Genomic DNA, 133,421 nt, shown 5'->3' with positions numbered 1-133,421 from the left:
TGTGTGCTGCTCTGGTTCACCAGAAGCGGCTTAGTCATGCTGGCCACATGACCCGGAAGCTGTACGCCAGCTCCCTCGGCCAATAACGTGAGATGAGCGCCGCAACCCCAGAGTCGTCCGTGACTGGACCTAATGGTCAGGGATCCCTTTACCTTTTAAGCACAGTGGAAGGCCTGCTGCTACTCTCAGTAATGGTAGTTGGTAGGTGGAGGGAGGCAGCTGGAGGTATATCCAGGCAAAGTGGAGAGTGCCTGTTCCTCTCCCTCTGATGGCCTTCACAACTCCTATGTAAGTATAAAACTTAGAGGAGTGATTAACCTAGTTTAGGCTGGTTCACCACCTGTGGCTATTCCTAGACTGTGATAGCATGGCCTCAGTCCATGCTCTAGTAACCTCCCTCTTGGACTACTACAGTGCACTCTACATGAGACTGCCCTTGAACACTGTCCAGAAGCTGCAGCTAGAGTAGAACACAGTAGTTGGTGAGGGGGGGTAGTTTGATGGGATTATGTGTCACAAGTCCTGAAAACACTGCACGACTTAATGTTTTAAAATCACTTACTTTAATTGTATATTTCCCCGCCTCGTTTGCTGGCCTGAGGTTTTTTTGAGAGAAAGGGTAGTGTAGAAACTTAATGAATAGTGTTTGTTGGCCTTGGTTTGGAATATTCTTAAGTTTTTTTTTTAAAAAAGGTAAAGGACCCCTGACAGTTAAGTCCAGTCATGAATGACTCTTGGGTTGCGGCGCTCATCTCGCTTTACTGGCCGAGGAAGCCGACATTTGTCTGCAGGCAGTTTTTTCTGGGTCATGTGGCCAGCATGACTAAGCTGCTTCTGGCGAAACCAGAGCAGCGCACGGAAACGGTGTTTACCTTCCCACCGGAGCGGTACCTATTTATCTACTTGCACTTTGACGTGCTTTCAAATTGCTAGGTTGGCAAGAACTGGGACTGAACAGGAGCTCACACCATCGCAGGGATTTGAACCGCCGACCTTCCAATCGGCAAGCCCAAGGCTCAGTGGTTTACTTTACACCACAGCGCCACCCGCGTCCCCTTCTTAAATTTAATTAACACTAATTAAAAAGGAGCACACTACAGAGATTTTCTTATGATTAACTGAAATTATCTGAGCAAATTTCAGCACACCAACCCCACCTTTGAGTCTTTATAGCAGGTACATAAATTAGCAACAAAAAGCAATCCAAATCAGGGAGCAAATAAAACTATGATGAAAAGAGAGTTTCCACAGTCACCCACACTGAAACTGTATAATCCACAAAGGCAGAGAGGGGAGAAATAATTTCAAGTCTTGGCTGAACCTGCTAGTGATGTTTACAGGAATTGTGGCACAGAGATCACTGCAGGTTATGTTTAAACTCCTCAAAGCTTCCGTGCTGGTCTTCAGCTTTTAAGCTGTTCAGGTGTGCAGGAATGGTCCCGCTTCTCTAGATGTGGCACAAACTCTTTTTGCTAAAAACGCATAATCCCATCAGACTGCCCCCCTCACCAACTACTGCATTCTACTCTAGCTGGTTTCTGGACAGTATTCAAGGGTAGTCTCATGTAGAGTGTCCTGCAGTAATCCAAGAGGGAGGTCACTAGTGCATGGATCAAGGCTGGGCTACCCCAGTCCAGGGAAAGCCATAGGTTCAGCCCTACCAGGAAGATCTCAGAGATTTCAGGGTCTACTGTGAGTAGGACTAGCAATGGATACAACCCTAAGGGGTGAAGCACTGTATAAATGGCTGAAATAAATAAATGAAATGAAAACAATTCAATTGAAAATTCTATTACCTCAGATAGATAGAATAATTGGCAAATTAGCTTGCACCTTACATATTCAATGGAAGAGGGATAAATATGAGCTTGCCTAAAAATGATGAACAAACTTGTTAAGAGTTGAAATATGAATGGATATGGAAATTTTCTACAACACTCTTCCAACTGTGCAAACCAAGTAGGATATAACAGGCCAAAAGCTACCCCTTAGCAAAGGCAGAAATAAAATTTCCTATTTTGACAGAGGAAACCCCAATGCTATATATGTTTGTAAGTCACCCCTGAAGATGACCTTGGCTCTGTGACTTCACTTTGCGGAAGTTTTATTTCTATTTAAATACAGTACTGATATTGTAAGCTGGGCACCTCCCAAAATATACAGGAAAACGCCTGCCAAGTCAGATATGAGTGTGGACTTTGAAAAGAGGTGGGGAATGTGGTTGACATTCTTGCAGCTGAATGACGACTGCTGCAATTATTTCAATTGTAACTTGGAAGTACTGTATGTGGGCAGAGAATTTCTCTGGCACTAATGAGGTTGCCCTCTGATTGCCTCACGTGGTTGATGCTGTCTGTCGCATGATTTTGAATTAAAGTTATGGCCACACAAATATATGCTTTCTTTTCTCTAAGGATTCTGTGTCTTTTCCCTCAAATCAACATCTTGTCCTTAGCTAAATTAAAATAAGTTCAACTCCTCAGTACTGTACCTTTAGAGCAATACAAAACAAAGACCACCTGATACAATAGAGCAGGGTTCCCCAAACGTGGGTCTCCAGCTGTTTTTGGACTACAATTCCCATCTTCCCTGACCACTGGTCCTGCTAGCTAGGGATGATGGGGAGTTGTAGTCCAACAACAGCTAGATACCCAAGTATAGGAAACTGCAGTAGAGGACTAGAGTCTGGGTTTTCCCCAGGTAGACCCAACTACCTTCCCCCAAAGTTGAGCCACTAGATACTAAGTGCATTTCAGTTTTGAGATCTGTGTACTGTATAGGGTTTAAATGGCACTTTACAGAGTAACATTAGCAAAAGATATCCCGGCCCAAAAGAGTTCATGATCCAAATTTAGACTGTTGGCTAGGTGTAAGTCAACAGAGAAAAAATATTTCTCCCTTTGATATGGAGCTGGTGTCTCTTAAGTAGCAAGGCCATGCCTATAGGACACCAAAAAGACCTCATCTATGAAACTGCCTTGTGTACCAAGATCATCTGATTGAGGCCACTTTACTCACATGTTATCCACCAACCTCTTAGGCAATGACCTCAGGCCATTCCCAGGCCATGTCTCTCTCACCGGTCCTTCAGCATGCCTTCGCCCTTGAGTGCTTTTGTCCTGTTGTAATGTGTGCTTTTGCTTGGCTAGATGGAAGATGGGGAAGGGATTCTATACCTTTTGTACAAAGTCATCCCCCACCCCCGGCAATCCAGTTTCTGCCTCTGGCTCTGCCCATCACCAGAATGCCCCCACCTCTTTCGTCCAAAAGGGAATGTCGCTTTTGGGCTGAAACTGGTTTTGCACCCCTGTTCTAAAGTAAGGCTGGCGGGGAGACAGCGGGCCTTTTCTGTAGTGGTAAGACGCCTTTCCTTCAAGGACTGCTAGCCACAGTGGCTATGCTCTGCCTCCATAGTTGGCTTCTGAATCCCAGTTGCTGGAGTCTGCAGGAGGGGAGAGGGCTCTTGAGCTCAGGTCCTGCTTGCTTGTTTCCCAAAGGTATCTGGGTGGCCACAGTGAGAAGTTGGAACAAGGATGCTGGACTAGATGGGGCCCTTCCTTCTGATCTAGCCCTGGTGAGGATCACTTGGCGGGGGGTAACAGTGGAAAAAACGTTTTGTTCAGGCAATACTTTGGTTTGACTAGGGTTAATGCTTAAGGAGCTTTTGGCTCTCTTGTTTTGATGGATTCCGCTACCATTCTTCATATTGTTAGGCTTGGTCTTGCAGAATTAATTTTGATAATGTCATGCATTTATGGGTGTTGGGAACCTCAGACACTACCACATTTCAAAAAAGTGGGATAGATAAATACTATATCTGTAGCTGTTCCACAAATCATGTGTCTGTTGTGCAGCAGCTGTGCACATAGAATTCCGTACTTTGCCAAGTACTGTACAGTACCACAAAGTGAGAATGCCCTATTTCACATTTTGCTTGCATGCTCAGGTCAGAAGTAAGGTCCACTGAACTCAGAAGGATCCACTTTTGATCAGTCAGCTGTAATTTCTTCCAGGGCCAGTGCTAGGGTTTTTGGCGCCCTAGGCAAGGTCGCCTTCTGGCGCCCCCCCCCCAGTGTGAATGGCTAGCCCGCCCCTCGCCCGGCAACGGCGGGAGAAGAAGAAGAAAAGGAAGCTGCAGCCTCGCTCGGCCAGCAGCTTCTTTTTTATTTTTTCTTCTCCCAACGTTGCCGGGCGAGGGGCGGGCCAGCGAGGAGGGGCGTCACGCCAGTCAGCCACTAGCATGGCGCCTCGCTAGCTCGCCCCTCGCCCGGCAACGTTGGGAGGGGAAAAAATAAAAGAGGAAGCTGCAGCCAGCAGCCTCGTTCGGCCAGCAGCTTCTTTTTTATTTTTTCTTCTCCCGATGTTGCCGAGCGAGGGGCGGGCCAGCGAGGAGGGGCATCATGCCAGTCAGCCCCTAGCGTGGCACCTCGCTAGCCCGCCCCTCACCCGGCAACGTTGGGAGAAGAAAAAAATAAGAAAGGAAGCCACAGGTGAGGGCGGCGGTGGCGGGCGGTGGCTGGGGGGTTTGGGGGGCAGGCTGGGCAGCGCCCCCTCCATTTTGGCGCCCTAGGCGATGGCCCAGTTCGCCTAAATGGACGCGCCGGCCCTGATTTCTTCTCAAGAAGAAATATCCTTTGTTGAGCACATTTTACACTGTTGGCTGTGGCGTGCTTTGTTTTTGCTGATCTGAACTTTCTGAAACCCATTCACTTAGAAGAAATATTAGGAAAACCCTCCCAGTTTGGTGGCTTTTTCTTCTTAGGAAAAAAGAAAAGAAAGCCCAAACCGGTCCAATCAGTTGGAAAACGGAAACATGATGATGCAGTCACTGTTCAGCCAAATATCTGATAAACAGGATGGGCTGTGGCTTGGGCCCCATCCCAGAGGGAAGGAAGGAAGGAAGCCTCTTTCAGCGGGAGCTTGGACGTTTAGGATGGAAGCAGATCCACTAAGTGCTGAGCTTTCTCCAGGAAAGTTCGAAGAAACTGGAGGTGTAAGGCCAGAACGGGAGTCTGGCTGGCTTCAGTATTTCTGTGAGAGCTGGGCCTTCTTCATCTAAAGCCATCCATGTCCCCTTCTGAATAGAAGGGCCGTAGCTCAGTGGCAGAGCCTCCACTTTGCAGCAGGCAGATGGTCCCAGGTTCAATCCTCAGTACAGTATCTCCAGGTATGGTTAGGAGGGAAGCCTTCCTGAAACACTGAGAGCTGCTGCCAGTCAGTGTTGACAACAATCATATCTCCTCTCAACAGTTCCTCATAAGGCTTGGTTTGCAGACCTTTGATCATCTTGGTTGCCCTCCTCTGCATAAGTTTGTCAACACCCTTCTTAAATTGTGGTGTCTAGAACTGGGCACAGGTAAGGTAAAGGTAAAGGGACCCCTGACCATTAGGTCCAGTTGCGAACGACTCTGGGGTTGCGGCGCTCATCTCGCGTTATTGGCCGAGGGAGCCGGCGTACAGCTTCCGGGTCATGTGGCCAGGCGAGCATGACTAACCCGCTTCTGGCGAACCAGAGCAGCGCATGGAAACGCCGTTTACCTTCCCGCCGGAGCGGTACCTATTTATCTACTTGCGCTTTGACGTGCTTTCAAAGTGCTAGGAGGGAAGGAGCAGGGACCGAGCAATGGGAGCTTACCCCGTCGCGGGGATTCGAACCGCCGACCTTCTGATCTGCAAGTCCTAAGCTCCAGTTGTATTCTGACCAAGGCAGAATAGAGTGGCACTGTTATTTCCCTTGACCAAGACTCTTGGTCTGTTGATGCAGAGTAGAGCAGCATTAGCCCTTTCTGCTGCTGCATCTCACTGTTCATTCATTGGCCATCATTGGCCATTAATTAGTATTGTTAAGATTGGTTTTAACATGCGCCCAAAGCGCTTTGCAATTAATTTTATAAATAGAAACGAGTTATACATAAGGGGGTGTGGGAGGAGCAGTCAAGCATCCTAAAAACGTCGGAACGCGTTTGCAGCAGCGCCTCTCTGGCTCCTGCCGAAACGGCTGCTTAGCAAGCGAAGCCGTAAAGGGCCCACCGAAGTGTTTTGGCCCCGCTGGGGAGCCGTAGGGCGCTTCCGGAAACATGGCGGCGCCCAGCGGGGGCCGGAAGCGGTAGGGTTGCCGCTGCTGTCTCCGTCCCCGCCCGCTCTCCTCCTGTCTCCGGGACCATGCGGGCCTTCCCTCCCCGGGCGAGGCATGGCGGTGGCGCCAGAGCAGCTGCGAGGCCGGAGCCTGCCGGAGCTGCGGGAGATGCTGAGTCGGCAGGAGAAGCTGCTGGGGGACCGGTGAGAGGCCGGGGGTGGGGGCAGAGGGGCCGGGCCGACTCTCCCCACCGCGGCTCAGGCTGGGCTGGCCGAGCCGCTCCCCTTCCCCTGGATAGTGGCGCTTCCCTCCGCTTTTGCCTTTCGGGGGGCGCCCCTTCAACCCCGGGACAATATTAGTAGTAGTGGTAGTATTAACGATATTGTTGTTGTTGTTTATTATACCGCCCTTCACCGTAAAGCCCCAGGGCGGATTACAGCATCAAAACGCAATTATAAGTTGTAAGAACAGTTTAAAACAACTTACACAGCCCTTTGTGCTGGTACCGCGGTGAACGACTCTCAAGCATTTCTGCTATTGTCGTATTTCAGAAATGTATCCTTTGCCTACTTTTCTACGAAAATCAATGGCTGGTATTTTCGTGCTGCTTTCCTGGTACTTTGTGCCCCTCAAAGCATCTCAAAGTCAATAAATAACACACACCCCCACACCCCCCCCCCACACACGAGAAAGGCTAAGACATGTAGCCATTGGTCTGCATGGCTTGCTGTGTTCTTCACTGATGAGCGGCAGCTCCAGAATTTCAGGTGGAAGTCTGAGCCAGCCCTTGTTGAAGATGCTGAGGACTGAAACTTTTGCATGTGAGGCAGGTGCTTTAGGTTCTTCTCAGATATGACAAACTAAATAAAATTGTGCAGCATCAATAACAAAAGAAACACTAGAGGCTTCTATGGAAATGGTTGTTACATATAAAGTGCACACATGAATGCACACTGCCAGTGAGCTGTTGTTTTTTAATTCAACTAAAACTGCTTTATCTGAAAATTAAATGTTGTTGAATATGATATGAAATAGAAACACTGCAGGCACACTATTATCACTTTTCAAATGTGAGAAGATCTCCCCCTCCCCCTTCAGAAACGAAAGCTCCAAGTAAGGGTGGCCAAATGTCACATTGGGTCAGGTGTGCCCCTCTACAGTACTCTGTTTTATGTGCTGAGGCTCAGGAGGGGGGGGGGGTCATTTCCTTATCTCATTAGCAGCATTAAATGGTTGGGCTGTGACTCACTGGTAAAAGCATCTGTTTTGCATACAGAACAGTCCCTGGCAGGAAGGTGAGAATCTTGCATGAAATCCTGCTGTGTGTACTGTACCAAGCTAGATAGGTAAATGGTCTCATTCAGTATAAGGCAGCTTCCTATGTTCCCATGATGCCAACTGCAATTACCATACAATATCTTGGTAGTTTCAACATTTTTCGTTTTCTTTACTAAATACAAGTAAAATAAACATGCTTAGTTAGAGGCCATAAAACGATTTTATTATGCAAACATTTTTTTTACAGAAAACCTTATGGAAAAAACCATGCTGTTGCATTTGACAACCTCAAACAAATAGAAGGGATAGTAGCAGAGTGTTTGCTAATAGGCTTCAGAGGAATTCAAAATGTGAATTAGAACTCATCCTTGAATTCTGTTTACCTTGTGTATCTTCATCACATCTATTATAGGAAATTTGTATCCAGGCTTCCGGATAAAGGTAAAAAGATATCCAACTTCATTGAGAAATTGAAGATTGCTATCGCACAAGAGGAAGAGCTACAGAGAACAACTGAGCTTCTATCTGCTGTTAGATTAGAGTTCCAGGAAAAACAAGAGGCCATCCAATCTAGCAAACAAAAAAGGGTTGTCAGCAACAAGTCAACATGCCAAGACCCATCTCTTATTTCTGAACGTGACTACAATGAGATTGAATCATCTCTGCAGAACAAGCAAAGTGTCTGGACCAAGAAAAGAAGCAAAGCAAACAGAAGTGCATTAGTAGGACAAGCCCCTGAGGACACCAGTTTTCCTCAAGGAAGCAAAACTGTTTTGGAGGTGTCAATAGCCAGGCTTCCAAAAGATGCTCAGGAGGCTCCCAAGCGGAATTTTCTAGACAAAACTGAAAATCCAGCACAGTCTGCAAGCAGCAGCAGTGAAGCACTGGTGGATGCCTTTGAAAGAATTTCAGTTGGTGGGGGAGAGTGTGGGGAGAACTCTGAAAATGGGCAGAGTTTTGACTGTAAAGGTCGTGCTTTTCAGAACTTTCCAAACATACCACCCAAAACTCCACATTACATGGAAGTGCTAGAACTGAGAGCGAAGCACCCTGTGGCAAAAAGAAGCAAATTTAAAGCTAATGTGTGAGTACTGTAGGAAACGCGCTCTCGCAGAGAGAGCTTTTGCTATAACCACAAGTGTGGGTATGTTTTATGCATACTGGGAAGTTTAGGATACATATTTTGGGGAATAATTTTTTTTAAGGTAGGATTATAAAATAGTTATTACTTGCTGTGATACAATAGAATTGTAGAGTTGGAAGTTACCAGTCCAACCCCTGCAATGCAATGCAATGCAAAGCCACCAAGCTATGGCCCTTTCTCAAATGCAGGGGGAACTTAGCCCAAGCAGTGTAGAGTCACAGGGGTCTCTTCCACTCAGAGACCCCTAAACTCTCCCTTGGCCCAAGGCCAGGTGGACTTGAAGGAAACCAGGCAGCAGCTGCCACCTGACTAGAGCTGCCATTTTCTCTGCCCTCCCTGGAGGCCTATATGAGAATATAAAGTGTGTCAGACCTCTTATAAACCATAATCCTTGGGATAGAGCAATATGGGGGTCATTTTAATTCTTCGATTGCTTCATGGCCCCACTCTTCTGTGCAAGCACACCTGAGGAAGCTTCCCTGAGCATCAGATGTTAGCCTCAAACTCCTTCAGTGTCCAAACCTGAAATTTCAGAGCAGAACAGGAGTGGAGGGAGGGAACAACTTTATGTGCCAGAGGGCTGGGAGGCATTTCATGAGCTGTGCTCTTGGTTTCTTCTAGATTGCTGACTGAGTCAAGTGGATCGTCTTGTGGCTCCCCATATAGCCCTTCCCCTAGAGGTCCCCCCTTTCCCCTTTCTGCAGAGGAAAGACGCCACAGAGATAAGAAGCACTTGAATGACATCACAGCTGCTCGGATACCCCCTCTTCATCATGAGCCTACGCAGCTGCTATCCCTAGAAGATTCAGTAGCGATTCAGATCCAACAAAAGGAAGCTTATGAGGTATGGATGAAAGCGCTGGTGCTTTGCATGAGCTCCTGTTACATATTATGGGTACATGCAGATTGTGGGGGGTGGAGGGGGAGAAGCGTCTGCTATAATTTTGTTCTAAGGAGGGAACTCCTTGACCCCAGAGTTAGAACAGTCTGTGGTGGCAAAGAGGCTTCCATACTTTTGCTTTGCCCTGGACTCTGGAGGACAGAGGAAAGAAAGGAGGCACAAGGTCCAGCCCCAAACCAACATCAGGGAGAATGCATTGCTTGGTGGTACAGCACAGCTTATCCTGCAGAATGTGCCGGCTCGGTGGAAAGGTAGCAGGAGGTGGGAGAGACGTGTTGTGCATTATGTGGAAAAGGTGGGTAGGAAACTTCTCCCCCTCCCATAACACTAGAACTCAGTGAGGGTCATCTGGTGCTGGAGGGTGGAAGATTGAGGACAAGCAGAAGAAAGTACTTCTACATGCAAAATATAGTCAGACTAGTATCTTGAAGCCCGTTAAAATAACGGGTGCTAGAGCGCGTGTTTCAGCAGCGGCCGCGGCAGCGGCAAGGCCGGATCGCAACCCCGGCGCTCGGCTATAGGAGAAGCCAGGGCTGCAGCCGCCGCCTCACGCCGTGCTGCCCGGAGAGGCGGGCACAATGGGCAGCCGGGAATGGAGAGGAAGCCCTGGGGCCGCCTCCACCAGCAGGGATGTGCACCGAGGGCCCCAGGCTCCCCCAACGGACCACCGAGCAACTGAAGAGGCCGAGCGCTGAGCAGGCGGGAGAATGGGGTGCGGGAAGATTGCGGCGCCGGCAGGACAGGCGGCTTTGTTGAGCATCTCGCTGTCCCGCAGCAGCAGCAGCCGCTCTTGAGCGGGAGGCGGGAGGAGAAGCTGCCAGTGGCTCGTTTACTGGGTTCTGGTTCTCTTCATCAGTGGGGAGAGTGCGCGGTGTGTGCATCCAGTCTCTGCGTCCAATCCCTGTGTCCGTGGGGCACATGCGCAGTAGCGCAAACCCAGGGACACACGGAATCTGGACGCAGAGACACAGGGACTTTATTATATATAGGATTATGGAATTCACTCCCACAAGAGGTAATGGTGGCTATCAGTTTTGGCTAGAAGAGAGACTAATTCATGTAGGATAAGACTATCCAATGCTACTAGTCAAGACGGCTGTGTTTTAGGCCCCCTGTTAGATGCAGTATGCTCTGCATGCCAGCTGCCGGGTGCTGTTGTGCTCTGTTCTTGTGGCTTCCCATAATGGGCATCTGGCAGGCCATTATCAGAAGAGGATGCTGGACTAGATGAGCCCCTTTTGGCCTCATGCAGCTGCTGCTGCTGCAGGGCTGTTCTTGTTTCTGCCTGAGATACTGAAAAACTGTTGCCAGTCAGAGGAAGCAATACTTGGCCAAATGGATCAATGGCCTGACTCAGTAGTACCAGTGTTCAACTTCACTAAAAAGATGCTGCTTTCTAAAAAACACTTGGATAGGAATGTTCTGAATAGAAATGGTCAGAGCAAACTTAGCTTATTTATTTTGATATTTATTCCCCATTTGTTTGTGATTGCAATCAAACTCATGTTGACTTACAAGTAAAAATAAGCAGATTGCAAATAAGCCAGTTTTGCATAGCTTTGAAATTCTACATGCTGAATTTGAGTTATGAATCTTTTTCATATGCATATCCACTTAATTTACTTGCAAGTCTTAATTTAATTTAAATGCAGGTGAGAATGGGATGAGTACAGAAGAGTATCGGGCACTAAATTAATACTGTCTTGTCACGCTCTGCTTTGTTTTCTTTTGCTTATTGCGATGTTAATAAACAACTGGGGGCAGTTTGTCTGTAATTAAATTACAAATAATGTCATATCTGGTCTAACCATCTTGGATTTGTAGACTCAGCTAGATAAATATCAGCCAGAGTTGAGTTGATTTTTTTCTCTGAACACCTTCGCCTGAAGTACAATTTGCCTGTAAAGGACAATTACTTCCAGCATTTAACAGCTAGTTTGCTCTATGATGTCTCTTTCTTTCTTCAATTTCATTAATTAATACACTGGTGTTGAAACTCTGTGGTTAAGGATGCCAGAGAAAAGAGAGGACTGGATCTCCCTTTCCACCTACCTGCTTGCACTGGGATTTTTGTCCTTAGAGTCCCGTTTTCCATCTTATACAGCAACTCTCTCTCTCTGTGTCCAAATGCTTCCCAGTGTTCAGCGCAATGTGGCAAAGTTGTTTTTGCACTGTGAATGGTGGTCTTGTTCCCCCCACCCCTCTTCTCCACTGCCCTTCTTTCTAGCATGGCACTGTGCCTTGATACCAGGGGATTCTGTGGGCAGCTCATAGTATATGGCTTCATCTGTTGTGTTTCTGTTGGGCCTAGGGACCACCCTAGCATTTACAGTGGTACCTCAGGTTACAAACGCTTCAGGTTACAGACTCTGCTAACCCAGAAATAGTACCTCAGGTTAAGAACTTTGCATCAGGATGAGAACAAAAATTGTGTTCCGGTGGTGCGGCGGCAGCAGGAGGCTCCATTAGCTAAAGTGGTGCTTCAGGTTAAGAACAGTTTCAGGTTAAGAACGGACCTCCGGAACGAATTAAGTTCTTAACCAGAGGTAAAGGTAAAGGTAAAGGGACCCCTGACCATTAGGTCCAGTCGTGACCGACTCTGGGGTTGCGCACTCATCTCGCATTATTGGCCGAGGGAGCCGGCGTATAGCTTCCAGGTCATGTGGCCAACATGACAAAGCCGTTTCTGGCAAACCAGAGCAGCACATGGAAACGCCGTTTACCTTCCCGCTGTTAGTGGTTCCTATTTATCTACTTGCATTTTGACGTGCTTTCGAACTGCTAGGTTGGCAGGAGCTGGGACCGAGCAACGGGCGCTCACCCCGTCACAGGGATTCGAACCGCCGACCTTCTGATCAGCAAGCCCTAGGCTCAGTGGTTTAACCACAGCGCCACCTGGGTCCACTGTACTAACTTTCAGTAAATGGTTTCTCTTCTCTGTTTTTATAGGAAATGCTAGCCAAACTTGCAGCCCAGAAGCTTGCAGGCAGACTAGGCCCTCAGATGGCCTGCTATGAGCTAGAGGGGGAGATGCTGGGCAACTACAGAGAAGTCAGGGACGAGGAATGCTACAGCTCGGCTGAAGACTGAGTCCAAGGCAGAATCTGCAGTGGGTGCCTGGGAGAAGACACAGAAGGATCGCAGTGCTTTTTGCTCTTGTGCGCTGCTACAAATTTTCCCAAGGGTGTTAGGAGTGCTCACCTGCAGAGGCCCTGGGTTAACCAGAGTGCTGCAGAGGTTTCCAGATTCCCTGGTCCCTATGCTGTTGCTTGCCAAAGAAGTTGGTGCATTTTGAAAGCTTGTAAGTCCTAGAAGCAGCAGTCCCCAGTGGCATGCCTCAGTTGGGTTTGTGCAGGAGCATACTGAGTCTGCTGTGCCCCACGTGTGAAAGGAGGCGGCAACGGATGCAAGAGCAGCCAAGTCTTTGCCTTCTAGTCTTTGCCTGATTCCAAACAAATGTAAGATTTGTTAACTTGTGTAAAAGATGACAATATTTTCTATTTAAAAATTAAAAGTGTTGTGTTTCTATATTTTTCTATGTGGCATTAAAATTCAGGAGCAGCATGTTTCAGTGTGTGTCTCCTTGTGATGTCAGGGTTAAAATACCTCCTCGTCAGTTAGTTGCACTGCCTGTGGAGGCATCCCCTGGATCAGGCCAGATCAAACGGGGGGGGGGGGAGAAGATCCAACCCTTTGCAGATCAATATCTCTAGGAGTGCTTCTGGTATGAGGCACACGTGCTGGCTGGGGTGGACTGTGGCAAAGGCTCATAGCATAGTGTTAGTACACATGATTGGCATGCAGAAGATCCTGGTTCAATCACAGCATCTCCATGGGGTTGTGTGAGTCTCCCTGTTTGAAGCCCTGGGGAGCCTCAGCTTGCCAGCGTAGCAGGTCATGAGCTAGATGCAGTAGTGAAGGCAACCTCCTCTAAAGTGTGGGGAGGGCTAACCTGCCCATGGGATGCATCTACCCCAGGCATCCCCAAACTTCGGCCCTCCAGATGTTTTGGACTACAATTCCCATCATCCCTGACCACTGGTCCTCTTAGGTAGGGATCCATGGGAGTTGTAGGCCAAAACATCTGGAGGGCCGCAGTTTGGGGATGCCTGATCTACCCCCTCAAGAGGTTACTTTGCACCTCCTCAAGACCCTCACCCCAATTTGCCTTAAAAATATAAAAACAAAAGTTAATTTTAAAAGATTGTTTTACTGCTTTGAGTCCCCTGCTGTGGGACCCTGGTCAAAAGGTTTTTTATGACCTCCCAAGCCACTCCCAATTTTTCATTTTAATTATGTGTGTGCATGTGTAATTATGAATATATATATATTTACTGATTTCTCCTATAGGTTGCCTGTTGTGATCTTGGGATTCCAAAAGGTTTTTTGTTCCCTTCGAATTTTGACCATTTAATTTTTTTAAAGTCCTGTACTCACTGGCCTCTCCCACAGGCCCCTTACTGTGTATCAATGATGCCAGAATGGTTTTGTGACACCCCCACCATTTGCGCTTCAAAAAAAAAAGGTCCCTGTCCCCCTTTTCACATAAGCTACATACTCAGTTTGACTTGTGGCCCCCAACGTAGTGGAATCAAATGCTAATCCTACTCGAAATAGAACCACTGAAGTTAAAGGACATGACTAATTTAGGCACGTTAATTTCCATGGATTTACTCTGAGTAGGACTTGTTAGGATATGGCCCTCTGATTAAACTTGTTCTGCATCATCAAGCACTTGCTTCTAGCCTCTTAATGGCAGTCAGTGCAATGAAAGAGGAGGCCTCATTTGATAACACTGCATTGCGGGAGTGACCCTCATCACATCTTAAATGCGGTTGCCTTCAAAGCTTCCTACTTCCCACCATCTAGTCCAGAGAAGATTCTTGATGTGTGTGTGTGTGAGAGAGAGAAAGATTACACATGGAAAACATGGCTCGCTCTTTCCCACCGCCTTTGCCTAAAATGGTGAACACCAGATTAATTTTGTAGTACCACACTCCTTTGAAGATATAAAAAGGTAAAGGGACCCCTGACCGTTAGGTCCAGTCACGAACGACTCGGGTTGCGGCGCTCATCTCGCTTTACTGGCCGAGGGAGCCGGCATACAGCTTCCGGGTCAAGTGGCCAGCATGACTAAGCCGCTTCTGGCGAACCAGAGCAGCACACGGAAACACCGTTTACCTTCCCGCCCGAGCGGTACCTATTTATCTACTTGCACTTTTTGGCGTGCTTTCGAACTGCTAGGTGGGCAGGAGCTGGAACCGAGCAATGGGAGCTCACCCCATCGCGGGGATTCGAACCACCGACCTTCTGATTGGCAAGCCCTAGGCTCTGTGGTTTAACCCACAGCGCCACCCACGTCCCGCTTTGAAGATATACTTTATTTTAAATGCTACCAGGCTTTCTAATGGTGGCGGAATCTGCTTTGGGGTGTAACTTAGTTTAAAATCTTAAATGCATCAACAAAAGCGCACTCTAGGTTCCTTAAAGTCAGTGAAAGTGTTGCCATTGGGCTGCTGGGAGAGCAAGGAGCCTTGGGAGAAGCACATCTTAGGCCACCCTAGAGATGTAAAATTTCCGGAAATTTTGAAGCCATGAGAACCTCCCCCAGGTTATTTTCCGGGAAAAAATGGAAATTTTGGAAAAATTGGGGGAAAAAAAGTTCAGTGTGGAGTAGTTTTACAAATTGCGTAAAACGCAGTGTATATAAAAGTGTGCTTGTAATAAAACAGGTAACCACACCCCTTCCCCTCAAAAGCAACAAAAAGCAAGAAACCATCATAAAAAATAATCAGATTTGCCCCTTAGCACCAACAGCAAATAAAGTTAAGATCCACCTCAATATTTAAGCTCCATAGAAGGTCTACCCTTTGAGTAGTGCTTTTTTAAAAACAAAAAACAGAAGACACAACATATACATGCAGTTTATTCTATCTCATTTTCTGAACTACTGCTATCTTTTTCCATTTCTTCTTCGTCTTCCTCTTTGTCATTTTTCTCATGGACTTCTAAGAAACGGGGGGAAACCTGTTTTTTCTGGAGGGTTTCCAGGCCTTCCCATCTATACTTGAAGACAGCCGGGGCAAAGTGTAAGGCAAATTTTTTGCATGCCAGGCCCAGAAGTAACAAAAATCCAGTTACTGAATAGTATGTTGCACTAAGGCTCAAACTCTGTTTGAAAGGAAAGGAGTGTACCGTATGTTTTAAAATTTGAATTTGTTATTATATATTATAAACCACATGATGGTAAGAGAGCTTTCTAAACAGTTTACAAAAATATACAACAGAACATTAAAATGATTGACAAAACACAGTTAAAAGCAGGTACTTAAGAGTATTCAAAAGATGATTAAAATCAGCGGTGGTTAAAAGGAAGTAAATCGCATGCAGCTTCAATGTGTTCAGAGGGGCTGCCCTAACGAAAATGTTTTGAGCAGTTGCTGGAAAGAGTACAGTGAGAGCACCTGCTTGGTGTCAGTCGGCAGGGAGCTCCAAAGTGTGGGTGCTGGAAGGCCTGGGGGGGGGGAACGGAAAAAATCAGGGGGACACAAAAGTTATTTTCAGTTTTCCCCCAAAGCCATTTTTCCCCAGGAAAAATGGGGGGGGGATAGTGTGTGGAATATTTAAACTACTGGTATATCAAACTATTTTTTCATTTTTTTTCACAGGAAAAAAAACCTGGAAAAACACCCCCCCCAATTCTTCCAGGGGGTTTTCCAGGCCTTCCCATCTCTAGTCCACCCAAAGTGTACCTCTGATCAAAACAGTGGGAGAGGTAGAAGTCCTCTTGCCCTTCTGTCATTTGCCCTGTAATTCTGCTGCACCATGCCCTACTTGTTTCCCCCCCTCGCCCTGTTTCTTCTTCCTACTTGCTGCCCTCCGTGCTCTCCAATGAACTCTCCTGTAGTTCCATTAACTTTGCAGTGTTTCCTCCTTGTACCTTTCTTGACTATGATGTTTGCTGTCTCCAATGGGGGCTTTCTTCCCCTGTACAGTACCGTTTGACATGGATGCATTTGCGAGCAAATTCGGTGAATTACAGTTTTCAACTAATAACTTAGTTTATGAATAAAAAGGTAAAGGTACCCCTGACCGTTAGGTCCAGTCGCAGACGACTCTGGGGTTGCGTGCTCATCTCGCTCTATAGGCCGAGGGAGCCAGCGTTTGTCCGGGTCATGTGGCCAGCATGACTAAGCTGCTTCTTGCGAACCAGAGCCCGTTCACGGAAATGCCATTTACCTTCCTGCCAGAGCGGTACCTATTTATCTACTTGCACTTTGACGTGCTTTCGAACTGCTAGGTGGGAAGGAGCTGGGACCGAACAACGGGAGCTCACCCCGTCGCGGGGATTTGAACTGCCGACCTTCTGATCAGCAAGCCCTATACTCTGTGGTTTAGACCACAGCGCCACCCGCATCCCAAATAAGAATTAGGCTGTGTTATAATGCTGGTTTCTACAAATTGCAGATAACCCTCCCAAGAATGTTTTAGCCAATGAAAATGCTTGAGAACCTCTTGTCTATTTCTCATGCATGCAGGCACGTGCAACACCCCTACACTCTTGTCCTGCCACATCCAGGCTCTCATGTAGAGGCTGCTCTCTCATGTGGGACTTGCCCAGGAGGCTGTCACAACGGGTTGTGCCTGTTTTTGAGAGTGAGATTTCTCCATCCATCACCAATGGTGCCCTGAATTCATCCCTTCTCAGCTTCATAGTCATACTCTTGTCTTGCTTTTTCTTTTCCCTTTTTTTTTTTAAAAAAAACCCTGCAGGAATTTGCTAACTCCCAATTAATTTGGTGGACATCTTTTTCCGACCCGTCTCGTTATGCACCACCTTCGGTTCTCTTTCCTTTAATTTTTTTTGGTCCATTTTAAGCTGTTCTGATTGTCACCACACCAATTATAGTGAGGCTTTAATGACAGCTGATGATAAATATTAGCTTTCTTCGGTCGTATGTCATGTCTGCAGGCCCCTCTTTTTGCAAGCCAAGCAGGTTTTTTTTTTGGTGTGTGTGGCAAAGGGCCAGGAATTTTAATGAAAGAAAACATCAAAGTTGCGGAAGAAATGAGAATATTAGTCAAGGAAGATTCGCAGGGCCTGCTCCCTGATAACCCCCTGCTAACGGACTTCAGAACTATGTGGGAGAAACTTAAACAAACATCTGGACACCAAGTTTAGCCATCCCCAGTGACAGAACCCAGACAGATCTTCTGAGCTTGCAATAATAAATATCTTGGGGAAGCCTCCATGAATCAACTTTAAACCCCTGTTTTCAATTATTCTCGTTTTTAGAAAGACATCACAGTTAATTATCCATGGATAGAACCTCTTCTGATGTTTATTGAATCGGAGTTTGGTGTGGTTCCCCCCACTCTTTTGTGCTAAGCTTCCCATTTTTAATAGGATCCTATTTACTTTTGTTTGCCCCCAAAGCAATAGCTACAGTGACTTGCCCAGTCTCATTAGGGCAAAAGGGTGAATACAAACCACTTTCTGAAGCATTGGAGGCAGTGGGATGGTGCCATTCCTTCTCTGTTTTGAAGAGCAGGAAAAGGTCTTTGTCATTTTTTTTGTCCTGCTATGATGGGATGAAGCAGACTGTAAGCTGGCAGTGGAGGGGTCCCATTGGCTGGCGCCTCTAGAAACACTGCCCCTTCAGGGAAGGGTTTTAACAACTGAGCTTCTTGGGCTTGCTGATCAGAAGGTCAGTGGTTCAAATCCACACCATGGTGGTGAGCTTCTGTTGCTCTACCCCAGCTCCTGCCAACCTAGCAGTTCAAAAGTGCTAGTAGATCAATAGGTACCACTGCGGTGGGAAGGTAAAGGCCGTTTCTGTGCGCTCTGGCTTCCATCACGGTGTCCTGTTGTGCCAGAAGTTGTTTAGTCCTGCTGGCCACATGACCTGAAAAGCTGTCTGTGGACAAACCCTCGGCCTGAAAAGCCAGATGAGCGACGCAACCCCATAGTCGCCTTTGACTGGACTTAACTATCCAGGGGTCCTTTACCTTTACCTTTTATATATAATGTGCTGTTGGATCAGACCAAAGGGCTATCTAGATGCACACTCCTCCTGCAGTGACTAAGCGCTATTGTGGTTTGTGGTCCTGTGATTTGTGAAAGAGCCTTCCTGGGCCTCTCCTTGAGCTCCATCTAAGCGAACACTGGCATCTTAAAGGATATAGGTTGTTAGTCAGCCAAAGGCCTGGTTGAAGAGGATGTTTTTGCCTGGGCCTAAAGGTGTGTAATGAAGAGCATTCCACAAATGGGGAGCCGCTGCAGAAAAGACTTCTCACAGAGGAGGCACACAAAGAAAGGCCTCATATGATGAGTGCAGGGTCCAGGTCAGTTCATATGGAGAAAGGCAGTCCTTGAGGTATTGCAGTCCTGAGCAATTCAAGGCTTTCTAGGTCAAAACCAGCACTTTGATTTGGGCCTGGAAGCTAACTGGCACCCAGTGGGCCAGGACAGGTGTAATATGCTCAACCTGTCTTGCCCCAGTGAGCTGAAGTTTCTGAACCATCTTCAGAGGCAGCCCTAAGTATAACATATTTGTTGTTGTTTAGTCGTTTAGTCGTGTCCGACTCTTCATGACCCCATGGACCATAGCACGCCAGGCACTCCTGTCTTCCACTGCCTCCTGCAGTTTGGTCAATCTCATGTTTGTAGCTTCGAGAACACTGTCCAACCATCTCATCCTCTGTCGTCCCCTTCTCCTAGTGCCCTCAATCTTTCCCAACATCAGGGTCTTTTCCAGGGAGTCTTCTCATGAGGTGGCCAAACTATTGGAGCCTCAGCTTCACGATCTGAAGTATAACATATTACTGTTATCTAACCTTGAGGTTACCTGAGCACAGACAACAGAAGTTAGGCTATCCCTGTTCCATCAAGAGCAGGCAACCTCCCGGCCATCTGGTCTAGGGACACACTCGACAGCAATGCTGCCCTACTACTTAGGAAAAGCTCCTCTGCCCCACCTTCAGTGTAGTATGCATGATGTTCAGACTTGCTAAGCGCTTGGGTATTTCCTGCAATATATTTGACATCTGTTCTTAATAGGCAGGCATCACTCTTCTGGGTACAACTGACAGATCACTTATTTGTAGCAGTCGCCTGTTAGTAAGTTCTCTCACTGTTGATATTACTCAAGAGGAGCACCCAAGTGCAGTGACTGAAATTGACCCCAATTACCACGCTTGGCTTTGCAACACAAGCAGTTGTTGTTGTTTTTAAACACCCATAAAAAGTATAGCAGCTTTTTGTGATACTGCAGATTAAACCACAGGACAGAGAAACAAATTCTTTGGTGCATCTTGATAGACTGTAACAACCGAACTAAAATCCAGTCATTGATTAAGCAAGCCAGCTTCCTTCCAGTTGCACTTATATTGATTCTTATTTGCTTTAATCAAATGTTATCACCTTAAGTCCAAGTTCAGCCACTTAACTGTCCCCCGACCCCCTGAACTGCCTATGTGCCTACCACCCTTGGAAACACAATTAACATTGCACTTTCAACATTGTTTTCCTCTGAAAATTAATATTTTAAATGTTTGCAACTGGATGCAATGAAAACACACACACACACACAATCCCTTGTATGTGTTATCTTCAAATTAAAATAAAAAGAGCCCAGTGGCTACGAGACCTGAAAGCTTGCATCCATCCATGGCAGATGAGCAACTGGTGATGCTTAGAGCCAAGGGCGCCTCATCTTGGACACCTTCAGGAGCACACAGGTGGCTGATGTGGTTGTGAGATCAGAGGGGCAGAGAAGGGCACTATTATGACAAAATTACTATGATCCACAAACTGGGAGCAGGGATGTTTTCCCCAAGTGCCTAAAGCTAGCAGCATGTGATTAAAATTAAAAACGTAGTAATAATCAAAAGAACACTTTGAGTGGCCCTTGCAATTTTAATGTGCAGTTTTACCCATGGGGGCAGCCTTATATCTGGCGCAAGAGATGGGCCAATTTTGATGCTTTCTACAAGCACCCGAAGCCTAATTAGCCAAGCTAATTAACATGGGCACAGCAATAAGAAGTTCTCATGCTCAAGTCTGTAGAAGTCCATTTTGCAGCTAACTGGTCCAAACATAAACAAGCAAACTTTGTGTTCTGTCCTCCTGGCTCCCAAAGTCTGCCTGAAGTGACAGAATGGGTGCCGTGAAGAGCAGGGCCAGCCTGTCCTTCCCCTATTAAGCCAGAAGATGGCAGCAAAGGTATGAGTTTGTAATGTGGTTCCATCAACACACTTTTCCCTCATTTGATACTTGATGGGGTCGAGTAGGAATAAAGTGGAGTGCTTCGCTTGCAGTGCCCGTTCATCTCTGAGCATAAGAAAATTGGGGTTTGAAGCAGACATGGACTTGAACGTCTCCTCTCGCTACATCTCTCTGCATTTCCCTCCCATCAAGTCTGCCTCCAGGCTAGTATGAAGTAATGCAACATGACGATGGCCAACATCTTGCTTATTTCTTTTTAGTAAGTCAAAACCGTGGGAATGTTTTCACATCATTGGATTTAATCCTTGTCTCCTACAATATACTCGAATGTATTTAGAATTGCACCCAATTAACCCTTCAAAAAGTCAGCGGCAGAGAAACTCTAGTGGGATTCAAAGGAGGGATCCATTGCAAAGGCAGGCTGGGGGGGAGAGCTGGGGGGATGGGGGGGGCTCCTCCATCTTTCCAGCACGGCTCACCCTTCTCCCTACAATGACCAAATCACACTGAAGGCCCCCTGAGAATGGCTAGGCCTCCTCTGCCTGTGAGATTGTTGACCCCAAGGACCGACTCTCATTCACCTCCATTGATGGGGCTCATATACTGCACCTCAACATTCAGCAGACGTCGTCTGGCTACTTTAAAATCTCACCGTGCAGCTTCCCCTCATTGCATCATGTGTGTTTGTGTGTGCAGAGATATAGAGAAGCAAAGTGTGTGTCTTTTCCACAGGTATGTACCCACAGCCACACGCCATTTTACTGTCTTGTTCATGCATTGGACAAAACAGATTCTTGCCCATAAAGGCTCTTTCTAGGACAATGACTCTGCTAACTTTCCAGGTGACCCAATATATTTTGTTGGCTCTCCTTGAGGGAGACTTTAGGGAAAGGGCCATCGTAGTAGCTCAGTAGTTGGAGCACCTCCTTTGCAAGCAGGCGGTCCCAAGTTCAATCCGCGACAGCATCAGCAGGTAGGGCTGGGAGAGTTACCTGCCCTGAAACTCCGTAGCAACTGCTGCCCATAGTACAGTGGTACCTCTACTTACGAATTTAATGCGTTCCAAATGCACATTTTTAAAAGTCGAAAAAAATTGTAAGTCGAATCCCATAGGAATGCATTGGGAGAAAAAATTCGTAAGTAGAAGCAACCCTATCTAAAAATTCGTAAGTAGAAAAAATCCTATCTAAACCGCATCCAAGATGGCAGACGGAGCTCCATTCGTAAGTAGAAACATTCGTAAGTAAAGTTATTCGTAAGTAGAGGTACCACTGTAGTTGACAATCCTAAGCCAAGTGGACTAAGGGTCTCACTCAGCTTCCTATTATCCTATGTGATACTGCGGCACTTTTGGAACACGCAACGCCATCTTTTTTTAAAGTGACGTATTTTTAATTCCCACTGATACTAGAGAGTATGAGAAGGAGGCCATGCAGCATTTGAATCACAGAGCAAAGCCAGTGCCATATAGGTAGAAATCCAGCTGTTCTTCCGCAGACCTTCCCGCTTGAGGGACCAGCTCAGAGCTCTCTGCGACGGCTCGCTTGCTTCATGGCAGGGCCAGGGACTCACCCCCAGGTTTGGACCTCCCTCAGCAGGTGCAGAACAATGCTGAGCCCTGGACCAGCTGGCAGCCCCCCCCCGCTCCTTCTGTCTCTTCCTGCAATGTTGCCAGAGGCAAAGCCAGCAGGCCATGGCCTCAGGGGAGCTTCTATCCCATGGGCATGTGGTGCTGTCTTGGATGCATTCTGCCCTCATGGTCATTGTGTAAATAGCTGCTGGGAAGAGGGAGTCCTTTAACACCTTAACCTGGGAGAGATGGTGCCAGAAGTCTGCTGTTAAAACGCCAGAATGACATGCAGCACTCAACTCTTGGAGACAAAATACTAGGTGATGGGAAAGGCCATAACTCAGAGACGGAGCATCTGCTTTGCGCTCAGATGATCAGTCCCTAACAACACCGCCTGGAAAGGATTCCCACTGCCAGTCAGTGCAGACAATATGGAGTGACATGGTCTGTCTTGTCATAAGGCCTTTCTGTGTCCCTGAAGCTGGGGCAACATCCAGCCAGCCGCAGGATCAAGCAGGCACAGTCAAACCAGCAGGATTTTGCTGGCACACGCACAGTTTCCGCTGTCTGCCTTGCCTGCCTTGTGGGGCGCAGCAAGGCCGTGTGGAGCCTGCCAAAAGTTCCTTCCACAGCTGCTGGCTGAAGGAAGTTCCCTCAGCCCCACTGGGCTCTGCAGCTGTGTAGCTGCCCCCTCCCCCATTTGAAGGGGGAGGTTCCTCTTTGCTTGTGGCTGCAGGAAACTGGTTCCAAGGTGCTTTTTCTGGGCTCCTCTCGGCTCCCCCCTTCAAGAAGAGAGCCTTGGGTGCTGGTTGTGTAGCTGCCAGGTCCTGGCTGTCTGCTAAAGCAGGCTGGTGCTTTTAAGGAGCCTTGTGACCCGAAGATTCTTCTGCCTGCATTGTTACAGGGAGAGCAAACAGGTGCAGAATCTGGTGCAAAATCCTTTGGCAAGGAAGCAGATGGAAACTCCCAGGCAACGGAGGGGGTGGGGGTGGGAGCTAAGTCAACACTTTGCCAAAAACCGATTGTGGAGAAGAAGAAGAAGAAGAAGAAGAAGAAGAAGAAGAAGAAGAAGAAGAAGAAGAAGAAGAAGAAGAAGAAGAAGAAGAAGAAGAAGAAGAAGAAGAAGAAGGGGGAGGGGAGGGGGAGGGGAGAGTGCAAAACAGTTGCCTTCAGAAGAACTCCTGCAATCTCCTCATCCCAGATTTGGTTCTTTACAGCTTTAAATGGGGAGCAGCGTCCACAACAGAAGGCCCAACCTGCTGCTTGTTGAGATGGAGGGCAACTTTGCAATTCACTCACTAGACTACTCTGAGACTTTTTGGAGCTTGAGGTGGAAAACCCAAACGATGCCCCCCTCTTCCTTCTAATTAACATTGAGTCATTCCCCACTGGGATTTCTCAGGAGAACTTCCAAGCAGATTGTTCCATTCTACCCCCTCCCCATGGCTGAGGTGCTATGGCTCTACCCGCCCCCTGCCCCCGGATCTCATGGCAGAAGGCACCTCTGCTTCCATGTGTTGGTTTGCCAACAGGAAGACTCACATCAGCGAATGTGTGTTGCCTTTCCTACCATGGGGTTGTGTGTGTCCACTGCTACTCCTGTTCAGAGGAGCCCCATATAAACGAGTGACCTCAAGTTGGTCTATCCTTAGCGGGACTTGCATTGGCCATATCCCAGAGCAAGGCCAATATTTCACATAGGGCACTAAAAATCATCATTTGCTGTCATGTATACAAATCCTGACTCAAATGCCACCTCCTCCATCAAGCCCCCCGGCTCCTTTCCCTTTTACGTGTCACCCCAAACTGAACTGGAAAGCCAATAAGCAGGTCCAACTGCATTTGTTCATGTCCACCCCCATCCATCTCCCATTTCCCCCCACCAGATTTCAGTTGTTAAGATCTCTTGAGTGACTGGTTTTTAATACCCTTAAGGGAGGTATTGTATAAGACACAACAGACAAATCTGATTGGCTTGGGGGAAGGCACACCAGATAATAAATAAATTAAATAATAATAATAATAATAATAATAATAATTTATTATTTATACCCCGCCCATCTGGCTGGGTTCCCCCAGCCACTCTGGGCGGCTTCCAACAGAATATTAAAATACAGAAATCAAACATTAAAAGCTTCCCTAAACAGGGCTGCCTTAAGATGCCTTCTAAAGGTCTGGTAATTGTTATTCTCTTTGACCTCTGGTGGGAGGGCATTCCACAGGGTGGGTGCCACCCTCTCAACGTGCTCTCAGAAGAGCCTCTCAGCGTGCTTGTGTGGTTCATTTCTATTATTATTATTTCACAACCTTCTGCATCGCCTGCTTGCAATGAAACCTCAACGTGGTTCAGAACGTCTACCTCTCCTTCTCCCATTATGGGACCTAAAGCAGCATGCAGGAGGTTCACAAGAGGTCTTCCATCCAGGTAGCTGCTCATCTTCAGAAAGGAGGTGGCCTCCTGTTCCTTCAGAACCTCTCTTGGGATATGGGTAGTGTCTTCCAGGCTAATTTTCTCCCTAAGGCCCTAAAACAGGAGTAGGGGGTGGGATTGGTCAGTGGGTGAGCAAGACCATTCTCTCCCCTGCCCCTACTGCTCCAGGTTTGAGAGGTGAGCAGGGCTGCTCATTGGCCAATCACTGGTGACCTGTTTTTGCCCACAGGGTTTGATCTCCAACTGTGAAGGCAAACATGCACCCACATGGCACCAGATCATCACTGGGTCTTGTGCTGCACCAGGAGTAGGTGCTCCAGAAGCTTTGGCGATCAGCTCGTTGTCAGGTGGTACGGCAGGCAAGCGTGATTTGAGAAAAATGGCCTGGGGGGCCTAATGAAGCTCTCCCACCCCACCCCTCACCCTAGGAGCCAACTCCAGGGGGCCATGGGTGCTTCGGCACCCACAATAATATTATTGTGGGGGCTGGGCACCCACAAAGTCATTGAGAAAAGCTGGCAGGTGGCAGTAGCGCTGCCTCCAAGAGAGAAGCAGTTCAGCTCCGCCCCCCACAGCCAGCCAGTGAGGCTCCCTTTTAGGGGGGCCTTGCATGCGAAGGTAGAGTCTCTCTGCCTCCAATTCCACGTCCCTTCCCATGGAAAAGGGTGCCTCACTGGCTGTGGAGAGGAGGAGGAGGAAGAGGAGCTGCAGGTGGCCACCGCAACACAGATGTGCAATGTCACATGCACACGCCTGCCTGCACATAGCACCTGTGACATCGAACATGCTATGTGCAATTGTGTGCATTTGATGTCGCATGTCCACACTGTGGTGGTGGGCACCCACAATCCTGAGGGGAAGATGGCTCCACTGCCCTTCATTCCTGCCTCCTCTGCCCAGAGAAGTTTCTATGCTGAATGTCTGGGGAAGGGGAGGGAGATGGGAGCAGGGAGGGGGGAAAGAGCCAAGGTGGGTTGCATGTGCCCTCAGCCCAGGTTCCTTTCGGCAGGGGAAGGGGGGGTGACACAGTCGGACCAAAGGCTTCATGAGGCCTAGGAGGAAGGGAGAAGGGTAATGATTTGAGAGGCAGTTCCAGGGACAAGGCAGTTAAATCCTAGAACCCATTGAGTGCTGCTGCTGTGAAATTGTTGTTTTTTTAAAATGTCAACCCATAATTAGTCTAAGCAGAAAGAAATATTGTGCTCCCCTGCAAAAAAAAAAAAAAAGGAAGTGGGGTGAGGGGAAGATTGGGCATGGATAATAATGACGTTGGACAGTTTGTAAAATCAAATAAGCTCTGTGGAAGTGTTTGTGTGTCCATCAAAGTTTTCTCATTCTTGGGGTGGATTAGCAGTAAAATGGACCTTGGCTGCAAGAGCTTTCTTCCCCTTGTTGGTGTTGGGGAAGTGGGCTGGATTACAGGAGCGACAGCTTCGTGTCTTTTGATGCGAGGCATTCAGTACCAAGCAAGCTCGGGACTGTATATACCTCCACCCTTTTAGGATGTCAGCAAAGATCTATATTCATGTGCCAGAAGAGCAAATGGTCCTGGAGGCGAAAGGCCAACCGGCCTACAATTCAAAATGCCCCCCCTTCTCAAAAACAAACTGAAAAGAATGCCAATGAGACGTTTTCAAAGCAGGGAAGTGTGCTAATTGTTTTAAATCCCCTGGCTTAAAACAAAGGTTTAAAGAGAGAGAGAGAGAGAGAGAGAGAGAGAGAGAGAGAGAGAGAAGGAGCTAACATTTATGCAGCTGTGTTTATATAATTGCCTGAAGATTTTAAGGTGCCTTATGGAATTTATTTCCACCCTTCTTGTGGTTTCGGGACAACCGGTCCCCTTGGAATGGAAGGCTTGTTTCATGCAGGAGTTGGCAATATTGATGGTTTAGAGAAAGAAAAGCCAAACGGTTTTCAAAACAACGTGGCCTCTCCAGTGCTTCTGTGGATGCTGATATTTACTCGCCAGATGAAAAATGCCATGTCTCTTGATAGGACTGACTGTGGGGCTGAAGATCAGTGGTAGAACCCACACTTTAAAGGCATACAGAAGATCCCCGGTGTAACTCTCGGTGTCTCTAGTTCAGACGGATCTTCCGGAGCAGAGCTGGGAAAGGCAGGACTCTCCCTGGAACTGCAGATAGTTGCTGCCAGGGAGGCTGGTGGGGCCCCAGACTGCCAATGCTCTGGCTCTGTAGAGGGCAGTTTATAGCGAGGTCAAGGTTTATGGGATGTCCTGTTTTACAAAGCACAGCCACCTGTCACGGTCTGGTCGGCGGGAGGTAGCAGGCCCGCCTGAGGACGTCAGGACCGGGGGCAAGATGGTGGTGTGGAAGCAGGAACGGAGTCCCGATGGTGCAGGGTTGGGGGTCCAGCAGCAGGCAGTCACAGGGTCAAGGACCCGAAGGTTGAGAAGCAGGGCGTCACGGAGGCGAGGGCCCGAGGGTCAAGGAGCAAGGCGGAGGCGAAGGTCTGGGAGTCGAGGAGCAAGGCGTCGGCAAGGCAGAGGTCCAAGGAGCAAGGCGAAGGATCAAGGAGCAGGAGGCCAGATGCAACAAGGCAGGGATCGTGTTGCTGTGGCAAAGAGCTGAAGGGAAATGCTGAGCTTTTATCCCTCCCAGCTCTTGCCACCAGGTGCAGTGAGTTATCAAGTGGCCTCACCTGAGTGGCCACTCCTTGCTTCTCCAGCACAAGCTGAGGCAGGCCCCAGTCCTGCAAAGCACTACAGGCCCCAGAGCCTGACTCCTGCCCATACTCCTGACACCATCTCGTTGAAGGGCTGTCTCTCCCAGACCTGAGTTAAAAGTAAAGAACCCAAAGAAGCAGGGCCAGCACCGGACCTTGGGGGGCACCGGGTGTGTGTGTGTGTCTTGGGCCAGTGCAAGCACAACCCAATGTGGAAGATTCTAGCTTTCTGATAATCAGCTTTCTGGTTTTGAGAAAGGCAAAGTGCTGGTCCTCATGGCTGCACTACTGCGCTTAAATATGTGGGCCACACCACACCAGCAAAATCCCCGAAGCCAAAAGGGCTGCAGGGCGGAGATATGATTTCCGGAAGGTGGCTTTGGAATGCCTTCTCCTTGTACCTACCATGTCTTGCACCAAAGTAAAATACAGTCACACCTTGGTTCTCAAAGAGAATCCGTTCTGGAAGTCTGTTTGACTTCTAAAAATGTTCAAAAACCAAGGTGTGACTTCCGATCGGCTGCAGGAGCTTCCTGCACTCAATTGGAAGCTGTGGAAGCCCGGATGGACGTTTGGCTTCCAAAAATAGTTCGCAAACCAGAACACTTACTTCCGGGTTTGTGGCATTCGGGAGCCAAAACGTTTGAGTCACAAGGCGTTTGAGAACCAAGGTACGACTGAATGCAGAACACAAGTGATCTTATGAAGGACATGAATCCTGCAGGTTGCAGAGTGCAGGTTCTTTAGGCCTGGAGTACACACACCTCCAGTATTTGGCCAAGGCTCTTTGCTGTCATCATTAGACAGCAAGGGAGACAATGCACAGAGCTTGTCGGCACCTGGTGGGGAGTTTGCTTTCGCTGTCACTTGGCTGATCCCCAAGTGGCCAATCGCTGGCACTGCCACTGGCAGCTGCTCTGTCTGTCAGCAATATGGAGGCTGCTTCCTACACTGCAGGAACCATGTGGGCAGGCTGAAGGAGACAACGCTTCCCTTCCCACCGGAACACAGCCCAAGCTGGCTGGTAATGGCTGAACGAGGGAATGCCATGGGCAGAGCCAAGAAAGCCCTTCTGTCAAAAGGGCTCTTGTGTCAGAGCCCAGCACCAGCCTGGCTTTCCATGGCATGCAGGGGTGCAATTCAGATGCATGTTGAACAACACAGTTGAGAGCACAAGTGGTTGCCAGGATCACTGCTGATCTGAACATGCCTTACACTTTGTTTAGCATTGTCCATCAATTAATACGAACATCAGTCCATCAGAAAATTAAAGGATTCATAGAAGGAGGATCAGAATTTGAAAAAAAAGGGGTACTGGGAAAATTAATATCTAAATTATATATAATTTTATTAGAGTGGGAAACCAATAGATATCGGGCATAACATTGAAATTTCAGAATGGGAAAAGCAATGGGACAAAACTATGAACTTTTCAGCTTGTTATTTGATAAAAGAAAACATGCAAAAGATGCTCTATAGGTGGTACTTTATGCCCAGTAAACTTGTCAAAATGTATAAGAGAGGCTCCAAATTGTGCCGGAAGTTCTCTTATACATTTTGACAGATTTTCAAGTTTACATTCCCCCCCCCCCAAACCTGAAGCCTTCTTATTGGCTGTACTGTAACTGGTGATGAGATACCAAAGAAGACACACAACTTATTTATTTATGCAACAGCAGCGGCCCAAATAGTGTATGCTAGAAACTGGAAAGAAAGAGGGATCCCAGCAAAAGAACAATAGCTGTACAAACTGATAGAATTTGCAGAATTAGCAAACATGGCAGCCAAAATAAGAAACCAGGATGAGAAACAGATAAGGGGCAAGTGGGAAAGCCTCGGAGAATATTTTAAGATATGATACTAAAACTAACCTACAAGAAGGGGTAATTTCATGAGCAACAGTTAACAACAATGAAGGAATTGAACGGAGAAAATAAGGGTTGGAAAATTAACGGATATGCAGCAAAGAAGGCCACATCTAGATGGCCACAGTCTTGTGTTGGGAAGTCTGTAGAGAAATTTTGTATGATGAAAAATGTATGATGTGTGAATAGAAAAATAAAAAATGCATAAATAAAACTTAAAAAGAAAGAAAATTAAAGGAGAAAGTGTCAGTGGAACAAACATAGCTGGGAGACAAGGTTTCTGTTGCGCTTACATTCCTTTTGAGGCAACTAAGAGGTACTTGTGAGTGGCAGGTAGGGAGGCTGCCTACTGCACATCTAACAGCTGTTCAATGTTATTTTTTAAGTTAAGTCTTTTTAAATTTTAAATAAATCTATCCAGAAAGCTTTTTAAAAAACAAAACAAAACAAAGGACTTATTTTAGAAGCAAGATTAGCAAGCATACCATCTCAGTTGCTAGGGAGCTGGTCTACCTAACTTTCCATCGAAAAAGGCAACTCTTCCTATATGGGTTTCCCCCCAGATCAAGCAGTGGAGGCAGCCAGGGAGGCTTCCGGGCACTGGGGAAAGGTTGTAGTGGAAAGGAAAACATACACACGACCCTCAGCTATCTTGAAATTATAAAGAAATTATAACCCTGCAAATGAAGCAAACAAAAGCACCTTTTTCAGGGGAAGAAAGTACACCACCCGTCTCACTTGTGAATTATATATTCTTAGATCTTGCAGCCTTTCCCAAACTGTCGCAAGACGATTCCAAAATTTTCAGGCAACCTAAACCGGTGCTCCCCAAACAAGAACTAGGTAGATAGATTTCACCTGTCTGTGATGCTCTAGCCATTAGCTAACTTGGTCTGGTACCACATAATATACTTCAAAATATTCCTGTATGTGAGGGCTTTGAGAAGGTGAGTTTAAAATTCCAACAAGTCACTCAGTACAGGGATGCCTGTTGCCAAAGGTCTAGGCTTCTCCGGTGCCCCCCACTGTCTGCCCTCCTACCCCCCCACCCCCGCTGATGCATGGTGCTCGTGACAGAAGCATAGCTGTCAAGTTTTCCCTTTTCTCGCGAGGAAGCCTATTCAGCATAAGAGAATTTCCCTTAATAAAAGGGAGAACTTGACAGCTATGGACAGAAGGGCTGCTGATCAGGTGGCCTTGTACGGCCTTGTCCTCTAGCAAAAGGGGCACTCAGTCGCCTGCCTTCTGCCTCCGAGGCCCCTGGCTTAACACTTCCCATTTTCACCATCACTCTCCCACCTGAGAGAACTGGCATATATGGAAAGTAAGAATAACACCCTTCCAAGTGTCCCTTGCCAAAATCAAAGCGGTCCACACCTGATGTTGCTTGCAGTGATTACAGACGTGTGATCTCAGCAGATGCAAATTATTTTAAGAAACAATATGAGCATGTGAGCAAACAGCAAGGAAATGCAGAGGAAGAAGGCAAGGGGAGAGGGAGAGAGAAAGGGGTTCATGCCTCCAAAACCAAAGGGGCCACATCAGAAAGGGGAGAAATTCTAGATGAGAGGACTCTGATGCTGGAGGAAGCTGTAATCATTGGGCGAGGGCAGTTTCTTCACTCGTGGTGTGAACCCAACTGTGCAACGGGTGTTAGAAATGTACAAGGCAGCAAGTTAAATGCTGGAGAATGGCACATTTTGAAAGTCAGGGAGGAATTTTCTGAGGAGTGTTATTATTTTTCTTTTTTGAACCACCTCAGAAAGAGACATGGAACAGCCGCATCCCAGTCAGTGGGACCGAAAGGGGCTTTTGGGAAATGGGATTCATTCAAATCTACCCGCCAGAATTCCAATAAAATGAGTGTAAGGAATTCCCCGACCCCAACGCTCCACTCCTACACTGCACTTTGAATTCCTCATGAGGCCTGGATCTAGGAAATGCAAGTTCAGTCTGTCATGAGCAAGTGAATACTCACCACTGTGCAAATTAATTTGGGGCCATTTGGCAGGATCTTTTCTAGCCCAGTACAGATGTCTAAAACATCCTCTTCTTGGGCTTGAGCCTTTCTTGCACTCAGTATCTGGGATCCATAAGATACTCTTGTTTTGTTTAATTTCTGCCTTGTCTATTTTTTTAATGAGAAGGTGAAAAGGGGCCACAGTGAAACAAAAGGCTTGTCCACACTTTCACTTGACCCATATGTTGATTGTATTGTGTGTTGACTAATTCCCCTGGGTCCGAGAGCTTTTCTTGTTCCGCCACCGTGCCTTGTGAAAATTCGATCTTACCTGGAGTATCAGATCTTATCAAACCTGCAGAAAATCTGAAGAGAGATTTTGCTTTCCCAAGCTTCAGTTCAGTGAGTAAGAATGTCACAAGCAGGTTAAAAGAGCTGGCAATCAGGACACACCCTGGAATGATGATGGTGAAACAACAGGTTTATTCCAGGGAAGAGAAAAATAAGGAGGAGAAAGGCTCCAGCTGTGATTTTGCCTTTGAAAATTCCTGCCCCTGTTCAAATATTTGAATGGCTGTCACATACATGATGGAGCAAATGGGTTTTCTGTTGCTCCAGAGGGCAAGAGAACCCGAACCAGTGGGTTCAAATGATAAGAAAAAGGATTTAGACTCAAGGAAGAACTTATTGAAGGGATGAGCTGTTTGACTGCGGAGGAGACTTGCCTCAGAAGTTGTTAACTCTCCTTCATTGGAGGTTTTTAAGCAGAAGCTGGACGGTCCACCTATCAGGGAGCTGACAGCACTGGATTTCTTCCATCAGCATGGGGTTGGGCCAGAGGACCTTTGAGGCCCCTTCCAAGTGTCCAACTGTCCACCCATTATCTCAACACCTCTTTATTTAACCCTACAGTGAGCCTGTGATGGAGATTAGGATGAGCACTGCCATCACTGTGTCTTAACAAAGAGGAAGCCTCCTAGTTCTCCATTCAGAAGGAGAACAAAGCTGCATTGGTCCTCTGGAGGTCAAAGAGGCTCATGGAGCAGGACTATTCTGCCTTCCACAGGTGCACCATCATTGTGAACCCTCAAAGGGCACATGAAATGGTCACATACAGAGAGAAAGCATAAGGCTCTCCATTCTTTCAACAAACATTAGGTCTTCTTATGGTCTTTGGCCATGGAGCCACAGCCTCAGTCCATGTGTCCTGACCTCATTTTCCCACACCGGGGAAGATCTACATTGTGGGAAGGATGGGCGAATCTGTCCAAGCTGGTTTCTTTCAGATTCTCATTTTTCCAGTCGTAAGTCCAGTTGTTCACATTTCCAAATCAGTTAGTGTTTAAAATAAAAATAAAAATAAATAAAGTTTATGAAAATTCATCAGCATTTAGTGCAGGTTTCCTCTAATAAATTTTTATATACAACTTTTCCTAATGTACATATTTTTACAACACAGTTTTCCCTAATATAATTATTGTATGACATTTTCATCGTGTGTTTATAATACAGACTTTATCCTAGTATATATGTTTTTATACAGGTTACCAGGCCAACAACATTGCACAATTCAGAGAAGTTCAAATTTTGAAGGGCATCTGTGTTTCAGTTTGCATATTTTTTCAGGAAGCGTGAATTAGGCAGGTTCACCTTTAAATGCAAACTGAAACTAAATTATTCCCCATTCCTGCCTACGTACCTCTCTACATCCCATGAGGGTACCACGTTGCTGTAGCCATGCCAATCTGAGTGTGCTGAGTGCCTGTGTGGAAGACTTCCTGGAAACCCCTTTCACATTTCCATGTTGATTCTTCTTTACACCTCATAGATGGTGGTAATAGCCACCACCATGGAAGGCTCTGAAAGGCAATGAGATCTGTAAGTGGAGGAAAAGGCGGCTCTCAGCGGCTACTGGCTGCAATAGCTATGAACCACCTCCATAGTCAGAGGTGGTGTGCTTCTGAATACAGGTTGCAAAGAATCACTGCGAATGAAAATTTAAGAAGCACTATTATCTGTCTGGAGCATTTAAGGATATGGTTAAAGTTAAAGGGACCCTTGACCGTTAGGTCCAGTTGCGGACGACTCTGGGGTTGCAGCGCTCGTCTCACTCTATAGGCCGAGGGAGACGGCATTTGTCCGCAGACAGCTTCAGGGTCATGTGGCCAGCATGACTAAGCCGCTTCTGGTGAACCAGAGCAGCACACAGAAACACTGTTTACCTTCCTGCTGTAGCGGTACCTATTTAACTATTTGCACTTTGACGTGCTTTCGAACTGCTAGGTTGGCAGGAGCAGGGACCGAGCAACGGGAGCTCACCCTGTCACGGGGATTCAAACCACCGACCTTCTGATCGGCAAGCCCTAGGCTCAGTGGTTTAGACCACAGCACCACCCGCATTAGGGTTAAGGTCAGTGCTATTTTTCTAGGAAAAAAACTGCTGGAACACCTCCCTCCCTCTCTTAGAATGGCAAAGGTGCCCAACTGAGAGATGCCAGGACTGAGTTCCTGTGAGTTTTCCCTGAAAAAAGCCCTGGTAAGGGTTATTATAGAGGTTGAGATAAGAGGTCAAGTGTGAGCATGTCTCTCCCCTCCAAAAATACTCTTAGCCTCCTCCCTAAGTGTAGACCATCATTTCCTTAACAACTTGTGCAGACACATCAGAGCTGGCCCCACATTCCCGAACTTGCTTCATCGTTTCTTCCCCAATATTTTATGTATTGCTACTGGTGCAGGTTGCAAACCCCAGAAGTATGAAACCTGGAGGGAGGGAGACCCAAAGAACTGCAAGCAGGATATTGATGTGCCAGATATTGATGAAGTGTTGACATCAATATCTCCGGTAGCTTGTATGCAAAAGGTACAGTTAACTGACAATCTAGCTTTCCTTGGCCCAAAACATAAAGACTAGCCAGTTGGCAAATGCAGACCCTATCAAGTCCTGCCAAACCTCATTTCTGGAGCCTGAGCTCTTTATTGTACTCCCAGACTCCAAACGCAGAATGGCGTGGAATACACAGAATGCAAGTTGCATTGTGGCAGTGGTGGGGAATTACTATAAATCAAGAAACACAGGTATGTTTAATAGGGAGGGGGTGGATAAGGGGAGGAGGAGGAGGACTCACCAGATGTTTGGTTACTCATCCCTCTTGTTATTTAACTCTGTCTCTACCCAAAGGAATACTTGCAGTTGTCCCGTCAACAGTCTCTAAACAAAGCAGCAAGCCCAGCTCCCAAACGAGGAATCCAGCTGCTGAGATGTTTCGTTTCCCAATGAATATTTTCTAATCCCGACACCTGTAAGCCATTTTGCTGGGATTTACAATTGAACAAGAAGGATGAGGGTCCAGAGGGCTGCGTTCTCGGTGTTTTGATTGTAAATGATGGAAGAAGAAAAAAACTTTGTTATCGGATGTTGTAGTTATTTGAAGTTTGGTGCCCTCTAACCCAAGAGGGGCGAGGAATCATTTATCACTTCACAGTAAAAGCTGCAGCGGGGTGGGGGTGGGGGTGGGTGTCGAGGGGGGGGGCGGTTATAGAAGGGACTGCCAAAGCCTCTGATGCCAGCAATCTCCTCCTGTCACTTCTCCTGTTTTCTAGAATAAACAAGCTCTAGATTAACAAATGAGAAAGGAAACCCGTTCAGGGCTACACATAACTAGGGACGGTTCTGTTTGAAAACTCTGTATTCCCAGGCCAGCTTTATACTAGAACAGACAGAGCTAGCAATGCTAACACACAGCAAGGGAGAAAGGAGGGGTCGCAGGATGCCATTTTTACGTGAAGACCCCGCCCCTGGCAGCCTCAGGTTACAAAGATATGAAAGTAAAGCATATAATAGCACACAGAGAAACCAGAATTGCAATCTGTACTTTAAAAAATAAACAAACAGAAGGGCCCGTATTTCAAGTCTTCCACAAATATACAAAACCAAGCACTTTTTTAAAAAAAGACTCACCTGGGCTACTTCCACACAAGGGTCTCTTTGCTGCTAGTGAGAGCTTGCTTTTCCATAATCGGCTTTTCCACAACAAGTGGAATTTTTCACACAGCGCTTAATAGCTCTGCCAATGCCCTTCTCTGTGGCCATGCTCCTTCTTTAATAGTGACTCACAAATAAGTCACATTCTGCAAAGCTCCTTTCCAATATTAATTAAAACCAAGCTGTGCATGTTTTAGTTCTTCCTGTTTGGTGTGACTAGGGATAAATGAAGAATTGTCGCTTAATTTTCTGTTATTTTGTCAGCTTCTGTTCCTTGTGTGTTAAACAATAATTTTACACAGAGACCTCCCTGGGGGAACAGAAGCTAACTACCGGTAAACAATTCTTCAGTCACGGTGAACAGGAAGCAATGAAACGGACTGAATCTGCAAACAGGAAGCTTCTGATCTGAACACAGAATTCCTTAAAAGCCTCAATAAGAATTTGCATGACGGCAGTAGAAAGGCTGGCACTTCAGTTGTGTTTAGAAATCACCAGAAATCAGGTCTGGGGGGGAAAGCAAACAAGGTCCACAGAGAAGAAACTGGAATGCCAGGATCCAACAGCAACATTGTGCGGAGTCCCTTAATTAATTTCCACCCTGCCTTTTGATCCAAAAGGATCTTGAAGGTGGCTTACCTAAAGTGCAATACAAAGATGCTCAAAACCATCCAGTTAAAACACTCCAAACCGAGTAATCCCAGGCTAGTTGATTCTCCCAAAGCTTTTTGGAAATGGGCATGTTTTGACCAACCTCCCAGCAATCAGACAGGTTTAGCTTCTTTTGACTAGGACAGCACTGCTTTGCCTCATGCAAGGGCAATGAGAACTCTGCTGACTGGGGCAGAATGGTTTTAACAGTCTTATTAAAATGACAGTTGCATCACTTTCATCACCTTTCTGCCTGGGATGCCTCTTCTCAGATTTTCACTGGCCAGACTACTGTGCTCTTTCTTACTGATCAGATAGGAGCCCTCCTAGAGAAGTTGGGCACGTTGTTTCTGCAGCTGCAAATGTTCAGTTACTTCACCCAGTTAAAATGCTGTCTCCTCCTCCTCCTCCTCCTTCAGAGAGATTAGTTTATTTATTTGCAGTTTAGTGCAGAGTCAATCCAGTAATCAAGCAATTAATCCTCTCACAATCATTTTTCTAAGAATTTTTTTGATCAGGCGGTTGCCTTACTGCTTTCTAAGGGGAGAAATTTTAAGCATGTAGTTAACTCTCCTATCAAAACCAGAATCAGGAATTCATCCATAGGACATGAAAGGGTTTAGTTTAGGATGGATTCCGATGAGCTGAAGAGATAGTTTAATACGACTCACTTGCTTCTCTTTGATATTTCTGAAGTGCCTGACTTTGCTGGCACTAGAATGAGGAACAAAACCAAGCCTCTGCCAACAGCTTACAATCTCGCTGTTCATTTTGACAGTCAGTTGCCCTGTGAGCTTTTGGGGGAGCAGTACATTTTCAGTGCAACCCTATTATGCATCTCTACTCAACATGGAACGTACTTCTGAGTAGGCATGCGCAAGATTGCAATGTTCTACTTTAATGAGGGATATAGAGCTGAGCCGTCTTCTAGGGATCAAATGGTTCCAGCTCCTGCTGTGCTTTGGACACCAAAATAGGGACCCCTCAGGCCACTTTGACGTTGAGGGCCCAGGATCCTGCCTCGAATGGTGCCAAACTCAACACTCTGTGGGCATCAGGCAAACAGCCATGTTCATACCAAAACCTTCCCCTCAGTGGTGCCTAATGAGGGATTGATATCTGGTGTCTCTTTTAACAACTTCTGGTGGGTTTCTTTTGAACTCTGCCTCCACACTTTTCAGGGCAGGCATGTACAGGAGGCTGTGAATTGCCCCCTCCCCCAGTTACCCCTTCGCAACATTTGCGCCTTGTTAAGACAGCAAATGGCCTTGACTGTAATCCAGAGACGGGTTTTTCTTCCCACACTGGCAGCTATCAGATGGTTATGGAAGAAGGTGTGAGGCGCCCATCCATCTCCACCGTGTGAAAACGAGTGACTTGTCTTCCCAGTCTCTTGAGGATTCCATTTTGACACAGGAACGCAGGCAACACAGAGGCCTGGGAGGCGTCAAACATGGGTGGAAAATATGTGGCTGCTGCTGGTGCCTCTGACCAAATTGGGAACAACAAACCACTTTTGACAGGCTGCAGCAGCATGTGTGATGATGGGGAAGGAGGAAGTCAGCTCAGAGAGGACAAGGTGATCTTCTAGAGCAGAAGTCTTCAACTTCTTCAGGCCTGCATGTCACCTTTATAACCCAAGCATGCACTTGGGGGACCAATTGTTAACTCTCTTTTTTTTAACCCTATATGTCTGTATAGTGATAGCACAGTTGTTGAACTCACCTTAGATCAATCCATGACCTGGTGGTGCGTCCCAAAACTCCCATTGAAGGCGAACGTCATAGACGGTTAAGCCTTTGAAGTGGAAGACCAGGGTTTGGGGGGCGAACTTGGGTCATCTCCTAATGCCAACAGGCCCTGGCAGGAGGGAGGACTAGACCCTCTTGCAAACCAAGGACTCCATTTTGGCCTTCTGAGGATACCTTTTGCTAAACTTCTGCAGCAGGGTCTCTGTAACTTACCTCTCAGGTGCCTTGCCGTCCCATGCCCAGAGCCTTGTTCACCCTGTGACCCCTTTGCAGTAGCAGCACAAGTGGCCCAGACTCACTGCCCAGGAGAAGGGGGAGCAGAATCTGTCCTGGCCCAAAGAAAAAAGACTGACCACCACATCCCCCACCCCACTCAGCCCCAAGCCTTGGCAAGCCTTGGAAATAATTTCATAGGAACACACCAAAAGACTTGCCACATTCCTCTGTGTTTCTCACACTTCACTATTCACGAAAGGTCATGGCGCAGCTTCATTGCCAAGAATGTCTTTATCACATTTGCTGCTAAAATATTTTTAAAGCAGTTTTTTTAAATGGTTCAGTTCTTTGGGCTTTAATGCTCAGATTTAATGCTCAGAAACTTATTTGTGCTTTCCAGGTTAGGGGTCTGGGACTATCTGCCTTTTGCTTCATACAATGACAGTTCCTTAAGTTGCTCACAAGCAAACTGTGTGTTAAAAAATGTTAAGGGGGGGGGGCCTTAGCAGAGGCCTGATGAGCTTCTCTTCAATATATCAAGCCCACCATCTTCCCACATCACCAGTCATTTCTAACCTGGTGCCCTTCATATGTTTTGGAGTACCATTCCCATCAGCTCCAGCCAGCAAAGCCATATGCTCTGGGAATGATGGGCATTGTAGTCCAACTGAAGCAACAGGAGGGCACCAAGCTGGAAAAGGCACTTTGGTTCAGCCTTGGTCCTTTCTTTCTCTCCTTCCTGGAGCCCATTTCCACCAGGGGCTTCACAGACAGGGTTTCCTCCTCCTGCCCCTGCGGCTTGTGGGAGGGTTTTCCCCATCCAAACTGGCTGCAAGCACTTCCCCCTTTCCCTCCTTTAAAAGGCTCATTCTTTCAGCGCTCAGAATACTAATGAAGAATCCATGACCTCTTAGTATCTCAGCCAATCAGGAACGAGGGAAGGGATCAGCCTCTGAATGATCTGCCTGCCACAACAGGCTGCCTTATTCTGAGCCAGACCATTGGTCCATTCAGCTCAGCCCCCACCAGACAGGCCAGCGATCAGGGGTGACGGGAGTTGTAGTCCAGCAACATCTGGAGGGTCACAGGCCCCCTGCCCATCTTTGGTTTACTTTGACTGGATTGAGACAGGTGTCTTTCAAATATCCTTCAAGCTCTGTTATCTGAGATCAGGCATCCCCAAACTTTGGCCCTCCAGTTGTTTTGGACTACAATTCCCATCTTCCCCAACCACTGGTCCTGTTAGCTAGGGATCATGGGAGTTGTAGACCAAAACATCTGGAGGGCTGCAGTTTGGGGGTGCCTGTCTGAGATTGTTTTAAATTGAGATTTGGGGGATGTATCCTAGCCGTTGGTAGAGGCACCCCCCAGGCTCTCCTACAAAGGCCTAGAGAGATGCCACTTAGAGGAGGCCATTGCCGCTGGGTCCACATGAGGGCATTAATGCAAACGTTGGCTAATTTTCCCGTGTTTGCACCTGTGGGCCTCCACCCGCGCATGAGTGTTTTCAGGGCTATGTCTCAAAGTGCGTCTTGATGTGAGAGGGCACAAACTGGCTTTCTGGCAACAGGGTGCAGAGATCTGTCCTGCCCTGGGCTCTTGCTTCTCTCTCTTTTTAAAATGAAAATAATTTTGCTCACCATGAACCCCTCCAAGTCCAAGACTGCAACAGAGGAAAGGAGAAAGAGCTAATCTGGTGCAGCTGGGGATTTTTGCCCCCTGACAGTCTTTAAAAAATATTATTGCACTCTTTCACTCCCCTCACATCTGCACAGCATCTCCAGCTTCACCCACCTCCAGCCCTCCTCCCCCTCACAGCCGACAGCTGCTGCTAACGGGGGCAGGGGGGGCGTGCCGAGGAGTCGGCAACAGCCTGCACCAACACACTGCACAGCACCCCCTCCCCAAGAGCACACCCACTTCTTCCATCTCACGGTCATCCTGGGAGGTTGTTCCCTCTCTCCCTGCACGGACTCCACTGAGCTGTGCAGAAGAACTGGAAATCACCCATCTCCTACTTGCTTCCCAATTTGCGCCCAAAATGTCTGAAGTGAAAAGGGAGAAGCAGGCCGCTTCCAGGTGGGCAAGGGTTTTTGTTTTTGTTTTGCAGTGTCCACATGACAACACAATAAAAAAATTCCTTCAATAGCACCTTAAAGACCAACTAAGTTTATATTTTGGTATGAGCTTTCGTGTGCATGCACACTTCTTCAGATCACCAAAATATAAACTTAGTTGGTCTTTAAGGTGCTTCTGAAGGATTTTTTTTTTATTTTGCTTCGACTCAGACCAACACGGCTACCTACCTGTCACATGACAACACAGGCATCAAAATGCCAGCCTCTTTCCTCACCACCTACGCAATCTGGGATTTCCCCTTCTGAGGAAAATCACATTTACAAAGAACCCAAATTCTTGTCAACCCTGGCAGCATCTCCACTTAATAAAATTAGCTCACCATGGCAGACCCTTCTTTCTGCAGGAAACCAACCCCCCTCCCGCTCTGGAAGAGCTGCTGCCTGTTGGCCTTCTAGGTCAGGCATCCCAAACTTCGGCCCTCCAGATGTTTTGGACTACAATTCCTATCATCCCTGACCACTGGTCCTGTTAGCAAGGGATCATGGGAGTTGTAGGCCAAAACATCTGGAGGGCCGCAGTTTGGGACTGCCTGTTCTATGTGGACAATAATCTGACCAAATATATGGCAGCATGCCATGCCCATTGAGTCTTCTTTCCTCACTCATTTTTCATCACCTTTCCATGTCTTGGGACTCGCCTAAGATGTTTGCTACCTCAAGGAGCTGCAGCACTTAGGACAGCCTTTGTGAACCTGGTGCCCTCCCGATGTATTGGATTACAACTCCCATCAGCCCCACCATGATACAGCCTTGCTGTCTTGGGCTGATGGGAGTTGTAGTCCAATGACTTCTGGAGGGCACCAGGTTGGGGAAGACTGAGCCAAGAGGTGTGCTCTGGTTTCCTGTGGAGGATGCCGAGATGTTTCTATCACTGCCGATGCCTCTAAAATTACCACCCTGATTGTGCAGCCTGCCTTGTCCTCTTTGCTCCTCTTGCTGTCTGGAGGCCAAGGGAAGCACCATCCCTTTTGCCCTGTCCAACTTGACTTGGGCGTTGCCTCTTCTTAAAAATCCATTTGCCCCTCTCCTCCAATTTGCCGCAGGCTGCCCTGGCAGCGATTCACCACCTGTTGTAGGCCCATGTGCAGCCTGTGGCTCTCGTCACCTGCATTTATGTGACGGAGAAACATCTGGAAAGCATCCGGAGTGCAAGAGGGGCAAAGTTGGTCCCCCATTCAGGCCTGGAATCCGATTTCACAACCGTCTGATGAGAGTGACATGCAAGGAAACAGGCCTCGTGTCCCCTTCACAATCAAGGGAAGGCTTGACATTTGTAAAACATAATAGACTGTGTTGTCACTTGACTTGTCCTTGCCCCGGGGCTGTCCATGATGGGAGCTCGCCAGAAAGGCAAGGAGGAGGGGGCATCATGAAACCCACCTGAGGTGAGGGCAGGGGTGGTGGAAACAACCAGACCAAATTGACGGCCATCCTTTTCTCCATAAGGTGTTTGTACAGCTGGAAACCTGCTCCCATAGCTGCCAAGTCTCCCGTATTCCCCGGGAAATCCCCATTTTTCCAGCTGTTCCTAGCTGAAAAAACGGATTTTTTGTTTTTCCCCGGTTTATTCTGGCGCGGCGGCCATTTTGGAACTGGGTGGAGCATGCTCAGAAGTGACTTTTGATGCTGCTCTGCCCAGTTCCAAAATGGCTGCAGTGCGCTACTTCCGGTCTGCTACTTCCGGCCCGGTCCCTTATTTCTCCGACAGCAACTTGGCAGGTATGCCTGCTCTTCACAATCTTTCTCTTTTCCCAGTCCTCATGCTGGATGGGGCAGGGCAGGTGCTTCCTCTGAATGCTGGCCACCAAACGGCCCACCAGCTTCCATTTTTCTAGCCACATGCTCAGGGCTGGCCCAAGACATTTTGGTGCCTGAGGTGGAAAACAAGATACCATGACTCCCACCCACCAATTTCACCTGCAGAACCCCCACCCCACCCCGCCCCGCCCACAGGCAGGCAGTTGAAGCTTACCTTCCTGTAATGGTGCTGGCTGCCTCCTCACGAGTAATCCGCTCCAAACTCTGTGGCTGGTTTTTACAGAGTTTTATTGCATACATATGTACAAGACAGAGCTACAAAAAGCATGGCTGTTCTATCCCGAATCAGAATCCGGAAGCACCACCCTTCGTGACTTCCTCCAACAGAACACGCTGGGCGTTCAGAACCTCCTCCTCTCTGCGCACCTCTTTTCACCCCTCCGCTGTTGGGGTGATGGGGCTGGTGGAGAACCCTCCCCACAGGAACTGCCCAGCTGGGGAGCTGGTGCTGTCTCTTCTGGCACCTTCCCTTCCTGAGCGCTCTGGTCTGACCCTCCAACGCTTCCCTCTGGGAACCTCCCCCTGTCAGCATCCTCAAGGGCAGCGGTAGGCAACCTAAGGCCCGGGGGCCGGATGCGGCCCAATCGCCTTCTCAATCCGGCCCATGGATGGTCCGGAAATCAGCGTGTTTCTACATGAGTAAAATATGTCCTTTTATTTAAAATGTATCTCTGGGTTATTTGTGGGGATTGCCTGGTGTTTTTACATGAGTAGAATGTGTCCTTTTATTTAAAATGCATCTCTGGGTTATTTGTGGGGCCTGCCTGGTGTTTTTACATGAGTAGAATGTGTCCTTTTATTTAAAATGCATCTCTGGGTTATTTGTGGGGCATAGGAATGCATTCATATATTTTTTTCCAAAATACAGTCCGGCCCACCACATGGTCTGAGGGACAGTGGACTGGCCCACGGCTGAAAAAGGTTGTTGACCCCTGCTCAAGGGTCTGCACCGCTGTCTGAGGGTCAGTACCACCTTCTGCGGACAGCTCTGAAACCATGCTATCCCGGGGGGGGGGGGACTCTCATTGCATCAGGGAGCTCTTGCCTGCCCTTCCTGGACTCTCCGCTGCCCCCTGGTGATCCCCTGACACCTTCCACACTGGCAACAAGACAATGCACACACAATTGCACACCCCTTGAGGTCAGGAGGAGGAAATGGGTGCTGCACACACAGCTCTGCTGCTTCTCCACCCCACCCTCAAACATCTGCCCCAGGATGTTGCTGCTGTGCTTTGCCTAAGGGTACTGCTGGCCCTAAATCTTCAACCCAGCTTTTCTTTTCTTTTTTGGCATCCTTGATCGTCTGCTTGCGTTTCTTTGGTTAACATGTGCATTGCTTTTCGTTCTCTCAGCTTGGCAAGGTCGTATTGCAAATCGGAGCAGGGCAGCTTGGCACTTTCATTTGAACTTCCCATAATGCTCTTGGCACAGTATTGCTGTAGGGCTTGCCAATCAGAAGGTCGGCAGTTCGAATCCCTGCAACGGGGTGACCTCCCGTTGCTCGGTTCCTGCTCCTGCCAACCTAGCAGTTTGAAAGCACGTCAAAGTGCAAGTAGATATAGTGGTACCTCGGTTTACAAACTTAATATGTTCTGGAAGTCCGTTCTTAAACCGAAACCATTCTTAAACCAAGGCACACTTTCCCTAATGAGGCCTCCCATCGCCAGTGCCCTTTCACTGTTTGGATTCCATTCTTAGACCGAGGAAAAGTTTGCTAACCAGAACACTACTTCCGGTTTTGCAGAGTTTGCAAACCAAATAGTTCGTAAACATGGCTGTTCTTAAACCGAGGTACCGCTGTGAATAGGTACTGCTCCGGTGGGAAGGTAAATGGCATTTCCATGCGCTGCTCTGGTTCATCAGAAGTGGCTTAGTCATGCTGGCCATATGACCCGGAAGCTGTCTGCGGACAAATGCTGGCTCCTCGACCTATAGAGCAAGATGTGCACTGCAACCCCAGAGTCGTCCGCGACTGGACCTAATGGTCAGGGGTCCCTTTACCTTTAAGCAGAGAGATGGTGCATGGGAATTAAAATGGCAGCTTTCAGACCCAGATGCTGGACAGCCAGCAACAGCATCTCTGACTGATTGTTCTTCTGTATCTACATGGATGTCTAGTGGGCAGGCAAGCCTGGGCATCCCAAAAAGTGACTGGCAGAACTCACCCTCAGCCAAAAAGACAGAGGTAATTGTCAGGAGGAGAGTAGTGGGCACTGAATCTGCATCAGAGCTCCGAACTGGGAGCACGGCAAGAGGACGGGCTGGAGCCACACACATGGCACAAGCTTCCTGTCTCTTTATGAGGGCGCTTTGGAAATGCGAGAGGCCTTCCTGTTGCCAAAAGACAGAGTCGTGACGCAAAGGCTTGCAGGCCCCGCAGCTCAGTTGCAGCACTGTTCACACCATTTTATCAGCTAAGCATGGCCGAGGGAGCAGGTGGCGCCATTTCCTCCCGCAATCTGCTTCTCTGCTTTCCCATTCAGGGACATACTGGGATCCCTTTATATCTTTCCTTTCCCTCTCCTACTTCTGTGGCTGTTTCAAAGCAGCTCCCCCGCGAGGAGACTCACTGAAGGCTGATAGTCAGAAGTTATTTGTCGCATGCCGGGCGTTGTTACGGCACTGCCATGGGGCAGCCACAACCGCGGATTATGCAGATTCAATGAGGATATTGGACTATGAGTGGAGATTAACTAGGACAGCCTCCCCCAGCCTGGCACCCTCCAGATGTTCTGGGTTACAACTTCCATCAGTGACATTCGGCACAGCCATAGGATGCTGGGGCTGATGGGGGGCACCTGGTTGATTTTGGTAGAACGTTAGGAAAAGTGTATTGATAGTAAGCACTGTTTAGCAACCAATGGCACCAATTCCTGAAGACCTTCCTCTCTGACTGCCTGAATTCAAAAAAGCACTGGGCTTGATTCACTCACTAGCCAAAAGAGCCCCCATCAGTGTTTAAAACTGAAATATATGCAGCATTTTCAAAATGTGGGATATATAGGTTGCTAGACTTTTAAATATCCCAGGGTTAACCGCTCACAATGTGCTCCCCCGCCTCTACCCCCTCGTAGTAAATAGCCCACAAATTTAAGTAAGTTTAAATGCTTTACTTACAGTAACCAGAGTTCTCACTCATGTATTACTCAATGCTACAGCAAAAACAACACAGGTTAAAAACTTATTCAGTACAAAATACAAAAGTATCTTCAAGCATGGAGTCTGGGCATGGAGTCTGTCTGGGCACGCATCTAGTAGGTTACATGGTTCAAAAAGGAGAGAGAGAGAGAGGAACAGGAAACAAGCCTTACTTCCTCCCTACATTTGTTTGCCCTGTGGAGCAGCTTCGCAGGTTCCGCTCAGGGCCGGCCTACCCATGAGGCAAGTGAGATAACTGCCTCCGGTAGCAGGATCCATAGGCGCAGCAGATCCTGATGTAGATATTCACTCCCCCCCCATTCCTGATGTAGATTTTCACTCACCCCTTCTTCCGTAGTGGGGTAGGTAAAGGTAAAGGGACCCCTGACCATTAGGTCCAGTCGTGACTGACTCTGGGGTTGCGGCGCTCATCTCGCATTATTGGCCGAGGGAGCCGGCGTACAGCTTCCAGGTCATGTGGCCAGCATGACAAAGCCACTTCTGGCGAACCAGAGCAGCACACGGAAATGCTGTTTACCTTCCCGCTGTAGCGGTACCTATTTATCTACTTGCACTTGGGCGTGCTTTCGAACTGCTAGTTTGGCAGGAGCTGGGACCGAGCAACGGGAGCTCACCCCATCGCGGGGATTCGAACCGCCGACCTGCTGATCGGCAAGCCCTAGGCTCAGTGGTTTAACCCACATCGCCACCCGCATCTCAGTTCCGTGGTGGGGAGCGGAGTACAATTTTGTCGTTCACCTCAGGTGCCAAAATGCCAAGGACCAGCCCTGTTTCCAGTCAAATATACATGTCTGCATGTGCAATTCGGGGATCCCATATGGGCCACCCCCCCATAAGCACCAGCATTTCTTCCCCAGCATCACCTCTTCCTTCCCCACATCATCAGCATTTCTTTGGGGGAGCGTTTGGTGACGTGCCTTTTGATTCATTCCTTTTTGGGGAATTATGCTGAAATAACTCATGGGAGGATGTTTGGATAGTCCATTGTTTTTCAATATGGCGCCCTGCCCATATCTGCGTGGAGGTTTTTCAACAGGATCTTAACACTTCCGAACAGATGTATTTTTAGGGGGAGGGAGAGCTGACTTGGAGAAAAATAATAATAATATGGAGAGGGCTGACTGTTTTTATTGCAGCTGTCAAACGTGTCAACATGGAGATTGAAGGAGATAATCTTTGCGACCCCAGCACACTCAGAGGCAAGAATGTTACCCATCAGCCTTTAGTAAATTTTGTATTATCTGCTCAAAGCAAAATGTATGTTTTTATGAATTGGGTCACAGGGATGTAGAGTGGGAAGAGATTCCGGACAGGAGGAATTTAGGAATATGGGTACTGGGGTGAACAGGGTAGCATGCTGGCCTGGAGCCCACCTCTCCCCTGTTATTTGTTGCTGGCATCCATTTATCTCAAGAGACAATGAAGTGTGCCTCCAGGAGTGAAGTCAATCCGCTGCATTAGCAGAATTGAAGTAACCTTCCCAGGGTGCAATCCTGGGCAGTTTGTATGGAGGTCCTGGGCAAGACCCTCCTTGGCCTCACCGATGTGGCTCAAAGGAAAGCAGAGCAATACATTTGGCACTAGACTGGCTGTAGGAGTTGCCAGAAGGAGGCGTGCGAGGGGCCATCCAACCATCTTAGGGATTCCACTCTGGTTTAATATATGGTTTGCTCCTTAGCCTTTTCTTCTCCTGAAGATATCTCACACGGCAGCGGAGGTTTCGGATCAGAGTTTTCCTTCACTTCGATGGGCTACCTTGCCAGGTGGACGAGCCCCATCTCCCCCTCACTTCCCTCTACAGCACATCCAGAAACCGTCTTCTTGACCATTGGACCTGTTCTTGGTCTTATTCATTCAATCCACCAGAGCCCATCTTCACATGCAGAGGAGGTCCCTAACTCACCGAGGGTTTGAGACCCACCAGCCACCCTCATCTAGTTTAGCCAGCCAGTCAATGACATTTGCCGGGGTGAGGCCGCTGTTGCCTGCTGACAGCTTCCGGGAGCCACAGGTGAGAGCTGAGTGCAGGGTGGGGACCAAAGATAAACAAGCTACCCCAGAAGGAGCATAACGTGTCCCCCTTTTATTAAAGGTAAAGGGACCCCTGACCATTAGGTCCAGTCATGACCGACTCTGGAGTTGCGGTGCTCATCTTGCTTTACTCGCCGAGGGAGCCGGTGTACAGCTTCCAGGTCATGTGGCCAGCATGACTAAGCTGCTTCTGGCGAACCAGAGCAGCGCATGGAAACGCTGTTTACCTTCCCACTGTAGCAGTACCTATTTATCTACTTGCACTTTGACGTGCTTTCGAACTGCTAGGTGGGCAGGAGCTGGGACCGAGCAACGGGAGCTCACCCTGTCGCAGGGATTCGAACCGCCAACCTTCTGATCAGCAAGCCCTAGGCTCTGTGGTTTAACCTCCCTTTTATTAGTTAACAATAATAGCCAGTCATAGCTTATTGGAGAACACAAACATGAAACAGGTACAGTACTGCCAAGAAAGCCTCTTTGGGAAGAAACAATCAAGTGTCTTGTAGCACCTCAAAGGCTGAGAAATGAATTCTAGCAGAAACAACATGACATGGTCGGTGCGCACAGACCATTTGAATGGCATTGCCCCTCAACTTGGGGGGGGGGCTGACCCCCTCAAATATTTTATGCCGGGAGGTGAAGCCCCCTCGACCCCTAGGAGTTGGCTGCTATGCTCCAAGGTTTCAAGCAGGAAACTCTCTCAACTATATATAGAGATGCCAGGGAATGAAACTGGAGTCTTCTCCATGAAAAACAGGTGTTCTGCTACCACAGAGCTATGGTCCTTCTGCTGCTGATGATCTCACCAACTCCATGAGATACTTAGACTTGATAAAATAAATGGCTTTGCGATGGAACCCTCCAGACTGGAAAAAGAATGGATCAACTCCAAAGGGAAAACTCTCCGGGAAGTCAAGGAGGAGGAGGTAAAATCAGTAATGGTTAAATGGGCTGAAGTCTTTGGTTATAACATCATCATGGATACCTGGGAAAAACTATGCAAGGTAGATATGAAGTTCACCGCGTGTTATGCTTTGAAAGAAAAATGTATGAAGATGCAATTCTGCTGGTACCGAACGCCATTAATCTGAAACATAAAAAATACCTCTCGTAAATGTTGGAGATGTGAGGTAGCGGAAGGTTCAATGCTACATATGTGGTGGAACTGTTAGAAAATAAAGGAATTTTGGGAGGTAATCTATAATGAGCTTTCAAAGACGTTTAAGATTTCCTTTATTAAAAACAAAACAAAACCCAGAAGCCTTCCTCCTGGGGATACTAGGCACAGACATACCTAAAAAAACAAGGGAAATATTCTTGTACACTAAGGTAGCTGCAAGAATATTAATCGCTACAAATTGGAAAGGGAAAAAAATCCCGACTAAACTGAAGTGGCAAAATAAATTATTGGAATATGCCGATTTGGCCAAAATGACAGGGAAACTGAGAGGTCATAGTGAAAAAACATTTATTAAAGAATGGGACATACAAAAGAATACCTTAAGGAACATTGTAATAACATGACACCAATGGCAGGCCTTAAATGACTTCGTGGGTATTTATAGGAGAATAAGTCATTAATGAAAATTAATTTAGGAAAATTGAGTACTCCGTGGACCCGTCTGGAACGGATTAATCCACTTTCCATTACTTTCAATGGGAAAGTTCGCTTCAGTTTATGAACAGACTTCCGGAACCAATTGTGTTCATAAACCGAAGTACCACTGTAAAATATCGAGGGGGGGAGGCAAGCCCCACCCCGCATAATCAATCACATGACATGGTCGGTGCGCACAGACCATTTGAATGGCATTGCCCCTCAACTTGGGGGGGGGCTGACCCCCTCAAATATTTTATGCCGGGAGGCGAAGCCCCCTCGACCCCTAGGAGTTGGCTGCTATGCTCCAAGGTTTCAAGCAGGAAACTCTCTCAACTATATATAGAGATGCCAGGGAATGAAACTGGAGTCTTCTCCATGAAAAACAGGTGTTCTGCTACCACAGAGCTATGGTCCTTCTGCTGAGGAAGGCCGTGTTGCAATGTGGGCTGTCAGACGTTCACACACAAACGCAATATTCAGAGTTACAGGTAGGTAGCCATGTTGGTCTGCCGTCGAAACAAAATAAAAATGAAATAGAAAAATTCCTTCCAGTTGCACCTTAGAGACCAACTAAGTTTGTCATTGGTATGAGCTTTTGTGTGCATGCACACTTCTGTGTGCATACCAATGACAAACTTAGTTGGTCTCTAAGGTGCTACTGGAAGGAGTTTTTCTATTTTAGCAATATTCAAAGTAAACAAACCATGCTGCTCTCCTCTGCAGACCAAATTGCTGCACAACTTTAGATGCTGATTCTAGACCAGATCCAGCCTATGTTGGACATGCTTTTTACTATGTTATTATTATGTTTTATCATCAATGTTTTGTAATGTGTTTCTAATGTTGTACACCACCTTGAGGTTTTTTGATAAAGGGTGGTATATACAGTAAATTGAAACAACAACAACGATGCTGCTTTCTGTTTAGGATGGCACAAGTGTCCTAGCTAAGGAAGTCCCTCTGTTGACAATTGCAGTGAGTGTTTAGAAGGAAAAGCAGGGTTAGCACATGCGCGCGCACAAGAATTGCCTTCCATTCACAAACCACAGACTTTACCATTGTAACTGAATTAATAACAGCAAACTCTGAAGATCCCAAAGAGGGAATTTGGGAGGGGGACAACAACTCTAACAATATTTACTCCTCCTCCCAAGTAAAGTAAGGCTGCTTGGATTGCAGCCCTTCTGCCTTCCTCCTCACCCACCGAGCTAGTTTCTTCCTCCACGCAGGCGAGGCACTTCCCTGTTTGACCCCTAGAGGGCTTTGTGGGATGCGTTCCTCTAGGTCTTCAGCCATGGTTGGGCTGAGTATTGACCAGGGCCAGGCGTGAGCTTCGCCTGCATCTTTGCAAAATTGAGAGCACAGAGGCTCTTCCAGGCAACCTGCTTAACCATCCTGATTCTCCCCCCCCCCCAAAAAAAAGCTCCACGGAGGCTTATGACGTTGGCTGACTTTTCCATAAGACCACTTTTATTTTCTTTTTTTAAATACAATTAATAAAAAGTTTAAAAAAGAAAAATCCATGGAATAAAGTTGGGTCTAGTGTTATGTGTAGATCAATATATTTACCCAGCAATTTAAAAACACGTCCTATTTTGTGTTGATCGATTAATCATAGAATTGTAAAGTTGGAAGTGACTCCAAGAGCCATCTGGTTCATGCAGGAATTTCAACTAGATCATACATGACAGATAGACATCCAACATCTGCTTAAAAAACCCCAAGGAAGGAGAGCCCACTTCCTCTTGTGGGAGTCTGTTCCACTGTCAAACAGCTCTTACTCTCAGAATGTTGTTCCTGGTGTTCAGTCAGAATCTGCTTTCTTGTAGCTTCTTTTTGAGTTATGTTTTGAACGCAACTCTAGAGGCCAGCTTACTTTCCCTCTTACTGGGAAATTTCCCTCCTACTGGGGTCCATAGGAAGGGAAAGAGAGTAATGTTACTGGGGAAAAGAGAAAATCAGAGAAAAAGCTGCCCCTCCTAGGAATGCAAGCAAGTCTATTTAGTCCAGTGGCCAGCAAGATCGCTGCCCCAAACAAGATCCAGAGGTAAACTGCCTTCAAAAGTGGAAGCAGAACAGAGCCACTGTGTCTGGTAGCCGATAGCTCTTCCTGCTTGAATTTATCCAATCATTTTCTAAAGCCATTCAAGCTGGCAGCTGCCACTGCCTGCTAGATAAAATGGGTGATCAATGCAAAATAGAATTCATAAAATGCTAGTGTTACTTGGTGACCGTGGGCAATGGCAGTTCCATGGGGGAAGAGAAGAAGGCCACACAATTTTACCTGGAGAGTAAGTCCCATTGATTGTAATGGGGCTTTGTCCTAAGTAAACATGCACAGGATTGTGCTGTTAGGGTTAGGGCTTTTTAAGGGCTTTTTTTTAATTAAAAAAAAAGTGCTTTGTGCAAACCATCCTTGTTGTGACAGGTGTCTGCATTGTGTTTGTACACACTTGTGAACTGCACTTGTCTGCCCAGCACCTATCAATGTTCCAGCCGTGGTTTTGCTGGGATTAACCTGCCTCCCATGTGAGACTCTGAGAGCCTGCAATGTTACTTGTTTCTAAATCTATGACGGGGGAAGGACAAGGCCTGGGGCCTGGATCCTCAGCTCTCTCTGTTTCCTCCTCAAGGGTTTTCCTGTTGAAAGTTGATTTACCCATATAAATCAAATGGCAATATTTACTGCAAAATACATGACTGGGGGGGGGGAGAATATTATTTCCTAGAGGTGCTTTCTAATTGCTCTTCATCTTGGGAAGAAACACATTAACATGGTGATATGCCTCTTCCTTCTATTGCACAATTTAATTTCTTCCTTTCGTTCGTTTTTAAATCTACATCCTGCCAAGGGGCGAGGGGAATTCTCCTCTGACACCTGCTCTTAAGCGTTTCTCTCTCTCGCTGACACTAAGCTCCAGGGTGGGGATTTGCACCACCACTTGAGTGCTTAATTAGTTGTCTATGAACTTTCACCTTAATTAGTTGCCATAGCTTCTCAGATCCTGCACTGCAACATGAACCAGGGATTCAAGCTTGTGAGTTTACAGGTAACCAGAGTCAACATTTTGGACTGTATACAATGAGGGGGTTGAAAGTGCTTGTGCTCTTGCAATGTAGGCAACCCAATTTTTCAGATCCCCAACCCTGCTTCAGCTCTCTGCAAATATTCTATGCTGTACTAGATTGTCTCCCAAATCTCAGGATCAGATTTTGGGAGGGTGCAGTGGAGCAGGAGAACCAGTGAAAATTGGATGCTGTGACTTGTGCAAGAGTAAAAACTTTCCGCTAGTGCAGTTATTATTGGTCAAAGCTTTAAAACAACACAACTTTTACAAACTGTTCAGAGTCCCACCAAATTTTTTTAAAAAAATAATGGTGGCTTTTCTGAGCACCTGCCTATCTAAAGCAGCTGACAATCGAGAACTACGAGAGATGAAAAGACCGACTAATGCAAAAAAGCAAAACTTTAAGCTATAGAAAACAGGAACACTGAGCGCACCTTAAAAAAACAACAGAGCCAGAAATACAACAGCAAACCCATAATTCATCCACCACCCAGCTAATAGACCCCCTACCTAGAAGATCAATGGAAAAAGAGAGGGGTCTTCTTCAGGGCCTTCCAAAAAGCCAGCAGTGTAGAAATTTGATGCTAGCCTGCTGGAAAGGAATTCCATACATGGGGGGCCATCATAGAGATTTTTTTTGCAATGCTCTCATAAGGGAGGACAGTATTATACCCCCATATTACAGATTGGAAACTGAGAATGACTAAGAGGTGGAGGAGGGGGGCTATGGCTAGCTAGTGAGTTTATGGCAGAAGTGATAGCCGGACTGGAGACTCCTTGCTTCATGGAGCAGCCCAAGAACCCCTCCGGAATGTCTGAGAACTAACCAGTCCTGATGCGGAGGCGCATGTGATGTCAAGACCTTGTGTGGTCCTTCAGCCGAGTTGAGACACACAGCTCTGCTATCATGGGGAAGGCGAGGTGGCCCCCTGGAGGGGTGTATTTTGGGTGCCCTTGAAGGTTGCAGAGAGGGAGAGGGAGCTGGCAAAGAGGATGCTGCACATCCTCCTGGTGGAAATGAGGCTTGTGCAGGAGAAACTCCTTGTGGCTTATGCCCAACATGAAGCTGTGAGGGCAGATGCTTTTTAATGTTCCATCTCAGGCATCAAAATGTTTTAGGCCAGCCCTGCCCACCTGGTCTGTGCCCGTTTTGCTGATGCACACTACACACAACCCTCGAAAGAAGAGAGGCGGTGTGCTGTTGGGGGCTGTTTCCGTCCAGTGCGAATGTTATTCCTGCTGGACTCAGCTTGAATCCCCACGCCACTCTTTTAGCTTCTTGCTCTCCCATGCAAGGTAGTCAAGAAGATTTATGGCACTGCCTTCCATGAGAGATATTTTTTTCCCTTAAAAGAGGCATTTCCCTGCATCTATTCATCTTCTAGCTATAACTGGCCGCCTCTTGATAACCACCACTTAACCCATGAGGGGAGTCTCCAGGGATGAATTTGTGTCTGTCAAATTAGACCAAATGCTTCAATAAAGCGCATGTAGACTTTATGCGTGCAACATGCTATAAAATAAAACCCAAGAAGCCCCGTCCAAAGACAAGGCCTAAGGACATCAGAAGAGTCCAGCAACCAGAGCCCAGCAACCACCCTCTCCTCCTCACAATGGCCACCCGATGCACCCAGGAAGCCAACAAGCAGTAGGGCATCCAGGAGGCAGGAGGCTTCTCCTGCTGTTGCCCCTCAGAAAATAATATTCAGGGGTACACTGCCTCTGGACATGAAGGTTCCGTGTATCATCATGGCTAATCGATATTGATAGACCCATCCGTTGTGGATTTACCTGGGCCCCATAGCTCCTCCACAGCATAAGATTCACACCGGTTAACAGCTGTCTGGATGGGGAGGTTGTAAGGGATAAGGGCAGGGAGTAAATGTGACATGGGACAAAATATAGCTGATGATCTCTTTGTTTTGCACCAGTTCAATACTTAAAGGAAGACCATTTATTCTGCACTGAGTAGGAAGACAATCTGCTTTGATCCAAATCGCTGGCCTTCCTGGCTGGGGCTGATGGGAGTTCACACTGGGTTTGCCAGCTGTCAGGGTTGTTGTGACTACTCTTGAGTAACAGCCGTACACATGCTTGTCTTTCAGACGTTTTTATTGGTGCACATTATTTACAGTGTAACGGATTGCTCATTTCATGTCTACCCGCTCGAGTCAGATTCCTGCACTACTCCCTTCCGCGTTCGGGACCAGCATAAAAGCCTCGGAACTGAGAAGCGCCTCCCTTTCCTCCTCCTTCTCAATTCCGGCGTCGGGGGGGGGGGGAGGGGACGGGACGGGACGGGTCTTCTGTCTGACCTATTCCTGTCCACTCTTTCCGCCTCCCTCTCTTCCTGCCTATGGAGCAGGGGCTCTTTGATGTTACCAGAGCCCTGGCACTCCCTCTCCGTTTCCTGACTCACCCCTTCAGACCCCTCGCTCTCATGACTGCTTGGAGACGGGCTGCTTCTGATGAGGGGGGAGGGTTCTCTATAATCCCTCCCCCTTACACCAGCCCTAATTTGAATGGCTTGATCTCAACCGATTCAAACTTTATTTGTTTGATAGGGCAGGGGTGGATCTTAATTGGCCGGGATGCGCATTGAGGATGTACTTCTGCTTGGATCCATTCTCTTCGTCATTTGATGACCAGGGCAGCTTGCTTAAGAGAAACAGGATCAGACCCAACCAGCCCAGTATCACCATTCAGACAGAGGCCAGTCAGCTGCCTGATGGGAAAGCAAGAGCCTTTCTGACTACTGGCATTACTGTCCCCAGCAACTAGAACTTAGAGATAGACTGCGGCTGAGCATAGCAGCTCCATTCAGCCTCCCCTTCTGTCAAAGAGTGACAGCTTTTGCTAATTAATCTGTAAGTCATTTTACCATTTCAGCATCTCCAGAAAGCTGCTGCCTTGACACTTCCGTAATGCGCAAATGTACTTAATGGGGAGGAAATGATTCATCAGCTGAAATGTTTAATCAGGCTTAATAAAAGTGGGAAGTCCCGTGTTATCAATCGCAAGCTTAAAAAAGAAAAAAGGAGATTCACCTGGCATCTCTTGTGACACTCGCCCCACCCCTGGTTTGGCTTCCCCAACTTGGCGCGCTTCAGATGTTGTTGGACTACAACTCCCAAGTTCCCTGGCCATGGACCATGCTGCCTTCTGCAAGGAAGGAGAGTCGATTCCCAACAGTCTCCACATTGTATCTACCCCTGTTCTAGGGAGTAGCAAGCAACCTCTGCCCTCTCCACTTCCACCTCCCCCCCAAAAAAACAACATTTTAAAATCCTGTGTTGTTTTGAAGTCAGGGGTGGGGTGCGCACACCCTTCCTGTTGACGGGTGCTGCTGCATCAGGAACACGGCCTGTTCTCCAAGAAACTCTCCCATGGCCAGCCAAGGCCGCCAGAGGGGCGTCCGCCTGTCCGATGGGAGGGATCCAGCAGCCGAGCCCTTGCACAATGTGCTGCTGCCAAGTGAGATCACACACAGGCCATTAGCACATCAAATGCCGCAGGACTGGCAGGGGAGCCTGGGAAAGGCTGGCCCGGAGCGGCATGGGTCCCCCGTCCTGGGTCGGGATCGGCTTACAGTTTTCGCCGGGCGATTGGACAGAGTCAAAGCTCTGCAAGTTTGCAGTCAAGCCTTTGAAGCGGATAATGTTTGGATAACGTTTCCTTTGGCCATTTATCTATGTTGCCGTTGCCAAGCAGGAACTGCAAACCATGTCTAAGCCAGACAGCCTTTCAAAGGTATCCAGGTTCTCTGAGGAAATATCTCCAAGCATGGGCTCAACCTGGATCCAATCCTGCATGCATTATGCTGCACTGAGGGCGGGGGGCGGGAGGAATGGTCTTCTCTGCTTCTCTTTGGTGACCAGCACTTGCTGGACTAAGGGGGCTTGTCACAATTCAAACATGGTGGCCTGGCGAGAATCCAGGGCCGGCTCTACCATTCCACCAAGGGAGGCAGTGGCTTCAGGTGCTGGGGCTGGCCCTGAGGGCAGAGGAGGTGTGCTGCAGGAGGAGAGTGGAATCTGGATTCTGCTGCCACTCCCTTTGTATGTGGTGGAACAAGGGGGCACCATTTTGTCCTTGGCCTCAAGCAGCAAAATATCAAATGACTTACTTCAAAACGTGGCATATCAGCCCTGCTGCGCTTGGGGGCCCTTCTGCTCCTGAGTGGGGCCTAGGACCTCTTCTCCAAAGTGTAGTCCCTGAAAGTGGCACCACTCATGGGATACCTCTGCTGATGACCTCTAGAACAAACTAAAGGCCCGGGGGCTGGATGTGGCCCAATCGCCTTCTCAATCCGGCCCACAGACGGTCCGGGAATCAGCATGTTTTTACATGAGTAGAATGTGTCCTTTTATTTAAAATGCATCTCTGGGTTATTTGTGGGGCCTGCCTGGTGTTTTTACATGAGTAGAACGTGCCCTTTTATTTAAAATGCATCTCTGGGTTATTTGTGGGGCCTGCCTGGTGTTTTTACATGAGTAGAACGTGTCCTTTTATTTAAAATGCATCTCTGGGTTATTTGTGGGTAACCCACAAGGTCTGAGGGACAGTGGACCGGCCCCCTGCTGAAAAAGTTTGCTGAACCCTGCTCTAGAATCTAGATCAGGCATAGGCAAACTCCAGCCCTCCAGATGTTTGGGACTACAATTCCCATTATCCCTAGCTAACAGGACCGGTGGTCAGGGATGATGGGAATTGTAGTCCCAAACATCTGAAGGGCTGGAGTTTGCCTATGCCTGATCTAGATCCTCTAAGATTCTAGAGTGAGGGAAATGTGTGCCCTCCAGATCTTGCGGGACTCCCCAGCATCCACCCTCTCTGACTGCTGGGGCTGCTGGCAGTTGGAGTCCAGCAACAACTTGTGGGGGGAGGGAAGGGGAGGTCCCCCACTTTGCTTTCAAGCCACTGTCAAGTCAGTGAACCAAAAGGTGCCTTTGCCTGCCACAAAGGGCCAAGAGGCAGCTGGGACAACACTATCTATGGAGGGGGCATGGAGCTGCCAGACCCAGAGAGGCCTCTTCTACACCTTGGCCTGATATCATCCAGGTGACAAAGTGGGAGGGGGGGAGAGAAAGCCCCCCCCACTGCCTCTGGTCCCCAGCAGATGCCCATGGGGAAATGCAGCCCTGGGTACACGGCCTGATTTAGGTTTGATAAGGCCCTAAGCTACTGAAGGTAATGGGGCCCTTTACATGTCCAGCTGTCCTTTGTCAACAACAAATTGTTGCTGTTTTTTGTGTTGAATATATGCTATATGGCAGTGGTGGCCAACTTCCAAGAGACTGTGATCTACTTGCAGAGTTAAAAACTGGCAGTGATCCCCTTTTGGGGGGTTCAGGTCAAAGTTGTTGAGCTTCTTTAGGGAAGAGGAAAGTGACACTGAGGTTTTTTTTTTAGGAAGGAAAGCCCTGTTTTTGGTGATTCAGGTCATTTTAGGGGTGCAGGGCAAAGATGTTGAGCTTTTCTTAGGGGAGACAAAGTTTTTTTAGCTTCTTTGGGGGGAGCCACTGATCTACTGGTGATCTACCACAGACGTCCAGTGATCTACCGGTAGATCACAATCTACCTGTTGGACACGCCTGCTATATGGTAATTTATGGACCTAATAGGTATCTCAAGCCATTTGCACATAACAGAATATGTATTTTGTCAAAGTAATTGTTGAACTGAAATACAATTAAGAAGAAGTATATTAATAGTGAAATGGGGGGTAGGGGCAAGAGAGTGGGGCCCTAAGCTTGTTTAGCTTATACGTAAATCTGGCACTGCCCGGGTGGGAGAAAGATTGGCCCCCCCCCCCGCCTCTGACTGACAGCGCTCCCTTGCCAGATCACCTTGCTCCTTCCTACTTCAGATGCCAGGGATGGGGGTGGGGCACAGCAGGTTTTCCGCTGTCAAGCGGTGCCCCTCTCCCCAACACGGCAACAATAAGACAAAAGCAGCACTGGGGGGTGGGGGGCACAGACCCTTTAATTCTCAACCCAAGGAAGCCTGTCAGAGTAGCAGCTGCCCTGGCCTCACCTGCTTGCCCAGTTGGATTTCTGCCTGGCAAGCGATCAGCTGGCGGCCATGAGGGAGACTGTGTGGCAGGAAGGAAGGAGGCCCATAGAGAGGGTCTTGTTCCGAACAAAACCTGGAGCTGTCACTCCCTCGTGGGGGAAAGTTCTCCCCATTGTGGAGGGTCCTGCGGTGTCTGTCTTTGTTACTGACCTGCACAAGATTTTTATATTAAGAAATACACTGTAAAATGTTATGTAGGGAGATTATTTCTAAGATATAAGGTAAGGAATAGGAATAGAGTTACAGGCACATGTTTTGAAATGCAAAGCTACGCAAACACTTATTGAAAACAAACACTATAAGAACTTGGTTATATTCAGCATTTCCTATTATAATAAAGATTAGTTTGTCTGAACCATGTCTCATAGCTGGCCAATCTATCAAGTCTGTGACAAACCCAGCCGGAGATCAGAGTGTCTCTTGGGCGGCAGCGGAAAGCCAGGAGTTGGAGGAGGTTGTCTGAGGTATTGAGAGCCCAGAGCTGGGAACCCAAGAAGGCCAACTGGGTGGCGTTGCAAGATGCCTTTAACAAGCAAAAGGGAATTGGCAATTTGAAAATAAGGGCCCCCTTGCTACTAACTGGTGGTGGGGTTGGGCAGGGGGAGGGATGGCAGGTCTGGAGGATCCAGGCCAGTCTGCTGGGCCCCTCTCTGTTGCCACTTCTCCTTCCAAGAGGGAGAGGATGTCCTTTCTGCCACCACCACCACCGCTGTTGTTTTGAAACAGACTGGCCAGTGACCAGCTATGATAAAATGTGGGTGGGATGGGGTTTAAAAACACACACACAGCACATCTTGAACGCTCTTCTCATGGGTGTTTGGCTCTCTCAGCTGCGTACCTAGGTGGGACGCTGACAAATGGCCAGGACTGTTTTCAAAGTGTCCGCTTTGGGAAGACTAATCACGCCTCAAGCTTCGCAACGTGCCTTTTCAAACGCTTCAGGGGCCTTGGCTGCCCTGCCCCCCATATGAGAAGAGCAATCCCTGCAGACTGGTGTCCAATCCCCCCAAACAACAACAACAACAAAACAACAACAACCACAACAACCACCTTCCCCTTTTATTTCAGCCAATCAAAGAAAAACTTCAGCCACAACACTACCTACCTCCCTCAACTTGGTGGCCAACCAAGTCAACAGAGGATGGCAGGTAGGACCAGAATGCTTTTCAGTTATAAGAACATGAGCCTCACATTTGGATCAGCCCCAAGGGGGCCCATCTAGTCCAAAGTCCGTTCCTGCAATGCCCTATCAGATGCCCGCCATTATAGGAAGTCTGCAAGCAGGAGCTGAGTGCAACAGCCCCGCTCTCCTCACTCCTGATACCCAGAGGCTGATGTGCAGAGGCCCAGTGCCACTGATTCTGGAGGTAGCACATATAGCGATAAAATTAAGTCTTCTCCTCCCTGAACGTGCCCAGGAAATGCAAGACATGCACAGCAGCCCAATAAGTTGAGGAGATGCAATCCCAGAGTCAGAGACACAAAGAAGATGGTGTATCGAGGAGAGTGGGCAGGATTTGTCTGGGTCAGGTGCTTTATGAAGCCCTTCCTAGCAATGGAAATGGGGGAGAATTGCATTCTCCCAACTACAAATAAGGGGTAGGAATAGGCAAGAGCCACATAAGGGAACTGCACCCTTGAGAGGAGACTCAAATGAACACTCCCCACCACTTTTTTTTCTTTTGCTTTGCTGTTTCCCCAGGGAAACCTGATATTTTCTGCTGAATCAGACCAGATGGCTGTTTGGGTTTTTCCAGAGATTGCTGTTTGTTCAGATTGAGTGGTAAATAGCGGGTTTTTGCTGCGAAAGCATTGGGCAAAACAAAACAAAAACGCTGTCGGAAATGGATCTGGAAATGCGGAGCAATGGATAAGATGACAGGGAGAATTTGAAACCAGCGGGACCAGAAATTCTGGAAAGATTGGAGTAAATATATGTGTCATCTGAAAGACAATTGCAACCAACTGACTACGCTTGTAGGACTACAAGTTTTGTAAGGAAATATTGCAGAAAAGATTTATGAGAATGGATTTTAAGTTATGGATTATCAAAAGTAATAGTTAGAATAACAAATGTAAGATTAAGAGATGAGGTTTGAAAATGTTGTATAAGATGAGATGAGATGATATGTTCTGTTTGAAAATATATGTAAAAACTAATAAACACACACACACACACAGAGAGAGAGAGAGAGAGAGAGAGAAATGTGGAGCAAAGATGGACGAGCCCTACGTCACATCTGTGGCATTGTGGCCTTACAAGCTGATTAGCTGGCTGTAGGCTTGGAAAACCAAGTCCAGGGCTTGAAGTCCGTGGCCACTTTTCTTGGAAGCAGCTGCCAGTTGATTTTAAGGAGTCCTTCCGGCAAGCATGCTTAGAATCTGCGGCTCAAAAGAGCTGGCGGGTGTCTCTTCTGCAAGCGATCTGGGTGTTAACTTCATCGTATCTGTGTGACTCATCTAGAGAGGAAATAAAAATCATCACTTCTTAAAACTTTATCCAGGACTCCCTCCAAGAAGCAAGAGTTTGCCTGAGCACCCTGCAGAGGCCGATGATTTCAGACTTTCGCTGATAGCTAAACTTTATGGCCACAGTGGGTGAGGATGAACTTTGCCTCTGACCTGGATCCACAATTCAGAGTTTTCTTTTTTTAAAAAGAAAGAAATGCAGCTGCAATAATATTCAAGGGGGGGAAATTAGACTCTTTCTCCCACTCTCTATTCATTTTGCAAAAGAAAATAAAGCTACTGAGGAGGAGGCTTCGCCTCTGTGCAGAACAGAATCAAACCAATGAGATGGGATGGCCAAGTTTCACCTCGGAAGCCCTTTAAGGGAAACTTAACAGTAAAGACTTCAATAACCTGTTTTCATTTGTCGTCTCTAACCATAGACAGGATTAAAATTGATAGCAGGAAACTTCGAAGACTGTCGGCGGGTGCTCTTGAGCTGCACATGATGTATTTGGCAAATGAAAACATAAATTTCACCGACTCGTGTGGGTTGAGGGTGGTGGGAAAAATGGCAACTTCAGTTGTTACCTGAATTTATTTGAAATAACACACAAACAATAGACAATACACATATAATACAGAGGAGTACACAGTATAAATGCTTATTGCTAGCACGAGTTTCTTCCAAAGGCATGTAACAGAAAAAGAAATGGAAATTATCCCTTCACAATGAATATTGGCGATAATAAGAAAACTAATTTCTCAAAGCGTATTTCTTTTAAAAAAGAAAACAAAACTCTGACATAACCCTACAATAGGAGTATATGACATTCATGTTGCACAGCTCTGGTAAAGCTTGCAATTGCATCTCCACGTTCGGAAAAGAACAGCATGAATTATGCATCTAGCAAAAAATATATATCTATATTTGGAGACAAACAAGGATGGCATAAATATCAAACACGGGGGTAGGATGCAGAGAGCGCTGGGCTAGGAAGGGAGGGGAGATGGGAGGTGGAGAGAACCACGAAGGAGGTGGCAGAGAGGGAGACACGGAGCCCCACCATTCCAGTGGAAAGTTCTCCTGGGCAAGCCCATTTGACACGAGTGTGCATTGTGCAAGAGCACATTTGTGCAACTCATACTTATGCCACTGGAGCTTGTGCAGGGGAACTTCCTGGCAGAGGGTGCTCCATGTGATGTAGTGGGAAGAGGAGCCTTTTGCATTGAATGTTTCAGGTTGTTTGCTGAGCTTGCACTTGAATGTTTCAAGTACTTTGCTGAGCTTGCACACTTGAACTGGATCCTTGTGTGGAGCAAGAGGCTGCCTTGGTCTCCTTTTATGCCAAGCTCTCACCCCTTCTCATGACGACTTTCCAATGGCCAGGACAGGTTCATTATTAACTAACTCTCAACCCTTCAGCTTAGAGCGGATGAACCTTTTCAGTGTCCAGAGTTTCTGTCTGAGTTTTTGACCCAAAGTGATTCATTTTGGGAGATCCATTTTTTGTAAAGATGCTGTAGCAAACATGGACAGCTGAGTACACACAGCTGTCTTTCAAAAGTCCAGAAAAACCCCTCAATCAACCAGTAAAAAATGCAACTTTTGCACTGGTGTTTCAACCGCCTCTGAATACCACCCTTGGGGACATTCTGTGCTTTGGCCCAATTCCTGGTAAATTGTGTCCAAAAACTGCTGATATTTCTGTTTCATGATTGGCCACTATATTTCACATTTGTTCTATGTCTCATCCAGACATGATTTTGTCAGATGTGGGATGTTCCCGCTGGGATAACATGCAAACAAAGGTCTTTGAATTTGTTTTCTCCTTTATAAAGAACATGAGGCCGCCATCTTTCATCTAGAACAAAGGACTCCTGCCTTTGAAATCACCCCTGGCTGAAAGGTGGTGTAAATCAGGAGACATCAGTCCATGGGCTCAGTTGTGCCCTGTAGGTCTTTCCCTGGTGCCCATAAAACCCCTGAATTCCCCTCTTTCTGGAAAGGGTGGTTAACTTCTTCTCCATTGAAAAGTACATAGAGCTGAAGGAGGAAGATGGAAGAGTGACATTAACTCTGCTAGATCTGTGACCAGAAGGGGTGACAATCACATCACTCACTGAAAAATCCAGATGTGCCCAGAGTTCTAAATGGTTTTGCAGCCACTAGTGTAAACTAGAGCCATGTGTTTAAACCACACAATGAACCGGGATCCACCTTGATGTATCGGTAGAGTGCTGGGTTTGAATGAGAGAAAACCGCATTCAAATCTCCATTACACCATAGAGCTTACTGAGTGACCTTGGGCCACTCACTGTTTGTCACCCTAACCTACCTCACAGGGTTATTTATTGTGAGGTTCACACAAAGAGGGGAGTTAGTTAATGAGTGTAGCCAACTTTGGTGACTGCCTCTTGGTTCAGCCCTGGTTCTGTAGTTAGCAGCACAAACAGATGAACTGAGTGGAACAATTAGAAAAAGTGGTAAAGTGATGACGTTGTGGGCCTCTGTATGTGGATCAGGCCTCCTTGAGGGAAACCACGCTGTTGCAGTGCCCACACCCTGGGCTGGTGCCATTGAGGCTTACCTGGCATCACCCAGGAGTCCCCTTCTGCATGCATTTATATCCTTATGCAACAGGAGCTATGTTGGTTTGGGGGAATAAAAAACAAGTACTGTAGATTTCTCATTCAAGTAGCAACGAGAGGCTTTGGCTCCAAAGGAGGTGGCACTCAAAACAGGGGAAGACTTTAGTCATCTTTCGTAATACGGCACCCCGTGGGAGGCCAAAACTTGGATCTTCTCAATTTTGTGCCCCCTCGGCCCTCAATCCAGTGCTTCTCAAAGGCCAGGCAAAAACTGTTGAATACCTTTGTTGAAACTATTATGGAAGGAGGAGCAGCAGAGCATGTCCTTCCTTCACAAGAGGAGGGCTGGCAAGTGTACTTGGAAATGGTATGGTTAAGAGTAGCCACACACACACACACACACACGCAACACTTTGCAATTTCTCAAGTCAGACCACTGTTCTGCAGAACCATGGTAAAAGGATCCTTTTCATTTTTATGTTTTGCAAGGCTTCAGTCAAGAGTGAAAGCCACAGAAAGCCGAGGTCACTTGCCACTGTTCTACCTTCCTGAGTGAAATGAGGACCTGCCTGCAAAGAAGCCAGAAAAAGGCAGAGGAAGGTTCCTCCTTGCTCCAGGGGCCAAATCAGCAAAAGCCATTTTGGATGCAATGGGGCTCCTTTCCCCACACATTAACATATCATATGGTGTGATGTCACCACGTTGTTTGTCTCTCAGCTGCTGCCACTGACTTGGGGGTGCTAGGCAGAGCATGACGAAGAGGGGCAAAAATGATGCAGAACATGCCTGACAGCAGCCCCTTGTCTAAATAGAGGGAGCTGTGAGGTTGCAGTTAACCTGCCCATTTGAACATCAAAACCTCAAATTCTGCTCAGGGTTTGGGACTGCCCCCAGGGATGCAATGGGCTCGTTTCCATTCTCCCACAGCTCCATTGGTGCAGATTCTGCCATGGGGTTCCAGGCATGCTCTTCCTCCTCATGTTTGCTGCCCATCATGAACTGCAACACTGATGGTAGAAATCCAGCTTGCAGCTGAAGAGGGTCCAGTTCCAGGAATCTGCTCCCACATAACTCCACCTGGGAGCAGGTGTCTGAAGTGGCCCCTTTCCTCTCACCCAGCTCCTGCCTTTCTGTCTAGAAGCGCATGTGGAAACACAACCAGCCTTTTCCTTGGGGGGGGGAGGTGGTGGTGGTTGTTATACTGCAAGTGCACTTCATGTAAGATCCGAAAGGGAAATTGTTTCCTTACGAAGAAACATCTGCAGCTACAGAGAGAATCCAAAACTCCACCATCGTTTTATCTGTTGGAGCACTGTGTTTTTGCAAGTTTCCCTGAAATGAGGAGGAATACAAGCTCACTCCGGGAGAAAAGGATTATGCTTTCAAGAACGCACATTACAATCTCCAGTTAAGTTGCCCACCTCCAGCCTTGGGGGCTTATATTTCTGGTAAGTGGGTGCTGGCTGAGTTTTGGGTCCCCGAATGAATCCAGTTGCAGCGCCCCCGTCATACAAGAATGGAGCAAATGAAGGACATGATGGTTGGGAAGGTCAGTTTAAAACAGGCTTTCTTTTCAGGAACATCATTTACTTGCAGTTAGTATAGTGGGAACATTTCTGAATGTTTTCTAACTGTACTATATTAAACAAGTGGTTTGTGGCCAGCAGTGGGGTGAAAACCCATCCAGCTTAATGGCAAGCCTGGTTGCAATGCTATTTAAAAAAGAAATCTGTGTCGCCGTTTTTTAAAAAATTCCTGAGTGCTAGTCCCCATAAAAGGAATACAGAGGGTCACTTGATGTAGTGCAGTGATCAGCACATTGTCTTCTTACGAGTTCTTCTGAGGAACCTTTATCGTCACAGTCTTCACTTCGGAATATTCTCGCAGTCCACACTCTCCCCTAGAAAACAAATGTGCAAGATTTGTGACTAAACACCATTCCTTTCTACAAGTACCACACAGAGATGCTTATCAGAGTCACCAACAAACAGGGATGGCCAACCCTCCCACACGATAAGGTAAGGAGGCAGATCTTGGGTGCCACTAAAGGAGGGAGAGTGAAACACAAGAGATTTGACCTGAGAAATCCCTGTGTGTGATCCCCATTGAAATGAACATGTAGAGCATCATAAGCCTCCATTCACTTCAGTGGTGCTTGTAGAGGAGAATATCCCTCTGCGCAACAAAGGAAATGCAGACACGGTGCCCTCCATCCCATGCTCTCCCCCCACTCCAATTCCCCTCTGGGGATACTGGCAGCAGGGGTGGAGCTAGGGGGGCGTAGGGGGCGGGCCGCCCCGGGTTCCACTCTGGGGGGGGGGTGACAGTCGGCGCCCCACCCAGCAACAACCAAGGCGAGCTCCTCCAGTCTCCCGGTAAAAAGTCTGCTCGGCACGGCACGGCGAGCAAGCTTTTTACCTGGAGGCTGGAGGCTCGGGAGTCGGGGGCGGCAACTGTCACCCCTATCCAGCTCCAGGGTGGCACCTGCCCGCTGCGCCGAGCGAGGCTTTCTAGGCTGGAGGCTCCGTTTAGGCTCCATTTTGAAGTTGCAGGGGGGCGCGATCCCCCTCTACATAGCACGCATGTGCAGCGGGATGTGGGATGGTGCAGCTGGTACGGCGGGCGCACTGCGCCAGTGGGCTATCTACCTGGAACCTGGACACTCCATTTAGGCTCCGTTTTGAAGTCACAGGGGGGCTGCGATCCCCCTCTACATTGTACGCATGCGTCATTACGTAGCAACGTTGCCCCCCCCCCGGTGCATGGCAATTTGCCGCCCCGGGTGTCGCGGCGGCTCGCTACGCCACTGACTGGCAGTGGTTTCCTTGGAGGAGGAATATAAGCAGTTCGTTAAGCTTTTGCTTGGGGAGAAAAAGAATTGCCTCCACCACTGCTACAACCCTGTCTCCACTGGACTATAATCAAGTGGTTCAAGGTCAAACACTGAACATAACAATCCCACCCCCCCACATACACTTTTGCCAAATTGAGGGGCATTTTGGTCCAGCTCTATCAGGCATTAAAATGCCCGGGTTCAGGTGCTGAAAGGTCAATGTAGATCTAGACTAAGGGCTTGTTTGCATGACTGCCTCCCCCGCATCCACTCCCACAGCATCACCTGGAGAGCCACCATCCCCCCCTTGGACAGGAATGAGCCCCGAAGCCCTCCTTGGAAGTCTTGCTTACATCTCTCTCCCATTGCCAGACATTTTGAATCCTCCAAAAGGACTCTGGGCATTTAAGGCGTTGTAGCAATTTATCCTGTCCGAGGAAGAAAGAAAACACCTTGTTATCCATGTTATCCCTCACCCCAGAAACAGACACCCCATTTTCCAGAGCAGGCATCGCCTGCCCCCAGCCTGCCTCCCTCCTCCTCCTCACCAGACAGTTCCTGCTTGCATTGCGGAGGAAACGGTCAAGGCCTTGTTGATGTCATTGGTGAAGACGGCAGCAACCAGTCCAAAGTCTGAATTGTTGGCTCTTTCAATAACTTCATCCATGGTTTTAAACCGCAGGATTTCTTGAACAGGCCCAAAGATCTGCAACAGAAATGGAGTGGGCATTTGGGGTAAATTAAAATGGCAGGCAGTCACTGTGGATGGGAGTCAAGTATGGATCTTGTTCAGATACGTTCAGAAATGTTTGGCTCTTGTTCAGAAAAATTCAGGTCTTGTTTAGAAATGGCACCACACTACCACCCACCCACCACCGAGATGGCTTCCTGGGAATCCAGCAAAGAGAATGGTAAGCTGGCACAGCTGGGTCAGGCAAACAAGGGGTGCTTCTGAGCTGTTGGGACTCTTGACCAGAGCTCATCCTGGCTGACCGCTGGTGCCCTGCCCGGGGGAAACTTCAGGAGCCCCTGTGAATAGGGTTTTTTCCTACCAACATCCGACCTACAAGGTCTTTGACCGAGAGTGTGGGGAAAGAGGATGAGAGGAACAAATACCTCTTCCTTGGCAATGCGCATATCATCCGTTACATTGGAAAAGACAGTGGGTTCAATGAAGAATCCCTTCCTCCCCAGTCCTTTGCCTCCACATTCCAGCCTTGCGCCTTCAGCAATGCCACTCTGAATCAGCTCCAGGATCTTATTGTACTGCTTTTTATCGATCTTTAAAAAGAAAAAGGAGAAGGAAGGAAAGAGAAGATGAGCAGGGCCCTGCAGAAACTGGGTGCGCCCAGTACAAGACCATCTTTTCCAGTGTCCTTTTTTCACAGTGGCCAACAAAGATGCGCCTGGAATCACAGGATCATTGGCTGTGGACATAACTTGATCTGGAAAGCACAAACCGTCTTTATCAATTCCTCCTCTTCATTTCTTTGCCGTGACTGCCTGGCACCTGGAGATCTACTCTCTTGGAAAACTACACACTGAAGTTTACATACATTGCATAGCTGTTATAGTGTTTTCGCCTGATCTCTTTCTCCCTCCTTCCCTCCCTCCCTCTAGTTTCTAGAGTAGTTTAACAATCAATCTCTCTTCACAAGGAACTCTGGGAATTGTAGCTCTTCAAAGGGAACAAGGGCCCCCTAAGAACTCTCATCACCCTTAAAAAATTACAGCTTCCAGAATTCTTTGGGGAAAACAATGTGTGTTTAAAGTGGGATCATAGCACTTCAAATGTATGGTGCTAATGTGGCCAAGGGTTTTCCAGGACTTGGCATGCACTGGAGAAATGCATTTAGTATCAGGGCCCTGGATACCTTCCCTTTACCTGTGGTCCTTGTTCTGTGGTGGGGTCAAAAGGACTCCCCACCACCCTCCTCTTGGCGCGCTCAACGCTCCTTCGAACAAATTCCTCGTAGATGGGCTCCTCCACATAGACCCGGGAGCCGGCGGTGCAGCACTGGCCTTGGTTGAAAAAGACCCCTTGATGTGCCTGCTCCACTGCGTAATCCACTGCAAAACCAAGAGAGCCACATGCTGAGGGACCGTTCCCCACATCTGTGGCTCCTGAGCCCACGTCACACACATCATTCCAAGCTGCAAATAATGCTGCTCAACTTCAAAGCAACAGAACAAAACTCCATTGCTGGAGTGGTGGTGGGCAGACGTTTGAAAAGATCAAAACATCCACACACATGTTCTTTGTGTATGCTGCCGTTACTGCAGCATGATTCATTCTGTTTTACGTAGGGATTCCTGTAAGAGCAGGGCAGAGATCAAAAAGGTTTCGAGGGCCGTAAGAAAAACCCAAGGCGCTCTGCAGGAGGTCCTCAATGTTAGTTAGGACAACAGCGGATTAATTAATATTTTGGCATGCATAATTCAGACTGTGTCACATCATAAAACCACTGGCAGACAACTCAGAACTCAGCCTGTTGTTGAAATGAAAACACAGTAACTGAGAACTGGCAGCTTTTGTCCAAATATCCTAAGAACGTAAGGACAGTCTGCTGCATCATACCAGAGGTCCATCTAGTCCAGCATCCTCTTCTCACAGTGGCCAAACTGATGCCTAGAGGAAGCCTGCAAGCAGGACCTGTGAGCACAACAGCAACATTCTCCCCATTTCTGATTCCCAGCATCTAGTACTCAGAAGCATTACTGTCTCTGACTACAGGTAGGTAGCCATGTTGGTCTGACGTAGTCGAAACAAATTTTAAAAAATTCCTTCCAGTAGCACCTTAGAGACCAACTAAGTTTGTCATTGGTATGAGCTTTCGTGTGCATCCTGTCTGACTGCTGGTGCCCTGCCAGGGGAAAACTTCAGGAGCCCTTGTGAATAGGTTTTTTTTTTCTGGCTGTGGCTCCCTGTTGGTATGGTCCATTGTGAATAAGGACGGGAAGCAACACTGACCAAAACTTTCTGATCCCTTGCAAGGCCAAGAACAAAAATTAAGGAAAACCTTTTGCCCCGACGTGATGAGCAAAGTCAGAGATTTGTTCTGGCAAGGCTAAGCTTGCAAAGGCGCCTGATGAGATGTTGAACCATCTTTTATTTGAATTTTCCTTTTTATAGCACTCGCCTTTAAATGCTCCCTTCAGTTTTGGGTGGGCACTTCATCTGATGCATCTGCCCCAAGGGCAACGTCTCACCCACTGGCAGACCAAGATGGCAAACATTTCAGGGACACTAAGAGGTTAAGAAGTCAGTGTGTGTGTGTGTGTGTGTGTGTGTGTGTGTGTAGGTAGGTAGGATATGGGAGCAGGGGACGTTTATGGCTTCCATACTAGATGACAACTTGTGCTTAAAGGCAGGTGCTCCATTGCAAAACCAAGGTGCTGCTTATACTGGCAGGTTAACAATTCATCCAAGACTGCTGCCAGTTTTGATGGGTTAGATAAGAGAGTTTGTTGTTGTTGTTGTTTAGTTGTTTAGTCGTGTCCGACTCTTCGTGACCCCATGGACCATAGCACGCCAGGCACTCCTGTCTTGCACTGCCTCTCGCAGTTTGGTCAAACTCATGTTCGTAGCTTCGAAAACACTGTCCAACCATCTCGTCCTCTGTCGTCCCCTTCTCCTAGTGCCCTCAATCTTTCCCAACATCAGGGTCTTTTCCAAGGATTCTCCCCCCCCCTCTCTTCTGTGTCCCACCAGGACACTTCCTCATTCACACTTCAATGTTAAACCAAAGGCCAGGAATTATGATTCACCTACCACTACACCTACTGGGCAGCTTGGATGAGGCAGCTTCCTTTGCAAGACAGGGCCTCACCTGGGATAGAGGCATTTAACATGACAAAAGGTGTTGATGGCCCATCTAAGAGGCATCTTGGGCCTGGGCAGGCAGAAGTTGCCATGGTGATGGGGTGTGTGCTTGAGGTGAAAGGAAAATATAGTCTTTAGAGCAAGGTGTGCTGGGAAGAAGAAGGGGAGAACAAAGACAGAAATCCATCTTGGCCATGCTGGCTAGGAGAGATTCCTTGGGCTCCAGGGCTGCAATGCTGAGGGGGACAAGCCCCTCTTGAAATGACCATGCCGCAAGATCTGGACTCCCTCCATGCAGATTGAAGGTGTGGATATGTGAATAAATCATATTTTTTAAAGCTATGACAATCTCTGTTGTGTCTTCTATTTTCCTGGAACCCCCTGGAATCTCACTACCACTCAGCAAAGAGTGGGGATGGTGCCCAATTTTTACAACAATATATACACTTTTGGGGGGGATTCCCTAATATTATGTATTTTTAAAGTAGTATACACTTTCCCTGACATATACATTTTTGTACCTCTTAATTTGGAGGACTGCATCACAAAACTCAGAGAAGAGTTAATTTTGAAGGATAGCAGTGTTTTGGTTTGCAGGCTGTTTCAGAAAGTGAGAGTTATTTACATTACATTATTTGCATCAAAATGTGAACCTTACAAAAACCCTCCCTCGTCCTTACTTACAGTCGGCATCTGCAAAGATAATATTGGGGCTCTTCCCCCCAAGTTCCAGCGTCACCCTTTTTAAGTTACTCCTCCCAGCGGCTTCTTGGATCAGCTTGCCAACCTGAAAAGATGAAGGAGAAAAGGCTTGAGAGATGGGCTCAGCGCAGCAGGCACTAGTGAAATGTCAGGGGCTCCAGGCCAGGGGGAGGCTGGTGGGACACAGAAGAGAGGTGGGGGGAAATGGTTGAATACTGGACAAGCAACAGCTTTGAGTGAGAGATAGGAAGAAGAGGCTGAAAACACTGCAGACATAGATAGGACAGAGAGCTGGAGGTGGGGGCTGAAACAACAACAGATTCATAGAAGCCTGCCAGTCCTACTGTATTCAGCTCCCCTCTTGTCTCCAAGGTCTCAGAGACTTTTGCAAGTACGGTAGCACAACAATGGGCCCAGAGGTCTCAAGGGGCACCTCCTTGGTGGACTGTAGGGAAAACAGCCGGATGGAGAGGAGACTGGCTACTGCTGGCTACTGCTTCACCGGGGCCAGTCTCACCTTAGGTTTTTCTGTTTGTATTCTGTTTCCTTGAAAAAAGAATCAACTTTACTGCTAGTCCAGGCACCCCCAAACTTCGGCCCTCCGGATGTTTTGGACTACAATTCCCATCATCCCTGACCACTGGTCCTATTAGCTAGGGATCATGGGAGTTGTAGGCCAAAACATCTGGAGGGCCGAAGTTTGGGGAATGCCTGTGCTAGTCTCTGAGTCTCTTTGCTGACCTGCAGCTGAACCAGCCCTGACACGAGATGCAGGTGAAGATGCATAATTATGCTGACGTAAGAAAGAAAAGATTTTGATCCCCAGAAGCAATGGGCAGTTAAGAGCGGAGGCAGACAAGGGGTCCAAGAAGGGACTGAAGTCACCCTGGTCTCTTTGCTCCATACAAGTTCACAGAGATTCCCTGCCTGCCCACACAGTCTAGAAGCTGGTTAGTCTTTTGACTGTGCAGTCCATGCGGGGAGATGGACATACTGCAAGCTGTCAGAATCAGTGCTCAGTGGTCTCCAACTTTTACTCAAAGGTAGGATTGTGGGCTTATCCACACTTACCTTTTGCCCCACTCTTTCCAGGCAAACGTCTTTGCTTAAAACTCCAGGTACAGTATGAACATTTTGTTTTGTTTTGCCCAGGAGCTTTCCCCATGAAAACCCGCTCTTTAGTGCTCAATCAGAGCAAATGTCAATTTGAGTTTCCAGCAGAGGGTTCTCTATGGGGAAAGCTCCAGAGCAAAAGAAAAGACATTGAGCTTTTAAGCGTGGGCCATGCCTAGAAAAAGCAGGGGAAAGATAAGAGTGGATAAGCCCTGAGACATTGTGACTCCGAGGCAAACATTTTATATGGCAGCCAGCTGCCACACAATAATGGCAGGCAGCAAAAAGCCTCAACAAAACCAAGCAGAGCTTGCAAGAGCCCTGTGCGTCTATGCAACATCTGCTGCATGGCACTGGAGCCTTTCCTAGGAGAGTTGACGATATCTGCCTGTTGTCCACTCAGTCATCCTTAATCATACAAAAACCTGAGGTAACCCCAACAACCTTGGCTGTAGGCTCAGCTGGGCATATAATGGAAGTCAAGAGTGCCAGCTTCCCCTGCGACCATGGGTGCCTTGGCCTTCGTGACAAATTTTGTGGGTGCCAAATTTTGTGGGTGCCCGGCTCCTTCATGGGGAATTTTGTGGGTGCTTGGGTACTCAAGGCCCCAGGGAGCCAGCACCTATGATGGAGGATAATATTGTTAACAACACACACAGAAGCAGGTGGTAGCATGACAGAGAATTAATGAGCCTCTTGTAAGGGATCAGGTGGCATCTGCCAGCATATCAAAAAAGGCATTCCACTACAAGTCAATGCTCATGGATAGATGACAGACCTCAACAGTGCTTTGTTGCTGTCCACACCCTTGAACATGTTCAGATTTTTGCCAAAAGCACACGCGCAAAATCAACAAGAGTGGACAACAGAGCTGAACATATGACGCACCCGCTGGGTCACGCCATTAGCCAATCTAGTCCAGCATCCCGTTCTCACGATGGCCAACCAGATGCCTACAGTCAGGCCATGAGCAGGACTTGAGCACAGCAGCACTCTCTCCTCCTGTGATATGAAATGCTTACCAACAGTTGTTTCTTCTTTCTCATCATCACTTGACAATGGGAAATGTGGTAAAATGACAGCATAAGATGAAGCAAATGCAAAGCAGAACAGATCTCCTGTTCTAGCCCCGTTGACCCCAGCAGAGTTTCAAGAAGACCCATATGATGCTTCACTTTAGAGAAAATCATACACCTTCAGACTTTTCCTCCAGAATTGATTTTGGCCTGAGACATCCTGATGGTTGGAGCCAACATATCCCAAATCATTGTGGGATATTAACAATGCAGTCAAACCAACAATGCATGTTTGCTAGATAGGCACATGATAGGAGTTGAAGCTCACAGAGTTTTCCTGTAAGTTTTCTAGAAAGAGCTCTGTGAGAGACACTCCCACTGTGCCCAGCCAGAAGTAGGGCGAAGCCATATATAATCTCCTTACCTGGCTGGGCAATTCATCTTTTCTCTCTGCTCTTTTGCCTCTTTTCACTTTTACTCTTTATCTCATCACCAAGCTAGAAATGTGAAGAACAATCTCCCATGTCTGACCTCCAATGCTCAGGCTCCATTTTAAGCTCAATTTAAGCATGCCTATGTAACTGAATTACCATTTTAAGCCTGCCTGAACAAAGCGGCTGTATCTGTTATTCCTCAACAAGTATTCTGAGTGAGCAAATGTTTTTTTTTTACCTTTTACAAGACTGTTTATGTGATTGTTGTTTTAAGGGAGAGAAAAGGAGAATCCAGTCTGCCTTAAAGCATACTGAATTAAAACTAAAAGCTAAAACTAAATCTAAGTTTCCCTTTTAAGTTGCAAAGGGATGCACTCTGAACTCACAAATGTGAGGAAGGAAGGATAACATCTAATAAATATATCCTCTCCTAACATCTATACGCATCCCTACAATCAACACAGTGGCAAACACCAAGCAATAAATCAAAGAACCAGCAATCTGTTGCCCCTGCGATCTGCAACCTCATCCTGTCAACTATTTCTATTTTTATTTATAAAATACCTCGGTTTCTTTCCCAGCCTTTCAAAACCACGAAACGCTCAAAGTGACACGCAGCGAAATCTAAACCAATCACATTTTCAGATCACAGCTAAAAACTCAATGAATGAAAAGCCAGCCAAGAGCAGCTGTGCAGCAGAACAATCTAGAGATGCTGCAAAGCCAAGAAGAGGAAGCCCCAAACACCTTCGCAAAGAGGGAGATTTCCACCTGGCTGGGAAGGGAATCGGATGAAGAGGGAGGCAACTTTGTTTCCCCAGGGAAGGAGCTCCCCAGAGTGGCTGCCACAGTGGATTGAGGCTGGGGACCTGATGCCACCTGAATTATGGGGCTACATAACAGAGCTAGCTCAGTAAAGTGCACAAATCAAAACCTCTCTAAATATAAGCTTAATGAGTGTTGCAGTTCATCTGGGAGAATATGTGCTCTAACTCCTTTTTTTTTTTTGAATGATATTTATTTATTTTTTCCCATCACCAAACCTGAACATTGTTCTTCATGCTTGTATACATATACATATACATATACATATACATATACATACACATACACATATACATTTATGTTTGTTTGTTACAATTTTTCGTATCGTATTTCTAATCCTCCTTTCCCAGAGAAAAAAAGGGAAAGGAGAAAAAAAAGAAAAAAAGAAAAGAAAGTAAATTTTATCTTTGGACTTCCTGTTATCTCCATCAGCATACTCTCCTCTTTTTGTCGCAGAGTGTATATTCAATCCATGCTATCTCTGTTTTTACATATCGTTTGACACTCCTATTTCTTAAGGAAACTGATTTCTGCAAATCCAAACAGATTTTTTCCCTTTTTTACTCAAACGCTATCATAGAAATTTTGTTCTCAGTATATTTTCTAACATATTTCTTGTACCTGTCCCATTTTTTAAGAAATTCTTCTTTAACCTTTCCTCTCAAACTGTTTGTTAACTGTGCCATTTCAGCAAACTCTTGAAGTTTATTTTGCCAATCTATAATTCTTGGAGCTTCTTTTTCTTTCCATCCTTTGGCAATAACAATACAAGTAGGGTTCCAAAAGGAGAGGTCAAGATTTGAAAAAGAATTGTTGAACGGCAAAACAAAACTTATTTCCAAAATGTATAAATTGTTATTGGATTATGAAGTAATGGATGAAACGGTCACCACTTCTATGACCAAATGGGCACAGGACTGTGGTTATCCGATTACATGCTCGGAGTGGGAAAATTTGTGGAAAATAAATATGAAATTTACCTTGAGCTATAATATAAGAGAAAACATGCTAAAGATGAACCACAGGTGGTACCTCACACCTTCCAGACTTTCTAAAATGTATAAGAACATCGCAAATGTCTGCTGGAGGTGTGGGGGAAACGATGGGAACCTGTTTCATATGTGGTGGACCTGTGAGAATATCAGGAAATTTTGGGATAAAATTCATGATGAGATCCAAAAAATTATAGGTAGGAATATCCCAAAAAGACCAGAGATCTTTCTACTAAGTATCACCTTTCAAAAAGATATTCCCATACAGGCAAAAGAACTCCTTCTATATTCATTAGCAGCGGCTCGTATTGTTATTGCCAAAGGATGGAAAGAATATGTGCTCTAACTCCAATGCTACTCCTCTCCTCTCTTGAATGACTACTCACTAATTATTTGATTATTCTGTATTTTTACCCTGGGCAGGGGTGAGGGAAGCTTTGCAGAGAGAAAAGGCAGTTCTTTCCAGTTTTCAATTTGGAAAGGGTTGCAAAGGGAGGTGTGCGTTGGCTTTTATGTCTTCTGCACTGCTCACGTACTTCCTCCTTCCCATCTCTTGGCTCCCCCAATGAGCTCCCCACAGACAGCCGGTGCAGCCCAGGAAGGGAATGCCAGGGAAAAGGTTTCTCCCCCATAGACAGTGGAGCCAAGACGTTTCATCAACAGGAATGTTGGCACCAGCATCCTCCACTCCTCAACCCACACTTGGAATAGGTTGTGAGACTGTGGCTGGAGTGGAGGATCATTCTCTGCATAACCCATGAGGGACCAGGACTCTGTGAGCCACAAGAACCTGCATCAACGTAATCTCTGTTGGTGGCAAGGAATATATATAGAGAGGTATAGGGACATGATTTAAAATTTGGCTGGCATGCATGTCTTTGGCATGGGAAGGCAAAAATATATAAGAGTTTTATGAATCACATTCTTAGGAAGAAGCTGTAAAGAGTTTGGAAGAAACATAAAAAATGTGTTGGAAAGAAAAACACCTTTATGGCTATCTCCCATCGAAGCAATTGCAATTAAGAGAGTTAATATGGATCTTCTTCTTCTTTGGCGATCACTCGTAGCCTAGTAAGATTGTCTTCCGTAAACACGGTTTTAACAATGGGTCTGTAAGTGACTGTAGAGGCCAATTCTGGATCCACACGTCCTTCCACAGTGGGGACATTGGTTTCCTGGTGGGAGTTGATCACGGTGTGGATTTGCCAAGCATGCCTTCCTCTTAGCACGTTTCTCCCTTGCATCCTGAGATCGAGTTTCTTCAAAGCCCATGACACCTTTGGTAAAGGCTGTTCTCCAACTAGAGCGCTCGCAAGCCAGTGTTTCCCAGTTGTTAGTGTTTATACTACATTTTTAAAATATTTGCCTTGAGGCAGTCTTTAAACCTCTTTTGTTGACCACCAGAATTACGCTTTCCATTTTTAAGTTTGGAATAGAGTAGTTGCTTTGGAAGACGATCATCAGGCATCCGCACAACATGACTAGTCCAACGAAGTTGATGTTGAAGAATCATTGCTTCAACCCTGGAGATCTTTGCTTCTTCCAGTACACTGATATTAGTTTGCTTGTCTTCCCAAGTGATGTGTAAAATTTTTCGGAGACACTGTTGATGAAATCTTTCGAGGAGTTGGAGATGGCATTTATATAGTAAGGTTGGTAGTACAATAGCTTTGTAAACAAGCATTTTTGTTTCCCTGCGAATGTCCTGGTCCTCAAACACTCTGCACCTCAAACACCTCTGCTTGGGACATGTAAAAAGGTAAAAGGGTATTGGGCAATGATTTATAATGAACTGAAAAAAATGTTCAAAATTACGCCGCCGCCCCAAAACAGAGTTCTTTTTGCTGGGGATAACCCAGACTGAAATTCCCAGGTGTCAGCAAAGGTTATTTACATATGCAACAACAGTGGCCCATGTTTTGTTAGCCCAAAAATGGAAAATGAGCAAGGTCCCAACTAAAGAGGATTGGCAACTTAAGTTGAAAGCATAAGCACAACTTGCAGATTTAACATATAGAAAAAGAGAGCAAGGAGAACATACCGTACATTTAAAGAAGATTGGAAAACACTTATTGAATATATGGAAAATAACTGTACAGCTGAAAACACTGACAGCATTAAGATAAATTCAACAGAGTAAATAATTTTTGATGGATGTAAAGGTGGGAGATTTATTTGAATGGTTATAGTAATATATGCACGGATGTATGATATGTAAAATGAACCATGGAAAGAGAAGAAGGGAAGCCACTGGATATTTTAGAGTTTGTAAAATCTCTCAAAGTGGTGGTGAGTAAGGTCCTAGCAGGACAGCTTACTCTATAGTATTAACCCCTTAATGCATTAATTAGACTTAAAATATTGGACCAATTTTGCTTAAAATAGATATATAGATATATACGGTAACCTTCTGTCCTCTATAAAGTGTGGTTTTTTAAAAACTTCTGCTTGGGTCACTCACAAGAGGCAAATGTCTTGCTCTTTTGGCTGGGGGGGGGGAGGGAAATCAAAGGGGATTTTGTGTTTATGTTTTTATTTCACTTGTATATATAAAATAGAAAATGCAAAAATAAAATTTTAAAAATGTCTTGCTTTTTTCTTTTGTCTTCTCAATTGCTAAATAATAATCCAGTTAATTTAAAACACATTGAAAGGGTCAAATAGCTCAGACTTGTTCTCTGTGATTCATGTTCTGCTCTTCACTGGATATAATTTGATTTTAATTTGCTTTCTGGGGTATGTGTGTGTTAAGTAGTCTGTTTTGGAGCTGCTTAAGGGGTTGTTTTGTGGCTGAAATGAAGGTTAAATATCAAAACAAACATAAACTGCAAACAAGGATCTTGCACATATGAGAGTATTCTCAGGTTCCTCTGTCAAAGCCTAACTCCCCATGCAAAGCACGCACACACACACACACACACACGCATACACACACACACACACACACACACCGATTCTGCAGAACTCGGGTTGTTTGCTGCACAAACACACCACCTGACTACAGATTGGCATGGAGAAAAGTAAGCTGTACTTCTCAGTCCTTGGCACACCCCAGAAGAAACTCCTTGGCCCAGATGAGCCAACCCAGCAGCACACAGAGATGCACAGGTCTGGCAGGTCCTCTCAGCTCAGTCCATATGACAGTTGCATTTCAGGGCAGAGTCAGATGTTGGTCATCTTTGATAGCATGGCGCTGTGAGTGAGCCCAAAATTTGGTGTCCCCAAATGGATCTTCTCAGTGATGGATCTTCTCAATTTTGTGCTCCCTTGGCTCCGTGTTCTATGTGGGGTTGTTGTTGTTGTTGTTTAGTCGTTTAGTTGTGTCCGACTCTTCGTGACCCCATGGACCAGAGCACGCCAGGCACTCCTGTCTTCCACTGCCTCCTGCAGTTTGGTCAAACTCATGTTTGTAGCTTCAAGAACACTGTCCAGCCATCTCGTTCTCTGTCGTCCCCTTCTCCTTGATCTTTCCCAACATCGGGGTCTTTTCCAGGGAGTCTTCTCTTCTCATGAGGTGGCCAAAGTATTGGAGCCTCAGCTACAATGAGGTGCACAACCCTAAAACCAGCACTGTTTCAGGGATCAGCTTTCAGGACTCCCCCAAGCTACCAGGGCTTACAAATGGCACAGAAGGCCTGTGTGAAGAAGACCTTGCATGGCTTTATGACTGGGTCACATTCACTCCATTTAAAATTTGTGTGTCGTCTTCCCACATTGCTGGTGACCCAAAACATTTCAGTGCCCAGAGTGACAAGTCCAAATGGCACCTCCTGCCTTCACCAAGAAAGTCATCCATATATCCCAGTGGTGCTGGTACAGCAGGGCAGAATCCAAGGGGATTCTGTGGGCACCCCACCATCGCTGCCACCAGAGAAGCAACTGGAGTGACTTCTGGCTTCTGGTGAGATCTTGCCAGAACCTGGAAGCTGCATCATCCCAGTAAGGGGTGGCAAGGAGAGGTGGCGCATAGTGCGCGCGCATAGCAGTACCCTCCCACTTCACTTCAGGTGGTGAAACAGGACAGGCCACCTTGTTGTGTAGAATTCCTGGTGGACTCTGTGCCTATGGCTCCATTTGGCCTGTTTCCTCTTAATGCAGAGGTAGCCAGCCTTGGTGCTGTCTGGATTTTGTTGGATCACAGTTCCCATTGCCCCTGACCATTGGCCATGCTGGCTGCTGGGGCCGCTGGGAGTCGTAGTCCAGCAACATGCCAAGGGCACCTGGGGGAAAGTTGGTCTAGGCTATGAGCAATGATACCAATGACCATTTTAATCTGAAATGTAGCATTTATTCAGCACAGAACAGAGGTGGGGAACATTTGTGGGCTCAGTGCCACTTCTGCTTTCAACAGGACCAGTCCAATTTGCCCTGCCCCGCCACAAGTTTTGGAATCTGAATGTTCTTCTGAGAACTTTTGAGAGAAACCAAAGAAGTTCAGTAAAAATGAGCAAAATGTCTCGCAGGGTTGATCTGGAACGTCCCTGCAGGCCTTAGTGCAAAATCCTCTTGGATGAGAAGGGAGAGCTGACACAACAGCCCAGTTATTCATCCCAGGGTCCGGATCCTGCAGCGGGATATCAATCTCACTTGGGGGGTGGGTCACCTGCTGAGTAAGACAGGATCAGTGGTAATACAGCTGTTAGCTGCAAACATTTGCTTGGCATGTCTCAATCCTGGACTCTCCTGTAGTTTGCTTTGATGGCCTCGCCCGGTATCTTGTTGACTAATGATGAGCTCATGCTTTGTTAAACTCACAGCATAAAGAAAACACCCGAGTTGCAAGCAAATCAGGCAAGACGCTTCCTTGGGCTTTTGACTGAAGTTGTTCAACCTAAAGATCTTTGAGCCCAAAGCACTCCCTCTCCCCCACTCCAATCCCTCTCTCATTAAACTGGGGGTCTAACTTGTTTGCTTGGGTGTGTTTGTTGCATCAAGCAAATCTTCATCTTTCCTCTCATTCATACAGACTTCAGTGTGTTGGAACAAATGTCAGATGTTTCATTATCTTCAGTTTCTGCCTGGGAGACACTATATGGAGACAAAAATGTGGACAACTTGGAACAGAAGTAACCACTATGGCTGATTTTACCTAGAATGCAGCCCAAAGCAAATCTGTAGCCCACCTCACACCCAAGGCTTGTGAGCTTTCCTAAACATAATCCAGTGACTGACTGCTGGTCTCAGGTTATTCATGCTTTGCCCCAGGCCCCTTTCAGTGCATAAGAATTGCCTTGGTGGAGGAGATCAAGGATAGTCTCTAATCCAGCAGAGTCTAATCCTGATACAGTGGTACCTCTGGTTAAGAACTTAATTCGTTCCGGAGGTCCGTTCTTAACCTGAAACTGTTCTTAACCTGAAGCACCACTTTAGCTAATGGGGCGTCCTGCCGCCGCCGCACCACCAGAGCACAATTTCTGTTCTCATCCTGAAGCAAAGTTCTTAACCTGAGGTACTATTTCTGGGTTAGCGGAGTTTGTAACCTGAAGCATTTGCAGGGCAGCCTCGAGCAGGTCGCACGTCCTGGTGCTGAGGGGCGGAGATAGCTCCGGCGCCCCCGCCCTTGCAGGGCGCAGCATGGTTTCCTGCCTACTGTCCGGCGCCCTGGCGCACCACGCCACCAGGGGTCTACCTAGAGCCGGCCCTGAGCGTTTGTAACCTGAAGTGTTTGTAACCCGAGGTCCCACTGTATACTCACAAACAAGGCATGGGAAGGAGGCCCATCCACTGGTTTTGCTCCTGGTGTCATGTATAATCTGAGGAGCACTGCCTTGGCACATGGAGGTTCTGCTAAGCTACCATGACTTACAGCAGCCTTTGCTGCCAAATGTTTGGCCTGCAATTCCCATCAGCCGCAGCTATTGATAGACCAATCCTCTTCCATTAATGTCTCCAATTTGTTTCTACAGCCATCTGTAGGCTTGGAACAGGACAAACACTGAAGGAGCAAAGAGAAGGAAGGAGGGATCCCGAGTCAAAAGGAACGTGATGCTGAGAGGCTGGTACAAGACTCTCCTGCTCCACATATTCCCCCAGAGGATTTTGAGGCATCTGGCTATTGGGACTGGCATAGAGCCCCAGCCAGACACTTCTAAAGTTGTTCCGAGACCTGAGATTCCATTTGGTTTGTTGCCTGAGAGCTCACTGACATTACATTGCCTATATTCTGCTTTCTCTTCATCCTTGATAACTGGATGCTCATTTAACAAGGAGCAGAGATGTAGGAACGCAAATGAAGCCATACAGGGGATGAAACCACTCAAGCAGCCCCAGGAATACCACTCCCTGTTCACTTCCCAAGGCCAACGTGATAGCACCCCAGAGCTAAGTGTTTGCTTGGAAGTAGGGGGAAAAGATTTTTGGAGATGCTAGTGAAGCAGTAAAGATCTCTAAGGACGTGCTCTGTGGGGAGCTGGCTTCAGGCACCAGGCCAACTCTGCTTTACAAAAATGTATGCAAACATGACATGAATGCTGGCAACATTGATCGTGCCATGTGGGAATCCCTCCCAGCACCTGGAGATAATCAGTCTGCTTGTGTATCCTCAGCAGTGACCAAAGGAGGAATGACCTCTGGGAGGAGCACAGAAAGAAAAAATGCCATGGCGCATCTGCAGCAGCACAACCGGACGCCTTCATCTGCCCCAGCTGCAACAAAACATGTCTCTCCCACATCAGTCTCTACAGTCACAGCAGACCATAATAGCCATTTGGGCTAGTAGCCACTGAGAGCGTTATGCTCCATGGATTGGTCCATTTCCCTTTTAGAAAAAAGTCCAAGTTGGTAGCCATTGTACACCTTGCAAGAGTGAATGTCATCATTTAACTCTGAGATGTGCAGAGAAGTCCCTCCTTTAGACTGTCCCGAATCTTCCACCATTCAGCTTCATGGAATGATCCCATTTAGTCCTTGCGCTATGGAGAGAAGGAGAAAAACGTCCCTCTTTCTCCACACCCGTTTCTTCTACTTCTGAGGGCTCTGTGACTGATCTGAGTCCCAGCGAAAAAAACCATGGAGTGCAGAGCACACATTTTGCTTTCCTTTCTCCCAAAGGCAGCACTTGGGCCTGGGCCTCGGCGCTTACAGAAACCCGGCATTTTTGCAAAGCTGTACCTAATGAGCCATGGCAGCATGAAACACAAGCGATGGGGGATTGTGCAGAGAAGCGATCCATGACGGGCGGGTTCATGTAAGAAGTTGCCTGCCTGCAGGCTGGGGGTGGGTGGGGACCGTCACCCCGCTGCAACCCCACCTGGGAGAGGTGAGCCATGAATGGGAAAAGAGGCGGGGTGCTGGGATGGAGAGAGCACATCAAAGGCTCCACAAAGATCTTACATATGGTCCATCTCCCCATCTCCCCCCACCACCAAACAGTCATTATTCAGGAGTTGGAGGGTGACCAAAAAAAGTGAGCTGGCAAGGGCCATGCTGTTTTACAAGCAGCAGGGCAGCCAACTCTTCTCCCTAAATGTATGTGATTGATCAGCAAAGACTGAGATCCTACAGGTACTTGTCTGGGAGTGAGCTCGTCTGTGTTTACCAGAAACGTCTTCCGAGTAACAGGTATAGAATTCGGTTGCACAGATGAAAGACTTCCATGGGCCTCAAGTCCCCACTTTTCTGTATGTTTCTCCCTCCAGTACTCAGATGGGCCCCTGCTCCTAATCCCTCCATCTCAGGTGGTGAAGCTGGTGTTCACTAAGGATGGGGCCTTCCTTGTTGTGGCACCTCCCCCATGAAACAGCTTGCAGAACAAGTTCCTTCACAGTTTCAGGAAGTTGGCAAAGACCTACCTTTTCAAAAAGGTATTTAGTTGTGTACTTTTTGCTATTTTTGTGTTGCTTGAATTTGTCAGAGGCTGGATTAGTTGCTTGTCCTATTAATTTTAATGTATTTTTTTTTACATCTTTTAAAAGTTAACAGTGCATACATTTTTGTTACTCTGTTTTTATTGCTGATTGTTAGCTGTGTTCAGTCTCTTTGGAGAAACAGTTAGGAGGTTTTAAAAGAAAAAAAAAGTAGATATTTTTTTAAACAATTATATTTACAAGTATCCCATTAGAGCAAGTGGATCTCTGTATTGTTCATGTGAATGGGTATTGCACAGATGCACACAAATTATATTAGACAGCTGAGATCAGGGATGTCCAACAGGTCGATTGCGATCTACCAATCGATTGTGGGGCGTCCCTGGTCGATCCTGGTCATTTGCATGATCCGGATCACACACACACACACACACACACACACCGAAAAAAAGCTCAACAATTTTGGTCAATCCAATCCACTGTCATTTTTTTTAATAGTGGGAGTAGATTGCAGTCTCTTGGGAGCTGGACATGCCTGGTTTAGATGTCACAAAAGATGACAGGCTTGCTGTTCCCCACTCAGTGACCCTGATCTCCAGCTCTGAGGACTTGTTAAACAGCGGTACACAAATACTGGAAACAAATAAATCTGTGTGCATTCATGAAAAGAACCAGTGACTGGCAATTGGTATTCCAAGCTGCAAACCCTGTGGTTCCAAACTAAGGTCTTCAGTGGTAGAGTGCTGTTTGCCCCCACCAGCCTTTTGGGGGCTGAGATGTCTTCCCCAGCATGGATGAAAAGCCAAGCCAGAAAAGATTTCTGAAGTTTGAGGAAGGCCTTACCAGGAAGTTTGTTTATGGGCCTTTCTATTACCTCTTTTAATTTTCCTAAAATGTCACTCACTGCTCCCAGTTCCTGGAGGTGGTGGCATATAAATTCTGAAAGCAGGAGTAAACCCAGTCTTCAGGTTGTGCAAGGGATATTCAACAGATACAAGCAGGAGATACAAGCAAACCATTTCCACCTTTATGTTAACAAAGCCAGGCAGCCTTCATTAGTTCTGAGAAGCCCAATGCTCTGCAGAACAGCTGATCTTACAAGACTGGTTTGGAAGTGTTACTACATTGACTTGCTGTTACAAGAATTCCACAGAACAGGAAATAAAAAACAATATGGAACAGTTTACACTCGCGTTACATTAAAATGTTCCAGCTGTTCCCACTTTAGGTTCTTAGAGAATTGCTTTTTTTCATGTCTGTAACGCTTTTCACTTCCTATTAGTAAGGCTCTTAAAGGCAGGTATTGAGTTAGGACAAAATCCACAGCATTTTGAGTTTAAACGCCTATTAGAAATGAAAGCCCGCTGGAACGACGCTAAAAATTTATTTTGGCTACAAGAGACAATTCTGAAACCAAATCCATCTGTATTTTTCTTCCCGCAATCAGGAGTGCATCCTGCATGAGAGTCTCCTTAACTGAAATATAGGCCACATACAGCTACAAAATCTGCCAATGGAACCTGACTCTGTCTTTAGCAGACTCTCCAGAATGCTCTGATATTGGTGTCAACAGGTAGTAGCCATGTCAGGGAGCCTTTGTGGGGTCTATAGTTGAAGGGGCCCCACCTTGGGCACAACCCAGCTTATCTTCATTCTTTTTATTTTCATTTTACTTTTGTATGCTGCCTTTCCAAGGAGCACTCTTTTGAGGTGGCCGATGTATTAAAGTTCAAAACACAACAGCAACACTAAACAAAGGAAACACCTGAAATCTGCTCATGGCCTGCAGCCACATTTAACTGTCTCTTCAAACTAAACAACAGTTCCGTTAAAAACAACAACAACAACAACAACAACAACAACCCATTTATAAGTGAACCAAGAGAAGCTCCACCTCTGTAAAGACCCTGTCGGGCAAAGGACTCTTCTTCAGGGCCTTTTGGGAAAAGTGGAGCGTGCCAGACCTCCAGAGGCTGATGGACTCTTGCAAAGCCCCAATGGAATGGGCAGGCCTGTGGCACATCTCCCAGGCAAGGACTTCTCCCAAGCAAGGACTTCCTGGAGGTGATGCTCTGCCCAAGCGAATCTCCACCGCGGGCACCAACATGCCTTGTTGGGTGTACCCTTCCTCCTGGGGTGAAGCCAAACACCCTCTAGTGCAGGGGCCCTCAAACTACGGTCCGCAGGCCAGATCCAGCCCACCAGGGTCCTGAACCCAGCCCGCCCAGCAATTGCAGAACCCACCACGTCCCGTCCCGTTCCCCCCCCATTTTCCTTTTCCTGCGGGAAGGCTCTAAGCGAATGCTCGGCGTGCACAAAAAGGGACGCGGCGAAAAGTAGCAACAATTCCGTCCCTGGCATTCCAAAAGGCTCGTCGGCATTCTGAAAGGGCCCCGCCTCCACCCCCAACTTTCCAAAGCTTACCCACGCCAGTTGAGGAGGGCTCAGAGGGGAGATGCGCGAAACCGCTGGGCTGCTGGTGGAAGCAAGATAGGGCTAGCTGAAGGCGCTCCTTTTAATATATGTTAGTGTGGCTCTCCCTCCCCGACGGTCACAGATCCATTGCAAACACAGGAGGGCAACGTAACTGCAGGCGAAGCTCTCTTTCTCTCTGCCTCTCTTAGCCCCCCACCTTTCCCCCTCCCCAAGCCTGGGCCAAGAGACAAGCTCAACAAGTATATGGCCAATTTAATAATAATAATAATAATAATAATAATAATAATAATAAGGCATTTCAGACAGTGCTGCAAGTAATTGGGAGGTGGGCAAAACTCAGTGTTACTCTGTGTAGACCCATTGAAATTAATAGACCCAAGTGACTCATGTTCATTATTTTCAGTAGATCTACTCTGAGTGATCTAGCAAACTGGCATTGGCTACAACCCATAATCTAACATTTTAAATATTGTATTATTTTTCCTGTTTTTTTGTGCACTACAAATAAAATATGTGCAGTGTGCATAGGAATTCGTTCATACAGTGGAACCTCTACTCACATACGGAATCTGTTCCGGAGGGCCGTTCGTGAGTCGATCCGGGTCGCTGGGAGAAGCGCCATTCTGCATGTGTGCATTCTGCGACAGCCACTTCTGTGCATGTGCAGTTGGCAGAAGCCACTTCTGCGCATGCGCGAATCTTCGCAAACCCGGTATTTACTTCCGGGTTTGCCGCGGTCGCGAGTCAGATTGTTCACGAGTAGGGGCGGTTGTACTGTATCTTTTCCAAACTATACTCCGGCCCCCAACAGTGTCTGAGAGACAGTGAACTGGCCCCCTGTTTAAAAAGTTTGAGGACCCCTGCTCTAGAGCACCCACTTACCTCGGTGGATCCAGTGAAGGCAATCTTATCAATTCCCACGTGAGAAGCAATCGCTGCGCCAGTGGTGGGTCCAAATCCTGGTACGATATTGACCACTCCGGGTGGAAACCCAGCCTGTTGCAACAACAAAGAGAGAGAAGGGAGAGGGGCAAGCTGTTTGGGGGTGAATGGACCACACACAAGCCAAGCTGGGCAGCTCCCTGGATGCATCCTCTGATCCAGTGCTATTTATCTAGAAAAAGAGGAGCCAGAACTCCCCATGAGTTCTCTTAAAACTGAGTTCCAGAACTGAGTTCCGGCAAGTCCTGGCTGGAAAAAAGCCCGGCTCTGACCCCACCGCTCTGCTCACCTCCTTGATGAGGGCTCCCATGTGGAGTGCGGTCAGCGGCGTTTGCTCTGCCGGCTTGATGACAACGGTGTTGCCGCAGCAGAGAGCAGGTGCAATCTTCCACGCAAACATCAGCAGGGGGAAATTCCACTGTAGGAAAGAATGCAGCCATTATTCCTAAGGCAGCCACGTGACCCAAGAAATCCTAGCTGCTCAAGTCCTCTGGAGGGCAAAAGGGTTGCCAAAGGCTGTTTTAGCTTATCAATCCACCAGTGATATATTTATTTAATTATTTACTTATTTAGTCCATTTTAAAAGAACAAGGTGAAGAATCACCCAGTAAGAACATTAGAGCAACATCAACCTGCTCCAATGTTTGCTTTCCTCTTCCCTCCATAGTCCTTTTTTCCTTTTGTACCGGTATTACGTCTGTTATACAAAAGGTGGCGCTGTGGGTTAAACCACTGAGCCTAGGGCTTGCTGATCAGAAGGTCGGCGGTTCGAATCCCTGTGACGGGGTGAGCTCCCGTTGCTTGGTCCCAGCTCCTGCCAACCTAGCAGTTCGAAAGCACGTCAAAGTGCAAGTAGATAAATAGGAACCGCTACAGCGGGAAGGTAAACGGCATTTCCATGTGCTGCTCTGGTTTGCCAGAAGCGGCTTTGTCATGCTGGCCACATGACCTGGAAGCTATACGCCGGCTCCCTCGGCCAATAATGCGAGATGAGCGCGCAACCCCAGAGTCGGTCACGACTGGACCTAATGGTCAGGGTCCCTTTACCTTATTACGTCTGTTAGATTGTGCTTAGAAAAACTATAAGTGCTCTGTAGGTGAACTGTACTCATATAAAGCACAGTAATCATGCAGTGCCAATGTGTCGTTCCACTTCTGCAGCCCGGTTCGACCAGAATACAAAAGCAGCAGCAGCATAATCACTGTTTTAAAAAATGAAAAGCAATCTCCCTAAAACTGGGCTTGGCCAACTGATGTCCTTGGATACTTTATATGTCTACTGTAACTATTGTGTGCTCCACATGCAACATCCCACAATTAAATGTACACAGAAAAATAAAAAGCCAAAGCCAAACTTCCTAGGTGAGGCTTTGCAGGTGTAGACCACGTTCCTCTAGCCTAGTACTGTGTTTCCAATAGTGGCCAACTATGCAAGGCATGAGGGCAACAACCCCCCCCCCCGCTGCCCCTGAACATGGGGGCTCCCTTTAGCGCTCATGACTAACAGCCACTGATCCACGTCTTGCTCATGGCTCATGGCTCTGTGGCAAGGGGTCCACCATCACATCTTGTGACAGCAAATTCCACCAGTCGGTTCTTTTGCTCTTTTCAAACAGGCACTAAAATACATGAGGCTCTGATATTCATCAGAACTACTTCTGGGGATATTTTGGCTAACTATTTGAATGATAAAACTTATTTAAACACCACTGGTAGGGGGTGTCACTAGGACCCCTATTGCTGTGCAGTCCTGTACAAACACAGATTAGAAGGCTTAGCTGTGCTGATTTTAATCGGAGCTGGCACTGGGCTTCAGGACTCTGGGTTGACCTTGGCAGTTTCCGAGCAACTTGCAAACGTTTGTTTTAAAATGCTCATTAAGTCTGTGGGGTTTTGTAGCAGCAGGTTACGGTTTGAATGCTTCTGCAGGGACTCTCTGGTTTTAACAGTGAGAAGCCATTCCAAATCAAGAAGTGCAGTTACTAAAGGGGAGCTGGTACCCTGTTGTGCCACTTTAATGGGGGACAAGATGGACTTCGCATAGGGATGCAGACCTTGGCTTGAGTACCACAATCTCTCCAGCCAAGCCTTTGAACTCTGTGGGGCCCTGAAGCTGATGGATATAGCAGAATTGTCCTCTGCAACATGCAGCTATACTGGATTATGCACTCTCCACCACCCCAACCATGCAATAGATGTGAAGGAAGTCTGCGGCTTTTACGTTTCCTCTTTTCCTGCTCTGAGTCTGAAGCTTTGGATCCAATTTTCCCTGGGAGACTAGCTAGATGTCTCTGCATCAGGAGCAGGCACATCAACCAGGAGCATTAGATGCAAAACTGCCCAGGGGAAAAGCTGTTCTTTCTGTCACACACCAGAAGCTACTCTGTGTTAGTCAGGGACATATGCACCTTTGCACCTTTGCACATGCCCTTCCAGACCTACAACAAATCTGACGGACTAGGTCAGTGATGGCGAACCTATGACACGTGTGTCAGACGTGACATGCAGAGCCCTCACTGCTGGCACACGCTCCATTGGACCATTCGCGCTGCTGTTGTCCCCCCCCCCATTTGTTCTCCCGATCCTCCTACAGCTTGTCTCCGCTGTTAAAACCCGGATTCTTTTTGTTATTGTTGTTGCTGGTAGCCAGAGATTGGTTTTTTAACCCTTTCTGTGCTGCTTTTTTCTGGCACTTTGACAGACTATGATTGGGTATAACAGCGTTCGTTTTTTAACCCGTTCTGTGCTGGATTTTTTGGCGCTTTAGCAGACTATGTCAGTGCTGCGTGTTAGTTCCAGCGAAGGTATTATTAGTCATTTATTTCTGTTCTCTTCCCCCCCCCCAAAAAAGCAAAGCAACTTTTGCACCTCCCCCAAAAACCTCCAAAACCTTGGTCAGCAGCTCCCCCCCAAAAGCTCAACAACTCTGGGCACTTTGTGATAAATAAGGGGGTTTTGATTTGGTTTGGTTAAATAATTAGTTTTTGGTTTATTAAATACAGTAATATATTGTAATTATACATTTTGTTATTTAAACTGTAAATATCATGAAATTATGTTTTTCTCTCTCAAAGTGACACACCACCCGAGTTATCCTCGGTTTTTTGGTGAATTTTGACACACCAAGCTCAAAAGGTTGCCCATCACTGGACTAGGTGGTGAAGGTCTGGTTGGAAAGACAAGCTTGCCCTACCCCTGCCTAGCAAAACGGCTGGACTGAGCCAGCTCTAGCAGTGAAAGGCTAATCCAGATGGGGGAGATAATGTTATAGCCATCTCCTGCTGGAAGGGGGACACCAGGGGCCCTCTCGGGGGGGGGGGGAGGGACCGCTCCTCTTCAGCAAACTCCTTAATAGCACCTTTTGCCCAACGGAAGGGACCAGTTCTGGGGAAGTATATCATATTGTGGAGTTTTCTGTCCTGCTTAGGGCAAGAAGGAAAAAGATGAAGAACCTGAAAATTATCCTCCCTGGATCCCAGTTTGGAACAGGAGAGATAAAAAGATCCTGCTGGATTGAAGAGGGGGGGCTCCACTTCCTCCCCATTGTGCAAACATCTCAATTGGCTGACAGCCGCCTGATGCTAATGCCGTGTTTTGCTTTGCTCTCTCCAGTCCTGGGAATTCTGTGACTGGAGGCCTCACCTCCCTAATAATGCAGCTCTAAAACTCTATTAGGATGTGCAAATAAGCACTGGTGGGGCGGCTGTTAAAGATATGTCAACAATGTGTGCTCAGTTCCGCCTGCCAACCCCTCCTCACCCCATTGCCCGGTCTACCATAATGAAAAACACGCCTTGCTGAAGCCTGGGGCTTATGGGCCTTTTCAAGGGAGCTCATTCCTGTGAAAATAAATATGAGGTGCGAGCACAGATACTCACAGGGATGATCTGTCCGCACACACCGATGGGCTCATGTCTTGTAAAGGTGAAATAATCTCCGTCTGAAAGAGAGGAGCCTGGTTACTCTCAAAAGCACTTGGGCCAGGCAAGCCACACAAAAAGAAAAGAAAACCCATGGGGGGAAGAGGTTGAGACAGATTTGATGGCTGGGACTATATATTTTTTTAAGCTACCAAAGCATTACAGGAGAACATTCAACATGGGAACTTTGGAAGCACCAATTCATTTGCTGTGTACTCAATGAATGGATCACAAAATCATAGAATTGTGGGCTTGAGAGGGATCCAAGGGTCATTAGTCCACCCTCTGCAATGCAGGATTTACAGCTAAAGCAGGCACCCCCAAACTGCAGCCCTCCAGATGTTCTGGCCTACAACTCCCATGATCCCTAGCTAACAAGACCAGTGGTCGGGGAAGATGGGAATTGTAGTCCAAAACATCTGGAGGGCCGAAGTTTGGGGATGCCTGAGCTAAAGCATCCATGAGAGATGGCCATCCAACTTCTGTTCAGAAACCTCCAATAAAGGAGAGTCCACCACCTTCCAAGGTAGCCTGTCCCACTGTTGAAGTTCTTTCTTCAGCGGTGCCACTTTGACCCCACAGTGTGGGTGCCATGAACCTTGAGGCGCAGCACATGTGCAGGATCCAGTGTCACAGCGGCAACTGAGCTGGGGCCTGCACCGCAGACGCACCCCAGAAGCATGTCTATGGCCACAGCAGCAGGCCCCAACAGAGGCCCTGCAGCAGAAGCGCAGGCCCTGGACCAGTTGCTGCCATGGTGCCTGAGCACCAGAGGTAAGGCAGCAGAGCAGCAGAGTGCAGGGACAGTATGTGGCGGCAGTGGGGGCAGAGGCAGGGCACCCACAGCAAAAAAAATTGTGGGTGCCCAGGGCCCCCTGGAGATGGCAGCAGTGTTCCTAATGTTTAGTCAGAACCTCCTTTCTTGTAATTTGAATCCATTGGTTCAGGTCCTACCCTCTGGAACAGGAGAAAACAAACTTGCTCCACCTGGGCTTGCAGAATTTCCTCCTTTTCTGCCACCAAGTTCAAGTGTTCAAGTTCAAGTGTTGCAGAAGAGGCTCAGGGTGCCCAGTTAGATTGCAATGCATGCCAGGGTGATCTTGCAAGCTTTCCTCGTTGCCCCATCTGAACTTATAGAGTGCCCCAGAGAACAGTCCCTATTGCCTCTCCCCTCTGCATGGTGATGCATTTCAGCAGTGGTGAGTGGACTGCTCTACCATTAGACACTGTGAGACAGCTGCCTCAGGTGGCAGATGCTGAGGGGCAGACAGAGCTGTGGCTGGCACAACATCTGCCCTGCACCCACTAAGCTAGCCTTCCCTATGGTGCAGTGCAGGATACAATCCCATCTCAGTATTGAGATGCACTCCAACAGCCAGTCTAGCTGGCAGCTTCTCTACACTGATTTTTTTTTGGGGGGTACACCCCCAGAGCCAGAGCCCTGCCAGATCAGACCAAGGATCCATCTATTTTTCTTTTGCCCACAGTGACTAGTCAAACACTTCCAGGAAGTCCACAGACAGGGCTTGAAGGCAATAGCTTGCCAAAGGTAGACTTCCTCTGAATATGGAGGTTCCGGGTAGCCCTTGTGACTAATAGCTACCGGTATGGGTAGCCTTATACTCTTCCATTAATTTATCTAATTCCCTTTATCTCCTACAAGGGAACATACTAGGCAGGCTCAAGTGGATCAAAAACTGGATCTCCCACCTCTTTACATTTTTGGCAAATGCTAACTATAATGTGAGTGGGTCCTCCTGATCTCATTGATCTCCCCTGCTTCACCAACCAGGCCCCCAATATGTACAGAGAACTCGGGGAGGGGGGCTTGCATGAATTTAGCTCCAGTTTGGGCTCAGTTCCCACTGCTAAATGAAAGCTCTTTGTGGCTGTGTGCCCACAAATGATTCACTAACTTTGCAACAGCTGACAGCGGAAGCAGTTTTGTGTTAGCAAATTAGGCATAACAGCTTCCTTTCATCGTATAATATATAAAACTTATGAAAGTTTAATAAGCTGTTTAATCTCACACTGAATCTGCATGCACATATCAGGATAGCTGCCAGATTCAGCAGCATTTGCACTCTGGATAGGCAGATTCGAGGGACTGAATGAAGACAAGGACGAAAAGGGGGGATTTGGTGTGCAGGTCTGAGTCCTTGAGCCAACGGGCATCCTCTTCCTTACTCTTAACCTGTATGTGTGCTGAAATGTGACAAACAATAATGTACAATACATATATATGCACCCTTAACAACCTTTTGAGAAACCCCCTTCCTTCCAGTCTCCCTGAAAAGCAAAACTGGGTCAGGGATTTTCCAGGGAATCCCAAAAGAGCAGCAGGGTTTAGGATCACCAGGGCTAAGTCCATCAGAAGGACCTTCTGGATCAGTGCCAAGGGGGCTGGGCAGGCGCAGTGGACTCCATTTGTCTTCTGCCCCTCAGCCCACCCCCAGCAAGGGCATGAGCATGCACCCACCCACCCACAAACACAAACAGGCGGTGTGGAGAAGCTCCGCTGCTGTTGTAACCAGAAGCGGGGGGGGGGGAGGGACACATACAGAGATGCAACAGGCAACCTCCTTCTCAGTGAGCAAGTCTCTTGTCCCCATTGGGAAAAAATGAGTGATCCAATCAGACCCAATGCAACATCACCTCCACCAGCAAAGACTACAAAGACTAGTTGGAGGGAAGGCAAGATGCAAACAATGAATTTCACGGAGAGCTATAGTGGGCAGCCGCCTGCTCGATCTTTGGGCACACAGGAGCCTTCGATTCTTTCTTTCCTTGCTGCCCTGTAGTTCCACACTAGTACCTCACACAGCAGCTTTTAGGGCAGGGATCCCCAAACTAAGGCCCGGGGGCCAATCGCCTTCTAAATCCGGCCCGTGGATGGTCCGGGAATCAGCATGTTTTTACATGAGTAGAATGTATCCTTTTTATTTAAAATGCATCTCTGGGTTGTTTGTGGGGTCTGCCTGGTGTTTTTACATGAGTAGAATGTGTCCTTTTATTTAAAATGCATCTCTGGGTTATTTGTGGGACATAGGAATTCATTCATTTCCCCCCAAAAAAATATAGTCCGGCCCCCGACAAGGTCTGAAGGACAGTGGACCGGCCCCCTGCTGAAAAAGTTTGCTGACCTCTGTTTTAGGGGTTCCTGGAGTTCCCCACAGGCTTTGGATGCATCACTCGCCCAACACACCAGGAGCCCACAGCTAAGGCTGGCAAGGGACACATCAGCTGGGGCTGGTTGCATTTTGGGGAGGCATCTGTGCAAACATCTGGTCATGATAAAGGGATGAATCCAGAAAGCATCCTGGTTTCTAAACATAGTTTTCAACTTGACTTTGATTAGAAACAAGCCCCTTCTCTAGCTTGTTGAATTTCTTCACCCTGTTCCGTTTGCTCCACAAAAGGGGGGTGGGGTGAGTGGGAGAAAGACAGATCAGCGCAGAGCTCCAGACTGACCAGCTGGGGATTTGCTTTTGCTCCTTGTGATGTTTCCAAGGCCCTGGAAGGAGACTAATAAAGATAGGCCCGTTATCGGTGAAGTGGGAGCAAGGAGGAGCCCGATAAGAAGCAGTAGGGACAGGAAAGAGGAGAAGGAGAGAGAGGAAAAGATTGGCTAATTAGTAAAAGGCACAGACGATGAGACAGAAAGAAAACATTCTAGCTAGACAGAGGGGGGCTGGCTTTTGGTGTGTGCAGTAACCCCCGTTTGTGCAACTTGGAAGCCCTAACTCTGCAGAAACCAGGGAGATCCCTTCTAACACATCTGCTCAGATCACACATCATTATCAGGTTTTGAGCAGTGGGCACACAGAACCTATTCTGCTCAGATAATCTCATCTGGGAACTGGGCAAGCGAAGTCTCTTCCTGGAACAGCACAAAGGCCTCCCAAATTACAAGAAAGAATGATTTGGGGATTATTTTCACTTCCTTTCCTGTTCCTGAGACAACAGGAAAGATGGTCGATGTGTCAACCAGCCACCTTCTTATTTTGCAATGTTGAAAACTGAACCCCACCCCCCACCCCGAAAAGAAAGGAAACTTGGATTTTTAAAGAAGTCAATAGAAGGGCCAGTTGTGCGAAAAAGAAAACATTCTGAAAAATGGGGGCGGGGGATCTCAGGAGCTCCTTTCGAAATGTGACTTTAAAAAACAACAGGCTGAATCCAGCTCAAAAAATACATCTCTGTTGTGGGATCCCCAATGAAATGACTTGCATTAGACCCTGTCTGGTCTTAGGCTAGCCCATGGCTGTCTCCTTCTTCCTTCTCCATCCTGGCATGTTCTCCATATCTTCTGCAGCCTGCAGCATGGCAGCGCTGTCTAGGGCTGATGGGAGTTGGAGTCCAAGAACATTGAGAGGTCACCAACCTGTGGCCTTCCACATGAAGCATGGCGGTTCTGCTGCCACTGAGCCAAGGCCTATCTCCCGACACACCGAGGGAGACCCAAGGGTGCTGCTTGCAGGTGAGTGGTTCCCAGCATTAGTTAATCATGACTCCTCCACTGTATTATCAACATTGCAGCTGACCTTCCACACTGCCAGCAAATCAGGTCCTCCCTGCAAGAGAGGGCACGCGTTGCGGTGGGTCCCAGCGGACCAGGTCTAGGTGTTGGGGCGGGGCAATTGGAGCAGCCACAACACCATCTGATGGGGTGCAATTGGGCTGAGGACTTGCCAATCAAAGAGTCAGATGGACCAGTATTTAAGTGCTGCACTCACTGTAGAGATCCTCCTTCTCCAGCTGAATTGCATCGGAACACACACACACACCGCCCCCTAAGTTTAGGGCTTTCGCTTGACCTTGCTATGCCGTTGTGTGTCGTCTGCCATTGTTGCAGGGGCACAGCAGGAATTTTCCCCACTTGGCTGATTGGCTGTTGCCATTTGGGTTTCGCCTGCCACTTAGCAATTCGTCACAACTTGTAAGGTTGGCGGATAGGCTCTGGTTCATGCTGATGGGGGGGGGGGTATGATCCCTTACCACCCTGTTCAGCTATTCCTCTTAAGGGAATCCATTGGACCGATGGTTGGTATTCCCCCAAGCGGGGTTGCCTAATCCAGTGTTCTGGGCACATGTGGGGGAATCAGGGCCCGGCTGGCGCGCGCCAGTCGGATAACCCTGTCCCAGGTGTGTACCTGGCTGCTGACTCATGGTGCGCCCTGAGTCAGTGCTACCCTAGGTAGCTAGTTGAACCGGAGCCTATGCAACCACTCACTTGATTTGTAATCAATAAAGTTGTGGCCGAAATTCTGCCAAAACCAAAACCAAAAATATGAGTCATGTCTGAATTTATTTCTAGGCCTGGGATAGAGGGTCTCCACACGCAAGAGAGGATTATGGGTTTCCCGCCCCCCTATATGCCCACATGGCTGTTTGCCATCCACATGAGTGGGTGCGATGCTGCTGGTGTGGGTGGAGTTGGTAGTGCAGCACACACTCACTATAAACCTTGTGGTGGGTGCAGTGCCATACCTATTGGGGGGGGGGGTTAGCCAGGGTTTTTGCCCCGGTGAAGACTCCAGAAGGGTGCCATTGAGGCTCCCAGCCTGTATGTGTTTGTGTGCAAATGCACATAGCGGGGGGGGGGGGATACCAAACTGGGTCTTTGACCAGGGTGAAATAAAACCTAGTTTTGCCCCTGGGTGGGTGTCATTTTATAATCTCATCAGTTTTTTAAAAATGATTAGTGCTAGAACATTTTTCTGGCTTTGCCCCCAACCCCCATGACAGAAAGAGTTAGTGCTATAGCACTTTAAGTCTCCTGTACAATGTTCATTTTTGTATTGTGATGTTACAGTGATAGATGCCACCTATGGTATGATGCTTTTAACAAAAGATTAATCACAACACAATCCCAGTTGCTGCCATTTAGGCAGCCTGGTTAATAGTGGGGATGGCAAGTTTTTCTATCACCCCCCACCCTGACATTATAGGTCAGCAAACTTTTTCAGCCGTGGGCCGGCCCACCGTCCCTCAGACCATGTGGTGTGCCGGACTATATTTTGGGGAAAAAATACGAATGAATTCCTATGCACCACAAATAACCCAGATATGCATTTTAAATAAAAGCACACATTCTACTCATGTAGAAATACCAGGCAGGCCCCACAAATAACCCAGAGATGCATTTTAAATAAAAGGACACATTCTACTCATGTAAAAACACGCTGATTCCTGGACCGTCCGTGGGCCGGATTGAGAAGGCGATTAGGCTGCACCCTGGCAACTGAGCCAAAAAATCAGTCCCTATTGGGCAGGGCTATTTGCCTGTGGCTTTTGTTGCCCTGCAGCACTAATTAATTTGATCAGACACAAACAGCCAGGTCTTCCCTCCTCACCTAAGAGTTTTCTTTTGCACGCAGGCTTCCAAAACTCCAAACTGCAACTGGGCTCTGAAAGAGCTTGCCCTTTTTCAACACCTTCCTGTATTCAGCATTTGCAATCACAGCGGAATTTTACAGACCTGTTTATTAGACCCTCCTTTTGGCAAATGTTTTACACAGAGGATGGAGATTAAAGTCGGAATGTGGAGAGTCACATCCCAAAGTTTCCCGCCCGCCCAACGCCTGCTATAAAACCAGCGTTTGTGATACCAGAATAACGAAGTTTGACAAAAATGGCCCACTTTGCCTAAACATTGATCTTTCCGGAGCTGGGGGCCTCCTGTGCTCGGAAACTGAGCAGGCAACGTTGAAAGTTTTACTGTTTCCATATAAACCTCAGAAAGCCCCAGCAGTGAAAATGATCCGACTTTAACATGGTGTAGAAAAGCATCAATAACATTTGTGGTTCTCATTTGGATTCTCCTTGGCATTTTTAGAGTGGGCTTTCACATGTGCTCTGTGAAATATGGTTGCAGCCGGGAGGGATTAACAGTGATGCTAAGTAAGCCACAGAATGGTCCTAACGAAAGGGATCAGCATTGCAACAGAGGGTCCCTATGCAGGGCGGGCCCACCTTACTCCTTTAAAGCCCCTTTCAGCAGAACAGCATCAGAGCACAAAAAGCTAGGTACCTCTTAGTGAGGAAGACCATAGGCTCATCAAGCTCCCTCTTCACAGAGCAGCTCTCTAAGGTTTCTGACAGCCTATCTGGAGATGTGGGGGGGGGGGAAGCAAATACCGTATATTCTGGCGTATAAGACGACTGGGCGTATAAGACGACCCCCAACTTTTCCAGTTAAAATATAGAGTTCGGGATATACTCGCCATATAAGAAATACGACGTGGCGTATAAGATGACCCCCGACTTTTGAGAAGATTTTCCTGGGTTAAAAAGTAGTCTTATACGCAGGAATATACAGCATGTGCTCTCTCACTGTCCTCCCCCCAGAAGCAAAGCATTCAAGCCAGGGTATCAGCTCCAGAACACATTAATGCTTGACATGTGCAAACAATGGGAGAATAAGACCTAATATAAGGTCCCATGGATCAGAACACCCCTTTCTTCTCAAGTCTAGGATTTCACTTTCAAAAATTGCAAGGCTTCTGTTGAAGCATGAGACACTTAATCTCAGGGTTGAGAGGCAAAAGATTCCTGCATTGTAAGGAATTGGACCCTCGTGGTCCCTTCCAACTCTACAATTTTATGATTCTCTGAATTTCTGACCCCCAAGCAAAGTAACCCACTGACTAGCCAACCCATGGAGATTGGGTGACTGAGCTTTTGGGGAGCAGTAAATCCCAGGATCTGTCTGTTTAGACAAATGCCCCCTATTGCTCCCTCGTAGCTGATAGGGAGCAGTGAATGAGGGTTGCCACCTTTTTCCATGGGTCCTGCTCCTGCACCTTTAACAGCAGACAGTCTGACTGAAAGAGAAATGGAGCAGATGAACCTTGTCCCAGCATGGAGATTCTGTTGGTGTTGGTGTCGGAAAAGGATGAGCATCATCCCTCTGCACAGTCACTTGTCACAAAGATAGGGCCATCATGTGGCCTGCTTCCCAACCTCCGCCAGCTAGCAGGCAGCCAACAACACACAGTGGGGGAGCCCCAATCCATGTGGCAGGAAGGGCTTCCGAAAACGGCACACATACATTTGTCAGGTAGGCAATACCTTGGGGAGACCAGTGAGTCCCAACGGGAGAAGCTGTGCTCTCATTGAAACCTAGCTGAAGCTACACCCTTGGATGACAGCAGATGGTGCCAGGAGCAGGTCAGCAATAACTCACATGGCTTCTGTGAACTTAACTCTTTATTCAAAGAAACAAGACAGCCCAGGAGGCCAGGCCTAGTGAACACAGCAACTCTTCCTGGTAGAACCTGCCCCTATGAGGCAGTTGCGAGGACTGAAGATCTCAGCCTCCCCACCACTCTCTACCGTAAATCTCCTCTTCCCCAGGTTCCTTCTCAAGCAAGCTGAGGCTGTATCATCTTGCCTGTCTTTACTCTGCCCTCTTCATACCTTCTCAGGTTCTGGGGGATGAGGGGGAAAGAGGAGTTGGTTGCAGCAGGAGGGGGAGACCCCCTGGTTTCCTCAACAGCCTGCCTCTTGGCCCCATTCCTCTCCAGCCTCCTGCCTCTGATTCTGGGCTGCCCTCTGCCACAGCCTCTCTCTGCTCACTAAACCCTGTTACCTCTTCAGCTTCTGACAACTTCCCTCCCCCCCGGTCTTCTCCCTCTGACCACTCATGGTCGTACCACCACCACTCCCCGGGCTCTGAGCCTTTTTCCGTTGGGGGTTCCCCAGCTGGTGCCTCCCACCATTCCTCTGCATCCAGCTGGCCCATCACAGTGGATGACTTGGAAGCCCAATTACTCAGACACTCTGCACATGCTCAGTGAGAATTTACTCTTATTTCATGCATTCCAAGGCTATGGGCTCTTTGTGCAAATGCAAGGAGGGGTGTTAATAATCCCCTGAAGACATGCCACCAAAGTCAGTTTGGGGATGTCCAATTACACCCAGTGCAACCATCTGGACATTGACTTCTTCTGCACAGAGTTCCTCCTGGGTGGGTGCCGGGTTTAACTCTGCCTGCAGTGACTTTGTGCTCCTATTCCAGGCTAAGCCGTCTGCCTCCTAAAGTCTCTCCCCCTCCCAGGACAAGCTTTCCCACCCACCAAGCCCCTTTTAAATCAACTAAATTAGCTGCTAGAGGAACGAAGAAAAGCCCTGTGTCATGTTTCACGCTGGCCTTTGTTGTCTTCACCTTTGTGTGCAATATTAGACTATTACTCAGCGCTGCCGCCAAGGGGAGGAAAGGCCATCTCTGCCTTTGGTGAGACAACAGAAACCCAAGAGAGCTGTAAAGTCATCCTCCCTCCTTGTCGGAAAAAAAATCACCGCCATGAAACAAACTTGCCCTGGTGCAGTGCGTGGAAGGAAAGCGGCTGCAGTGGGTGCTGAAGAGGCCAAATTCTGTCAATAGCACAGAAACTCTGGAATAGAGTCCAAATGCTCTCCTGCTGGAAGGGCAGGAGCATAAGCTAGTTCCCAAGCCTCTGTGGCGAAGCTTGAGCCAGCAATGGAAGAAGGGAGGGCATAGAGACTCTACACTTAAAAGCTCCCAACACAGACTGGTTCAGATGTCTGTTGTTACTGGGGGTTCAGGGCATCTGCATTCCCCAAGAGATGGCAAGCAAGGTGCCCTTTGCAGTTGCTTTCACCCCTACTGACCCCACTGGAACAAAATGGAGGGGCCTGAGAGCACCAGACATTCAGGGACCCACATTCACGTGGCAGGGGTTCTTTTGCACATTTTTGGACACAGTCTCCCTAGCAAGCGGACATTGATGTTCAGGTTCTCTGGCTGAATGGCAAAGCCTCTGCAATGCAGCTGAGCAGAGCTGCTAAAAAGAGGTGTGGGAGCCAAAGGCCATGGAATGAAAAGTGGTGGGAAAGCAGGGTGCCTTCTCACAAGCAGGACCGGCAGCTTTTCTCTGCTCTTGCACCCCCACAACTGTGTGTGTGGTGCAGTGGCGGACTTTGGGCTTTCAGATTTCAGTGTGTGGTGCAGTGGCACCTGGGGCAACACTAAAATTTGGCACCCGCCTGCGTCTCGCACTCTGTTGCGCATCATTGTTGCAGCGCCCTTTGCAGCGCCAGCACCCAGTGCAGCTGAACCAGTCGCTCTACCTTAAAACGTCTCTGGGAATGGTTAAGTGTCAGAATTGGACTGGGAGGGCAGGGTTCAACCCCCTCCCTTTGGAAGAAGGGAGGGGGTGACCTTGGGCCAGTCACTGCATCTCAGCCTGACCAACCTTACAGGGTTGTTGTGGGGATTAAATGAGGAGAGGAAGAACTGTGCACACCACTTTGATCTCCTTAGAGAAGAAAATGTGGGATGTAAATGCAATAAATAAATAATACATTCTGAGTCACACTCTTTCCCCAAACATCTGGTCCACGGTCCATTTCACCCAGCATCCTGCTTCCTTCCACACCAGCCCAGATGCCCCCTGGAGGCCCATGAGGAGAGCCTGGAGTGGGAGGCGGCAACATCCCTCTCTCAGTGGCTGATGTCACACACGCGGCCTGTGAATATGAAACATCTCTCTATAGCTGCCATCCTGGCTAAGAGCGAGCTACAGAGATGCTCTCGGTCTACTCGTGACACAAATAAAACCCCAGGAGAGACTTGTCCTTGTAGGCAGGAGCTGTTGCTTCAAAGGACTTGACTTACCCACAGGAATGGTCGCTCCATGGATTTTGTCTGCCCAGCCAGCATAATAGCGCAAAGTCTTGATGACGCCCTGAAGGTCAACATAGAAAGCCTGCAGGAAGGGCTTCCCACTGTTCAGTGACTCCATGGTCTGGAGGACAAAGAAGACAAAAGAAAAGGCATGTAGAGCCAGTGATCACAACCATATCCTATTCAGAGACAGGGCAGTAGAAAAAGGCTATTATAATTTGCAACTGGTGAGTTTTCACCTCTGGCCTGTGAGCCAAAGGGCTGGATTTTGACCCTTAAAGGCCTGAGGAAGTTGGCTGGGCATCCACCAGGGACTGCCTCTTTAACATCGGTCTTTTCACAGAGTGCATTCCTGACTGTACTTCTCATGTGCCTAGTCCATATGCCAAGGGAAGTCACAGGGCCCCTTTGGACAGCTGCTCCTGTCTCTGTATCAGCAGAAGCTCATCAAAGGGGCTGGAGTGGTGAGATTTTTAGGGGTGTGGGTGAACAGCCCATCATATGAGAGGTACGCTCCCCAATCGCTCCTGGCATCTCAGCTGCTGCTTCAGCAACTTCTGAGCCACTGGAGGGGATCCTGGCGATCAAACTGGAGTGAGCAAAGAAGCCTGGAAGAAATGGGCGTTGCTGGATGGCAGCTGCCAAAGTTCAGTTCTATAATTGGGGGCACAGGACAGCACGTATCCCAGAAAGAGGCCTGTTCCCAACAGCACAGAATGAGGGCATCTTAGGAGGAAGTTCTCCTGTACAAGTCGCACTGACATGATTGGGAGATGTGCAATGCTCTTGCATAGCTCCTGTTCATCTGCAGGCGGCATGCTACAGGAAAACTTCCCAGAAGACCATGTGTGCTCCATAGATCCACCTTTCCCCACCATTCAAGTTGACAATACCCAATACCCTTGAGTTGTCTGCCTCCCTTTTGCCACTGGGCTCAGGTCAGCCAGATAAACCTGAAGTTCCTATGGACAGGGGCAAGCTAAAAGCTGAAAGCCTTGGGCTTTGCTACATTAATGACAGCAGCTGGGAAAGAGCTTGCCAGAACCCTCTCCTAATAAGAAACATATTGAAACCGAAGGGTCAACTTGTCCTTCTGAAACAGTGGTATCATAGTAAGTTTTGAAGGAGTACATCGTGATAACCCCCAACTAGAGACCAAAAACTCAGGCAGCAGCCTTGATCTATTCGTTTACATGCACCAAAGAGCAGCAGGAAGTAGCATCCTGCTTGGCTTTTCAGGATCAGCATGACTCCCAGACATCATTTCCTGGGAGAAGCTCCATTCAACTTAGTGATGCACAGATTCAGTTTGGAAAACACATCAAGCTTTAACCAAATATATTCAGATGAAATGCAAACTTTAGCTTTTAGTTAAAAACGCAAAACTGTGCAGAGAAGACATGTGTCATTTAAACTGCTTGTGTGAAGTGGGAACCGTGTTAAAGGAAAAGAAAGATATATCCAGCCTCTGCTTGATTATTTTCTTCATCCTCTGACTTCCCTCTAATCTGTCACAAACAAACTTGAAAGCCTCCTTATCACCTCATTCATCTACTAGAGCATGGAAGGGTCCGCCAATTCGCCAATTACCCTGGCACTTTGGCAGGTGATACCATCACTCCTGCTCTGAAAAAAAGCCACACTCCTCTGTGTTCCTTGCTTTGCTTCGCCACTGCACTGTTCCTTGGAACAAGTCTCCAAGGAATCTTGCCGTGGCTGCCAAGACCCCTGCTGAGCGATGCGATATCTACAGCATACAGCCCGTTAATTTACTGCCATCAAATAAGCCCGCTCTTCTCTAGGAAGGCGCCGAGCCCCAACGAAACAAGCCACGGGCCCTTCTTTAAGGGGATATTCCCATTTTAAAAAGAAGACCTTAAAGATCCTCTTAAGGAACCCCATAAAATTTCCACCCAGATCGCTTAAATCACTTTTAAGAGGCACCATTATCTCCCCACGATAGTTCCAAGCTGGGGGAAAGGCATCCGTGAAAGCAGGTATAACACACAAATGGATGTGAGCCATAAATCCCATTGATATACGGAAGGGCAATAGCCATATTTTCCCCCCTGCCTCCCATCCTGCAATTGAAGTCAATGGCGTGGTAGGCGGTGGGCTCCGCTCAATAAAGAATTTGGCTCGGGAACTGCAAATCCAGCGACAGGCAGGGAGCTGACTTGATTTGCTGGGCCCCTCCTCTTCTCCCCGTGGCGATTTTACAGCATACACTGGTGGTAAGATGATTTAAGTGTTGACAAAGCTGGAATTAAGATGTTTGCCGGCTTAGTTCAAAGCACTTGACATGTGGAAAATAACATTAAGAGTGCCACCATGTCGGGGCCGAGCACATGTGCTCCTTCGCGTTGTGCCTGAACTGTGCAGCTCAGCGTTCTCTCTTTGGCTTGCAGGAGCGGGGGGGGGGGGTAATAGTTGCTTTGCACAGGCTCAGAAATTATTATTCTAGCAGGGGACTGGCAACCTCCAGCCTTCAGGCTGTGAGCAACCCACTGAGACCCAATCCACCAAAGGCATCTCTCACAAAAGCCTCAGTGAAGGAAGTTGGAGAGCAGGGGTTTGCATGCGCAGAGAATGTGTTTGGACCCCAGCGCCTGAAGGTTTGAGGGATCCACAGCCCAAACAGACACAGTCACCGTCTCAGTTGCTCCTGGCACAAGACTCTGACACAACTTTCTCCACAAAGAGCTACAGTGGGAGAAGCTATATAGTCGCAAGAGGGTCTTGCCCACCTGTTTTTGCAGCGCTGCCCTTGGAGACTGTATAGAAGCCTCTCCTGGAGCAGAATTCAGCAGCCTGCATTCAGCAAGGGGGTGCTTTGCTGAGAGGACTTCTTCTCAGGGCTCCTGCCTAGTGGCAAAAGCCATCTAGGAGCTGTGTCATGGGGGCTGTTTTGACATGGGAGGCTTCAAGAACTGACCCTTGCCATAAACAAACATGGACCTCAATTGCCCAAATGTGGAGCAAGGGCTTTCTCATTAGGGCTTTCTGGGAAGAGAAGAGTTAAGCCAGAGGGCCTTCTCGGTAGTGGCACCCACCCTGTGGAATGCCCTCCCATCAGATGTCAAGGAGATGAGCAATTATATATATATTAGGAAGGCAGCCCTGTATAGGGAAGCTTTTTAAGGTTTAAGGTTTTACTATGTTTTTATTTAGTCATTTAGTCGTGTCCGACTCTTTGTGACCCCATGGACCATAGCATGGAAGGCACTCCTGTCTTCCACTGCCTCCCGCAGTTTGGTCAGACTCATGTTGGTAGCTTCGAGAACACTGTCCAACCACCTCGTCCTCTGTCGTCCCCTTCTCCTTGTGCCCTCAATCTTTCCCAGCATCACAAAGAGTCAGACACAACTAAACAACTAAACAACAATGTTTTTATATATGCAGAAGCTACCCAGACTGGCTGGGGCAACCCAGACAGATGGGTAGGGTACAAATTTGTTGCTGTTGTTGAAACTTCAGATATTTTGGACTCCAACTCCCATCAGCTTCAGCCAGTCTGACCATATGGTGCTGGGGCTGATGGGAGTTGGAGTCCAGCAACATCTGGAGATTGACCATGGTTGACCATGGCTGAACTACCAAATCAACAAAAATCATACTTTTTAAAAATTGGGTGGCAGCCCTAATAGAAAGTTTAAAAAAGCACATCAACCAAAATTATTTGCTGTCATATTCTGATGCCCAAAGCATTTTTAACAGTATCCTCAGTGGGCAGGAAAACCAGCACCGCACTGCCACCAAGTCCCATTGCAAAACTTACAGCCAGTAGAGTTCTGTCTCTTTCCACCAGGTCAGCCAGCTTGTCCAAGAGGCGCCCCCTTTCCGAGGCATCGAGCCTCCTCCACACGGAGCCCAGAGAGAAGGCGAGGCGAGCAGCCCTCACGGCTTTGTCTGTGTCAGGCTGTCAAAGGTTGTGGGGTGGGGGTGAGGAACCTTAGTGAGTACAAAGTACAAACACGGCACCAGAAACAATCCTTGTTGGGAAGAAAAGATGTCAGTGGATTGATGGACTGACTGATAGGTGTCTTCGGAAAATACACGAGAGAGAGATTTAGGATTTGTCCCCACCCATTTCATTGCAGTCTATTAAATTCCTTACACACTTTCTCTCTCTCAAAAAGACTCAAGGCGGCTTTCAGCGGATTAAAATATGCACAGATGAACAGAAGACATCATCTGGCGTTAAAGCAGAGAGCTGTAGTCTGAAGCACTTGGAATGGACCAGGGTTAAGATGAGGCTGACTTAGACAACCATGAACTGGAAGCAGGTAAACTGAGCTGCTGCCCAGGGAGGGCCGCAAGGCTGCCTGGCTGAAGAGGGCAGGTGGATGCCTCTTGTGGCAGACTTTGGGCAGCGAGGGCAAGCCTCAGAGTGCCCTCTTCCTCAGGCACAGAAGACCCTCCCAGGGGACTGTGGCTGCGGTTACACTCCAGAGGCCAGGGAGGTTGGGGCACTGAGGTTTAGAGGTAGCCTAAGAGGGACCCAGGTGGTGCTGTGGTTAAACCACTGAGCCTAGGGCTTGCTGATCAGAAGGTCGGCGGTTCGAATCCCTGTGACGGGGTGAGCTCCCGTTGCTCAGTCCCAGCTCCTGCCAACCTAGCAATTCGAAAGCACGTCAAAATGCAAGTAGATAAATAGGAACCGCTACAGCGGGAAGGTAAACGGCGTTTCCATGTGCTGCTCTGGTTTGCCAGAAGCGGCTTTGTCATGCTGGCCACATGACCTGGAAGCTATACGCCGGCTCCCTCGGCCAACAATGCGAGATGAGCGCGCAACCCCAGAGTCGGTCACGATTGGATCTAATGGTCAGGGGTCCCTTTACCGTTACCTTTTAAGAGCCCTTCTCCATTTGCACACAACCTGCCATTTGCCAGGTAATCAGGAGAGGGCGACCCTGATTGTGCCGGGGGGGGGGGGCTTTGAGAAGTTACCAGATAAATGTTTCCGCTTCTTCATCACACAGGAAACTTCTTAATCCCTTGCCCATCTCCAATGACTGGCAGTGGGCTCAGCTGGGCAGAGAGGGCCCTTGGGTGGGCAAAGTGCCCACTTGCCAGCTGAACTGTTGTCACATGGAGGGTGAGAAGAAGGAATCTGTTTCTCTGCCTAAGCAGAGGAATAGGGCAGGCCAGATGTCATAACGAGTAGGATACAAATTCTGAGGATACATTACCTTCTCAGCCTCTTGCACCTCACAGATCTGCTCTCCCGTTGCAGGGTTGGACACAGGGAATATTTTCCCACTCTCGGAGTTTTGCCATTCATTGTTGATAAAAATCTGAATGAGAAAAATGGAATTAAACAAAGACAAAGGTAACTATTTTTAAGCTATATGCGCTTCCTCATTTGCTTTCATCAAAGAGTGTGGGAGGCTCACTAACATCCTTGCCCCCAGCCTGTGCTAAGCTGGTTCCTTCTGGAAGTTTTGGGTTGACCAGTGTTGTAGTGCAGAACGTCTAGAGGGCATCAGGTTAGCAAAGGATGTTTAAGGATGATCTCTAGGGTAGGGCATTCTTGGTGGTGGCACTCAATCTGCAAGGTGCTCCTCAGGTACATGCGCTCAGCTACTTTGCTGCTTCTTTTCCATGGCCAAGTACAAAGTCTGGTATTCAGAAATGAGCTTCCAGGCCACAGAGGTTTTTTTAAAAAAAAACAAAAACAAAACTTGCAGCTACGGTACTAAGATGGTGGTACTGCCCTCATCTGTGGTGTTAAGGTGTCTTGGCACATCTTATTTTGGGCAACGGCTCTTGTTTGTAATGAAGTGTGTGTGTGTGTGTGTGTGTGTGTGTGTGTGTGTGTGTGTGTGTGTGTATCTGCTGCAGCAAATTTGGCCAGCTCACCTCACCAGCTCCTGCAAATTAACATGAAAGCCTGGATCCATCTGTCACTCCAAATCAACAGTCCTTTTGCAAGAGAGATAGGATTTAAAGCCTTAAGTGGATTGCTTGAAATTGAAATTGGGATTCTCGGAGCACAAAGAGAAACTGCAAAACCCCAAATTGTTAAAATCGCACAACTATCCAGAATGAAGGCAAATCCGCCCAGAGCTCAGCCATCCAAATACCCCATCTCAAAACATAAACCTTTTTGTCATGGGAATCACCCGGATAATGTGAAATCATCTCCAACTTTACTCTTCTTCAAGGAAACAAGCCACTGATTGAGATGAAAACATATTGTGTGGAATTAACGGTAGCCTTGATCCAAGATGCGGGACTGGCTCAAAATATTTCGGTGCCGAAGGCAGAAAATCCAAATTGCATATACTCCCCTCCCCCCTGCAAGCATGAAGACATCTATCTATCAATCATCTATCTATCTATCCATCCATCCATCCATGTGGACATTTTCCATGTGCACCCCTTCTCAAAACCCATCTCTAGCTGCCATTAAGTCCATTGAGCCTGTGCAAGTTTTCCCTCTCTGCTTCTCCATTTGCTACACCACCACCACCACTCAAAACTCCTTGACACCTTTTGAGTAGGGAACAGAATACCTTCCTCACAGGATTCCAGGCACCCAAAGTTCTTTACAGAGGGCCTTCTCGGTGGTGGCGCCTGCCCTGTGGAACGCCCTCCCATCAGATGTTAAAGAGAAAAACAGCTACCAGATTTTTAGAAGATATCTGAAGGCAGCCCTGTTTAGGGAGGCTTTTAATGTTTAATTATTTTATTTCATTTTTTCTGTTGTAAGCCACCCAGAGTGGCTGGGGAAACCCAGCCAGATGGGCAGGGTATAAATAATAAATTATTATTATTATTATTATTATTATTATTATTATTATTATATATACAAGATCCATCACAAAGAAGACCTGCTAGCTCAACTCTTAAACCAGATGCCCGACTTCACAGGTTATCACAAAAACAAGCAGAGATTCAACCTTCAGAGATGGGAGCAACTGAGACAACAACAGCACAACACTTGGCGGCCTTCCCCAAGCTGGTGCCCTCCAGATGTTGGACTACAACTACCACCATTTCCAGCCATACAGCACCAAGGCTGAGGGGGACACAGCTATGTTGGCTAGGGTTGATGGGCGTCGGCACCTGGAAGGCAGAAGCTTGGCACAGGCTGACTCTTCCCTCCTCTTCCCACACAAGGTCCATTGAAAGGGGGAGGAGCCACACTATCCTGCTTCTGGTGAGTGCAGCTGCCCGCAATGGAGGCTGGTCCTGGGAGTGCAGACCTGAGTATGGAGCAGCACTGGTGAGTTGAAGACCACATAACATTAACTGTGAGGTTCGCCCCTGAGGGTACAATTTTTCTTGTAGAATCAGCCAGTGCTCCCTGTGCCCTGATCTGGCTTTGGATTCTGGCATGATACCGGGGGCGGGGGGCAGTATCCCTAGGATTCGCTGTCACTGCAGTCCCAATTTGGATTTTCTTTGCACACACCTGTGTTTGGAGACAGGGGGGGGGGAATCCTGTTTGCTCCAATAGGAGCTACCCCAACCCATATAAATTGCAGGTGCTAGGAGAGGGCTTTGAGTTGCAATTGTGCACTCAGAAGTATTAACCCTAAGGTATGTAAGAGCTGTTCGACAGTGGAATTTGCTGCCAAGGAGTGTGGTGGAGTCTCCTTCTTTGGAGGTCTTTAAGCAGAGGCTTGACAGCCATATGTCAAGAAGGCTTTGATGGTGTTTCCTGCTTGGCAGGGGGTTGGACTGGATGGCCCTTGTGGTCTCTTCCAACTCTATGATTCTATGTCCAGCCATTGTGCTGCCCCCTGCTGCCAGCTCCGGCTGAGGGAAGGACCTATGGAGCCATGAAATAACCACACCACCCAAGTAATCTCACCAATAGGCCAGAGTAGGTCAGGTGATATTCCTTAACTAGGGTTGCCCTATTTCAAGTGAAAATCTGGACACACACAACGGCGAATCCCATATGTACCTGGGAAATTATGGACGTATGGCAGCCCTGCGTTAACCCCTTCCAGATCTGAGCAACGTAGAGATGTCAGCCTTCACCACCACCACCACTGTCCAGACCTCACTAAAGATTGCCCAAGAGATTTTGCTGCCCGAGGCAAAGAAGGCCAAGATGCCTAATGGAAGGGCTGATCCTGACAAGATGCTGGTGCAAGTAGCCAATCCAACATCCTGTGACCATGAGTTCCACAGACGGCGTTTGGAGAATGCTGTTGGAAGGCCACTTTTTGAGCGCCATTGCATCCACTCCAATAGTTTTATTCTCTACATGACCAGTTGCGGTTGACAAGGTGTTCAGCCAGCCTTCCAATAAGAGCAAGGCGTCAGCCTGGCATGGAGCAGAGAGAGAAGGAGAGGCTTGAGGGATTGCTACTGTTAATGGTTAACGTTCATTTCTTCCTGTTCCACTTTCTATAAACAAAGGACGGTCGAGGCAAGCTCATTACTGTAAACCGAGCGCCTCTAAATTGGCAGTAAAATTGGAGTATTTACTCTCCTGCCCATATAAAGTACCTCGTCCAAACTCTTGGAAGGGTTTCAAATCTTGAAATCCAGCAGCTGGCGGCTTTACAAGCACAACCTTATGTTTAAATAACTCACGTTTTGAAAGTTTTAGGCGTTTGGTGTCAGGTAGTGCCATTCCTCCGCCGGCTTCCCTCCCCACCAAGACCTAGGTTCTTAGACAATAAATTTGAGCTTGCTGGGGCTTTTAAAGAACTTGTCCGGTTCCAGTGGTTGTTGATTAAATGTTTAGAGCCTGTACATTTGATCTGACTTTCATTACGGCCAGTTCGTAAAAACGCCACGGGCCTGGACAAGCGATGACACATTGCCCAAACAAGGAATCCCTGCAAAGCCTCAAATTGGGTTTTCGTTTCCCTCTTTTATTTCCTTCTTATTTATAGTGACCATTGTAGTGGGTAACTTTAAATCAAGGGGACTATTTGACAGCAAATGTTGCTATCAGTGGATTATATATAACTCATCTCAAGGACCAGATGAAAAAGGGATAACCCCAGGAATGGAAGGGCTCGCCTCCATGTAAATCATGCTACAAATTGAACAACACCCAGAGAGGGCATTGTTCAACTTCAATTGTGAACCCTATTCAACATTTACTATTCCCCTGGAATCAATGTTAATTAAGGCTGACTGTGGCCATAAATCAGCCATTGGGTTTTACAACTTAATTCTGCTTTAAGTGTGTGTGTGTGTGTGTGTGTGTGTGTGTGTGTGTGTGTGTGTGTGTCTCCCAAGAGTTGCTGAGGTCATTTGTTTTGGTTTGAACCCCAGAGTTACATTCCGTGGCTTGCTAAAAGGGGTGTCATGTGTTTGCTATGTGGCACTGTAAGCAGTTAAGTAATTTAGCTCATGGGGGCACGGTCCATGGAACTGAGCCAAATTGGAAGGGGGGGCAGTAGGATGGAGAGAAACACTTGATATATTTTGCAAGTAACACGGAAAGCACATAAACATTTGCTGCTATCGCCTCACAGCTCAGAAACTAACTGCAGCCCAGAGCTGAACTCCCTATGTCCCTGCTCTCCCCTGGCATCTGGATTCCGGGATCTCACCCAGTTCTTGGGAGAGGGAAGCAGGAGTGGGAGAGACCACCACCACCACCACCTCACCCTGTGAATGCTATTTTTACTGGTGTTTCATAGTTAGGACATTAAAATGCTGAAATGTTGTAAGCCACTTCAGCTTTCAGAAAAATATAGGGATAAATATCTAGAAAAGGCATGTGATTGGCCCAGTTCTTAGACTGGAGCCATGAAATGTGCCCCCCAGAACCCTTGCCCTGGAAGGCAGCCTTCCTCATGTCCTCCCTCTGGGTTTCCTACCGGCATCTGGAAACAGGACGCAGGGCTAAGGAAACCACCCTTGATCCAATTCCATAGGGATCTCCTTGTGGATCCTACCTTGTCCTCTGTGGAGTAGGTGCTCTGGATCACTTTGCCCAGAGAGGGAAGAACTTATCGTTCTATCTATCCTTCCTTCCTTCCTTCCTTCCTTCCTTCCTTCCTTCCTTCCTTCCTTCCCTCCCTCCCTCCCTCCCTCCCTCCCTCCCTCCCTCCGTCTGCAGGGCAAAGAGGCCTTGAGGCAATGTAGACTATTTTTCTAGAAGGTGCTTGGAGGAAAGAGGCCTTCTTGCTACTCCTCCCCTTTCTAGGCTCCTTTCAACAGGATTAGTAGCACTTCAAAAGCCCTTGTCCAGGAGTCACAGGCAGGGGAAAGAAAACGAGTCAGTGCATATCCATAGTGGGTAAAGGATGCTATCCTCCTGCCGGTCCAGTTTCCCCTCAAAAGGACTGTCAATCTCCTGCAAGGAATCAGAGGCCTCCTGCATGGTTTGCCAGATGTGCAAACTGCATCAGAATGGGAAGAAGGGGTGCTCTCATTCCAACCTGTCCTGTGCACTTGTGGACCACAGCTCTGCTCTGCCTACTCCATCTTCTGGTCTTTGTTTCCCCCTGCCATGCCAATTCTAGGACATCATCAGCCAGGCCTTCAGTCAATGGTGCTGGCTCCTCACACCCCAAATCCAAAGAAAAGGGGCCTCACAGCCTCAGGCTGACAGAGGCAACCTCTACTTAGGAGCAGGCACAGAACCCTAGGATATCACACAGATCCATCTACCCTGCAAGGGGGCAAAGCCCCACTGATGGCTTCTACCTTTAAATTGTGTGGCAACAACACTATTTATAACCCCTCACATAGTGGGTTGTCACAGAGGCACCTACAGCCTTCAGGATCATAGCCTGGGAATTGGGAAACTGCCAGCAGACTGTCTCCAGTTGCTGCTGGGAGGAAGAGTCAGCCACTTCTCTCCAGATTTCCTGCCTGCCCAAACCTTGGAGTGTCGTTGGAACAGCCTGCCTTATGAAAGAGAAACCACAGGGTGATCTAAAGCAGGCATACCCAAACTTCGGCCTTCCAGATGTTTAGGACTACAATTCCCATCTTCCCTGACCACTGGTCCTGTTAGCTAGGGATCATCATGGGAGTTGTAGGCCAAAATATCTGGAGGGCCGCAATTTGGGGATGCCTGATCTAAAGCAACCGACCAGCCTCCACTGTTCCAAAATAATAAGAAAATGGGAGACAGATAAGCAGAGTATAAGATACTCTGCCACCCATAAAAAAGGTAAAGGGACCCCTGAGCATTAGGTCCAGTCGTGACCGACTCTGGGGTTGCGCGCTCATCTCGCATTATAGGCCGAGGGAGCCGGCGTATAGCTTCCAGGTCATGTGGCCAGCATGACTAAGCCACTTCTGGCGAACCAGAGCAGCACATGGAAACGCCGTTTACCTTCCCGCTGTAGGGGTTCCTATTTATCTACTTGCATTTTGACGTGCTTTCGAACTGCTAGGTTGGCAGGGAGCTCACCCCGTCACAGGGATTCGAATTGCTGACCTTCTGATCAGCAAGCCCTAGGCTCAGTGGTTTAACCCACAGCGCCACCTGGCACCCATGACAACCCCTAAATCACCCCTTGCCTCATGTTATGAAACTAAATGGAATAACAGCCCTGTGGACACATCCTGGTCAGTGTTGAATACAAAACTGAGAATGAATGTATCTCAACAAATTTCTTAGCGACAAGTAAAATGAAGTTCATTCACATTTATGGAAAGAGAAATTTCCCAGTGCCCAGGGGATTCACTTCAGATAGAAAACATAAACCCCACACTGGACTTCCTTTTCTTTGCAGCTAAGAAATTATTGTTATAAAACCTACCCACCCATCCCAGTTTCATATTTGACATTTCCCTGCTCTATTCTGTATAGAACCGAAGTGGTGTGGGGGTTTGAATACAAATTCCTTCAGAGTCTCTTTCTTTTCTACCATCTCCTTTTAAACTCTGCAACCAAATCACAATCGCCACTGGCCAACGAATCAACATGGATGGCATGCAGTGTAACCTTTCATTTCCTCTCTCGAAATATGTCCTGGAACGACGTGCGAGTGAATAATTTTCATTCCTCCTCCAATATTGATTCGTGATGATGTCATCAGGCATCTGCGGCGACCTCCCTGGAGCACCAGCGAGAACCTCAGCCAGTGGACAGAAATTAAGCTTGAGCCCTCGGGTCCTCCAAGGTGGAATCATTTTCCCATGGATTTAATAAACCATGTTCTTGTAGTTCTGCAATTCCATAATGTTTTTTCCCCTCTCCCCCATACAGGAAGAGGATTTTAACATCCACATAATAACAGCTTCCCATAGGAGAGAAGCATGCTTTTGGATGAATTGGAATTTCCTAGCTGCCTTGATTTAGTAGCTGGTTATAGTTTCAATTCCATCAAAGTGATCCCTTTTTCATATGAGGCTCGTTCCTCCAAGAGGGGTTTTTTTTTGGGGGGGAGGCATTGAATGCCAAAGAAGCTTAAGGGAGGAATCTCAGCTGTTTGGCCCCAAGCGACCATCTCGTGGCTGCAGGAGCTGAGTGCATAATGACACTTTTGGGGGGATAATTTTGGAGGCATGCAAAAAATCCAGCAGCCCCCGCTTCCCTTGGTAAACATTTCATAACACTGGAGATACCTGGCACCTGTGCCTCCGGAAATTTCATATCCTTCATTTCCTCTCTGTTTGGAAACTTTTCAAAAAGCTCCAGCGCTGAGCCTGGCAAAGGAAAATCCTCCCCAACACAAGGTGTGGTGCATGATGCGTCTTGATTTCTCAGGACTCATTTGCTCTGAAGCACATGGCTGTCCTGATCAGACACAAGCCCAAACCTTCCCGCCAGGGAATGACGACGCATTCCTGGGATCAGCTACCCACCAGCAGCTGGCTGAAGAATCCTTCCCAATGAACATTTCACTTTGAAGGAATTTGGCTTTAGGGACTCATCACCAGCGGAACTTTATCCTTCTGCAGAGGCCATCACAGATTCTGGCGAAGGTGGAAGACGGTCACCCGGACCCTATCTGTCTCTGCCACCCACACCCACACTCTGTCCCCAAAGTGCCTGGCTCCTGCAGGTTTCTAGATATGAGGTACAGGGAATAGAGACCCAGAGCTTATTGGCAGGGCACAGATTTGGCACAATGGAAGGTCTCAGGTCAGCCAGAAGAAGAGAAACTTGAGGGGGGGGCTGAAGGCTGTCGGTCCCACAGAAGGGTGCAAAGGAGGCCCCAGAGGGCACGCCTAAAGTGAAGGGGCTTAAGAGACAGGAGGGGAGATCTTGAATAAACATCAATAGCAGGGGTTCCCAAACTAAGGCCCAGGGGCCGGATGCGGCCCAATTGCCTTCTAAATCCGGCCCGCGGATGGTCTGGGAATAAGCATGTTTTTACATGAGTAGAATGTGTCCTTTTATTTAAAATGCATCTCTGGGTTATTTGTGGGACATAGGAATTCGTTCATTTCCCCCTCCCCAAAAATATAGTCCGGCCCCCCACAAGGTCTGAGGGACAGTTGACCGGCCCCCTGCTAAAAAAGTTTGCTGACCCCTGATCAAGAGAAAGGTCTTGAGGACAGGGGGTTTGACTAGGTGACTTACAAGGCCTTTCACAACCCCATGGTTCTGTGGTTCTGTGGTTCTGTGGTTCAACTCCCAGGAAGTTGGAGATGAGAATAGCCTCTTTGTCAAGAACCCTGGGAAGCAGCTGCAATACTGGGCCAGCTGGGTAATAGGGATGAGCAACTATAAAGGCAGCTTTGGATGTTTTCTGTACCTGCTGCCTCCTACACACACACACACACAGTGTAGATACTTCTACATAGACAGACGAAGCTACCTTGGATGATTTTTAAAAATCCCATTTGTATTCTACCCTTCTTCATCCTCACAACAAACCTGTGAGGCAGGTGGGGGTGTGTGAGGTGAAGTGAAGTGAAGATCTCACCCTCATGGCTAAGGAGGAATCTGAGTATCCTAGTCATCGTCCGTCCCCCCTTCCCCATCACTTAGCTGTGCTGACCCAGGTGAGACCCCTGATCTCTCTGGCCCAATACTAGCTCACTGAGCAGCTCCAAGAAGAGCAGCTCTCTGTTGTTTTAGAGGATGGGGGTGGATCCTGAAACCTTCTGCATTCAAAGCAGGTGCCTTCAAAGGAGACAAGCACACAGCTGCACATTTTTGCTCATGGAAACAACTACCATGTCAGGACCATTGGTCCGCCTAGGCCGGTATTATATACTCAGTCTGAAACAGCAGCTTGGCAGGGACTTGGGCAGACAGGTATTTCCTGCCACCTGCTGCCAATTCCTTTGGAGATACTAGGGATTTGACCTCGGGACCTAATCCATGCCAAGGGTGGGCTCTGCTGCTAAGGGAAGTCCTGCAGTGACCAAGTTGGAAGTTAAGGAACCAGAGCAGGCTCCAAGATGCTGGTGATCAGAGGACAGCTGGACCAGAGGTTGGAAGAGGAGCCCACCAAAGCACAACCCACAGCACCAGGGTCTATAGGACCAGAGCCAGAACCCTCACAGGCACCTGCCTTTGGTACCTCCCATGCTATCTCACCAGTCCAATGGGATAGGGACCACACTAGGACAGAGGGTTTCTCCAGGTCAGTGGACTGGCCCTTCCAGAGGCTCTTGTTCTCCAAAAGGGGGGCAGAACCTAGGAGGGAGAGTTTCAAAAGACCTCAGGTCACTTCCAGCCCTCCTTAGAGCAAGCAGCTCGCTATGAGCTCTCCATGGTGCTGCTTTCCTCCTCTTTCCCCCACTACCACTTGAGCTCTGCAGGACAAGAGTAGGGGAGATCCACAAGAGAGGTGCCACACATAAGAAGGCCCCGACTCTCCGTGCCTCATCTCAGAAGACAAAGTTGACAATACATGGCAGAATTGAGAGCTTTTTAGTTTAGAGAAGATGATACATAAGGAAAGGCTTGATAGAGATTTATAAAATTATGAATGGAATGGGAGATGTGGAGAGAGAACCCTCTCTCCCTCTTCTATAATACAGGAACTCTGAGACACTTGGTGACATTCCTCAGCAACAGATTCAGAACAAACAAAAGAGAGCCCTTCTTTGCACAATATGTAACTAAATTATAGAATTCACTATAACACTGTTTTATTTGTTTTACAAATGGTATATTTTATTGTTGTGACCTACCTTAGACCTCACAGTACAGTGCAGGCAAGAAATCCAACAAACAAGCAAATAAAATGCCATTAAAACAGAGTGCTTGACTAGATCAGTAGAGCTTGGGGTCTGGTTCAGAAAGGATGGTGTCTTTTTGTCTTCTTAATAAAACATAAAAGGTAGGTGCTGACTCTTTCTGCAGGAACTGCTCCTCTACACTTGGTAGAATGTGCCGCTTTTGCAGTAGCACTGAGATTGTGTATCTCTGTTATTTTTAGGTGAAGACCTTCCTGTTAATCATCAGCTTTGGAAAATGCTGTCCTTGGGAAGACATTTGTAGTTAAACACAATCTCTCAATATTTATTCCTGAAGAAGCAAAAAGAGAGGGGGGAGGGCCTCCTTCTGTTTAACTTGGAAGTCCCTCTTCTAAGCACATATGAGAAACGGCTGGAATGTCAGCTTCATCCTCAGTGGCCCCTTTTGGCCTGATCGCTCTCCGTGGCATGATAAATCACTGGCCAAATCCTTTACCTTTGCCTGTTTGATCTCAGCTCAGCAAGACCCGGTTTTGATGTGAAGAACACGCCAGATCTCTTAGGTCAGAGACAAATAGCAGAGCCTGTGACCTGCAAAGAGTGGCTGTTCGATTAGGCCCAAGTGAACCATCAGGAGACACAGCTTTGGGATGAGGGTTCACTCCGGCAAGCCTCCCGCCAGCCTCCTTAATGTCCCCCAATTCTCCTGTTAGAGCATTTCAAAGCCAGCTCTGCGGAGAGTCTGCGCAGGACATGTCTCTTTGTGTCTGGTGGCTCTAAAACAAAGTTTTAAAAACTCCATGGGAAGAGCTCAGGAAGGATTAGCTAGCCTAAATGACTTCTGGCATTTCAGTGCAAGCAGCAGAATACATATCAACACTGATTGTGGTGCCTATAATGGAGTATTTCTAATGTTAAGTTTGCACATGTGGTTCCAATTAGCCTCCCCCCATCACCACTACCACCATCAAGATGCGCACACAGCACTCTCTCTCTCTCTCTCTCTCTCTCTTTTGGTTGGCAAAAGCATCTTTCTGATGTTCACAAATTCATCTGCTCAGAAGGATGTTGGTGATTATTATTACAGTCTATAATTAGAGATGGGCCAAAGCAGCAAAGAGCGGGAGGATCATTTGTGGGTAGACCTTGTCTTATAATTTAGCACGAGCATTCAACAACTTCGGTGAAATGGGAGAACATGAACAGGGAGTTCAGAAAAAGGACAGTTTTGGATCCATCAGGATTAGGTTACATCATATTAAAGAACATTTACTCGCTGCCTTTTGCCACCTATGACATCTTTGGTGAAAGGCATTAAGCAAACTTTGGGTGATGGCAGCAGAAACTGGAAAAGCCACACACACACACACACACACACACACACACACACACACACACACCTTACAGAGTCAAATGGAAGACCCTTCCCACTGTCTTGCCTGCCAAAGAAACAAAAGGGAGTTCGGACCCTTTCTCCTACATGAAACCAATAAAGAAACATTTAAACATTCTGTTCCCAGTCCAGCTGGATCAGACCAAAGGTTCACAGCACCCTTCTTCCTACCAAGAGCTACCCAGATGCCTCCAGGAAACTCGCCACCAGGACAGGAAGACAGCACCCAGCACCTGGCATTAAGTGATAGGTGTCTTCTGGAGCGTTCATTGTCAGCTGTCATGACTAACAGCCCTTGGAAAAAACCTCTCCTCTTTTATGAATGCCTCTAAACCTTATTTAAATGCTTCTAAGCCAGTGGCCATCTTCCCTTGCACCTGTGGCGGTGAATTCCGTAAGGCAGCTCATGGTTGTGCAAAGAAGTGATTCCTATTGCTGGCCCCTTTTCTTTAGGCTCCATTCGCTGGCAGGGCCTTGATGTCCTACACAGTTGTTTCCTGGTGATGATCTGCTGGACACAGATCCCCTCCACACCCCCTACTGTGCAATTGCAGTTGTGATTCCTTCCTTTGACAATACAAGAATTGGAGGTTGCCAAGCCAAGGGCACCTTTCTGACCCTTCATGGCTACATTAAGGGGAAGTCAAGCACCTCCCCTGTTTTCGCAGGCATGACAAACTTTGCAGCACAGCTCCCCATCCGCCCTATGCATTTAAAGCAGCACCAGGCCACTTTTAAAAGCCATGGCTTCCCTCTAAGCACCCCAGGGATTGTAGTTAGTTAAGGGCCCTGGGAATTATTAGGAGACCCCAAGGTAAAGTGCTGGCCTCACCTTTGCCCAGTCTCCATCAGGCCACTAAGGTTGGGGGAATCCTCTTCCCAGGCCCCTGTGGGGCAGTGTGAGGAGGCACCTCTCTTTTGGGGGGGGTGGAGCTCAGATCAGGGGGAGCGGTAGCTGCTGCCTGGAGGACTCCCAATTAGAGGGGAGAAGAGAGGAGGCTGAGGGAACACTCCACAAGGGAAAAGGGGTGAGGGGCTGCGGGCTCTGCAGGCAAGGATGACATAACTGAGACTCTTATGAGACTCACAGTGTGTGCCGCAGAAAGAATGTAGTTGGTCAAGGGAGCTGTGGACTCAAAAAGGTTGAAAATCTCTGTTCTAATCTATTGTGAGATTTTTTTTGGGGGGGGGGAATAAAGGCCAATGTGAACAACAAATTTTTATCTGCCACTAAATTCAAAGGGGACAACAGTGCTCAAGCAAGGTGTAAATTAAAAGCATACGTTTAATTCTTAGCCAAGCGCCTAATATTAAAAGGTAAGGAAACATTCCCCTCTCCAGCAATTTCTGTATTTTAAAAAACCCAAATGCACAGAAACAGAAAGGATTTTCAAATCCCACCAATGAAATTAAGGCTGGGCTGATAATCAGTCCACAGATTCCTGAAAATATGATTTTCTGTGACTTTCTTGATTTTCTTGGCTGAAATCAAGGCAGAGTCACCACCACCATCATCATGGTTCTGCCTGAGGTGAGATAAGGTAGAGCTGGAAAAGATGCAGAAAGGGGCAACCAAAATGGTCAGGGGGTGTGAAACGCCCTACAAAGGTAAGGTGCAACATTTTGAGTGTTTCAGTTGGGGCGGGGGCTGTTCTAAAGCTAGGCAAAGTGTTAATGCAAACATGATCTACTCAAAAGGGTTGAAAATCCAGTCCGAGTGGGTGCGAGTCTCTCTTGACTGGTAATGAATTGGCAAAGCAAGTTGTACATAAACACTTGAAGAGGAAACTTTCCTCTCTGTAACGATGAGTGAGACACTCCCAGTCTCTATTGAGCCTCATCTGATAGTGTCAAATCTGCAACTGAAGCTTCACAGCATGGCCCTGTCATAACTTGGCAGCCATCACTGGGGAGGGATAAGGCAATGTTTTGGTGAAGCATACTGTAACTATTGACTAATAGGTGGCCAAACATCAGACCGCAAGAGTTTCTTCCTTTCATTCACCCCAAAGCCAACATGGAAAGTGACACTGAGCCACTTTTTGAACCACTACACCTTCCCCACGAAGATGATGCTTTGCTTCATTTTGTAGGAACACAGGAAGCTGGCTTAGACTGGGATGGATCCAGCTCTGTGTTCTCTACAGCAGGAGTGGGCAACCTCAGGCCTGTGGGCCAAACTTGGACACATACACTACACATAGCCCAAAACATTTGCTTACAAAGGAACGGACTGGAAAGGGTTGCCCTTCTGCCTGCTGCACAGCCTGGGCTGAAATCACTTGGCTCTGATCCTGTCTCTGTGGCTGGTCCAGAACAAAGTGGGAGAGACAGCCAGCAGCTGTATTTGGAAATGGGTCCTCCACGGCTTGGCCTATCAAGCTGCACCAGAGTTCAAGAGTTGTCTAGGAAAAGGCTCCCCGACACCCCAAAACACCACTCATGGAACTTGTTTGCAGGACATGCTGCCCAAACTGAAAAGCCCTTTCTTAAAACATGTGGCAGCCTTTCCTTGGAGATGATGCAAAAGCACTTGACGCATGCCCAGAGTGCCTTCACTGTCCCTTGCTGCTTTAGATGTCCAACAGCTGAGCCCCAGAGGATCAAGTCCCGCTTCCAATTAAGCTGTGCACCTGGACCCTGCTGTGTTTCCTGAGAGTAGCAGGCTATATCGGCCTCTGTAGCTCCAGCCAGAGGGGAAATGCTCACACTTCCCTGCCCTGAGAAAGAATGCAGCAGACATCCAGATGGGGGCGAGATGAACCGAGGGGGCTCAAACGCCTGCCCTTGCTCACTGCTTCCCCTCCACAGCTGCCTACCCCTGTCCAAGAGGCTGGGCCCAGGATCTTGCCATGGCTGGCCTCTGCCACCAGGAGTGTCCTCCCCAGGGCTAGCAGCTGCACAGCAGGGTGGCCACCGGCAGAAACAACCTTTGGCTTCTCTCTCCTCTCTCTCTCTCTCTCTCTCTCATGCCTTTGCTCCCTTCCAAGAGGCAGCCACTCCAAGAGTTTGCAATTATCTGGTGTGCCTCAAAACGTCCTGGACCCCCCAACTGGAAAAACTGAGTTGTGCTCTTTGGGTAGCAACTGGGAGCTTGGAAACATGGCACCAAAAGGCCACACAAAGGCTTCAAATCAGCAGGAGGGTTTGGAAGGCCCAGGAAGTGGAGCTAGGCCACTGCCACAAGTTTCTGTGCATCAGGCCACTGAAAAAGCACCCTTCCCCTCCCCCTGCCCGCTGCACCCCACATTGGTACTGCACCAGACCTCTTCCTCCTTTTCGCCGGCCTCCTCCCTTCATTATCAGATTTTAGGTTGTGAGCTTAATGGGGGCAGGCAGGGGTCTGCTCTCTTGACCACAATGTGTCACCAGTCATGATCCACACCCAGGTCTTCTGCTTGGCTGAAACGGGTCCTCCTTGCGCTGTGATTAGGTGGCCCTCGAGACTTGTGCTTGATTGCAGTGCATGCATTCCACACCATGTTCTTGACGCAACAATACTGCACAGTTGGTGGATTTACCCTGCTTTATTAGTTGCACTGCAATGCTTCCCCAATGCCTACGCACTACTGCTAATGTTTCAGTCCTTTAACTTTGTAAAGACCTCCTTTCAAGCCACTGGCTCAGCCCTCGCAGGGGACATAGGGAAGCTCTGGTAGCGAGGAAGTTCTGGACAGCATCTTAAAAGCATGGGGCCTGTGAGCTGGTTCTTTGATGCCCCCTACAGGCCAGGGCCTTCCTGGCTAAAAGCTTCAGAAAAGGGCAACCAACATGATCGAGGGAAAGGAGCAACCCCCCCCCCCCTATGAAAGAAAGGTTGCGTCACTTGGGACTTTTTTGTCTAGAGAAAAGGTGAGCAAGAGGCAGCATGGTAGAAGTTTATAAACTTCTGCATGGGATGGAGAAAGAGGATAGAGAAATGAGTTTCTCCTAGTATTTGGGGACATTCAATGGAGCTGAATGTCGGAAGATTTGGGACAGTTAAAAGACAGGACTTCTTTCCACCTAATGCAGGGTTAAACTATGGAACTTGCTTCCGCAGGGACAGTAATTGCCGGCAACTGGGATGGCTTTAAAAACACATCGGACCCATTCATGGTGGTTGTTAAGGCTATCAATGTTTACTAGTCATGATGGCGATGCTCTGGCTCCACGGTCACAGGCAGTAATGCTTCTGAATGCCAGTTGCTGAAACACAGGAGGAGGCAGTGCTGTTGTGCTCAGATCCTGTCTGTGGGCTTCCCAGAATGGATAGGCATGCAGCTGGCCTCATCCAGCAGGCTCTTCTTCCATTATTTTCTTCAGACGGGGCGACCAAAACTGTGCCCACTATTCAAAATGCAGCAGCACCAGAGATTTATTTACTTTTTTAAAGAAGGCATTATGAGGCCATGCTGTTTTATTCTCAGTTCCTTTCCTAATTGTTCCCGGTATGATCACCTCTTCCATGATTAGAATTTCAACCTTCATTACAAAGAAAAGAGAAGAGAAATAAGAGCAAGTGCCCACAAACCAATGAAGGGAGCTTGAAAGCATAGGAAAGAGGGATCTGGATTGTTTCACACAAGGAAAAAAAACAGAGAAGGGGGGGGGGGGCGGGAAGAGGGATAGAAAGGAAGAGGGAGAGAGATCTCCTGAAATGCAGTGGATGGAGACAATTCCATGGCATCCCATTACGCCTGGCAATAAACTATGTAGGGAGGACAGGAATGGTTGGGGGAGGAATTCCGCCATTTCTCTCCACCAGGAATGTCTGCATCAAGAACTCCCTGCAAAGCAAATAGGCCTCTGGCTGTCAAATCTGAACCCTTTGCTGGATGGCTCTAGGCTTCCAGGTCTGTCCCTGGTGGCATCTGAAATGTGGAGACCTTAGAGGAGAAGCCACCACAAGGGAGTCGGACACGTAATTGCGGAAGGGAACCCCTCCCTCTGAAGGCATTTTTTTATTTAGAGCAGCCTTCTCCAACCTAGGGCCCTCCAGAGATTTTGGACTCCCATCAGCCAGTTATTTAAAACATCTGGAGAGCACCAACAGTTTGGAGAAAGCTGGTGTACAGAATATCTCAAGGAACAACTGGTCATGGGAGAAGAGATTGCTAAAGTCAAGGTTTCCCCCACTCCCTGCTCCAAAAAACAAAACAAAAAAAAAATCAGTAGCAGCTGCAGAGATACAACTCTGTCCCCAGAATTGGATCAAGGCATTGGTGTGGTAGCAGCAAATTCTGTATGTTAACCCTTCTTCTCTTCCTGTTTCATTTTCCTAATAAAAATATTTGTCCCCCTGCTGCTACTCTTTGCTCCACAAGACAAAATATGCAGGTTCCCTCCAAGGCCAAGAAAGGCTGAAGCAAAGCAGAGCAAGGGGGGGGGGGGCAGAGAGCAAGAACTTGTTCCTGTGTCCTTACCTGGTGAAGAATTAAAGAACCTATAAACCACCATCATTTGAAAATACAGTGGAAACTCAGTTTTCGAGCATCTCAGAAGCTGAACGTTTCGGAAGCCGGACGCCAAAAACCCGGAAGTGAATGCTTCCATTTTCGAACGTGCCTCAGAAGTCAAATGGCTTACGAGGTGCATTTCTCAATTTTCATCATTGAAATTGCCGACAACCCTTTGCGCCTCGGTTGTTGAACGTTTCGGAAGTCAAACAGTCTTCCGGAATGGATTACGTTCAACAACCAAGGTTCCACTGTATTGTGGAATTGTACCAAAAAAGAATAACAAACAATGCAAAGTTAAAAAAACCAACCAGCAGGAACAATATCCCACAATGCTACCCTGGAAAAGGCCTGGCCTATGATCCTGGGAAGAAGGGAGGTATAGAAATGCAATAAATAAATAAAAACTATTGAAAACCCCCCAAAAGCTGGTGCCACCCTTGTTCCCAGGGGGAGGGGGCTTTCCTCACCCTTGCAGCTGCCTCCCCTCAAAAAAAAGTCCCCTCTGCTGTAGAACCGCTGGCGGGACACTGAGGAACCACAGCTCTCCAGTTGCTGCAGGTGAGGAACAGGGTTCAAGGTACAGTACAGGCCTGGAAAGGCTGAAGATGGATTTGGGGGATCAGGGCCTCTGGGAAGGGAACTTGGCGGTGGCCCTGGAAACCCTCTTTCAACCCCCAGGCCTCACAACCCCTGGAGAGGCCCTGCCTCCAATGATTGCATACAAATGGAAGGAAGGGAGAAGAGATTCCTTGCAAGGTCTAGGCGCATGGAAGTCATTAATATCCTGAGGAAACTATAAATGTAAGCACATGCCTGATATTTATTGCTCATGAGAAAAATAAGCTTAGTAGTAATTCCACACGCCTTCCTCTCTCCCCCCCCCCCCAGCTCTATGTTAATTTGCTGGAAATAAAGGCAATTAAAAGGCATCCTGTGTGATGCAAAACATTCTGGTGATTCAAGCAGCTATCACAGGCGTGTGTATTTGTGTGTGTAAGTTCACTGCCAACATGTTAGAATGTCAGCCTTCTTGCAGCGGGGCTGGGCAGAATACAATGCGCTTGATTTACTGCACCCTGGGGTGCCGTGCGACGATGCAAGAGGGTGGATTTAATTTAAAAAGGAAGTACATTTGAAACTCCCTGCAAGGAGTTCGGAAATTGGAGTCCATAGAATCAGCAGGAAAGCGGGAGGGAACGTAGGCGTCTCTCCCCACTCCCCACTTCCAGGGCCCTTTCGGGGGGGGGGCATTTCTGAAGCCAAATATAGGACAGAAACGGTGGGGTTATGTAGGGAGATGCAAGGATCTCAAATGGGCTCTTTGAACAAAAGCTGATACCCCCCAACCACACTCAGAGAGAAAAAGAGGAAGAGAGTAAGAGATTGCGGTGGTGAGCCAGAACTAACACAGCTTGCCTTAAAGGATGCTTCAAGGCAGAGGGTAGGGCTGGGCTTTTAAAAACAAAAACAACGTAAAACACACTTCATACTAACTTTAAAAACCACCTTGAATGGCCAAAGACATTCCGCTGCAAAGTGAACTGTCAAGAGCAGCCCTACAGTTTTCTGGCATCGCTCAGAGCATCATTTGTGTGTGTGGGGGGGGCCTCACCAGGACTCACCCTCAGCAGTAGTTTTGCACACCAAGGGCATTTCTGGGTTTTTGAGATGGGACTCGGGGCCCCTGCTGGCAAATTCAGGTGGTACAACTAGAGTGAGTTTGGAGTTCTGCCACAACAGACCTGCTTCCGAAACAGCAGCCACACACCCTCCATAGACTACTTGCTGTAAGGAAAGTGATGGGGAAGTGCCCTGGAAAGTGTGTGGGATAACAACTGTTTGATGCAAAACTGTACGACCATCTGGCAAACAAACCAGAACAAATGCCAACCTTTGTGAAAACAAACCAGGCCGGATGCTCTGACTCCCATCAGGCCCCATCAGCACAGCCTGTCAGCAGAGAGGAGGGGCACTATAGTCCAGAACCTTGCTTATGCTTGGCATAAATGATTATTTTTTTGGAAGAGCATCAGAAGAACCAATGGTGGATCAGATCAAAGGTTCATCCACTCCAGCACCTGACAGCAAGAAGCCTCCAGGAAGTCCACAGGCAAGGCATATAGGCAAATAGCTCTCCTTCCATGGCTGTCTCCTGCCAGTAACACACACAGTATTTTGTAGCATGTGGCCTCTGATAGTGCCGCCTCCTGACAAGCAGCTGCTGATGGCCTTCTCCCCTTCTGTGAATTTGCCTAAGTTCACAGTGATACATTGTCTTGTGTGAAGAACTTCTTTCTCCATGAATCTATTCCCCCCCATCAGTGGCACTGGGTGACTATGAATCGTGGGAGATAAAAATCTGTCACTACCCACTCTTTCCTCATTCTGTGAGCCTCAATCACCCCCACCCCCATGGGGCGCAACCCTCATTCACTCAGCCACCTTTAAGAGCACCCAGGCTTTGTCTTCAGGTAGGACTGCCTCAGCCCAGCATTCACCATTATGAGAAGCAGAGGGGTTAATGTAAGAATTGTCTTGCTGGTCATGTTGGTGCCCCATCTAGCCAGCATCCTGTTTTCACAGCGGCCAGTCAATGGCCATACAAAGGCCACCAGGATCAGAGCACCACCGCAACCTTCCTGAAGTTTCCAGCAAGTGACATTCATTACAGCCTCCAGCAGAGGATGTAGAACATAGTTCTGGGTCCAAAACATCTGAAGGGACACCATAGTGGAGAAAGCTGACCTGTCACTTCTGAACAACTGTCCCGTGCCTCATTTTCTTAGAAGGAAGTCCCATTGTGTTCAATGGGGCTTACTCCCAGGTAAGTGTAGGATTGCTGCCTAAGAGTAATTGCATCTCAGGGGTACCTTGAGCTTGGGCAAAACCATCAACACCTTGACATTGCAACTTAGCACACACACTGTGACATCTTCCTCCAAAGCAGGGGAGGGGAGAAGGGGGCACCCCACCCTCCCATCTCCCCCCTCCCCTCAGACTTTCTGCCTACACTGCAGACCACACCAGCCCATTTGACCACTGGTTTGTGCTTACAATCCTGCCAGCTCCCCGCAAAGTGTTTATATGGAGTTTATACAGCTGGAAGCAAGACAGAAAGGAGGAGATCGTGGCTGGTGCATCTCCCTTCCTGCACAGGGGCCGACGGGTGTATCAACAGCCTTGTCTTCCATTCATAACACCACTTTGTCTTCCTACCGAGCTGTTTATCTGAGGGTTTAATCGCAGAGCTCTACCAGGCGCAACAAGCAGGGGGGACACAACTCTAAACAGAGGCAAAAAAAGGATGCGGTCGCCACACCTCTCACGTCTTGCCTCTCCATCCCAGGGACTTAGCCAATCGGCAGGACAATGTGATGGTTCTTTATTTCACTTTTCAGAATACATGTGCTAAGTCTCCCGAGAGATAAGCCACTTCTAAAAGGCTGCCTAAAGCTGGGCCTGCAAAATCTCTGTCAAACAGAATTTGTTTCCTGCAAAAATAAAAAAATAAAAATAATTCTATTCATTTTAATTCTAAATTCCTCCAAAGCACATGGCTGTCATTTTACATGGTTTGGGAGGTTCACAAGAACATCAGAGGAGCTTGGCTGATGCTGAGTGTCACTGAAGGTCCATCTAGTTCAGGGCCCTTGCTTCCCCCAGGGGGCCAACCAGGTATCTCCAGGAAGCCCAGAAGAAGCAGGATGTGAGGACAAGTCACTTCTCTCAATGTCATTTCCCCAAAACCCATATTCAGTGTTAGACTGCCTTTGAATATGGAGCTTGCACAGAACAATCCTGGATAGTCACTGCTTAGATTAATCCTCCATGAATGTCTCAATTTTTAAAGAGACAGCATGCTCTTTAGGATGATTAAAATGAGGCTGGCTTCTATTCAAAAGTGGAGTTCAAAGTAAGCAAAGGGAATCTGCTGGGACAGGTAGGTACGCTTCTTTCCTCCTCATAGTCCAGTAGGGATGAACCAGCCAGCCTTGGGGGGGGGGGGAACCCAAATCAGTTCCAGGAATACTTTGGAACTCCTGGTTCATGCACAACTACAAGGAATCACAGAGTTGTTCCCCTTCAGCAGCACTGCAAAAGACCTCGAGGCGCAGAAGATCACTGGATGGTGCATCCCCAATTCCCCCAATTCCCCACAACCTTATGCAGGGGTGCCAACTTGAATAAAATATGGGGGGGGAGGTAAGCCCAGCCCCACATAATTGATCACAAGGCACAGCGCACACACACCATTTGAAGAGCAGCGCCCTCAAATATTTTATGGGTGGGTCTGAGGTCCTTGACCCCTAGGAGTTGGTTCCTGTGATCCTACACCTTCTGCTGGTATCATAAGCTTCAAGGCATTACTTGGAAGTAACTCATTCTTCCTTATTTCTTTGAATATGAGCACACACACACATCCTAGTATCCTAACCTTAAGCACACCTACATGGAAGCAAGATCCTTGGGATTTGCTTCTGAGCAAATGTGTCCAGTTACAAGCCCCCGGGTGAAGCAAGTAAGAACATTGACAAGGAGCACAATGTGGTGCAGAGTTGCCTCTCCCCCAGCTAACACTGGGGAATCCAAGAGGATTCCCCCAACACCCCTTAGCTGTCCCTTAAGGAATAGAGCAGGGATCAGCAAACTTTTTCAGCAGGGGGCTGGTCCACTGTCCCTCAGACTTTGTGTGGGACCAGACTATATTGGGGGAGGGAATGATGCAAGAGCACCACAAGCCCCTGCTTGCAGGTGGCAGGGGCTGGTGGTGGTGGCGAGACGATGAGCAGCGCACGAAAGGGCTCCGGAGAGGGGCTGCTTAAAATGGCGGCCACTTGAGCGCTGCTGCTATTGTTGTTGTTGTTGTTGCTGCTGCTGCTGGCACCCACAAAACTCAGCCCCCTTCCTCCTCTAGGCAGGGCAGGGAGGGAGAAGCCAGGAGGAGGGAGGGAGGTGGTGCCACCAGTGTTGCTGTGTAAGGGAGAGGGAGGGAGAGGGAAAGAACGTGTGCACTGGTGATCCACACAGCAATTCCCGGACTACCCGCAGGCCGGATCCAGAAGGCAATTGGGCCTGATCCGGCCCACGGTCCTTAGTTTGCCGACCCATGGAATAGAGTGATGCATACAAGCTCCTCTGGAGTAGGCAATCAAACCGCTCACTGTCAACATCTCTGCATTACTTGGATTGAGCTTCTGTTAAACTGCCCTTGTCCAGGTAAATTTCATTTTTCATTATGGTATTTCCCCTAAAGGATAACGGTTCAAGCTACACGCAAGAGGAAGAATGTGCAGCTGTGATACACAAGCAAGCAGCCTTTGCAATACATCCCTGGTGCTTCCGAGCCTCCAGCATCAGCCAACAATTCTCCCAACAAACTGGTCCACCTCCTGATGTTTGAAAGATTTATGAGTCACTCAGTGAATATTGCTGTCTTTCACTGCACAATTTAACATGCTGGATTTATTTAATGCAGACCTCTCAGCAATGTAAACAGCTTGTAGATCTAGCAAAATATTTCCTGAACCTTTCCCTACACCCCGCACCCCATCTCAGACTCCGCAGGGTGACTTCGGATGTTACAAGGAAACACGCAAAGCCAAGCTGCCTCCACATTCAGTTCCTGAGCATCTGGAGGCAAATACGTGCGTCTCCTCTGATGGCCAGATGCACCAGGCTTCCCTGTATTCTTAACAGATGAAAGAAGGAGTGTCTCTTCATCACACACAATGCAGAATTAGCACATGAAACTTGCTGCCACAAGAAGCAGCAAAGGATGCTAGTACAGGTGGCTGCTGCACAGATGGAGAACCTGTGGCCCTCCAGATGTGACTGGACTCCAACTCCCATAAGGTCAATGACCAGGGATGGTGATGGGACTGTAGTCCAGCCGCTGGTAAAGCTCCATCTGGTACGCAAAAGCTCCATCTGGTACGCAGGCTGAGACCCTACCTGCCCACGGACTGTCTCGCCAGAGCGGTGCATGCTCTAGTTATCTCTCGCTTGGACTCCTGCAATGCGCTCTATGTGGGGCTACCTTTGAAGGTGACCCAGAAACTACAATTAATCCAGAATGCGGCAGCTAGACTGGTGACTGGGAGCAGCCGCCGAGACCATATAACACCGGTCTTGAAAGACCTGCATTGGCTCCCAGTACGTTTCCGAGCACAATTCAAAGTGTTGGTGCTGACCTTTAAAGCCCTAAACGTCCTCGGTCCAGTATACCTGAAGGAGCATCTCCACCTCCATCGCTCTGCTCGGACATTGAGGTCCAGTGCCGAGGGCCTTCTGGCGGTTCCCTCGCTGCGAGAAGCCAGGTTACAGGGAACCAGGCAGAGGGCCTTCTCGGCAGTGGCACCCGTCCTGTGGAACAGCCTCCCACCAAATGTCAAAAAGAAAAATAACTACCAGACTTTTAGAGGGCATCTGAAGGCAGCCCTGTTTAGGGAAGCTTTTAATCTTTAAGAAATTAGTGTATTCTAATATTTCTGTTGGAAGCCGCCCAGAGTGGCTGGGGAAACCCAACCAGATGGGCGGGGTATAAATTATTTATTTATTTATTTATTTATTTATTATTATTATTGCAACATCTGGAGGGCCGTTGACAGCTGTTGATGGACTACAACTCCCATCATCCCTCACCACTGTCCCTGCTAGCTTGGGATGATGGAAGTTGTAGTCCAGGTACAGCTCGACACCCAAATTTGAGAAACACTGAGGAGCTCTGTTCCCAGTGGAGGCTGGTCCAGCACAGCTAGTGGGGTACAGCCCTACCAATTTTAGTCTGTCCCTGGCCGCCAGTCCCCACCTGACTGGAATTTCTTCTTTGCCAGTCACCCTCAGAAGTCAAGAGCTTCCTCAAATTATACACTCAGCCACCATCTGATTCTAGCCTTCAACTCTTATTTTCTGATTCCAATCAGGCTCTGTTTTTAAAGAAGTCTTATGTCTGGTAGGGTGTAGAAGTCTTACTACTCTGGGAGGAGTAGTGTCTCTGGTAGAGGACACATCATGCTCTATTGCAAGCATGCTCCTGCACTCCGCTCTCACCTGAGCATGCTTGCAATAGTTTAATGTGTTTAAGGGCTTCCGTTGAGCAACATCGCCCCTTTCAGTGATGGGGTCAGTCTATAATGCATCTGGGTGCCCCAAGTGCAAAACAAACAAACAACCAGCCCACCTCCCACTAATGAACCCAGAATGCTTTCTGCCAACCTTTTTCTCCCGGGCAAGCCCCAATGAAATGACAGAGGTGCGCGGGAGCACAGCACCACTCTTGCGCAACTCTCACTCATTTCCAGGGTGAACTTCCCGGTGGATTGTGGGCCCCAGGGGGACAGATCTCCGCAACTCCTAAACGAGGCTCGAAATTTCACGCCTAAAGTGTCCCCCCCTCGTACCGGCTCTGCATCATGCAAGTCACAGACACAACTGCGGCGGTCTTTCCACGGAGACTCAGGATTGCAAGAGCCGCGCAGCATCCACAAGCTGGAACGGGTTGCCCCGAATTCCAGGCAAGAGAAGGAAATCCCGCTGGGCGCTCAAGGAACAGCCCAGAAGAAAAGGGAGGCGGAGCAGCCAGAGAGAATGGGTGCTGCTATAACTTTTGAGATGCTCGAGGTTACAAGTGATTCTCTCCCCCCCCCCCGCTCCCCTTCCCCTTCTGGAGGCGATTTGTTCCCTTTTGTTTACAGGAGTTGTCACTTGAGAGAGACATAAAAGTGACCCCACCGGCTGAGAGAATCCAGCGCAGGGCCGTCATTTTCTATCTCCTTGTTTTTCTTTGCAATAAGTGGGAAAGTGGATCCTGGATAAAAGTCTGGCCAGAGCCACGACACCCAATTAAAGGCTTCAATTAGCAATAAATCACTTGCCTGGCCTGCCGAGAGAGAGGGCGGCAGTGGGGGAGAGAGACCGGAGAAAAACTGAGCGAGAAAAACAGAGACGGGTGTACGAAACTAAGATCCCCCCACCCCGCTCTCTCTCACACATACACACACACCATATTTTCTCTCACAAAGGCAACCTTTTATTTCCATTTCTCGATGCACTGTAATTTTTATAGAAATATGGGATAAAAAACGACAAGGGCTTACTACTGATCTACACCATCATTGTGCATGGAGTTTTGCAGAGAAACACAGTTCCACGCAGGTAAAGTATTTTTACGCGTGCCACAGCCACTCAATATTTCAGATCAACATTAATTTTGGGACGTGCGGGGGAGCTTTCTGTCCCATCCTTGTGACTCCTTAATCCCAGCCCGTCGTCGACCCCGATTCTACTTGGGGCGCAAGCTTCTGGTCCTCAAGAATCTGCTCTGGCCCCTCCCGCGTTCGGTGCATATCTTCTCACCAAGGCGACGGTGTGGCCCAAAAACTGTATGCTACTGAAACAAGCGGCCGTGAGACAGATTTTCCCCCATATTTCTACGTATCCATATTTCAGCTAGATCACTTTTCTTTCTCTTTTTCTAAATAATATCAAGACTGTGGTAGGATCTAGCCCAAGTTAAGCGCTATTAGATCTCACTGATTTCAGCTGGAGAGAACTAAGCAAGATGCTGAGCCATCACAATGAACGTAAAGAAGCTTAGCTATAAATTGTTACAGCACAATTCATACAGTTTTTTTTTTACTCAGAAGTAAGTTCCATTGAGCTCAATGGGGCTTACCCCGTACTAGGAAGTGTGTCTCTGCGCATAAAACCACGAGTATTGTGATTACGAACCAGCTAAGCACATTCCTTTGATTTCAACGGGAAGAGTCAGCAACGGGCTTCATTATCTCCCACTGAAATCAATGAGGCTTGAAAGTGCTTAATTTGACTGGATCGCACCCCCAGTAATCCTAGCACTATAGATAAATAATCCTTACATTGTTAAGAGCAGTTAAGTGCCAGGTAAGTGAACCGGCACAAGGAATTTGAGACTCACATTTATTTTATTTTTTATTTTAATTTGAAAATACTGTAGGTGATTTATTTGAATAATCAGCAAGTCCTTATGTGGCTATTGTATTCCGGATTTAAGAGAAAACAGGGAGCAGCAGCAAATTCGTGATGAAATTTGGGAATAGAACACATTCGTGATTAAACATTCTGGGAACAGAATGAATCTTTAACAAACATTCATCATGTATGTTTGCAACAATGAGGTTTCTTGTTAATTGGCATTGCTTGACCTTCAGGTCTATATTGGCTTTAAATAGAAGTGCCGCCTTTTTACAAGCCTGGAGTGTCTAATGTCCCTTTCAAAGGATGAAGAATGTCCGCGCTTGGGACCTGATCCATGCGCAGATTCTCCTGCTCTGACTGCTCGCTGAGTTGCGCGCTCTCGCGCAATTGCCCTGTAACCTCAGTGGGGCTTGTGCAAGAGGTCTTGCATCCCACGGGATCGTGTCCAGTGTGCTTAATAATATAAACAGGCATTCACAACCAGAAGACGGACCAAAGACATCACACTTCCTGTCGAAATTGCGTTTTGGAATACTGTAACTGTCTTCTGAACACACATACGCTAAAAAACCTTGCTGATTTGTATCAACTGTAAATATAGAAAAGCTCTGCACACCTTAGCCCGCAGAAGAAGCCATCAACCCTGGGCACTTGGTGATGTGGATAAGCAAATAATTTTTTTTGCCAAGTTGCCTGTATTCGAGATCGTTATTTGTCTAGGAAGGAAATCAGCAAACGATTCCCTCCATCCAAAGTTACAATAACTTGGCATGATGACATCTGCGGCAGGAATTGTTAAGGAAGAGTCCCAGGAGCGAAAGACACCAGTTTTTAGAACAGCAAAACAGAACCTGATTCTCATCATCCTTCAATAGGCTAAAACAAGATACAGTAACAAGATTTGTACAATCGCGCCCTCCAACAATCCTCAGGAGCTCAAGTCTGTGAGGGGAAACCCCTTTCCCAGAAAGATAGAAAAACTGATCCAAAGAGTTAAAATGATGCCAGGCAAACTGGAAAGGGCAAGATATTGTTTCTTATCCTATGGACTTTTCACATATAGCCACGCATCTACTGGCATCCAGCACCTGAAAACGCACCTCTTTCTGGCTTTTGTGTTTGTGTGTTTTTTGAAGAGAAGTCCGAGTGAGACGGGTTTGTGTCAGCTCAGAAAAAGAGAAGCCCGTGCTCTTCCGGCAGGAAAGAGCAGACAGGTGACTTACCTTGGTGTACTTGATCTCCAGGTTGAGGGTGGGAGACGGGAGCAAATGCAGAGAAGCCATCAGAGCCGCCGGGTCCGCCTTCAGCCCACCTGGCATCTCAATTTTGCTGGAGGTCATCGTCTCGGGAGCCTTCTCCTCCTTGCCCGACGGGGCGACTGTCTCCCTAAGTCTGTGGCTTGAAATAGGTATGGAGAGAGGGGTGTGTGTGTGTGTTTATGTGTGTATTTTCTCCCCTCTTCCCCCAACCCAGTGCTGGAGATTTGGAGGCTGCTGCCGTCTTCGGTATATAAGCAGGTGTCAAGGCAACCTCTCCTTATTGGACGGGAGGGCAGGGCCAAGGAGGCAGGACGACCTCCAAGGAGGATGGGAGCATCCAGAGCCTCTCCACCCCAAGCCCCGCAGAGGCGTCGAGGAGAGGCAACAGGTCCTCCTTGGCTGGCCGTCAAGTCCAGCCACCCTCTCCCCCCTTGAGCTTCATCCCATCAACTGGGCACCAGCAGGAACTGATAACTCTCTTTGCCTGAATCCTTCTTCCCCCTTTTGCTGATAAGCAGAGGCGGGAGAAGAGGATCCAACTAAGGCGAGGCTGGCGGGGCGGGGGGAAGAGAAGCAATTACGGAGGGTTTCCCTGGGATAATTAAAGAGGAATTAGCACCTTGGTCTTAGATGCAGCCCAGCGGAAATCCGACGAGGGGGCTTTCTGGGCAGAGGCTCCAGGAGGGAAGAAGGGGACTCACTCCTCGAGCAGCCCAGAAGGAATTTGGGAATCTAATTAGAAACTCGCTGCCAAGGGAGGGAGGAAAAGGAGCCATAAACATGTCAGACCCAGAAACGCGCTCCGCCCCTCTCTCTCTTGGGGGCGCAGGCACGGAGCCTCAGCCCAGGTTGGAGCTATGCAAAACCCTGGCACAGGGCGAGGGTCTGGGGAAGCCAGGGTGTCCCCAAGCCACTTCAGCCATGGATGGCAGAGGGGGCGGGTGAGAGAAGCAGCCGCAGGCAGCATCCACACTATTCATTTAAAGCGCTGTGATACCACATTGAACAGTCATGGCTTCCTCGGATCTTGAGAACTGTAGTTTGCTAAGGGTGCTGGGAGTTGTTGGGAGACCCCTGTTCCCCTCACAGCAGGCGTGCCAACTTGAATAAAATATTGGGGGGGCAGGTAAGCCCCACACCTTTTGAATGGCAATACCCATAAACTTTTGGGGGGCT

General features: G+C 47.7%; 2 protein-coding genes and 1 long non-coding RNA gene across 3 annotated transcripts; 2 read left to right on the top strand and 1 right to left on the bottom strand.

The window, feature by feature from the left end:
- The first annotated feature begins 5,992 nt into the window (after positions 1–5,992).
- POLR2M (RNA polymerase II subunit M) lies at positions 5,993–12,963 on the top strand. Its single transcript, XM_088657090.1, has 4 exons — positions 5,993–6,279; positions 7,767–8,438; positions 9,120–9,342; positions 12,349–12,963. The coding sequence occupies exons 1-4, from the start codon at positions 6,191–6,193 to the stop codon at positions 12,487–12,489; spliced, it is 1,125 nt and encodes a 374-aa protein (XP_088513216.1). The 5' UTR covers positions 5,993–6,190; the 3' UTR covers positions 12,490–12,963.
- Positions 12,964–34,093: 21,130 nt separating this feature from the next.
- On the top strand, positions 34,094–34,545 carry LOC148683614 (uncharacterized). Its single transcript, XR_015946871.1, has 2 exons — positions 34,094–34,212; positions 34,316–34,545. It is a non-coding gene; the product is annotated as an uncharacterized LOC148683614 (long non-coding RNA).
- Positions 34,546–60,627: 26,082 nt separating this feature from the next.
- On the bottom strand, positions 60,628–132,493 carry ALDH1A2 (aldehyde dehydrogenase 1 family member A2). Its single transcript, XM_035131796.3, has 13 exons — positions 132,210–132,493; positions 105,351–105,455; positions 103,937–104,077; positions 100,150–100,279; positions 89,466–89,527; positions 85,877–86,005; positions 85,528–85,641; positions 70,007–70,109; positions 67,385–67,569; positions 66,616–66,780; positions 66,048–66,205; positions 65,853–65,927; positions 60,628–64,566 (listed from the first exon to the last, which is right to left on the bottom strand). The coding sequence occupies exons 1-13, from the start codon at positions 132,324–132,326 to the stop codon at positions 64,494–64,496; spliced, it is 1,557 nt and encodes a 518-aa protein (XP_034987687.3). The 5' UTR covers positions 132,327–132,493; the 3' UTR covers positions 60,628–64,493.
- Between the last annotated feature and the right edge of the window lie 928 nt (positions 132,494–133,421).

This window comes from Zootoca vivipara, chromosome 13 (assembly GCF_965207765.1).
Source record: "Zootoca vivipara chromosome 13, rZooViv2.hap1.1, whole genome shotgun sequence".
Taxonomy (NCBI): domain Eukaryota; kingdom Metazoa; phylum Chordata; class Lepidosauria; order Squamata; family Lacertidae; genus Zootoca; species Zootoca vivipara.
Note: the sequence above shows the minus strand (reverse complement) of the source record. Positions and strands in the feature narration are given on the sequence as shown.

What these genes read in the sequence shown, in the direction of transcription:
- POLR2M (XM_088657090.1), top strand. Translation starts at nt 6,191, where the DNA reads ATGGCGGTGGCGCCAGAGCAGCTGCGAGGCCGGAGCCTGCCGGAGCTG. An exon ending in GAGAAGCTGCTGGGGGACCG is followed by an intron (nt 6,280 to 7,766) that starts GTGAGAGGCCGG and finishes CATCTATTATAG; the next exon opens with GAAATTTGTATCCAGGCTTC. An exon ending in AGCAAATTTAAAGCTAATGT is followed by an intron (nt 8,439 to 9,119) that starts GTGAGTACTGTA and finishes GGTTTCTTCTAG; the next exon opens with ATTGCTGACTGAGTCAAGTG.
- ALDH1A2 (XM_035131796.3), bottom strand. Translation starts at nt 132,326, where the DNA reads ATGACCTCCAGCAAAATTGAGATGCCAGGTGGGCTGAAGGCGGACCCG. An exon ending in TGTGCGGACAGATCATCCCT is followed by an intron (nt 86,006 to 89,465) that starts GTGAGTATCTGT and finishes TCTTTCCTACAG; the next exon opens with TGGAATTTCCCCCTGCTGAT. An exon ending in TCTGGCAATGGGAGAGAGAT is followed by an intron (nt 64,567 to 65,852) that starts GTAAGCAAGACT and finishes TTTGTTTTCTAG; the next exon opens with GGGAGAGTGTGGACTGCGAG.